General features: G+C 51.0%; 3 protein-coding genes across 6 annotated transcripts; 1 reads left to right on the plus strand and 2 right to left on the minus strand.

Annotated features, from left to right (window-relative positions):
- The first annotated feature begins 14,975 nt into the window (after nucleotides 1-14,975).
- On the plus strand, nucleotides 14,976-51,888 carry TMCC2 (transmembrane and coiled-coil domain family 2). 4 transcript variants are annotated; one of them, XM_079938201.1, is made up of 6 exons: nucleotides 15,574-15,666; nucleotides 26,584-26,693; nucleotides 27,383-27,913; nucleotides 47,895-48,835; nucleotides 50,047-50,182; nucleotides 50,443-51,888. In XM_079938201.1, the coding sequence occupies exons 3-6, from the start codon at nucleotides 27,410-27,412 to the stop codon at nucleotides 50,752-50,754; spliced, it is 1,893 nt and encodes a 630-aa protein (XP_079794327.1). In that variant the 5' UTR covers nucleotides 15,574-15,666; nucleotides 26,584-26,693; nucleotides 27,383-27,409; the 3' UTR covers nucleotides 50,755-51,888. The 4 variants fall into 4 exon arrangements, with proteins under 4 accessions (XP_079794326.1, XP_079794327.1, XP_079794328.1 ...); XM_079938200.1 differs by lacking the exon at nucleotides 26,584-26,693 and having other exon boundaries at nucleotides 14,976-15,666; XM_079938202.1 differs by lacking the exons at nucleotides 15,574-15,666; nucleotides 26,584-26,693; nucleotides 27,383-27,913 and adding an exon at nucleotides 39,349-39,787.
- A 16,858-nt stretch (nucleotides 51,889-68,746) lies between these two features.
- LOC307192170 (large ribosomal subunit protein bL32m-like) lies at nucleotides 68,747-69,302 on the minus strand (the record flags this gene model as incomplete). Its single annotated transcript, XM_079932808.1, is given in 2 exon segments — nucleotides 68,747-69,274; nucleotides 69,276-69,302. Coding segments are annotated over 2 exon segments (555 nt in total).
- A 3,171-nt stretch (nucleotides 69,303-72,473) lies between these two features.
- NUAK2 (NUAK family kinase 2) lies at nucleotides 72,474-90,242 on the minus strand. Its single transcript, XM_079932821.1, has 7 exons — nucleotides 89,976-90,242; nucleotides 81,106-81,226; nucleotides 78,381-78,532; nucleotides 77,961-78,026; nucleotides 75,928-76,047; nucleotides 75,249-75,381; nucleotides 72,474-74,565 (listed from the first exon to the last, which is right to left on the minus strand). The coding sequence occupies exons 1-7, from the start codon at nucleotides 90,219-90,221 to the stop codon at nucleotides 73,502-73,504; spliced, it is 1,902 nt and encodes a 633-aa protein (XP_079788947.1). The 5' UTR covers nucleotides 90,222-90,242; the 3' UTR covers nucleotides 72,474-73,501.
- Between the last annotated feature and the right edge of the window lie 12,137 nt (nucleotides 90,243-102,379).

Here is a 102,379-nt window from a genome sequence, read left to right on the forward strand (position 1 = left end):
TTGTATAAAAAGGGGTCACTGGCTCACATGAATCTCTACTTGGTAAATGCGTGTGAAGTCTGCCCCTAAGGAGGAACTTCAAATTCCTTCTCATGTTCTCCTTCCCTTTTACTTGCTCACGTATTCTCCATTTGTCATTCTTTATCTTTGAAGACCCCTTCAAAGTCCATTGCAACCCCTAAAAGGCTCAGTGAAACAAATGAAAATACAAAATGAAAAGTTTAATGCAAGATGGTTTATACTACTTTTTAGAAGTGGTGTAACAAAGCAATGTGTGATGATTTGCCACACACAGTAATTTCTAGCAAAGGAGATCAGAAGAGAGAGTAGTTGAGCTGGAGTTGTCCAAAAAAGGAATTGGGAATTAACATCTTGAAGAAGGGGTGAAACATGGCTAGGTGGAAGTAATCAGGGAGAGCATTCTGTAAGGTAAAGTTCATGGAGCTCATCCTTTTAAAAACTATTCATTAGTTCTTTATTTCTAAAGTAAGTACAGTAAGTCCCCTACATACCAACAAGTTCCATTCTGAGAGCACGTTCATAAGTCCAATTTGTTTGCAAGTCCAACAAAGTTAGCCTAGGTACCCAACTAACACAATCGGCTATATAGTACTGTACTGTAATAGGTTTATAGTACTTTTCACACAAATAATACATAAAAAACAAACAAAGAAAAAATAAAACATTTTTAATCTTACAGTACAGTACCTTGAAAAGTACAGTAGTACAGTTCAATAGCTGGCATACAGGGGCTGGCATCGAGTGAACAGGCAAGAATTATTGACTGGAGGAGGGAGAGGAGGTGGGAGGTGGGAGATGGTAGAGCTGAAAGATCATCAGCCATAGGAGACGGAGGGCAAGCTGCAATTTCACTCACGCCTGACATTGATGGAATGTCACATTCGCATCTTTGAAAGTTCGCAACTTGAAGGTTCGTATGTAGGGGACTTACTGTAATATAGGACTGTGATATAAAATTCAAATGGTGCAAAAGGTATGCAGGGGAAAACTAAGTCTTCCTATTACTCCCTGTCTCCCAGCCACTTAGTTCCCCTCCCAGGAGGTAACTACTGTTGCAGATGTAGATACTATATAAATATATTTTTTAAAACACAAATATAGCATACTATACTTACTCTATTCTGCCCTTACAGACTCTTCCACAGCAAAACATAAAGATCTGCCTCATCCTTTTTGACTGTATATTATACTACCATATGGATTGGGATGTTTTAATTAACAGGTCCTCTGTTGATGGACCGTTAGGTTTTGTGCGGTCTTCTGGTATTATGAACAATGCTGCAGTAACTAACCTTTTACACACATGATTTTTAATATGTGTATGTCTCATCTCCATTTTTGATCTGCTGGGGAAAGTGATCAATTTTTTCCTGCTACTTAAAACTTTAAAGGGTGTGAATGACGGTGAACTCTTCCTAAATTACAATCAGCTACAAGTAAAAATACATGTTTCATTCCGATATCTAATTCTAAGGACAAATGTGGGAGAATAAGGGTTTGAATGATAACGAGAGAGGATTTAAGTTAGTGTAGGAAAGTGTTTCCTGCAAATGATGATGTTAAACACACAGAACTACTTTTGTTCCCTCCTAGGACACCACTAAAATGACAGTAATGGAATTTTTTTAAAAGCATAAGCACCCAATAATGAGAGGAGCCAGTAGCAAAAACAAAAAAACAAAGTAGAAGCTGGGAAGCAAATGGACAAGTGTTAACTAAGTTACTAGCCTGGAAAAACCTGAATCCGAAACCCCAAGTGGGAAAAGCTGAGACCCAACCTGATGTAAACTGCAGAATCCCTCAAGTCTCAGGAATTGGTAACAGTAGTTCCCCTCCTAGCTACTGTGTATAGGACAACAGGGCTGCCATGTACATCTTGAACCATGGGCAGGGATTAAAACAAGGATTTTGAAATCTGTTTAAGAGCAGTTAGATCTCCAAATCACCTTCCCCTTCTTCAACTGTCCCCCTGACCCCACTCCTCCAAAAGAAGACTGAAGTATTTATTCTCCAGAGAGGGCTGAATCAGAGGTCTCTGTATAAAATGGGAGATTAAATGAACTAATGGATGCTGGATGTGAAGATTCCCAACCCTCCTCCTCCATTCAATTCCTAGATCTCTAGCTACAAGACGTTTACTCTCCAGAGAGGAAACTTGCAGTGTCTTCTTCAAGGAATCTGACCAGCCCAAGAGGAAAGGCCCAAAAATACTGACATCAGAACCAAGATTTTGGGTTTTATTAAGGTATAATTAACATACATTACATTAGTTTCAGGTATACAACATAATGATGTGATATTTGTACATATTGCAAAATGATCACAACAGTGAGCCTAGTTAACATATGTCACCATCCACAGTTAAAAAAATTTTTTTCTTATGATGAGAACTTTTAAGATTTACTCTCTTGGCAACTTTCAAATGTGCAGTACAGTATTATTAACTCTAGTAGCCATGCTGTACATTACATCCCAGGACTTATTTATTTTATAACTGTAAGTTGGTACATTTTGACTCCCTTCATCCGTTTTGCCCCTGACCCTCATCCTCACCCTCACCTCAGCCTCTGGCAACCACCAATCCAGAAGAGAAATTTTTGTCTGGCTTGTTCATTGCTGTGTCTCCAGCACCTAAAAGAGTGTCTGTCATTTAGTAAGTGTTCATTAGATATTTGTTGGATGTTCACTCTAGATATTTTTGAATATTGAGAAAAACACAAAGGAGAACATGGCTTAAAAACCACTCATACTTCTATTCAGAAAGAACCAGTAGGTTATATTTGTATCTATTAATGTTGATCCTCAATGCCAATTATAAATCTCAAAGTATTTAGAAGGAAGAGGAATAGGTGAGACATACGTTATCCTTTCTAACTTTACTTTCCTATGGCAAGTTCCTCTAGGTTAGATGATTTCTAGAGAGATTCTGAAGACTTGATAGTCATGTTCATATAGGTGGGAATCAGGTGCTTTTTGTGGAACACCAAAAGACATTAACATTGAATTCTGTAATGTGAGTTAGGAACAAGTTTATTATGAGAAAATATGACTATTCTCTGTTATGCACCATAAAATCACAATCACAAGTCCAAGAATTAAAAAACCCACAAATTAAAGAAAAAAATACAACAAACAATTAAACAACATTTCTGAGCTTTCCATAGGTATTTCTTTACTACTGTTCAATTGTCATCATCTAAACTTACTAACAGGCAAGTGATATTCAACTCCAAAGAAGAGAGGAAAAATTATGGAAGATGAGAAAATATAATTCATTAACTTAATTTTATTTATGAATTGGAAAAGATCACCATTACCAAGTTAAGCAGCAGAACATACCTCTTTCCAGCTCAAATTGATTTCCAAGGGAACTTGTTTGAGAAGCCCTGTTCTAGACAACCTTGCTCCCTTCTAGGCTTATTCTGTATATTGCTGGTGTGTTGCAGAGCAGTGCCTCTCAAACTTTAATGTGCACAAGACTCACGTGGGCATCTTGTTAAAATACACATGTGACTCAGTAGGTCTGGGGTAGGGCTTGGGATTCCACATTTATGACAAGCTCTCAGGTGATGCCAATGCTGCTGGTCTGTGGACCACACTTTGGGTAGAAAAAGTGTACAGAGACGGAACAGGAATCAGCAAAGTCTGAGGATTAAGGAAATAGGATTGGAGTCAAAGAGACCTGTGTTCAAATCCTAGTTCTACCCCTTCCCTTTTGTATGCCCTTGGAGACACTACTCATTATCTATAAGTCTTAGTTCCTCATCTGTAGGAGGGGAATAATAGTACCTTCTTCATAGGGTTATTATGAGCATTTAAAACAACAATGCCGGGACTTCCCGGGTGGGCCAGTGGGTAAGAGTCCACACTCCCAATGCAGGGGGCCTGGGTTCGATCCCTGGTCAGGGAACTAGATCCTGCATGCCTGCCGCAACTAAGAGTCCAGACCCGGTGCAGCCTAAATAAATAAATATTTTAAAAAATCAATGCCAATTATAAATCTCAAAGTATTTAGAAATAAAAAATCTTTTTAAGAAGCAGTATCTGAAAAAAAAAAAAAAAAAAAAGAAGCAGTATCTGACACATGATGTGTTTAATAAATGACAACTGCTTTTATCAATTGTGGTATCATTTTTACAAACCCGATTTCTAGTCCTGACTTGCTACTGTATAGTCTTGGGCAAGTCATTCGCCCCTCGGAGTCTTGGTTTTCTCATCCATCAAATGGGATAATAATTATGACCACCTCATAAGGTTATTATGAGAATTGAAACAGGGAAAAAAGTATTAAAAATGCTTAGTACAGAGGCTTGCACATAGAAAGCATTCAATAAAAGATAACTGAGATGCTGATGATTGCTACAAGCTTACGTTCTTATCCTGGCTCTGTGACTTGCTAAAAGGGAGAATTCTATAATTGTGTTTAATCTCACTGTGTTTTGGGGAGGATGGAATGAGCCATAGGAAGAGAAAGTGCTTTGGAAATGAAATCCTGTAAAAATTTAGGAAAAAGCACGGGAGTCAGAATCTGACCTGAGTTCTGGTCTGAGCTGTGATGCTACTTACTTTGTGATCCTGGGCAAATCACTTAACTTTTTGGAGCCTCAGTTACTTCATCTGTATAGTGAAGCTAATGCCTACCTCACAGGGTTGGGAAGACTAAATGACATAATGTGTAAGGCAGTTAGTAACTCTCCTGGCACATAAGAGTGTTTAATAAATGTTTTCTTTCCTCCCTGTACTAAATACATTCAGGATTATGTATTTTTCCAAGGAAATTATGTATTTCCAAGAACGTTTTGGTTTTGTTTATGAGATTCTCTACATGTAGGTTTATTAACTTGAAGATTAAAGGTCTATAAAACAGAATTGCTAAATGTATTCTATTTAATTATACATCAAGTATCATTCCAATGCTGAATATTTCATCAGTGGCATCCCTGGCTGTTAGGATACAGAGCATGGGAAGGAAAAACAATCAAAAGAAATTTAGTATAACCCCAAACAGAGGTAATCTTTGTTTTACTGCCAAGAAAAAGAACAACTAGAAGAACAAAGTAGAAGAAGAAAGTAGAAGAACAAAGTTTCCAGAAATTTTTTAGAGTAACTGACCCAAAGCTTTCCAGAAGAAGCGCTGAACATTGCTTTGCTACAATTCATTTCTCATCAGTAAGATTGGAAGACTAGTAATGCTTTTCCAAGTCTAAATGTTTTTGATCCTTTTTCCACTATGTTGCCTGGCATTTTGGTGGAACTCATTTTTGGTTAATTTCTTTACCTGCCACAAGACCTTGTAACACACGTTTTTATCTTTCTGGGCTGATCCTGGAAGGAGAAAGATGGATAGCTGAAAACCTATCAACACCCTTTTCTTTGTCTATATTATCTTTTTATTTTTTTAATTTGTTTTTTAATTTTTGTTTATTTATTTTTTGCAGTACGCGGGCCTCTCACTGCTGTGGCCTCTCCCGTTGCGGAGCACAGGCTCCGGACGCGCAGGCTCAGCGGCCATGGCTCACGGGCCCAGCCGCTCCGCAGCACGTGGGATCTTCTCGGACCGGGGCACGAACCCGTGTCCCCTGCATCGGCAGGCGAACTCTCAACCACTGCGCCACCAGGGAAGCCCTATTTATTTTTTAAAGCATTTTTTAAAAATTATTTATTTATTTTTGGCTGCTTTGGGTCTTTGTCACTGTGCGCGGGCTTTCTCTAGTTGCAGCGAGCGGGGCTACTCTTCACTGTGGTGCACGGGCTTCTCAATGCAGTGGCTTCTCTTGTTGCAGAGCATAGGTTCTAAGTGCGTGGCCTTCAGTAGTTGTGGTACACGGGCTCAGTAGTTGTGGCTTGCGGGCTCTAGAGTGCAGGCTCAGTAGTTGTGGCGCACGGACTTAGTTGCTCCGCTGCATGTGGGATCTTCCCGGACCAGGGATGGAGCCCGTGGCCCCTGAATTGGCAGGCAGATTCTTAAACCACTGTGCCATCAGGGAAGTCCCTGTCTATTTTATTTTGGTAGAGGTTTTCTGGAAAATTCTGAAACCTGAGTTCCAAAACATTTTCCAGCTGGCTTAGTATGTATCTATCCACATGTGCCAAACACAATGCCTGACACAGAGTAAGCTCAATATATTTTAGCCAAAAGAAAATATTTCATATCATCCTCCTGCCTATCCCCTTTCTCAGGAATCAAGCTCTGCAAGATGGAGGTTTAATGCAGGTGAGGGTTAGGATTCTGAAGCAAAGGTGGATGGAAGGCATTCTGGTCGTGAGAACATTCCCCGTCCCCAAACTGTAGAGGAGAGAGGGAGCACTACCCAACAAGCTTCACGTGCGAAAAGGGAACCCTCTTACACTGTTGGTGGGAATGTAAATTGATGGAGTATGGAGGTTCCTTAAAAAACTAAAAATAGAATTACCATATGACCCAGCAATCCCACTACTGGGCATATACCCTGAGAAAACCATAATTCAAAAAGAGTCATGTACCACAATGTTCATTGCAGCTCTGTTTACAATAGCCAGGACATGGAAGCAACCTAAGTGTCCATCAACAGATGAATGGATAAAGAAGATGTGGCTCATATATACAATGAAATATTACTCAGCCATAAAAAGGAATGAAACTGAGTTATTTGTAGTGAGGTGGATGGACCTAGAGACTGTCATTCAGAGTGAAGTAAGTCAGAAAGAGAAAAACAAATACCGTATGCTAAAACATATATATGGAATCTAAAAAAAAAAAAAAGGTTCTGAAGAACCTAGGGGCAAGATGGGAATAAAGATGCAGACCTACTAGAGAATGGACACTTCAGGATACAGGGAGGGGGAAGGGTAAGCTGGGACGAGGTGAGAGAGTGGCATGGACATATATACACTACCAAATGTAAAATAGGTAACTAGTGGGAAGCAACCGTATAGCACAGGGAGATCAGCTCTGTGCTTTGTGACCACCTAGAGGGATGGGATAGGGAGGGTGGGAGGGAGGGAGATGCAAGAGGGAAGAGATATGGGGACATATGTATATGTATAACTGATTCACTTTGTTATACAGCAGAAACTAACACACCATTGTAAAGCAATTATACTCCAAGAGAGATGTTAAAAAAAAAAAAAATCTCTAAGTGCCTGGAAAGCAGGCCTTGAACCTAGCTGAGTGACCTTCCTGTGTGTCAGTGTTTAGGGTTCCTGTCATTTTCCTGGAGCTGATTTCAGAAGCACTGATCTAGAACTTTCTCAAAATAGAGCTTAGTGATCCATTAGCAGGTTTCCAGATGACACGAACACACATATCCTGTGCAGGGAGTATGACCGTTTTTTAAGGGTGAGGAGGAATAAAGGAAAAAAAATTGTATTAAATTTAAAATATCATAAAAATAATTCATTTCAAATAAAATTTTCAATAGTCCCATATCTTGGCTTAAAATTTATGATTATTTCTTAGCACTCCCCTCCCATCTTTATCCAGGCTTTATCCAAAATTTTATCATTTCGTTTATATCATCTTTAATTCTTACAGCAACACTGGAAAGATATATATTTCTATCCCTATTTTATAGATGAGGAAATTGAGACTCAGGTTAAGTGACTTGTCTAAGTTCATCCAGCTAGTAACGCAGGTTCATCCAACCCCAAAGCCCTTATTCTAGCTCAACACAACTTTGCCTTCTAATGCTTTCCTTTTATATTAGTTAAAGAAGGCTTTTCGTGTCTCTAAATACTCTTCATATTTCTCTCTGTTAACAGCAGCTTGATATTCCATTACACTGCTGTGCCACTGTTAGTCATTCACTCCCTATCCTTGGGCATTTAGGTTGCTTCAGGTTTTTCACTGTTATAAACATTTTTTGGTGTGTTGTTGCCTGTTTTCTTCTTTTGAATTATTTCCCAGGATAATTCCCAGGAGGGTTTTACTGGGTGAAAGGGTACAGACATTTATATGGCTCTAGCTATATATTACTGAATTGTGCTATGTCATTGTATCTTGAAAGAGAGTACTGTCTTCTTTCACCAGCACCCTGTGAGAGGTTTAAGGCACGCCTGGAAGATCCACCAATGAAAACAGCCCTTTGTCCCTCTATCTGCTTGGATATGCCCCAAGGCCATATGAGACTCCCTGAAAATGATTTATAACACAAGCATGCATGCTCCAGAATAAGATCTCATATGGGATAGTGTGATTCCCGCTTCCCAGGAAAGATTTCCTGGATTAAGTTGTCTTTTTCTCTTTGCAGTCACAAGATCAGCAGACGGTTTTTCAAGCAACTGACATTTCCCTCTTGATTCAGAGAGACTGAAGCTCTCCATTCCTGTGTCGGGAAGAGGTGTGGTAGCTATTAAAAATGAAGCATATGGGCTTCCCTGGTGGTGCAGTGGTTGAGAGTCCGCCTGCCGATGCAGGGGACACGGGTTCGTGCCCCGGTCCGGGAAGATCCCACATGCCGCGGAGCGGCCGACCAGTGAGCCGTGGCCGCTGAGCCTGCGCGTCCGGAGCCTGTGCTCCGCAACGGGAGAGGCCACAGCAGTGAGAGGCCCGTGTACCGCAAAAGAAAAAAATGAAGCATAGACTTCAACTTATGGTTTGCTATTCCGAACTAGGTGCGAAGGGTCAGGATAAATAACAACAAGGAAAGGAAGCCCCAATAGTCAAAGCTGAAAAGGGTTTTAGGAACTGTCAGGAGGAAGTAAAATTGAGGAAAAGTCATACTAGAATAAGAAGCTCTGTTCCAACTGGTGGAAGGTAATTTTGAGCTATATATTAATATCTCTGAATCTTAGTTATCTTACAATGCAAGAGTACCGTTGGATGGTATTGAAAGGTTTAGACTGAAATTATATGACATATAATAGGCACTCAATCCCAAAGTAACAGTGCAGTAGGCATTGTGGGAAAAGTACAGACATTGAAGTCAAAAAAAACTGGTTTGGCTAGCTCTTTCTAGCCAGGTGACATGGGGCAAATTTTTAATCCTCTTTGAGCCTCAGTTTCCTTTACTGTAAAATGGAGATTGATACTTAACTACAAAGTTTGTTTTACAGACTAAGTAGGAGTGTGTTCCAAACATATAGTAAGTGCTTGATAAAAAAGGAGCTATTACTAATTGACAAATCTATCAATAAATGTGATCAACCAAGTCTTCCCCTACATCTGTGGTTCTCAAACTTAGTGAGCATAAGAACCACCTAGGATACTTGTTTCAAGGGCAGATTTTCAAGCTCCACCCCTGGAAATTCTGTTTCCATTAGTTTGGGGTGAGCCCAGGAATCAGCATTTGTAACTAAATTCCACGGTGATTTATGTCGCTGATAGTCCATGAACCATACTTTGAGAAACACTGCTCTATGGTCTCAGGGAATAAAAAGAAAAAAGGGGCTTCCCTGGTGGCGCAGTGGTTGGGAGTCCGCCTGCTGATGCAGGAGACACAGGTTCGTGCCCCGGTCCGCGAAGATCCCACATGCCGCGGAGCGGCTGGGCCCGTGAGCCGTGGCCGCTGAGCCTGCGCGTCCGGAGCCTGTGCTCCGCAACGGGAGAGGCCACAACAGCGAGAGGCCCGCGTACCGCAAAAAAAAAAAAAAGAAAAAAGAAGTTTTTCCCACCACTAACGTGCCATAAAAGTTCTGTAACATGCAGATGTAAAATTAAAGAGATTCAGATATTGAGTGATTCTATATTCAAGATGATTTATATAGTTCTTACCTACTTAAAGGCTTCAGAATCATTCTAAAGTGACATTTGATCCTTTTAACACTCGTGATGTGGATGAATGTGCATAACACTCTTCCTTGGAGTCGTCTTAATCCCTCACAGAGATCGCTCTCTCTCTGGACTGTGGTACTTATCTCCCCCTTGGAGTATTGACAGACATTACCACTTCAATCTTATGTTGTTGTTTTACATTTCCTTTGTGTCTCATTTCCCCAGCTGGACTTTAAGTCCAAAGGCAGGGACCAATGTCTTTTTTTGTTCTCTATCTTCCACAAGCATGTTGTAAAGCCTTTGTAAATGATATTTATTTCATGAATATATTTGAATGAATGGAGATACATCTAACTATAGCCTAATACTCACTGATAAATTCTTTACCACAAGAGTGGCTCAAAATTACAGTTGTGAAAGGACTATTAGGCTATTAGGCTTTTAGCTTTAGAGTCAGACAGAGCAGTGTGTAGCTCTCAGGCCTATGAAAGTGCTATAATCTCTCTGAGCCTGTTTGCTCAGTTGTAGAGTGAATAACCCTTACCTTGCAGATTTGACATGGGGATTAAGAGAGAGTTCACAGGGTTCCTAGCAAAATGCCTAACACGTATGGTTCTCTTTAAACACCTATAGTTCTCTGTGCTTGCTCTTATTATTATATTTAAAAGTACCGCATAGAATAATAGATGGAACTGCCATAGATATTTATCTTCAGATGTAAAATAATAAAAACTGATTCTCTCCGAGCAAAGCAGATACCTTCTCTTCTCTTTTTCTGACTTTTTAAGGTCTAGCATTTTCAGCTTTAAGTAACAGACTGTCCAGAGGTTTGTATGGGTTCCCTATGGAGATGGAGAAGGACACAAAGCAGCCATTTTACCAGTCCCAGGCTCTCACAGAGAGCAGTACAATCAGTATTTAAGTTCATGCTTCACAAACCTCCTCTGTTCATGGCCGTGATGCTTGTGACTTTTCTCCCATTACTGAGAAGCGACCAGCACCCAGAATGAAGAATATGCATCCTACCTGAAATGAGAAGCAGGAACTTCCCCTTTTTTGTATTACAGATAGGAGATTCACCGCTCCAAGGAAAGAGTCAAACTTTGGATCTCCCATGCAAGTCTTAGGAAAGCTGCTAGAAAGATGTGGACAAAAGTGGCGATCTGGGTTCATTTACTCCTTTATAGCGTTGCTAGTTAGGTGTCAGAGAGTCTATGCTATGGAGGAAATAATATATATTATTTCTCGATAAAAATAGTAACTACAGTTTTATACCTGAAGGCAAAAAATTGAAACAAATAGCTAAGAATAAAGTGGATAGTGGTCAAATAAACCATGATACATTCACTTGATAGGATGGTAAACAATCATTTACAATGTTTACCAAGACATATGGAAATATGTCTAAGTAACAGCATATGGAATAACATGGAAAAATATAATAACATATTGGAAAATGCTTCTGAATACACTTTAAGTAAAAAACAGGGTAAAATTTAGTTTAGACTCAAGAGCTTTCTCCAACTCACGAGTGATGCAGAGCCTTCCCAGTCCTGCCTGCCTCTTACAATAGCCAATAAAAAGCCTGTACTTAGGTGGTGGGATTGTGACATCAGCAACAATCCAGCCAATCTCCCTGACGATTATTTGCGTAGTTTACACCTCCTAATCCAACGGAACCCAGTTTCTTTTAGGGAGAGCATTGAGTGGAAGTGGAAATCTCCAAAAGAAAGGGAAGAAAATTACATTAACAAAGGAATACTTGTAATGATGTTGGTATCAAAACACAGTGATCAAAATTATGATAACTGGTTTCTCAAGAGAGTACTTTTACCTTCTAAGCAAAGCACTCTAGTTAGTATGTTAAATCCTAAAATAGCTCTCTGACAACCCATTTGATGTTTAAATTTTTTTAAAGAATTTTTGCAGAATAGGATAATTAATTATCCTTGGATAATCTACAAGACTCTTGCTATTGGAAAAAGAGAAGCCTTTTATTTCTTAGAGTTAATTGATCTTACAAAAGAAAAAAAAATCTACTTTATGCTTACCTGTTGATCTTGGCACCTTATCTTCCACAATTAAAGCTGCATCAGTTTTTCAAGGTAAATGAAGTGGCTGTCGACAAGGATAACAGGATTCCATAACCCTAATCTTTATCCTCCTTGTTTACACACTTATTGGTTTAGCAAATTTGATATTAGCAGGATTGCCCCCTTCCATTAGCCTAACTGGGATTTCCTTTCACAAAAAGCATTAAATTTAGTGGGATAATTCCGCCTTTCTCATGTGGCAGACAGTGGGCTTGGACAAGTTTGTTAATTATTTTTGTTTCATTCAGGTTTACTGAGCACATACCATGTGTCAAGTGTTTTCACAAGCATTGTCTAATTTAATCCTTAAAATAACCATGTGAAGATAGATATTATTAGCCCCTGTTTACAGATGAGAAACCCAAGGATGAGAGAGGTTAAGTGATTTGGTTGCCCAAGAACACACAGGGAGTAACAGAACCAGAATTCTTACATGTATTTTCTAACACCAAGACCAGTGTCCTTCCCACTACACCATGTTATTTAATTATAATTAACCAGTGGTGCCAAAGCAAAATGGAAAATGCTACTCCTACATATTGAATATAATCTCTTGTATTGTAAACCTGTAAATGTTTGTCTTATCTTGAACGTCAAAAGATCGTATGTGCCTATATTTTCCCGAGAAACGTAGAATGATAGAATGATTTAATCCTTTAAACAAAATTTCAGTCAAAGTATTTTCAAGTTCTCTTTATTTTAGGTGCTCAAGAATCGACTATGACTAATGAAAATTTGTCATCAGCTTCAAACTGGTGGTTGCAGGTCACACAGCTCTCTACACAACTTCTCACCCAAACTTCTTTGGCAGTAGCATATTTTTTCTATAATATGACACTCAGTGAAAGTCAGAAATGGGTGAGACACATTTGAACTCCCAAGGATAGAACCACTGGAGTGGAATGTTCAATGTTTTGAAGCTGGATGACATCTCTGTTTAAAACCAGGGAGCTCACTCTGTGCCAGGCAATGTCTAAGTGCTTTACATATATTACCCAACACCCTATAAGGTTGGTATCCCCACTTCTCAAAGAGGAAACTGGGGCTTCAAGAGGTTAGACAACTTGCCTCCAATCACATGGTCAGTGGAGAGCAGAGCCAGGATTTGTCCCCAAGCAGTCTGGCCACAGAGTCTGAGCTCTTAAGCTCTGCACAATGCTGCCTCTCCAAAATGGAATGTAAAGCATTGGCTGATTTCATGAAACCCACCACTTTTTTGTTGACCTGCTAAATATGGCCACAAACAGGAAATCTGTCCATCAGGCTATGGGTACAGGAAAATATTATAAACATCAAATTCAAGGTCAACTTCAACCTAGTATGGAAATGAGACATAATTCAAAATGATTATGGTCTCTGCTCCCTTAAAGCTTCACACCAACTGCCTCCACTTTTTCTTCAGTCAGGTCATGAACATGTGTCCACATGTGCTCACCATTTGCCACCCAGGGTCTGTAGGGCCCCTGCACTTCACTGGGGCGAGTCAGGCAGGGGGCAGTAGACTCTGACATCTTGCACTGAGGTCATCTGCCCCCACTGGTTCTATCTACTCCTGCCACCGACTTCAAAGGCACATTCTGCCTTTCCCTCACCATTGAAAATGCTAAAGGCTTGTGGCCTTGTGTTTCCACATTGTGCCTGATACTGTGTAGTGGAGGTGGGGGTGGTTCTACATTTCCAGCCCATCCTAAATTCCTGTTTTCTAGAAATGGAGCTGCCTTGTTTAGAAAGTAGCTGCTAGACTGAAGTAAATTCTTAACAACTTAGGCTCTTCTAGGACACACATTAAAATGAGTGGGAAAAAGACAGAACAGAGTCAGGAGACTTGCAGACTAGTAGGACTGAAGTGAGGCCAGAATGGTATGATGGGTGTGAAAGAGACTGGGAAACTGTGAAACACTTTAGAGATCACTGTGACTCACTGCCTGAGTGGCCCCTTCACTACAGTCTAGGCCAGTGCTTCTCAAATGTTAGCTTACATCAGAATTACCTGGAGGACTTGTTAAAACAGATTTTGGGGCCCACTATTTTTGATTCAGTAGGTCTGGATGGTGTCCAATAATCTGCATTTCTATCAAGTTTCCAGGTGATGCGATGCTGATGCTGCTGGTCCCAGGACCTTACTTTGAGAACTGTTCGTCTAGGCTGCTGGGTGGACAAAAACCATGGTATCCACAGTTAGCACAGGGTAGGCACTCATATGGGGTTGTTACTATTACTAGGCTGAATATTTTGGTAACCCCAGTATTTGCTCTCTTGTGCCTCCAGATTAGTCGGCGCAGTTTGGCTGAGGTTTATGGGAAAAAGAGATTGCATTCCTTTCCTCTCTTCCATGTCTCAACCTCCTGCCATAAATACCCCTTCTTATTTAAAAGCTGCTTCACAGTTTGCAAAAAACTCTCACATACATTATTGTGTTCAAAAATGAAATACATTCTCATTTCTGAGCATAAAGCTGAGACTCATAAGATAGTTTACCTAAAGTGGGGGGAAGGGAAGGGGCGATGGGGCAGAACACCCGCTTTCTTCTGCTTGCATTCGCAGCTCTGAATGTAGGCATTGGTAGGTGTTTCAGGTCAAGCGTCAGAGGGGATCCGCGTCTTCCTCATTGAAGAGATGTCATAATGTGCAAAGTTAGAGCAAAAAAGCAGCGATGATAAGCATCCCAATTCGTCTCCTCCCCGCCAAATAAAATGAGTGGGTGGGGGGAACCCCGACAGAGTCCTTCCTGGAAGACTCACGCATCTGAGTGAGTTTTAGCAGATCCTCACGCATCTGCTAAAACCGCGTTCCATTGGCCAGCCGCCCCTAGTCTCTACTCCGCAGCCCGCTCTCTGCAATGCTAAAACACAGCAGCCTTGCCCTCCAGACCTCTCCTGGGGGATTGCACGATGCAACCAACCCTAAAAACGTGGCCGCGCGACGCCCCCCTCAGCCCTCCGGGCTTCCCATTGGCCCGTTGCCGTTGTCACTCCCTCCTTGCCTCGCCTTCCCCCTCCCGGGCCGAGGCACTGGGCGGGGTAGGTTGCGCGCTTGCCGCTGGCTCTGGCGGCGGTCGAGGCTTTGCAGCAGGCGGCGCGGAGGGCGGGGAGTGGGTCTAGAGCGCGCGCGCGGGGGAGGGGCGGGGCGCGGCGAGCTGCGGGCTGCGCTGCCGGCCAGTGTGGGGCGGGGGCTCGCGGCAGGGCTGGGGGCCGCAGTCGGCGCCGAGGGCTGCCGACGAGGACCTGCCCGGCCGGCCGCGCCATGCCTGCCGCGCCCAGCAGCCCGGCCCGCCGGGAGGGATGCGCTGTGCCGCCCAGCTCCCCTCCGCCCGGCCCTTGCCCTGAAGCAGAAAGTTTGGGGGCTGGGGGCTATCTCCTCCCGCTCCAATGACTGCCCAAGGACTCCTGCTGCCCAGCCTCGATTGTGATCTGTCTCCGCTCCCCAGGTCGTAATGAACTATTCCAAGCTGTAACCAAGGCTCCCCTCCTCTCCCCTCTCTCACCCTCCTTTAAAAAGGTTTATTTTTTTAATTCAAGAAATTGTGATCCGCCGACTCCCCTCCTCGTTAATCATTTAGACCCCGAGCCTCGTTTCTGAGTGTAAGAGGGGGTGCGGTCTCCCCCAAGAAGGCGCGCTGGAAGGACAGATTCCCCTTGCCGACCCACATACACCATGAAGAGGTGCAAATCGGACGAGCTGCAGCAACAACAGGGTGAGGAGGATGGAGCTGGGCTGGAAGATGCAGCTTGCCACCTGCCGGGCGCGGACCTCCGGCCTGGGGAGGCCACGGGTGCTAACTCCGCTGGCGGGCCAACTTTGGATGCGGGCGCTGCCACGGCGCCCAACCCGGGTCCCCGAAGCAAGCCTCCCGATTTAAAGGTGAGCGCAGACCCTCCCCTTACGAGTCCAGCCGGCGACTTAGCTTTCCCCGCCCCACGCAGAAGTGCTTTAACAGGATAAAAGTGATGGGGAAGCCAGACAAAGGTCAGAGAGAATGAGCAGATGTTGGGCCAGACCCTGTGCTGGACGTCAGGTACCATTTGTGCCTCTTTCTTTCAGCTTATTTCGGGCCTCTGTGTTTGTTCCTCATTATTCAGCAGACGTTCTAGTGACTTACGCATCCGAGATTGTTTGAATAATGTGTGTGAAGTGCTATTCGCAGACAAAGGGCTGGAGAAATCCAAGATGCTAACTAAAAAGTTGACATCACTTTCCCTCCTGTAAAATGGCAGGGGAAGACAATGACAGCGTGGGAGCCCAAGCAAAAGACCGTTAGTTTCCTTTGCTGAATTGGTTTCCTCCTTTGGGGACCTTCCTGGAGTGAAGCTCAGTTTGTCCATCTGTGAAAGGGGAGTGTGGGTTTCTTGCCGTTAGGTGGAGCCAGAGGTTAAGCTAGTGCTTGGAGATCCCTGCCCGCTTGCTAAACCAACCCCAGCGTGGAGAACTGACAGGTGGCCGCTTAGTGCTTAGGCTGGCTTGGGGCCTCGGTTCAAGTTGCACACACGCAGAGCCGGCATTTAGAACCAGGATCCGAAAGAGGAGATTGCATGCAGCTGGGAGTCCTTTATTTTCCAGCCTGAGGTTGCCGAGACAATTATTGAGCTGTATTGGATGTCTCTATATTAATTAAAACAGCAGCTGTGATAAATAATGCACCTTTGCTGGAGCTGCCACAGGGACTGCAGGCTCAGGCTTCTCAAGCCAGCTCACCACAGTGGTGAGAGAGATGTCAGCCCAAGGAAGGAACTTAGATGCATCGGAGATTGATGCCTGGGGTCATTTTCTCCAGAGAGGGTGCAAGGTCTTAGCTAGGGGAGCAAAAGGACTCCGTCCGTTATGTTAAATAAAGCCTGTATCCTATGGCAGCAGCCACTAAGGAGCTCACCAGAATAAACCAATGACATTCCTCGTTTGGCCTGAGCGGCACAGAGTCAGGAAGTTTAGAGCGCAGGTGAGTGTGCTCTTACCTGTGTGTTACCTGTCTGTGTTTCTTGGGGAGGGGTGAGAACGTAACTGCTACCTCCATGTATGTACTTTAAAAATTTGTGGTAGTTATTGGAATGTGACCTCTGGTTTTGCTGCTGTCCTTTTCAGAGTTTTGGGGCTAGCCTTATGTCTAAGATGAGCTCCACTGGGTAGGCTGTGCGCAGGAAGTCCTTGGTACCTGGCACACCTCTCACTTCTGAGCCCACCCTGTGTGGTCAGGAGGTGTGGTTCCTGTTTTAACTGAGATGGTGAAGGAAAAGAGCTGCTCTTAATGCTGATGTGGGGAGGGGGCCAGCCTTCTGCTGCAGACTTCATCTTCATTCTGTGCCGATGCAGATGGGTCTGGCCAGCAAACCCTGATTCCTTGACCAGGTGGGATTCTCATGCTGAGTCCACGAGCAGCAGCCTTGGAAACTCCCCGACTCTTCAGCTCAGGCAGCACTGGAAACGGCCAGCTCCATTCATTCCCCCAGCTGCCTTCGTGAGGGAAGGTGGACTGGTTGTGGTATGGGGCTGCAGTGTCTTTGTCTCTGTAGATAAAGCTGCTTAAAGAAGCTCGTTCATCTCCACCCTCTTATACTCCCTCTCTTTTTCTCTCTTTTTTTTTTTTTTGTGACACTCTCATTCTGGTTGGGGCAGACATAGCAACAACTCTACATTTGATGTTAAATGCTGACTTTCCCCGAACCAAAATTGTGATCAGGTGTGAGAAAAGATGTTGTCCTTCCAAGTTATCCTCCACCCCCACCAGAAAGCGTATCACCGAGGTGACCACTGCCATGTGGACCCAGGCTGGCAGCCCAGAGAAAACCTAGCTGCTGCCTGCTCAGTGGGAGCACAGGGAGACAATCAGGGCCTTTTCCTGTTTATCTCTGTCTGCTTTATCACGTGTTTACAGCGTAGGGACTTCAGAACCAGGCATGAACTTGGGGGCTGTCGCAATTTGATTTGCTCTGTGATCTCAGGCACATCACTCAACTTTTCTGAGCCTTTTTTCTGGGGGAAAGGGACCAGGAATATTGAAGTGTGTCCAAACTCGTTTACCAGTGCTGGCACAGTTTTCCAATGATGGAAAAATTCCATCTTCGGCTCTAGCACTGGGTAGAAGCTAACTTGTTTTAGATTTGATGGTGGTACCAAAACGGGGTAAGTTTGATTTTTAACACCCCCCCTGTCTCATACCTGTGTTTGGCCTGGAGCAACCAGCAGTTCTGGCTTGCTTTTGTTTTCATTTTAAACTTTGGAGATAGGAACTTTTGGTCCCTTAAGTCCCACTTCTGTTTTCTTGTGACAGCTCCAGGCATTGTGATGGATTAGGTGCAATGGAGGAAATCATCTTGAGAAAGGGGGAAAAAAAAAAAAAGGCTTTGTGTGAAGCACCTCCGAGGAAGTTGTGCAGAGGGAGAGGAGAGAATTTTGGTCTGAATGTGCGCTAGCTAGTGGCAGCCAGAGCTTTCAGGGACTCCCGTGGTCTCCCTCCATGGTCCTTCAGTGTTGTGGAGAACCGCACTGTAGATTTCTCCTATGGTGGCCCGGGATCTGTGATTATGGGGTGGGGAGGACCAGTGAAAAGAAGGAAAAATAATTAAGCAGCAATCTTAAAGGAGCACTCATAAAACTGTAACTGTATGCAGGTACTTTGGGGGCCTTCTCAGCTACTCCACACATTTGATGTGACCTTCAGGGGTGATCTCAGCAGACGCTCCTGCAACAGGAGCCCAACAATTCGGAGTCACATCCCCTGCCCGCTGTGGCTTGGATTCCTGTTGAACCACTTGAGTTCATGTCTTGATTCATTTGTGATCATTATCCAGTCCTTTGCTGCTGCCAGGTTCCTTGCTAGTTGGGAGGAGATGCTAGATTGCTGGTCACAGAGAGTGTCGGCTGACCAAAAGTACACCAAGATTTTCCGGCAAGTAAATGCAGTACCAGTGAGAGTGGGAGTGGGAGGGGCTCAGGGAAAAACTGCAGAAAGGGACACGAAGCACACGTTCCTGTTAAAAATACAGCATGTGGTAGATGTTGCTGAGGCCTGGGATGAGTGGCTCAGCACGAGAGTCAGCTGGCTCTGTCCTGATGCCTCTTAGAATCCCGAGGGCAGGGGAGGAAATCGCAGACCTCTCCATCTCTCCCCAGCCTTTCCTGAAAGGAAGGCTCTGGGTTTGCTGGCTGGAGGCCTTCCCCTAGACTTCCCCTGAGGTTCTCTTTCCCCTCACAAAAGCCCCTGCAAACAATTTCTCCAGGGATTTCTGAACCATACTAATATTTTTTCCTGGAAGAAGGGGGTGCTCTGAGTTGCACCATTCCAATCCTGGTTCGAAGTGCTTTTTATTTTTAATTTTTATGTATTTATTTTTGGCTGTGTTGGGTCTTTTTGCTGCACGCGGGCTTTCTCCAGTTGTGGTGAGCGGGGGCTACTCTTCGTTGCGGTGCGCGGGCTTCTCATTGAGGTGGCTCCTCTTGTTGCAGAGCACGGGCTCTAGTCACGTGGGCTTCAGTAGTTGTGGCACACAGGCTCAGTAGTTGTGGCTCTGGGGCTCTAGAGCGCAGGCTCAGTAGTTGTGGCGCACGGGCTTAGTTGCTCCGCGGCACGTGGGATCTTCCCGGACCAGGGCTCGAACCTGTGTTACCTGCATTGGCAGGCGGATTCTTAACTACTGCACCACCCAGGGAAGCCCCTTGAAGTGCTTTTGACTCAGGACTCATTTGGGTTCTTTCATCCACACCATTCACTGGTCTTCCTGTCTGCTCAGAGTGAAGAGCGATTAGAAACCAAAGAGCTGAGGGAAAGTCGCAACTGAATCCTATATGATTCTCCTTGCTGGCTCGCAGCCTGTGCTGCTCACAGATGCGTCACCTGCGCCTGATGCCCCTTGTTTGTTCAGCGGTCCAATAGAGAGCCTGCCGGCAAGGGGTTCATGGGTTAACAGATACTGATGCCTTCAGCGGGGAAGGCATGTTTTAAATTGTAAAACACGACATCCATATAAAAGTGTCTGAAAACATATGTACCCCTTAAATAACAACAGCAAAACAGACACCCCGTCTACCTACCACCCAAATTAAGAGAGAGAACATTGACATTCCCAAGAAGCCTCTGCTTATTTTTATCTTCTTTTATTTATTTATTTTTAAGGCCCAGGGTTTTAGTAAAATTAATGGGCCTCAGCTTCTCCACTTTTTCAATGGAGAAGACAGGCGACTTCATGGGAATGCGGGCGGGATGGAGGGTTGTGTGTGCTCTGGGACCCTGAGGAAGGGTTCTGCTGGTAGGGCAGGGCTCTATGTGGTCTTGCTGCATCATGAGGCCCCCAGCTCTCCTTCAGAAGTGATATGTTCAGGTGTGAAGATTCCCACAGCCTCAGGTGGGAGCAGGACCCCTGGGAGAGGTTTCATCAGGGGAGGTAGGATTGCGGTAGACCTAAGCACAAGGAAATGGGAAATCAGTCCTTTGGCAGCAGGCACTGCCTCTGCCTCCAGGCAAACAGGGTAAAGCACTTGCAAGAAAGTCATCCGTTGAAGCACATGTAAGTTTGAGGGTGCTTCGAGCATCACTGATGGAATCAGAAACATATGGGGTTCTTCAGAAGAGGTGCACTTAGAGCAAGTTGTAAAGGGTGGAGACGTTAATTACCAAAGAAGAGGAGAGCACTTTCTAAGTGGGGGAAGTGAAAGGGCACGTGCCAGGTCCCTTGTGAAGTCAGTGCCCTTTTTTGACTGGACAGCAGTTCCCCAGCCCTGTAAATAGTCAGGGACAGTGGAGGGTGGTGAAGAATGCAGAGGGTGCCTGTTTTTGTCCCACCTGGACCTAATGTGAGGCGGGCAGAGGGTCCTAAGGCCTGGGGTTGTCCCTCTCCTACCCCCTCTGCCATCAGGAATTTTCAGAGCAGCGCTGGATATGGGCTTGGGAGGAGGAATTGGTGGCCGACGGGAAAGCATGTGGTGAACGAAGCTGTCTGTTCTCCTGCCACATGTTGGGTTCTAGATGAATTCCCAGCTGCCCTTGTTCCAGTGGGAACTGTCGTGCAGCCTTGGCATTTACAGAATGTGCTGCTTTTCGTGTATTTAATTGTCTTAACTGCCAATCCCATTAACAAGAATCTCTCCGTCAACAGGAATTGAAACATTTGATAGGACCTGAATTTGGGGTTGAAGTTTTAAAAAAGTGTGGGTGTCAGGAGCTGGGGGAAAAATATCTCAGGTGGCTTCTCAGTGGTGGTCTTGGAGGCCAACTCAAAATTCATGCCTATTTTCATCTCTCCTCTAAGAAAGACATCTCGCTTTGAAATGCTCATGGATGAGGAGGGTGCATTCTTAGAATGAGGCCATACTAGACAGGGTCCACCTTTATCAGCCAAACACTTAAGCCTCTCTGCATGTTGAAAAGTTAAAACAAAACTGTTGAGGGATTGCAGTTATGTTTTGTGATTGTGTGAGAAAGACAATATTTGACTTTTCAAACCAAATGGCTAAAAGCTTCCTTATTCCAGCCAAGCTGGCTGAATGATGTCCACCTGGAAAACAAAGCTGGCTGTGAGAACATTAAGCCTTGACCTAAGCCATTTGTGAGGACAGTAAACACATTCAGGCTCCTGGGTCTGTGTTCATCTTTTTTTTTTTTTTTTTTTTTTTTGCGGTACGCGGGCCTCTCACTGTTGTGGCCTCTCCCGTTGCGGAGCACAGGCTCCGGACGCGCAGGCTCAGCGGCCATGGCTCACTGGCCCAGCCGCTCCGCGGCATGTGGGATCTTCCCGGACCGGGGCACGGACCCGTGTGCCCTGCATCAGCAGGCGGACTCTCAACCACTGCGCCACCAGGGAAGCCCTGTGTTCATCTTTTTCCAGGCAATTACTAAGATGATAGACTGAGACGAGGTTTTAACTGCAGCAGGAGGGATCTGGGTTACACACAAAAAACTGTGTGAATGAGCATTTTAAATCTTTGGAAAAGATAGTTGTCTAAGGATTAAATCGCCTTTTTAAGATGGTCTTGTAGATGCACACAGTTTCCACTCAGAAAATAATTAAGTAGCAATGGCCATGTTTGTGTTAAGGTCTCTCCCCCTACTATTGGGGGCACAAAGATAATAGATGTTATAGCTCCTGCCCTCCATTTGCTCATGGAGGATTCCATCCAGAAGCAGGTGAAAAGTTGGATAACAGTTTGACAGAGCCGTGTCACAAGGCAGAACATGATTAATTGCGAGATGTGTGGTGCAGATGACGAGTTCAGAGCAGGAGTTCAGAGCAGGGTGGTGAGGTCACTTTAGACCAGCATGGTCAGACAGGGCTGTATGGGACGGGAGGCAGTGAACGGGGTGTAGGATAAGAGGCAGAGAGAGGGCACACCGCGAAGATACCTTTAATCAGAATCTTTTAGGACTTCCCTGGCGGTCCAGTGGTTAAGACTTCACCTTCCAGTGAGGTGGGTGTGGGTTCAATTCCTGGTTGGGGAGCTAAGATTCCCACATGCCTCGCGGCCAAAAAACCAAAACATAAAACGAAGCAAGGGCTTCCCTGGTGGTGCAGTGGTTGAGAGTCCGCCTGCCGATGCAGGGGACACGGGTCCGTGCCCTGGTCCGGGAAGATCCCACATGCCGCGGAGCGGCTGGGCCCGTGAGCCATGGCCGCTGAGCCTGCGCGTCCGGAGCCTGTGCTCTGCAACGGGAGAGCCCACAGCAGTGAGAGGCCCGCGTACCGCAAAAAAAAACAAAAAAAAACGGAAGCAATACTGTAACAAATTCAATAAAGATTTAAAAAATGGTCCACATCAAAAAAAAATCTTTTATGCTGATAAAAGTTGAGCCGATTCTGCCTTAAGATCTGCTGCATGAGGTCACCTTGCCTGACTTGCACTGGCTCAGGCAGAATTCTCTGAGCCTAAAGGAATGAGGAATTAAAATAAAATTGAGAATGGGGAAATCACTTGCCCCTGAGTTGAGATCTGTTTGTTTCATGTCAGCTGGGATGCTGGGGAAGAAAAAAATGCTTCCAAAAATCTTTCATCACTGTGTTTCTAAGAGAAACAGTTGCAGCCGCTCACTCTTCATCATTGTGGCCATCAGCGCCAAACCTGGGGTGGCAGTTCCTCTCCTGCTCCAACCCCAGGCTCCCCACCCAAGGCCTCCTAAGGGCAATTGAAGACTTCTGCAATCCACTTTGTATCTCCAGAGTAGGACTCTGTGGGTTTTTTTTACAGCGATTAGCTCTCTAATGCTGGCCCTGTTTCCATAGAGACCCTATAAATAGAGGAACGTTGGCGACCTAGGCTTGCTAAGGCTCACGGTAACCCAATCACCCCCTGAACCCTCCCAGCCGGACCTGTGGTGGGGCAGAGGGAGTTTCAAACCCAGGCAGGAGGAGGGGATGTGCAGTCAGCGCTGCGGTCAGCTGCCAGGTGGGATAATTAACTCTAGGTTAGTGTCACTTTTAAAGATCCTTTCAGCTCTAATGGGAGTTGTTAAGAATACAGGGACTTGGAGGAATTAGAAGCTGCTTCTGGCTATTTTAAACCAGATGGTGCCAAAGTCACTGCACCCCGAAGCATTTTACTTTTGACCTCATGCAGCTGTGTTTGCAGCTTTTGGAGCAGACTTCCCCTTTGGGGGACCCACACCCAGGGAGGAAAGGGGATGAAGCCTAACTGTTCAGAGACCACAGCCTTCTCAGGAAGGATCTTTCGGAAACCATCTAGCCTACGCTTTCTTCCTGAGACGATGCTAGCACTCCAAGGAGATGGCGTCCTTTCTGCCCTTTAAGATAGTTCAGGGAAAGACAGCAAGCTTCTGTCATTTACCTGCCCAGGTACAGGCACCTGGCCTCAGGATGCTCTCCATTCTGCCTTGCTTCTGGCCTCTGGGCAGTTCTGGGACAGCCCTTGCTTGTTCTCATGGATCAGGAGAGCTGTTTGTGTCTCATCTCTAGCTCTGAAACGTCTCAGTTCTCTTTTCCTAATAAATACATGGCTTCATTTGGCCACCAAAATGGTTTCTGGCAGCTGGGGAAAAGCAATAGTCAATGTGGAGAAGCAAGTGACATTTAGTAGCTGGAACCTGTTAGTCAGAGCAGGTGGTGCTTTCTGCCGCGTTGGTGGCTGAGTTCCCTCAAGCTAGTCACCATGGTTTTCCTCATTTCCAAAACTTGTGGCTGGTTATGTGTATGTGCTGGTTTCTTTTTCTTTCTTTCTTTCTTTTTTTTTTTTTTGAACACTTACTCACCGCGTTATGTCAAAACTCCTTAACTCTCTCCTCCCTGACACCCACATGCAGAAACAGCCCAGCCCATGTCTTATAAGTGAGGAAAAACCCCTGCATTTGGTGCCATCTCTCTCCCCCCATTATTCTTTGTCTTCTTTTTTGTTCTTTTCCCTCATCTCTACCATAGACTTTAGCAGACTCCTCAGCGCTGCTGGGGCAAAGGTCCTGGGGTCACCCTGGCTTTCCTTTACCTGCAGAACAGATGGGAAGGTGGGAAAGGAAAACCCACACTGGTTACAGGTCTTGCCCCAGTCCTACAATGTGGCACGGGAAGATTCACCGCTGCAGTTCAGGGGGCGGAACCCCCCATGGCCCAAGCATGTTTGTTTTGTTTTGATCCTGCCTGTGATGCTGTTCTGGGACACATGTAAATACTGTATCTGCTTTAGTCTCGGAATCAGTGTGTGAGCCAGTGAAGGTAGCTTAGACTAGAAGTTGGAGATTCTTCCGTGTGACTGGGATGAGCCCCTTAACTGTGCTGTGCTGCAGTTTCTTCATCTGCAAAATGAAGACACTGATGCTCTGTGACATCCTGCCTCCTGGGCTTAGGCTAGCGTCAGGTTAGAGTGACAGCACACATTGGAAAGCACTTTGAAAAATGCTGTTGTATGATAGTAAAAGTCATTTGACCAAGGATTTTAGGATTCAAAGCAGTATAGCAGACAGTGGTGGCTGCTGTCCCCAGCGCCTGCCCCCTTCTCCTGGGGCTCAGAGAGAGGAAATGCCTTGGGACTCCGGTGCCGTCTTTTGAAGGGAACCCTGTATCTGAGTGGATGTGGAAGAGGGGCCTCAGTGTTGGAGAAGCTAGGCTAGGAGTGGTGGGGAGAGGAGAAAGAGGCTTGGAATAGAATATGCTAGAAAGACAATTTGGAATATGTAATGTGACCATTTAGCAGAAGTTGCTGGGCAAATGCCAGAGCCAGCTGGCCCCATCTACAGTGCCTGCAGGATGGTCTGCTATCAGCTTGGGCCCAACGAGGAGGAGGGTGTCCTGGCCTGTCCCTGGTCCAGAGGCGGCAGGATCCGGCCATTTCCGAGTCCGGCGGAGTGCACGGCTCAGTCCGGCCTGCCTTGGACGGGGTGGTTTTACCCTGAGCAGACTCTGCCTCAGGCTGGCCCCGAGGAGATGGTAGCTCCCGTCGGGAGACCTGGCACTGTGAAACCTAGCATCTGCGGGGCTGCCCCGGGATTAACTTCTTGAGAAGGAGTAATGGTCACCTTAATTTCCTCACCTAAAAATGGAAATGTTGCTGCTGTTGCCTTTATTAGTTTCTGGGAAAATCAAGTGAGAGAATGCAGGAGAAAGAGCATATTGAAAACTGTAAACCGTTAGTTCACGGTGAGCTGTGATGATATAACTTATCTGGCCTGTAAAATGGGTTGTACAAGGGCCCCACCTACTTTGAGGATTGTGGGGCTACTCAAACGAGGTGAAAACGGAAAATCCTGCACTTTGACGTAATCCGCAATAGTGTGCATTGTTACTGACATCAGATGTAAGTGCAGCTTACATCGTAACAGTAGTGTCTGCACAAACCACGCTGAGGTGTAAAGTTAACAGTGAGAGTGGGGTCAGCTAATTCAGAAGAGCTGAGGATGGTTTTCTCCTTGGCGTCTGCATGGTTCAAGTTTTCTGCTCTGTAAGTTTGTTTCTAGAAAAAAAAGAAAAGCCAGTACTTGTAATTCTTTGCAAGGTTTCGTAGATGACCGAGGCTGCCTCCTGAGGTGATGAGTTGTTCCTTACAGATGAAGACATTGAACCCCATGTGGCTGGGTTCTGAGCTTCCCTCTCAGGAGTTACAGAGTGGGCGTTCTCACCTGGTCCTCAGAGTCCCACCCCTCCTCCTGTTGGCTCTGAGGCTTTCTGCCGAGGGTTCGGCTCCACCACATGAGCCGACCCCCTGACAGAAGCAGCTGTCTGGAGTTATCCCACACGCTGCCTCACCCTGGCCGGGTGGTTGGGCCGCCTCTCACTGAGCAGTGCTGCCTGGGGAGCAGGTGGAACATCTCAGCGGCAGAGCTAAGAGGGAAGGCTGGGGCCAGTGCAGCACTGGGCTCCAGAGCCCCTTTGGTTTGTTCCAGTCTGAGTGGAAAGACACTAAGACTATATTCTGATTGTCTTCTAAAGAAGTGGTCACGTTACCGACCGCACTACAAGGTATGCCCATTGAGGTAGTTTATTTACTTTTTTAACATTTACCAGTTTATTATACAGGATACAGATGAACAGCCAGAGGAAGAGGCACATACGGTGAGGTTTGGAAGGTCTTGAGTACAGGAGTTTCTCGGGCCCTTGGACTGCGATGTGTCACCCTCCTGGCATGTGGAAGTATTCACCAACTCAGAAGCTTCAGTAAAATTTATTTTACGGCTATGTCAGGAATGAGATTGGCTATAAATAAGAGGAAATTATTCTAGAGTTGTACAGATAAAGATAGACTTGTTTATTTCATGAACCAAGAATCCCAGCGTAGTCATTCACAGCTGGGTTGGTGATTCCATAAGACCTTCAAGTTCCCAGGCCTGTTGTTGGGGACTTTACCATCTGTGTGTAGGTCTTCATCGTCGTGCCAGTTACTTGCAGTTGCAAGACGGCTGCTGCATCTCCAGGCATTGCCTCCACGTTCCAGATGGGAAAAGTAAAAAGGGCTAGTACCTTTATTAGGTAAGCAAAAGTTTCCCCAGAAACGCTCACCTTGCTTTTCATTGGCCCAAACTATGTCACGTGTCTACTCGTAGCTGCAAGGGGGTCTGATGAAGCAAGAATTTTTAGCATGGCACAATAAGGCCATGCAATTTGGTAAGAAAGAAAGGAGAATAGTTATTGGTAGGTCATTAGCAATATCTGCTACAATTGTATAACCTGATTGTATGACCCTGATTTTCCCAGTGAGTGTTGCAATGAGGCGTCTTTGGAAATGGATGCTTGGTGGGCCAAAAGAGCATCTGGAGGAAGGACCTAATTGGAAGGAGAAAGGGACTAGGGGATGGAGGGAGAATCAGTCCAGAGGGATAAGCCTCATGAGCCAAGTGCTGCCCGCATGTGCCACTGAGCCCCAGACTATAGGCACAGGATATCATGACCAGTAATCCTGAACCGTGTGTGGATTTGGAATGTCCTGTGGGAAGCCATACAGGTACATTTCTTTGTGAATGAGAGGAATTGGTCTGGGTTGCCACCTTTCTGCAAGGTGACCTTTAAGGCATGACAGGACATTCATGGGGATCTTCCAGATTCACATGGCTGTAGGAGCTACACTCATATCCCAGGAAGGGACCCCTCACCTCTGCCCGCAACCGACTAGGCGTTCGAGAGCTTTCCACTCACCAGATTCTTCATCTTTCCTCCTTAAGAAAATCCAGCAGCTCTCAGAGGGCTCCATGTTTGGCCACGGCTTCAAGCACCTGTTCCACGGCCGCCGCCGGTCACGGGAGAGGGAACACCCGACGTCTCAGGATTCCCAGCAGCAGCATCAGCAGGGCATGTCCGACCATGACTCCCCGGACGAGAAGGAGCGCTCCCCGGAGATGCACCGCGTCTCCTATGCCATGTCCCTGCACGACCTGCCCGCCAGGCCCACTGCCTTCAACCGCGTGCTGCAGCAGATCCGCTCCCGGCCCTCCATCAAGCGGGGTGCTAGCCTGCACAGCAGCAGTGGGGGTGGCGGCAGCGGGGGCAGTAGCCGGCGCACCAAGAGCAGCTCCCTGGAGCCTCAGCGTGGCAGCCCCCACCTGCTGCGCAAGGCCCCCCAGGACAGCAGCCTGGCCGCCATCCTGCACCAGCACCAGTGCCGCCCCCGGTCTTCTTCCACCACTGACACGTCCCTGCTGCTGGCTGATGGTGGCAACCTCTTGGCCGAGGAGGCCGAGGGTCTCAGCGACAAGGTGAGGCGGGGCAAGAGGAGGGCCTTCCGGGTCGGGGCTACTCAGAGGCAGGAGCCACCTGCGCAGGGGCCTCTGGTCTTGAGGACCTGAGCTGGGGCCTGGCCTGGTGGGTGTGGACACACTGCCATCTGCAGAGCTGTGTGTCTCATTGAAGGAGCCAGAGATAGGACAAGCCAAAAGCAAGAGATGATCCCCAAAAGGCTGATTTTTGTTTGTTTGGGGATTTGTTTTTGAAAATTATCTTTTGCTCAGGCTGATAGTAATTTTGGTTTGTTTTCCTTAAACATGCTCTCAAGAGGTAATACATGCAGTGGTTGAGAGCACAGTCTAGCATCAACCCTGGCTCTGCCACTTACTGCCTGAGTCACTTAATTTTTTTGTACTTCAGTTTTCCCAGTTGGAGATGGGGATAATAATAGTAGAATTGCTCTAGGATTAAATGGGTTCATATATGTCAAATACTTGGAATGGAGCCTGGCGCAGTATGGTTTTTAATATTGTTACCAACCAAAGAAGTTAGAGGAGGAATCCATGAAGGGCTGTTTGGTAAGAAGAAAGTCTAGTTTGGTACTTTCTGAATCTCTATATTCATTCTTTTATTCATATAATAAGTATTGATATTTCTTGCCTACTTGTTATGTGCTATAAGAACGAATAAGCCGGAGGTACTGTTCTCACTGAATAGAGGGGAGACAGACTGGTGAATGGACAAGATAGGGTGATGAGGCTGTGTTGAGGATACGGGAGCTTGTTGGAAAAGACCTTCTAGAGGAAGCTATCGAGCTGAATCTTGAAGAAGGAGTATAATTTAGCCAGAGAATTGGGAGGAAGGGTGGGGGGAGGAACGGTGTAGTGTGTACAAAGGCAAGCGAGCTGATGCCAGGGACTACCCGGGGTTCATTGTCGTTGGAGCGTTCAGCACTTTTGGGGGCTGGCAGGTAGGTAGAGGTTAGGTCACAAAAGGCCTTGCCATGTTGAGTCTGGGGTAGTGTGAAGTTATCAAAGGGTGTTAGGCAGGAAAATGGCAGGAGGAGGTCCCTTTGGGTCTTAGTGTACACAGTAGGTTAGGAAGGGGGACAGGAATGGAGTCAAATAAACCGTTATTGGAGCTATTGCCGGAGTCTAGGCTTCAGCAGTGAGGATGGAAAGTCAGAGATAAATTCAGAAGACCTTTGGCAGTTCTCATCGATAGTATAGGCGAGAAAGTGGACATGGAAGACGAAGGAAGAGTAGAGGAGGACTCTAGTTTCCTGGCTTAGCAGCTTTAGGAATGGGGCATTCTTTAGTTGAGGAAACACAGAAGGAGCATGTTTTGGGAGCCAAGTGATGCATTCACTTTTGGACACGTTGAGTTGTAGGTGCCTTTGGGAGCTGTCCATCTAAAGAGCACCACCTGGCAGTGCCTTGGGGGAGAGGTCTGGGCTGGGGCGAGCACCCTGGGAGCCAGTACTGAGCTTGAAATCCTGGGTGCGATGAGACGGTCGAAGGACATGTGTCGAGGGGGCTGAGACCAAGGACAGAGACGACGTATAAGGGACAGAGTAGCCAGGTCTGCAGGAGTGAACCTGGAGAGAAATGATGCCGAAGTATAAGGAGAAAGGAGTTTAAAGAGGGAGGAAGTAAGTATTCAACAGAGTGAAATGTAGCAGGAGTGACAGGTCAGATCTGGATTGGGAAATGTACGTAGATAGTATCAAGCAGTGGGGGTCATTGATAACTGTGGCAAGTAACTAGTTTTAGTAGATTGAGGAGATGGCGGAAGTGGAGGGTCAGCTCTTCCGGGGAGGAGAAAGGAGGCCAATATTCGTTGAGGCAGTCTGGTTTTTGTTAGTTTTTAAAAGATGCGCAGGGAGGGCTACAGATCACTAGTAGGCCAGGAAAAGGGCTTTTGACTTTTTTCTCTAGTGAGATGAGAAGTCATTAGGTTTTGTACAGATGAGTGACACCCTTGAAGAAGACCGCTCGGGCTGCTGTTTGGAGACAAGGCTATGAGCCACAGCGTGAGCAGGGAGTCTGGCTAGAAGCTGCTGGAAGCCTCCAGGGGTGAGGTGGCAGTGGTTTGCTGCAGGGTGAGAGTGGGGGAAGTGGCTGGATTCTGGATTTGCTTCAGAGATCAAGCTACAAAGGTTCCTGATGGATGTGGGGCACAACAGAAGGGGAGCGGGCAGCGATGGCTCACAGGTTTTTGGCCTGTCAGCTGGAAAGAAGGAATTGCCGTTAACTGAGTTGGGGAAGACAGCACATGGACCAGATATCTGGAGGGGCTGTGGGGCAGCAATAAGAGCTAGTCTTTGGACACGTTACGTTTGAGTTGGTTGTTGAACATCCACACGGGGAGGCCAAATAAGCAGTCAGATGTTGGAGTCTGGAGTCTTGGGAAGAAACCCAGGCTGGAGGCAGACACTTGGGGGTTGTCAGCATGTAGAGAGTATTTAAAACGATGGCACTGGACCATCTGCAAGCTTAGTTTTAACTACAGAGAAGTCTGTGCCAAGAGTGAGATCTGGATGTGTCGGCTAAAAGGGAAACGTGGCCTTGTGGAGGGAAGGGAGACCCAGAGGGACCCACAGGGTGAGCCAGTTGTTCAGCCCTTAATGAGCAAGTTTTTTTTTTTTTTGGCCGCATAGCCTGGCTTGTGGGGTGTTAGTTCCTCGACCAGGGATTGAATCCGGGCCACGGCAGTGAAAGGTGCCGAGCCCTAACCACTGGACTGCAGGGGATTCTCAGTGAGCAAGTATTTTGTTTGCAGCAGCTGCCACGCCCACCTCTCACTGCTGAGTCAGCGGATACATTTTTAAAGTCAAATTTGTACAGTCCTGTCAAGCCAGGGTCTCTGGTCCTAGAGCTGTTTAGCGAGGAGGGAGAACGGGAACCTTGTAGTCCTGAGGCTGTGCGAGCGGGTGCGGGGTGGGCACTTTCGGAGGCTGGTGAGGGGTTGTTGATGTTTGCTGACTGGGAATGCAGGGGGGAGGGGGTGGGGAGCCCATCAGCTGGGGAGCTTCTCTGCAGGCTCCCGTTTGGTCTTTACGCCGCCCCCACGGTATCCAGGAGGTGACAGTGGCAGGGTTCTGTTCTTGTTGCTGGTGGAAGACAGGCCAGGAGACTTGGGTGAGCACACTGGGGGAAGGGTCCCTGGGTTCAGGCTGGGAATGGGGAAAATGGTTATTCCTATGACTGTTTTATATCCTTATTGAGAAATTTCATCTTTCCGAAGCTTTGTCATACATATACTCCCTGGTTACTCCTCATAACATCCCTGTGAAGTTGTCAGAGCAGGTACTGTTATCTCCATGTTACACATGAGCAGACTGAGGCCTATAGGAATCAGGAAGCTGCTTGCCTAAGGGCACCCAGCCAGTTCATGGCAGAGAGGAGACGAGACCCCATGTTTCTAGCATGTCCACAAGACCAGACTGAGATCTGAAGTCACTAAAACCGCCAGGGACCATTTTGTGCAATTTCCATCATGAGCGGGTTGCCTCAGCCCAAGGACGGTGGCTTTATCTCTTGGTTGCAATTTCCCCTTCAGTTATACATCCTTTCTGATCTGGCGCTGTCCCCCCAGGGATGGCCGTGGCCCTGGGGGATGCTGAGAAGAGGGGGTGCCTCCATGTCCTGAGGAAGGGGGTCTTCCAGCCATCAGTAAACCTGCATGGTCAGCTGACTCCCCCAAACCCAGAGGCCGTTGGCTGGTGTGATAAGCTGGTGGTGGTTCCACCCTGGTCTCTGGGCATGAATAGAAGGGATTCTTCTCTCTCTAGTAAACATAGCCCCACATGCTCTCTGCAAGCTCCCTGGTGATTACTAACATCTATTTTTAATTCATAAGCCTCCCCCACTACCCACACCCCTTGCCATTGTTTAGAGCTTAGCAGCTGACTTTCAGACCAGAGCCGGCCCTATCAGGGGTTGAATTACTGAAACACCCGGGAGGCAGCTAAAGTTCCTTAGCTGTCCTGTGAGGCTCACCCCGGCCCCTCCCTAAGAAAGTAGGGGGCCTGGAGCCCCACGGAGAGCAGGGGTGCGGCAGAGGCACAGAGAAGCGTTCACAGTCCCAGGAAGCAGCTCAGTCTTAGTGATGTTGTTCGCCTGTCATTCGTTCCCTCCAGATCTACTTGGTTGTCTTCAAGGTTGTGTCTTAAATGATTCCCCTTTCAGAACAAAAACATTGTCATCTCAACCTCGCCATTCTGCTTTCTATTATTTGTGTGACACTGAGCAAGGTAACCACTCTCTGTCTTATGTCTATAAAGTGGAAAAATTAAGTCATCATTATTGGTGCCCTGGGGCATCGGCAGGTAAATAGAGAATGCAGGTGACATCTGGGTTCCCCATCTGTGTGTGGCCTTAAGCTCTGGAAATCTGGGCCCTGGAGTTTTCAGCAGGGACCACTGGTTATATGTACAGTGGCAGAGGAATTGGACCTCCTGGTTCCTCAGCAGATGAGTCTCACCCCCCTTCCCGGTCTCTCTTTTACTGAGCAGCAGTTCCTAGAAGACGTAGTGTACACTCAGGAAAATCTAGCAACTCTTCTGTCCTGCCTTGATAACCTGCTCCCAGACTTTCAGAGAGTGGATTAGCCCTTGCAGGGGTCAGAGGCTTGTTTTCCCTTTCTCCCACATTTGGCTTGGTCATTGATGCGCTCTCGGCCTTGTTCAAAAGCTCTCTCCAGCTGTCGCCGCGTTCAGAAGGCTTGTGCAAGGTGTTCCAGCTGGAGGGTCTTGGGAGAGGAAGAGTGCAGGAGTGCTGAGTTCACAGCCAGCTCTACCTGCCCGGCCCCTGACCTCGCCCTGGTCATCCTTCCCCGTCTGTGCAGTGTGGCTGGTCCCCAGGGGATGAGGAGCAGCGTGGGTTGGGGTGTTGGGACCCTGAAGCTCACAGAGGATGTCCAGAGCCTTAGGAGACCAGCACGGAATGCTCAGTGGCAGGAGGACTTTACCGACAGGCCAGCCTGCTGCCCCCTGGCTTCGAGGGTAGGCAGGGCCGGAGAGAGGACCAGGTGCTGAGGGGTGAGGGGGAGAGTGTGGAGATGATGCCACGATGGTCGCTTCCCCGTGGCCTCATGGAGGTGTTATCTCCAGGCCCCAGACGGGGAGACCAGGGACGTTCCGCTCATCACGTAAACCAGAGCAGACTCTGGACAGCCTGTCCTGTACACTCCCCCACCGGATTTCTCCAACAACAAGATTTCTCCTCTGCCCTAATAAATAAGGGGCATAAATAAGCACCCCTGTTTACTCTGAGGAATGGCAGGTGAGGGGCTGCCCTTAGCCCTAGGCTCTTGCCAAGAAGACAGGTCTTGGCAGGTGTCGAGGAGCCTGGTTTTTTTAATGTCTGGAAGCCTGCCGGTTCAGAGGTGGGTGGGGCCAGCTCTGCTGAGAGAGGTTTCCAAACAGGTTCCCTCGGCGGCTGGGGGAGGCTGGACCGTCCATCTGTGAGGCCTCCTGATGTGTCTGAGCTTGTTGCCCAGGTTCCGTGGGAGGCCGACGGGGCCCTGTCCGGCTGGCCCATTGGCCTGTCCACACAAACGCATCCACCTTTAGAGCTGCGTTACACTCTTTCCGTTCAGTCGCTCGTGTACATGCGCCGGTCCGTGCCAGCCTGGACTCACACCCAGTGGCTGGGGAGGACAGCTGCCTTCTCTGTACCCCTCTTCCACCCTCTCTCATCCCCTCTTCCCTTCTCTCTTCCTCTGTGTGGAAAGCCTCCTTAGGCAGAGGGGCAGCCAGCCCAGCGGCCTCAGGAGGGCCTCCTAAGGCAGTGCCCACGCTGCCAGCCGCCCACCAGGCCAAGGCAGGGCAGCTCTGTGCTTCGCCATGAGCTGCTGCTCCCTGTCTCAGTGATTAAAAGCCCCTGTTGCCCAGTATATCTGAGGTACCTGGTGAGTTAAGTTCTTCCTTTAGTCCGATTTGAGTTCCTCATGTTCAGGTGAAGCCCCGTTGCTTTTTAGGGGTCCTGTCCAATCAGGAGAGGGGCCGAAGAAATGACTCTGCCCCTTACCTAAAGCTCTGACACCAGAGATCATGAACAGCAGAAGCCTCTTGACTTTAGAGCAGGGTTTTGGACTCAGTTGCCCCAGCAGGCAGCTGGCCTCTGGAACTAGCCTTTATTCGTCTTTTCCCTACTGACATCCATGACTTTCTTTCTAGATAGAAAGTACCCAGTGCTCTCCGGATTAGCTCTGGCTTCTGGGAGTACAAAATTCCCCTAGGTACAGGGGGTGAAGTTAGATACCGTCCAAGTTACCTATCAAGACCTGATGTCATGCCTTCTCTACCCACCTGACTCTAAGCACAACCCCGGGGGTGGGGGGTGTGTGTGAGATGCTACCAGCCCAGACACGGGTGGGAGACGCCAGTCAGGCCCCCAGCCTTCCCGCCAGGAGCCTCAGCCCCCTCAGACACGCCCCGGTGGAAGGTGTGCTCAAGGTTTGGGTGAAAACAGAGCTGATAAAAGCAGCAAGACGAGCTGTCTGTCATCCGTTCCAGATGACAAGGAGCCAGCGCTGGTGATGTGGGCATGGGTCCTGGCAGCTAGCACAGGTCTCCCCAGCCACCGGGCACATTCCTCCCTGGATTCACCACATCCCTGAGATGTGAAACGTGACCCTGGTCTCTTCTGGTGCCAGATGAGGCAATGGAAATACAGTATCACTTACCTGATCCCTGCTCTGCTTCTTCTTTCTTTTCACAGGCACAGTTTGGGCTTTCTCTATGCACCACAGGGCAGAGGACTCTGAAACAGGAGCAGTGATGAGTGCACACACCCCATTGCATTCCTTCTAGGCTCCCAGGGAACCGAGGGCTCCCCTGAACTGCAGTGAGGGCTGGAGGCAGTGAGCAAAGTTCCTGGGAACAGAAGCCTTCTCTGACCTCCCTTCTCTCTCCAGTGGCAGGCGCTGGGGTGTTGCAGGCAGCTTGTCTGACTGTTCTTTGCCTCCAGCCATCCCGCCGCCCCAGCTCCTGCGCCCACATCCTCCGCATCCTGAGTCTGGTGCCCCTGATTCTTTTGTCCCTTTGACCTTCCTCCAAGTCTGGATTTGGGGAGTGTGCTCACTTCAGGTACCCCACCACCGGGACCCCAGAGCTGGGCCAGTATCCATAGCTAGTGAATAATTCAGCATGATCCGCAGAAGCTAAATCAGATCCTAAGTGATACTGTGACCGGGAGGCCTCCTTTGGGTGGCCGGAAAGGCGAACCCTGCCCTGGAAAGAAAAGTGCTCTGTAATATTAACTTCATTATATAAGGTTTCTTTGCTGCCTGAGAAGGCTGCTTCAGACCCAAATATTATCTGGGTGCCATGCCTGTCTACTGGCTCCTCAAGGGTTCAGGGCATTGTGGACACCCCCAGGCCATGCCAACCATGGCCTTTGACGTGTCCCTTTGAGCCCACTGGCCAGCATGCTGCAGTTTGCAGACCGCTTTGCTTTCACATATATTTCTCATTGAATCACGTCAGCTCATGATGACCTCTGAGCCCTGAGTCAGCAGGACGCCCCAAGAGTTCTATGTTTCAGTCCTCTGCTTTTAGAAGGGAGTCATTCTAAATTATTCTTGCCAAATAGGGTGGGGCGGAGGGCGCTTTGCTTCCTAAAAACTGCCCAAAAAGGAGACACTCCTTCCTCTCTGGGTCACTTTCTCCCAGGCCTGTTCCCAGTGTCGCCTCCCCCAGGGAAATAGAGTGGCTATAGAAGGCATGGAAATTGTCCCTCTTTCCTACCCAGCTGGCACCAGATTTGATTTTCCTAAAAGGGACCTGGGTGTGGTCCTCTCCACTGCCCGGCGTCTGGCTCATGACCATGAACTCTGTAACAGGAGTGTCCATGGCATTAGACAGGGCGAGGACCCATGGGCGAAAGAGATGGCCTCCTCCCTCCCTGGAAGCAGCTGCAAGGTGGTGTGGTGTGTGCACGCCCCGCAGCGCTCTCTACTCTGGCCTTTCCTGTCTGCTTTTCCAGCTCATGTGGCCGAGCCTCTCCACATGCTCCTAGGAAATGCGCCCACCTTAGTTGCTCTAGTTCACCCTGAAGAAGGTGGCCCTTCCTCCTGTGTGTCCCCAGAGGGAAGCCGGGCTCTTTGGTGACATGAGTTTCTAAGAAAATGCACCAACTGGCTGGCTCTAAGAGTGAGTGTTAGGGGAGGGACCTCTGAGTACTGACCAGTTCCCAAACCCCCATTTCCAAGAGGTGAGCGTTGGGGCAGCTGCCAGCCTTTCATGGAGGAATCCTAACCGGGAGATTTTCACAGCACATTTGGAGCCTGAAATGTTTTGAAGACATCACCTTGTATTTGAAGCTACTAAATTTAGCTGCTCTTCAGCATTAGTCTTTGCTCCTGAAGCCTATGACTTCTCAGGTTTCCCACCCTTCTGTGTGTGTGTGTGTGTGTGTGTGTGTGTGTGTGTGTGTGTGCTTCCCCCCACCCCGCCCCGCAGGAGAAAGAAAAATAAGAAGATTTTTTTAAAGAATGTGTGTTGTGGGGGGTGGGTGTGGGGACCTGAAGAGTAATAACAATGGCAAAGGAAGAGACAAGAAAAAACTTAATATTTAAGAGTATTAAAGAAAGAAGGGGCACTGCATGAAAACGAGGGGAAGAGGAAGAAAAAACTAAATTAAGGGGAACCCGGGGAAACAGAGGGCTGAAACCTGCTGGGCATGCAGAGGAGAGCCTGGCATACAGGACCTGGGCTTCCTTCAGGGTCCAGGCTTCCTTCCAGGGTCCCCTTCCAGGATGACGGGAGCCCGTCTGTCGCCCTGGACTCAGGGTAACTTGTGAGAGCGGAAAGAGTGTGGCTGGAGACGCCTGCCTTGGCTCAGCTGCCTGAGCCTGCGAAGGGCCAGCAACTGCCCTGTCCCCCTGCTCAGATGGAGCCTGTCTCTGCCAGGCCAAAGAGGAGGTGGCAGGGCAGCCAGGACTTGCCAGGAAGCACACTTGGTGGCGGTTACCCAGCAGCACTTCTCTTTGCACAAGGCCAGTTGCTCGGTGGCTAATGTCTTTCCATAGCCTGTCGCTTTAGTGCAGCTGCAGCTCTTCCTGTGTCCACTGCCACTCTCAACTTTGCTCCGTATGTAGCTACTTTTTGGCTTTTTCTGTCCCAGGCGGAGTCTTCCAGGCACCTCCTAGAATAACTGTGGGTGTGTGTGTGTGTGTGTGTGTGTGTGTGTGTGTGTGTGTGTACATACGCATGTGAAGGAGCCTCAGGACTAGTCATTTCTTTCTCTTTTTAACATCTTTATTGGAGTATAAATGCTCTACAATGGTGTGTTAGTTTCTGCTTTATAACCAAGTGAATCAGCCATACATATACATATGTCCCCATATCTCCTCCCTCTTGCATCTCCCTCCCACCCTCCCTATCCCATCCCTCTAGGTTGTCAGAAAGCACCGAGCTGATCTCCCTGTGCTATGCGGCTGCTTCCCACTAGCTATCTATTTTACATTTGGTAGTGTATATATGGACATGCCACTCTCTCACCTCGTCCCAGCTTACCCTTCCCCCTCCCCGTGTCCTCAAGTCCATTCTCTATGTCTGCGTCTTTATTCCTGTCCTGCCCCTAGGTTCTTCAGAACCTTTTTTTTTTTTTTTAGATTCCATATATATGTGTTAGCATACGGTATTTGTTTTTCTCTTTCTGTCTTACTTCACTCTTTATGACAGACTCTAGGTCCATCCACCTCACTACAAATAACTCAATTTCGTTTCTTTTTGTGGCTGAGTAATATTCCACTGTATATATGTACCACATCTTCTTTATCCATTCATCTGTCGATGGACACTTAGGTTGCTTCCATGTCCTGGCTATTGTAAATAGAACTGCAATGAACATAGGGATGCGTGTGTCTTTTTGAATTATGGTTTTCTCAGGGTATATGCCCAGGAGTGGGATTGCTAGGTCTTTAGTCATTTATTTCAATAAAACCTGTGATGTGTCAGGCATTTTTACTCATGTTCCCGTTTGATCCTCCCCTCCCTGCAGCCCTGGGAGATAAGGATCATATGTATGATTTTGCAGCTGAGCTGCAGAGAATCTCCAGGGCTCAGCTCACCCACCCTCTCCTCCAGCTCCGGATGCCACCGGTCTCATCCCTGAGGCCTTTTTCTCCAGACTGCTGCTTTGTGGGTGCTGCCGCCTCCTCTTGCAGTTGTGAAGAGGCGTGTACAGGGCCTGTGGAGGCTGCATTGCTAGCGAGTGGCGGGATGGGGAGTCACAGCAGGCCTTCTGACCCGAGCCCTCTGCCGTGTGCCGAAAGGTGTAACCTGCCCCCAGGGAGCGAGGTGTCTTCCTGCAACACACTCCTCTCCTGCCGGGGCTTTCCAAGCCCCCCCCCCCCCTTCACGCACTCCTCCCAGTGCAGTGGTAGACACTGAGTCACAGAGCCTGTGCTCGCTCGACCAAGCTCCCATAGCAGGTATGGAGCTGAGACCCACACCCTGGTCATCATCTTTTCCACCACGTCATGGCACCTCGGGCTCCTGCTTCCCACCCCCAGGGCAGGAAACTCTGCATCCCTGGCAGATTTGGGAACGTTTCAGACATGTTAAGATGAGAACATACTCTGGAGGCAAAGGGACCTCTCTGCTGCTGGTTTGCCTGGCAGACATCACCCCGGTTCCTGTTCGTCCCTTTTCTCTCAGCAGACTAATGGTTCACCCTGAGCGCCACCCCACTTTTTCCTGCTCTTCGGTTATTGTGCTGATGGGTGAGTTGTCCCTGGAGGTGAGCTGAACCCTCCCATTAGGGAGACGCCAGATGCCACCTCAGGGTCATCTTGGTGGTGCAGTGAGGCCTCGAAGGAACCTCTTCGTGGTGCTTCTGAGCCTTCATGATCCTGGGCAGCTGGGGAGTGAGACCTTGTGAGGTGTCATGAGAGCCCCAGGGCTCGGCTTACTCAGCCGCCTCCTTGCCTCTGGGCTTCTGCTGCTACTGCCTTCTCCTTTTTCTCCTCCCCGCCCCCCGTTTTGCTTGTAAGAAAAGGTTACATATGTTAGCTTGGCGGAGCCTAGAAGGCGGTGGGGGGCAGAGGAAGGATGTCTTGAGTGTGAGAAGACCAGGCTGCCTCCGTGGCTACCCAGGACAGACTGCAGTAGCTGGACTGCCTTCCATCTCAGCTCCGTGGGATAGATCAGGCAGTCATCTACAGACGTCAATACCAGGAAGGGTCAGTCTTACGCTAGACACAGCGAAGGGCCAGGATATAGTTAAGATCTGATCCCTGCCTTCCTGGGATCATTAAGACTTAAGACTTGTTTATGCAAGAGGAACAGTGCACATGCCCAAAGCATGAAGAAAAAACTCAAGTGCCGTAGGCGGGAGGTCATCTACAGGTGTGGGAAGCTGCTGGAAGCGTCCCTGACCCCGCATGGCCCTGACTGCTTATGCTCGAGCCGGCCCCACAACTTGGGACCTCAGTGTTGTGCCCTTGCTAGGCCCCTGTCCTCACAGACCCCAAGTCATTGCCACCACAAATGTTTGTAAGGTTTCCATGAGCCTAGGGTGTGGGGACTTCTGCTCTTGGTGTTCTGGCTGAGGGCCCTGGCATTGGGCCCTAGAGATAGCACTGGGCCCTTATCTCCGTGCACCTTCTTGAATTTGGGCCGCCCCGTCAGCGTGATCCATGCCGATCCTTAATATTTAAGCCCCGAGTCTCTCACCAGGCTCAAGTGGGTGCAGAATCTGCGTCGTCTTTGGTGATTCTGCTGTGGGAAGCTGCCCTTAGAGAGGCCCAGCAGATCCCTGAACTCTGCTGGCCACCCCGGCACCCTCCTTACAGCTTGCTCTCCGCAACTGTGGGTCTCTCGCCCCCTCTGCTGGCCGCTCACGGGATTTCTTGCTGGGACTGTCAAGATGAAGTCCAAGGAGGAAGAGACGGCTGTGAGTTTGCCATCCATGTTTTATCTTGGGTGTTTTTGCTGGGGTGGGGTGGAGGGGGGGGGGTGTGACGAATGGGAAGTAGAAGCTAGCGGGGAAGTAGCTGGCAGCGGTGTCCAGAGCAGAAAGTCGATTTCTAGGATCTCAGAGAAGAGGAAATCCCCTGGTGAGGCTGGCTACTGCCTGCTTCCTCCAGGCAGTTATTGGAGTAGGGAGGAAGCCTTGGGAGTGATGGTGCCTTCAGCCTGTGGGCAGGGCAGCGGGGAAAGAGGCAGAAGACTGCAGGCTGAGCTGGCTGTGTTAGCATCTGCCAGAGAGTTCCCTCCAGGCTCCAGCCTTTTTGGCTTTGAAGAGCTTGCCTCCATCCTGGAAGCCTGGCTAGGAGGTCCACTTCTGTTCTGAGGCTGAAGAAGGGAGTTGATGGGACTGTGCCTGTTTGTGAGAGGGGCTTCTGACGGTGAGAGGCATTTGTGCGTGCATGAGGGGAGGGGAGAGGAGGAGAGGGGAGAGGAGGGGAGGGGCGGAGCATCCATCCGGTTGGGTGAAAGATGCAGGTGCACGTGTTACCATGTGCTTCCCCAACCTGCCCCCAGGCAGGAGTTGCTATCTGTCACACCTGGATGTCCTCATGAACACTGGACTCATAGTGGCAACAGCTGGACTTGGGGATGGGCAGGGTGGAGGAGGGCACCCGCTTGGTGATCCTCCCTGTCTCCTCCCAGATGGGAAGGAGCAGCCGTGAGCCCCAGGGAGGGAGAAATCTCCCAGCGCAATCCGCCCCTAATCCCCAGGCTGGGCCTCAGACTGGAGATGGCGGCTGCAGAGCCTGGGAGCTCCGGCACACCTGCTCGCAGACCCCGGCTTTCCTTGGCAAGCCCAGCGCTGCCCAGGGACTGTGATCCCGGGGGCCTGGCACAGCCTGCAGAAAGCTGGGGCCTCAGGGCCCCTGGTACCCCAACACCAGCACGGCTTTGGGAAACGGTACCTACACAGGTGAGGCCCTGGTAGGGATGGGGGTGGGGTTGGGGGATGGAAGAAAGCCATTTCTGGAGTTTGGCAGGTGGGCTGTGCTCCCCTCCAGTCTCTTGGGTTGTGGCCCCCTTTCCTCTTCTCTCTCCATTATAGAGATGGGAGAAGGGAGGAGGGGTGAACACCAGGCCTCCAGGCTTAGGCTGACGGGTGCTGGCAGGGCCCTTGGGGTTGGGTGAGGGAGCCCTGGCACAGAAACCTACAGACGTCACAACGCGTGGGGCCAGAGGAGCTGACATGAAATTAAGCGGAAGGGGTGTTCCCCCTTGTGGCTGCCTCTGTCTACAGAGAAACAGTGACCGGGAGGGAGGAATGTGAAGGGCCAGTGAGCACCATCCCAGTAGGAGGGTCCAGAAGGAGCAAAGTGCTGGGTGCTTGGAGCTTTGGGAGAATTTGGAGGATTGAGAATACAGGAGGCGCCAAGGTGGGAGGGCAGCTCCGGGGTTCCAGCCAGGGTGTGGGTATGAGGAGGCAGAGGGAACAGCACAGCAGGGCATTTGTGTGGACAAAAGGGCATTGTTCTCAGCAGGGCAGGGAATGAGGCAGCTGAGCTGAGGATGTAGTTTTGACCAGAACCAAGGGGTGGACCTATCAGAAAGGACTGGAATCCGAGGGCTAGATGAGAGGAGTGTCGCTCTGCCAGGAAGAGTCACCCTTAGGCTCAGGGCGGGAGGAAGCACTTGCTGGCTGCAGGAGGAGGCTGATTGAAGCCTCCACCCAGTGCCCGGCTGCCTGGAGATCGTAGGTGCTGCATGAAAGGATGCAAGAGTGAGTTTCCTCATCTGTATGGACTCTGCACCCTGCAGTCCCTCGTAGCAGCGTAAAATTCCTTGTAAAGCCGCTGAGGGCACTCATGCAACGAGGAAGGGGCACTGCAGGAAGAGCCAGGTCCCTCACGCACCTGCCCTTGAATCCCTCGTGTGGCAGCTGGGGTCTCACTGCAGGAGTTTTTCACCTTACTCTTACCCAGTGAACAGCCCCAGGTGTATATATGTAATATATCCTCCTCCACGTGTACCCCTTTATCTAAGCATTTGCCTCCCTGCCCTCTGGAGAAAAGCCACGTGGGCTCCCAGGCACCAATGGAACCACTGGATGGGCTGGTGCCTTCCCCTCCCCCACCCCCTGCCCCTCCCCGCCCCTCCCCGCCCCTCCCGCACCTGGCTTGGGTTAGCTGTGATGATGCCTCAGAGCCAGGGTTGAGCGGCTTCATAGCACCTGCATTATCTGGGAGAATGGGAGCAGCCCCTGGCTGAGGACCAAGGGTTGGCGTAACCTTCCCAGTCTGCCCTGGCTGGAGCATCAGGTTGGTGTGGGAGATGTCAGGTTGCCTCCCTCCCAGCTTCATTGTAGGGTCACACTGCCTCTTTGAGCAGGGGGTGGGGTGTTTGCTGGCCATGGCTGTCCCTCTCCATCCTGGCCTGGGTTACCTCCCTTTCCCTCGAGGAAGGAGGGGAATCTGTGTGTTCTCCATCCTGAGAAGGGTGCTCAAATCAGAGTCACAGGGCGAGAAGTCAGCAGATGGAAGCATCTCTGCTGAGTCACCCGGGCTGACAGGCCTGTCACACTCACCTGCGGGGCTCTTAGTCACTGCAGCCCAGGAGCAGCACCCTGCGTGGACCTCAGCCCATCTGGTCAGACCCACAGACAAAGCAGGGTTGACACCCGACTCCATTGCTCTCCACCCTGGGAGGGGGCACACAGGCCACCTGACCCGGGATGACAGGGCCACCCTGCTCTCCTAAAGGGGGGCATAGGAGCCCCAAAGCTCTTTTCTTTGCTCTTTTTTTTTTTTTCCAAGAGTGACCTTAGTGTTGGCTTTCCAACCCCTGAGCAGGTAGCTAGGACAGGAATCATCTTCTATGCGGCTTGCTCTGGGGACCCTAACAGGAGAGCACTTTGTAAATGTAGGAGGAGGCTGCCTGTCCCTGGGGGAGGGGAGTCACAGGCTGGGGGCCATCTCCGGTCTCCTGGGAACCTGGGAGCGCAGGTGTGGAGCATGCATTCCTTGCAAGTGTAATTGTTGATATGGTCCATCTTGAAGCATGTTTATAATGTGTTTGTACTGTTGCTAGAGAAATAGACCCATGATTCACATCTCACAGTTTACATGGCTAGCGTCCTTCCCCTTTGCACTGAGGAGCTTCATGTAAGCTTGGATGCTTCTGTCCCAACAGTGTCTGCCTCAGGGACCCAGGCTGCCGGGCCAGTGTGTGAGAGGAAGACCCATGGCCCGTGTCTGGCCGGGTTAACATGGAGATGTGAGCTCAGGCCCCGGAGGAGGTGGGAGCCCTGTAACCTGGCAGAGCGCCTAATCCGGCTTCGCTCAGCTCTGCTGGAAGCGGGCAGGGAGAAGAGTCTGAGGGGCTGTGAAGCCTCGTGGAGGGGGTGCTCCCAGGGGTGTGTCTCTCCAGAGCAGGGAGACGAATAGGGAAGGTTGTGCCCCGGACACTTCTGACAGCGTCCCAGCTCTGGCTCTTCCAGAACATTCATCAGCACTTCTCGAACATCACTGTCTGTGTAGAACAGTGTCAGTGACCTCAGCCCTGGCTGGTGGGCACCCTGAGCAGGGAGCGTGACCTGGCCTCTGGGTTGCCTTGTGTGGATAGGGGTCATGGAAGAAGCATGGGCCACTCTCCACGGTTCTCCTCTTCTTAGAACTTGCCCCCCTGTGCACAGGGATTCTTCCTGGGGTCAGGTGCCTGCGGAGTGTCTGGCCCCTCTTAGGCAGGAGAGTGGGGTGAGGAGGCCATGGTGTTGGTGGCTAGGCATGGACAGAGGGCTGGGTGGCCTGGGCCATGTGAGGCTCTGTGACAGTTTCGAGAGAGGAACAGCAGTGCCTGTGTAGGCCACCCACTGCCGTGCTCCAGGCTGGGGCACCCTGGGAGTTCTCACCTGCTAGTGACCGGGAGTTCAGTGATCTGTATTGCTCCTCTTTTTAGTGAGTGAGTTAGAGCTGCTTCTTCCTTTTTTTTTGGGGGGGGGGGCGCTGTGCTGAGCAGCGTGTGGGATCTTAGTTCCCCGATCAGGGATTGAACCTGTGCCCCATGCCTGCAGTGGAAGCACAGAGTCTTAACCACTGGACCGCCAGGGAAGTCTCAGCTAGAGCTTCTGCTGTATTAAAAATGTGCCCATAAGATGAAGGACTCAGATACCCTCCCGCAGACCCACTCTGTAATAGGACATGGGCTGGCCCTGCAACCTAGGCCAGCAGATTGAGGGCCCTGGCCTTCCACACCCAGGTTGTGCAACCATCACCTCTTTCTAGTTCCAGAACATCTTCATTATCCCTAAAGGAAACCTGTACCCATTAAGCAGTCACTCCCCATTGCTCCCTTCCCCAGCCCCTGGCAACCGCTAGTCTGCCTTCTGTCTCTATGAATTTAAGTATCCTGGACATTTCATATAAATGGAATTGTACAGTATGTGGCCTTTAGTATCTGTTTTCTTTTACTTAGTGTAGTGCTCTTGAGATTCATCCACATTGTAGCCTCTATCAGTACTTTATTCATTTTATAATCAAGTAAGATTCCATTGTGTGACTCTACCAATTTTGCTTACCCATTACCCAACGATCAGTGGACATTTGAGTTGTGTCCACCCTTTGGCTATTGTAAATAGTGTTGCTGTGAACATATGTGTACAAGTACTTGTTTAATACCCGCTTTCAATTCCTTGGGGCTGCACCTAGGGGTGAAATTGCTGGGTCATAAAGTAAATCCATGTTTAATTTTTTAAGGACCCTCCAAACTGTTTTCCACAGCAGCTGTGCCATCTTGCATTCCTGCCAGCAAAGGTGTGAAGCTTCTGATTTCCCCACATCCTCGTCAACACTTGTTATTTTCCTTTTTAAATTTTAGCCGTCCTAGTGGACGTGAAGTGTCGGTTGATTGTGATTTGTTTTTGAGCACCTGCCGTGTGCCCTGAGATTGTACTGTGACCGTTGCCTTCATGGTCTCATTTTATCCTCCTGACAATCCGTTGAGGTGGGTAGAAATACCCCCTTTTTCTAGATGAGAAAGCTGAGTCCCAGAAACGTTAATGACATATCTAAGGGCACACAGCTGGTAAGTGACAGAGCCAGGATTCTAAACCGGTGTTTGCTTCCACACTTAGTGCCCTTTCCATTGTCCTGCATGGGCCGTGTATCCTGTCTCATTGCGATTCTTCTTCTTCTCTTATTTTTTGTGAGCAAATCTCATTCTCCTCGTGCTCTGCTAGATTCATCCCTCTTAACAGCTTTCTCATCTTTTTTCTTCTAATGCTCTAATTTTCCTTCCTTTGTTAAAGCATAATCCCTCTTTGTACTTCTGCCTGTCTGTCTGCAGCCTCCTTGGCTCTTTTTTCCTGGTCACCCTGTCTCCCTTTCGTCCTGAAAGGGCGCTGCAGCCTTGGGGGGGGGGGGTGAGCTTGGGGAGAGGAGGGAGCGGAGAACTCCCTGGGGGCAGGGACAAAGAGGCATGTTCTGTGACTGGAGCCAGCCAGAGGCTCCAGGCATTGTAGACCCAGTGGAGGGGCAGGAAGGAGCTGAGGTCCTGCCGCAGGAACCCCAGGCTTGAGTCTGGGCCCCAGGGCAGAGAAGAGGGGCGGGCGGTGGGGAAACGGGTGGGACCGCAGCCCACTTCAGCTCACCACCAGGCCCTGCTGATTTTCCTGGAGTGCCTGTTCTCTCATTCATGGGGATTTCACAGCCAGCTTCAGCTCTGCTTTTCTATTTGTAAGCCAGACAGCCACCAAATTGAGGGGTAAAAGGCTCTGAGCTGCCAGACTGGAGCCCGGACGGGCAGGGAATTTGCTCTTTCACACTCCCTTGTAGTCCAAAGCACTTTTGCTTTTCACAGCGAGTCCATGTCTCATTAGGTCCTCCGACACTCCTCCAAGTAGGTGGGACCGATGCTCTCCTCTTTATAAAGATGAGCCCGCGACCTAGCTGAGCATCAGGCAGTGAGGCCGCCAGATCCCAACTCATTTTCTGAATATTCTTTCTCCCACGCAGCGAGTGGAAGAGAGGGAAAGTGTTGAGTCTCTTTGGAAAGCACAGCGGCCTTATAAAGGGGTCAAGTTCTTTCATCTTAAAAGCTGTGTGTTGCATATAGAATTAAATTTTGCCTCATAGTATCAATGTTGAGCAAATTTTTTGGTATAACCTTTTAAATAAACTTCATTTCCTCCGCCACACACACAAAATGTTGTGCTGGCAGATGCAGACGGCACCGATGAGTGCCTCTGCCTGTGCTGTGCCGACGGCTCGCTGCACATCATCTTGTGTTACCCTCACCAAAGGCCTGAGAGGAGGTATGATGATCCCCATTTTACAGGGGGGAATACTGAGGGTCAGGAAAATCGAGAGATGGGGTGTTTGCCGTCACTGCAGGAACAGCACAGGAAGAAGGGGTTTCACTGCACGATGCAGTTTGAAGTCAGATTGCTGCAACGAGTAGACCTTGGGACGGGTCATTAAGGGAGACTGTGGAATTGGCTCCTCTGATATACAAGGTCCTGAAGGTATCGGCACCCGGCAGAGGGCAAAGGGACATGCGGGGAGACCCAAAGCACATGTCAGAGGAAAGTCCTGACTTCAGGAGGTATGGGAAGGGATGGGTTTTGTACCCAGCGTCCCCAGTGGAACGGGGACCTGAAAAGGCTGAAGAGGAAGCCCACAGAGGAGACACCCTCCTCTGGCTCCTGAGTTTGGCAGGGCTGTTGTTTTTAACAGCGTTTGCCAATCATTTTGCACCTCTGCAGAGATGGAGCCCAGTGGCTTCTGCCTGCAGTTGGCACGGGCTGCTTCCGGTGCGTGAGCTGCGAGCTGGGGTCACTTTCTTTGTGTTTAACCCCTTCCCCCATGTGCACCTCACCCTGCCCCCACCCCCACATACACAAAAATAGCGAATATCTGACCGGCCCAGGGTGTGCTGTGTGTAAAAATACAGGGGGTTGAGCCATTTCCTGCTGCTTCCGTTGTTGCGTGGAGATAAGACACTGGGACTCGGCTGTGGACAGCGGTCCTCCAACAGGCTGAGGCAGGTCTGGCCCTGGGAGAGTGGGGCTCCAGGCCCGCCTGCTTTCATCCGACCTTGCTTCCCATCTTTCCTATCTTCTGTGACCTTTCCTTCCCCTCTCTCCCTGCCCCCATCCTCTCTCAGTCTCTCTGCTCCATTCTTTGTGCCACCCTGATGCACTCAGGAAGCCTGCCTGCCTGCGAGGAAAAGGCGCTGTCCTCTCCCTCCTGCACATTCACCTCCTTCCATGCTGGATGGCTGGTACCCCCAGGCCCCCAGCCTGGGCCCTGCTTCCCTGTGGGTTACTTCTGGGACTCGAGCCCTTGGGGACCCAGCCAGCAGGCAGGTGGGGGTGTGCTCCTCTCCCTGGCCTGGGAGACCGGGCAGGGCTGGGCGCTCCCGCCATCATGAAGCGGAAGAGGTTGCTGACGACCCCAGGGAGCTGGAAGGTAAGGGCAGGGCTGTGAGAGGTGTCCGCTGAGGCAGGTGGCCCGCTGAGCTGCACTGGGGAAGCCCAGGTGGGGAGGGTGCAGGGAAGTGCTTCCTGTGCCTGCATGGGGCCCAAGTGTAGGCTCTGGTCAGCTCTGAGGGAGAGGCCTGCTCCAGGCAGGAGCCTTATGGAGGGCTGAGTCCAGAGGGACAGCGTGTCTCATCCCCGAGAAATAACCCCGTGACTGCAGTGAAGCCTCAGACCTGCTTGATCCATGTGATGGGGCAAAAAGAGTTCTGGGCTGCCAGTTCTGTCTTCCTGAAGCTGTTTGTCCCTGAGCAACTTGCTTGAACTCTCTGGGCCAAAGGAGGAGCAGGTCTGCCTAGACTGCATTTTAGGGTTGTTGTGGGGATTGGGTAAATAGCAGATGTGCAAGCCCTTCCTAAATGGCAGCTGTGAGGGAATACTGTTGTCATTGCCATTATCCTTTCGGACTCTTTCCTTAAAGTTTCCTGTTCATCCCGCATCTGTTTTCCAGGCAGTGAAAACCAAGTCCAGAGTTGTCCAGGGACACACGAGAGACCCCTGTGGGCCCCCTCCCTTGGTTTCCTGATTGACTTACGCTTCTTCTGCTTGCCTTCTTCCCCAGGTCGACAAGGGGGACCTCGCGGCCCTGAGCCTCCCTGGCGGCCCTGGCCACGGTGACGCCGATGGCCCCATCAGCCTGGACGTGCCGGACGGGGCCCCGGACCCCCAGCGGACCAAGGCCGCCATCGACCACCTGCACCAGAAGATCCTGAAGATCACAGAGCAGATCAAGATCGAGCAGGAGGCGCGGGACGACAACGTGGCAGAGTACCTGAAGCTGGCCAACAACGCTGACAAGCAGCAGGTGTCCCGCATCAAGCAGGTGTTCGAGAAGAAGAACCAGAAGTCGGCCCAGACCATCGCCCAGCTGCACAAGAAGCTGGAGCACTACCGCCGGCGCCTGAAGGAGATCGAGCAGAACGGGCCGTCGCGGCAGCCCAAGGATGTGCTGCGGGACATGCAGCAGGGCCTGAAGGACGTGGGCGCCAACATGCGCGCCGGCATCAGCGGCTTTGGGGGTGGCGTGGTGGAGGGCGTGAAGGGCAGCCTCTCCGGCCTCTCACAGGCCACCCACACCGCCGTGGTGTCCAAGCCCCGGGAGTTCGCCAGCCTCATCCGGAACAAGTTTGGCAGCGCTGACAACATCGCCCACCTGAAGGACCCTCTGGACGACGGGCCCCCCGAGGAGGCGGCCCGGGCGCTGAGCGGCAGTGCCACGCTCGTGTCCAGCCCCAAGTACGGCAGCGACGATGAGTGCTCCAGCGCTAGCGCCAGCTCGGCTGGGGCGGGCAGCAACTCGGGGGCCGGGCCCGCTGCGGCGCTGGGGAGCCCCAAGTCGAACATGCTGTACGGCGCCCCCGGAAACATGGATGCCGTGCTGGAAGAGCTGCGGGAGATCAAGGAGGGCCAGTCCCACCTGGAGGACTCGATGGAGGACCTGAAGGCTCAGCTGCAGAGGGACTACACCTACATGACCCAGTGCCTGCAGGAGGAGCGCTACAGGTGTGTGCCGCCCGGCCCGGCCCTGGGGAGAGGGGCCGAGCACCGGCTTGCAGACTTGGTGGTAGCAGCAGACGGGGGAGCATCTAGAAGGCTCCTGGGCTGCTGGAAGGGGCCAGGAAGAGGCTCCGAGGCCCCTTCCACCAGCTTCCAGGGCAGCTGGAAGTTAGGATTACGGGGCCTGTGGAAGGAAGGCTCTGCCCGTCTCAGGAGCTTTGAGCGTCCCTCCTTGATGATTACATGGTTGTTGTACAAAAGGAGAAACCGAGGCAGGAGCCAGCTACATGGCCTTTTATCTGGAGAGAGTCTGGCTAAGAGCGCTGACTCTGGAGCCAGGTTACCTGGGTTCAGATCCCAGCTCTACTCTTTACCCTTTACCTTGAACAAAGTTCTTAATACTCTTCGTACCCGGTGTCCTCATCTGTGAAGCGGGAATAACGTGAAGCCCTGTTCACAGGGTTTGTGAGGGTTGAGTCCAAACCTGTAAAGTCACCGTATGTAGGTGTCTGGCGTGGTCCATGTGATCGTTCAGCTGGGGCTCCCGAGTCAGCCTGTCCCCTCCTTCCCTTCTGTCGGCTCTGCTTTTGCTCTGCGCCTCTCGTGTGCCATTTGGCACCTGCTCCTTGGGAGTCTTCGGGATCTTTTCTTTAGTTAGCACCTTTTCTTCTTTATATATGGGAAGAAGGTTTGGAAAATTGAGGGGGAAACCTGCCTGAAAGCTAACTCCCCCCCCCGCCGCCCGCCATAGTAGTCATCTTCTATATTTTGTGCCTTCAGAGCAGGGATTGTGTCTCTATATCCCTGGGTCCCTGGTACCCAGGAGAGCCTGTTAGCCCAGGGCTTAAGGGTTGAGGTTGTTGAAGTTAGTCAATCCCTGACTCCTCCATTCATGAGCTCTGTGATCTCAGGCAAGTTCCTCAACCTCTCTATGCCTCAGTCTTCTCGTCTGTAAAATGGGGATGACACTAGGACTTATCTTGAAGGTTTGTGGAGGAGGATCCTATGGGATAATGTGGCGAAAGTGCCTAGCCCAGGGCCTGCATATAAGAAGTGCTGTGTACGTAGTAGCTTTCATTGTGGTTGCTGTTAAAATTGGACAGGGCTGGACACCTGGGGTGGGTTGAGTCATTGTTGAGAATGAGTGAAATTGATCCTGGGGAGAGACAAGGGGCTTGGGGAGCTGGGACTGGTGTCATACCTTCTCCCTTCACCAGGTATGAGCGGCTGGAGGAGCAGCTCAACGACCTGACCGAGCTTCACCAGAATGAGATGACCAACCTGAAGCAGGAGCTGGCCAGCATGGAGGAGAAGGTGGCCTACCAGTCCTACGAAAGGGCCCGGGACATCCAGGTACAGCAGCCTCAAGAGGAATCCGGAGTGGGCTGGTTCCGCCACTTCCCCTTAATCAAGACTTCCACTTCCCACTGTCCTCCCCAGATAGTCATCATTAAAGGACTCGGGCCCCTAGCTGCAGCTGATCACTCTCTACCCTGCCTGGCCTTCGGAGGGGGCACCCTGTGCATTGTCACCTCCTCGGAGGGGCAGGTAGGGTTTAGGCTGGGGGTCTGCCCGCCCCGAGCTCCAATGCACCCACCCCTGTGTCCCTGCAGGAGGCTGTGGAGTCTTGCCTGACCCGGGTCACCAAGCTGGAGCTGCAGCAGCAACAGCAGCAGGTGGTGCAGCTGGAGGGCGTGGAGAACGCCAACGCACGGGCGCTGCTGGGCAAGTTCATCAACGTGATCCTGGCGCTCATGGCCGTGCTGCTGGTGTTCGTGTCCACTCTCGCCAACTTCATCACACCACTCATGAAGACCCGCCTGCGCATCACCAGCACTGCCCTCCTGGTCCTCGTCCTCTTCCTCCTCTGGAAGCACTGGGACTCCCTCACCTACCTCCTGCAGCACGTGCTACTGCCCAGCTGAGCGGCCGGCCTGTCCCGACCCCGTGCTCTCCCCAGCCCCCAGCTGGCCATGCTTCTCCGGGGGAACCCTGGGACTCCCGAGTCCTTGGACTTCATCATGTGTCCAGTTTGGCCTCCTGCCCAAACTGTCCATTCCGGCAACTTCTGCCCCCTTCTCTGTCCTTGCTTCTTCTGTCCAGTGCCTCCTCCCTGTTGGCCTGAAGGGAGCCGTCAGTGTAGCCCTGGCTGGAGGCGGTGGGGGCGTCGGTGGCCAAATGGAGCAGAGGACACCCGGATGGACTGTTCTGATTATTTACAGTCACACAAGTGCTCCTCCCAGCTGACGCAGATGCCATGGGTCAGGAAGGCCAATGAGAAGAGGGGCGGGAGAGGGCCATGCCTCGGCTTTCCTGGGGAAGAGCCCATGCTTCAGGCAGCTCCGGCTCCCTCTTTGTGGAGATGGTCAGAATGAAGGCAAGAGTTTCAGGAAGGAAGCTCCCCAGCTCACCCCTCCCTCCTCCAGAGCTGGGTTGAGGCTGGGTTCTGGGTTGGGCCCTTCTGGGATCTGAAGGATGCAGGCTCTGGAGGCCAGTTAGGTGTGGCTTTGGATTTGTGTGTTCCCTGTTATCCTTTCTGCCTGTCCCTGGATCTGCTCTTTTCAGGGAAAGAGGCCCCAGGGGTCCCAAGCTCTTAGGGTTCTGTTTATTTATTTATTTATTGGTTCCTTTGTCCCTTATTCCCCTGAGCTCCAGGGAGAGGTCCCACCCCCGCCCCCCTCTCCGGTCCTCTCTCTGAAGCCAGGGCTGCTGCTTGGCTGTCGGGCACTTCCATGCCATTTAGATCTGGAGCCTCCTGGCTGGGGGAAGTGGGGCAGAGCCGCCCAGCCCCACTCTCCCAAGCGGCGCCTCAGCCTCTTTTATATGTCTGTTTATTCCGTATGTGTGTATCTGTGTGGGGGAGGTTGTCTGTTGCTTTCTTTTTTTTAAGGCTCTGGAGTGTTGTGTATGGTTTCTCTTCACATCCCAGCCTCCCCAAGGGCACTTCCAAGAAGAGAGGGGATTTCTCAGAAAAGGAGAGAGAAATCCCCTGGAACAGGGGAGGGCAGTGCCTGCCAGCTGTTGTGGACCTTCCCGAGAAATAAATATCCTCTAAATTTTCAAACCATCCCGTCTAGCGTTGGTTGATTAGGCTGTTTCCATGGAAACCACCGAGTCTCTCCCAACACTCAAGCATTCTGGGTAACACAGACTGGGCCTCACCTATTGGCCTGTGGCCTTCATCCTCCAGGATCTGACATTGAACAAAGTGTCATCCACCCTTCCCATTTGCTTTCCACAGCCAAAGCTCTGGCCTGGGTGATAGGGAGGTGAGATGATGTCCACCCCATCCAGCCTCCCTGGAGTGCTTTCTAGGAGGAGGGAAATTGGGAGAGATTTCCTTAGTTTGGAGAACATAAGCAGCTGGAGGCCTCGATGACAGCAGTCATGCCCAGGTATGGCCACAGGAGGGCAGCAGAGTCCTTATTCAGCACTTTCTTAGGGTTCAGCTCCAAAGACTAGCATCTGTTGGCGTTAGCTTGGCCTTTCAATTCTGTCCAGCCAGAGCAGAGATCACCTGCCTTGAGCATAGAGGCCCTCAGTGTCTGCTCTGTGACTGTATTTCCCACCTCTGACAGTTAAGGGCACCCACAGAAGGCACTGGATTCCCAGCAGGAACCCCGTGGGAGCTCAGTTGGCCCACCTGAGTCTCCCTACTGCGAGGAGATGCCCCCAGTTCGTGAAAGCAGGAGGGCTGTAGGGAAAGCACCTACCCCAGAGCCCTGGCCCATAATTAGCGCACCTGTGGCCAATTCCCATCTTTCTGGGCCTCAGTTTCTACATCTGTAATATGGATGGATGCAGTAGCTGCTAATTTCAAAGGGCTCTGACATTCTGTGGTTCTGTAGGTCTGAGAAGTCAATACACAGATACACAGATGTATCCGTGACCTTGGGCTTTAGGGGACTTAGGCGTCGGGGACTGTGCCCTTAACTGGATCAGAGAGGGTGCTGCGCTGGCGCTGGCAGGAGGGCAGCACTGATGGTTCATCTTCACCCTCTATAACCGGGTAGGAGTTTCACCAGGTGACCTTACAGGGCCTTCCAACAATGTCACTCCTGGGCCCTGCATCCCCCATTTCTTCCAACCACATGCACACCTCCCTTGGGGGCCATGGGCTCTGGGCCAGGAGCCCACATTCCTGGGCCCCAGGTGGGGGTGGCTGCTCCAGGCTGCAGACATTTCCCACATTCCTCCCCAAGGTCAGGTGCCTTCCCTGCATTGGTTCTTAAATGTCACTGCCAGCCACAGTCCACACTGAAAGGGAGGAGGGAAGAGGGAGGCTGGGGCGTGACATTCTCAGCTGATCCTGAGGCTGCAAAGTAAACAGCCCTAGGAGAGGGGAACATCAGCCCCACCTCCACCCCCACCCCCGGCTACAGAGCCATCTTCTGCAAAAAAGGACGGAACAGGCAGACCCTATATTTGCCTCTTTGTGACAAGGGGCTTCTCGCTAAGCCCAGGCCCCGACTAGGAGTTGGGTTTCATTCCTCTGACAGTCACTGCCCTTCCTTGTTCATGTCTGAGCCTCTCTCCACTCTGTAAAAATGGGACAAATTGCTCCAATCTGGACCTGCCTGCCTCTCCCGCCAGGGGTCACAGGGTGAGACATTGAGTCAGGGTGGCCTCTGCAGGGGACCACTCTCCTTTAGACTGCAGGACCAACGGGCAGGCTTTCTCCCCGGGGGTCCGTCCTGCAGGTCCCAGCCCCACACCTGGGGTTCACAGGGCCCGGCCAGGCCAGCACCCTCCCGCAGCCTCAGTGGCCCAGGCTGGGGGCAGCTGAGAACTCATCTCTGCTTGGACTTGGTGCGGTAGTGCTCCAGCAGCACTTCGCGGGCAGCTGGCTGGCCTGGAGACGGCATATTTGCTGTGCCGTGTTTGCTGTGCCCGTGCAGAGCTGGTGCTCCCTGCCAGCCTCGTGGAAACGGTGGCGCTGCAGCAGGTGCAGCCTGGGCCCACACCAAAGCCTTCTGACGGCACGGGGCAGAGGGCAGTGACCTGACCCCCGCCACTCCAGGTGACTCAAGGTGATTCTGGGGGGAAGGGGAGGGAAAGGAGGAAAGACCTGGGGCCACAGGGTGGGAGAGGAGGGGAGCTTTAGCCGGGACGCCTGGATGGATCCATGTGGCAGGCCCCCCGTCAGTGACGGCGCCCTTAAGTGAGGTCAAGTTTCCAATGTAAGAGCCTGGGCTTTGGAGCCTGCAGCTCTGGGCTCCAGTCCCAGCACTGTCACCCACTTCAGACAAGGTTCCAGTCTCAGATTAGCCTCCTCCTCTGCCCATAGGAAAGCAAATGGCATCTGGCTCACAGGTTTGGGGTGCAGGAGAGAGGACATTCTGCGTGTCACACCTTAGCCTGGCGCCTAGAACCTAATAAGGGACTAACCAAGGCAAGTTATGACTCCTCCCCCTTCCTGAAGCCAAGGGGATGTTCAAGTGCAGAACTGCTCAGAGACGTCTAAGGCAGACCCTACAGAAACAAGCAAGGCTGAGGGCGACTGAGGAGGTCTTGGCCTCCAACTCCTGACGGCTCAGTAGAGGCCCTCACAGCTCCCCTTCCCTGTGAGCTGAGAGCCTGCTTATTCCAGACACCTTTCCTCTAGGACTTGCAGACAAAGCCGGCCCAGTCCCAGGGAGTCAGGCCCCAGCTTGAGACAGGACTGGATGAGGCCTGCCTGGCCCAGGCTGGCTGCCTCCACCTGGGTCCTGTGAGTATATCAGTGCTTGGGGCCCAGCCTCCTCCAGACCACGGGCCCAGGTGTGTGCTCAGGAATCGGCATCAGGAGGCCCAGGTTTGGGTGGAGGCTCAGCCACTCAGCGCTGGCTGTGGGGTTGCAGGCTCGCGTCTCCTCGTCGAGATAAGGATGCCTGGGCTGCCCAAGTGGCAGGGCATTCGTGAGGCTCAGAGGAGATGTCAGATATGGGTGCCTGCACCCCAGGTTCCCAGATCTCTCTCCCTAAGGGAGACAACTGTCAGGCTGCTGCTGGGCCATCTGGGGTCCCCACAGAGGGCTCTGAGCTGCTCGGGGCCAAGCCTGGGGCAGGGCTTGAGAGAGTGGCTGGCAGTGGCCCCTCAGGCTGAACGGTTGTAGCCAACCCCCCAGTGGAGCTGGAAGGAGGAGGCTCGGCCTCCACCAGACGTGCTGGGACAGAGGTGGAGAGGGAGGGAAGGCTGGGACTTGCCCCAGCACATCCAGACCTGTCAGCAGGACCTGAGTCACCCAGCTAGAAGGACAGTCTAGGTTGGTGACGGCGGTACTGCTTCCCACACTCGGGTCCTCCCAGAAGAGCCCTCCCTCCCCGGTAGCCGATCCAAAGTCTAGCTCAAGATGAGGGGCCCAGGGGTGCTCGATAGACCACCTTGGCCATGCCCCTGCCCCCAGGCAGCCACCCACCAAGTTGGCTCTGCTTCCAAAAGCACCCGGAGGAGATTCCACAAGCTCTGGGTGCCTGGACCCTGCTGCCCGCCCACCTCCCAGCCTAAAGGTCCTTTGGTTGCCTTACTCTGGTTGTTCTTGTAGGGATTTCAGCTCACTGAAGAGAAGACTAAAGTAAACCCTTTAGAAGGATCTGGGTCTCCAGCTGGTTTGGGCGCTCTGATCTCTGGGCTCCTGCAGGAAGGCTGAGTTCTCTCCGTACCACTCTCTTGGGTCCCTTTGTTCTTTTTCTACTTGAGCCCAGCCCCAAGCACCCAGAGTTGAGGTGGAGGTGAGGAGGAGAAGATTTCCCACGAAACTGGGCATTAAATAAACTCATGCAAGAGACAAGTCACCAGCACGGACCTGTTATATGTCTCTGGCTGGTCCCTTCTCCATCTTCTCAGTCAGGCAGGGCCACGCCAGGCCAAGGATGGGAAGACCTGAGCGACAGCAGCGTGGATGCCGAGGAAGAAGGGGCTGACCAGGGGTCCCGTTCCTTCCTCTCCATTTCCTTCTCTGCTGGTCTTGGAGCTCTCATCAAAGGTGGGCAGCCTGTGGTCCAGGTAGCCTGTAGCCCAAACCACTAGGCTTAGGTTCAATGAAATTCAAGAAATGCAGTTTTGAACACCTGCTCTGTGCCAGGCACGTAGACACAAAGAAAAGTAAGACATGGTCCGTGCCCTCATGGAGCTCACAGCCTAGCGGGGACACACACACACACACACACAGACCTCTAACAGAGGCAGGAAGAGATAAGTGCTGCAGCAGGGGACGGGGTGGGAAGTCCAGGGAGGAGAGCTCCACTCTGATAGGGACCTTTGGGGAGGCTTCTCAGAGCACTGAAGGACGGGCAACAGGCAAGAACGGAGAGTGTCCCAAGCAGATGGTTTTGGTCAGGTTCTGGGCGTGCAGGTGAGACAGAGGCATCGTTACATGGTTTGAAGGGATATGCGGTGTTTCAGGCATCAGTACTGCCCAGCCTACACCCCAGAGGGCAGGATACCTGGGGAAGGGGCTTCTAAGGCCACTCCAGTGAGAAGGAGAGGGAAGAGGGGAAGGGAACCCCCACTCCAGAACTTATGGGACTTGGGGGTTTCAGAGGGGTTGTTTGTGCTTGAAAGAGAAAGGGAAGGTGAGGGGAGTTTGGGGAGAGAAGGGAAAGGGTGAGCATTCTCCTCAGGAAGACCTGGGACCATCCGGAAGTCTAGGGACTTGGGGGCTAACACTCAACTACGCTGTGTGATACTGAGAAGGTCATGCAACCTCTCTGGGCCTTAGGGTCCCCACCTTCACACAAATGCAGAATTTAAGATGGAGAGATTGACGAGGCTAGTGAGTTTCTGGGAAATCCAGAAAGTATCTCTGTGAAGCGGACTCAAGTGCAGGCTCCCAGTGTGGTGGAGAGGCGGCTTGGTTTGGTGAGGTCTGTGAGCAGGAACGCACGCAGACAGAGGAGTCGGGACCGGTGTTCTAACCGTGGGGAGTCCTCCCTGCTGGATGCCCAGGTTGCAAGGAGGGCATCTGGAGGTGAGTCGGAGAGCAAGGTTGGCTCCAAAGGCTCTCCTGGCCTCCCTCTCACCTTCCCCCAGAAGCAGGGCAAAAGATGAGGGAATGCCAGGGTTCTCTTCTCCACTTGGCAGCGGTGAGATTAAAAGGGTGGTGGCTTCCAGGCACAGCTGTCATCTGCTCAGGTATGATTTTGAGGGTGTGGGGAGGCCCCTCCTCCCTGGCCCAAAGTCATGGCAATATCAATCCCTTTTCCTATCCAAGACCTCACAGCTAACAATGCTTTTTGTGTACATGGATTCATTTTATCTCCACCATAACCCTAGTGGGTGGCTAGAGAGGTGACATAAGACTCCGCTTACAGATAGCAAACCGAGTCTCAGAAAGATGAGGGGAACTTACTCATGGACACAGCCGGTGAATGGCTGCCCCAGGACAAACCCAGGCTTGCTGACAACGCCGGCGCAGCTGTAGCTGAAGCCTGACACCCACAGGTAGGCTAAGTGTTGCTTGTTACATGTACAAATGCAGGTGACCCTACGAGGGGTAAACCTTGAGCCATTCACACCTTAGTATGAATTCGTTTTTCCCATTGAACACTTTCTTTACTCTGCCAGAGAAAGAGAAGGTTACGGTTTGAGAGGTTGAAGAAGAAACATTTTCAAGGAGGCAGAAAGGGAAAAACAATTTTCTACAAATTCCATTGACTTTCTATTTTTTCCCAAGGCTGAGTCCTTTGAGCCACAGAGCTTAATACCAACCCCAGAGGGAAAAGCCTAGGGAGGATCCAAAGGAGCAATTTATTCATCTGTTCATCAAACCTACATGAACATCTGTTTTATGTAAGAGATGGAGGATACTGAGGTGAACTAGACAAACTCTCTCTCTTCGAACATCTCAAAATCTATCCAGGAAGACAGACATAAAAAAATGACAATGGAGCTTGGTAACTGCTAAAACGAAGTTATGATCTAAGAAAGAGAAGCTAGCTGCTGGAGGGGAGCTGGATTAGCAAAGTTCTCTTCCCTCCATGACACATCTTTCATCACACATTTTTCGCCCGTCCCAGCACCTCATAAGCCTGACAGCCAGACAGTCCTTTCTGTCACCTCACTTAAGTACCTCTTGCTCAGCAGTGCCCAGTACCCCTGGCCATGCCCAGTGATCCCAGCCTGTGACCCCAGCAGCTAGGTAAAGGGCCGTGAGGTCTTTATGGAATCTCTGGCCAAGACTCCCATTATACATATGAGGAAACTGAGGCCCAGATAGAGGCGGTGACTTTCTCGAGATTGCTACAGGGAGGCGGTGCTGAGCCTGGGCTCTCACCTGCAGATGTGCACATCACAACAAGCACACCTGGAGGGGTTTGACCGAGGAACCCCTGTGCTCTGTACAGGGTTGGAGAAGGAAGGTAAGGTGGCTGAGGGGGAGGCAGTAGAGGAAGGTAGAGGAAGCTCTGAAGCCGGGGAGGAAAGAGAGGGCAGGGAAGAGGGCACTCATCAGGAAGGGTTCAGATGGTGACAGGGCAGCACACTTTCTTCTAGAGGCCAGCATCAGGAGTTCCCTGGTGGCCTAGTGGTTAGGATTCCAGGCTTTCACTGCCGCAGCCCGGGTTCAGTCAATCCCTAGTCGGGGAACTGAGATCCTGAAAGCCACGTGACGCGGCCAAAATAAATAAATAAAGCCCGCACCATCATGCACGGTCTGTCTTATTGAACCCTCAAAGGCCAGGCCTACTTAAAATTAAATGTAAGTTAATTAAAATTCAATAAAATTAAAAATTCATTTCCTCGGCTGCACTAGCTACATTTCAGGAGCTACGTGTGGCTGGTGTCTGCTGTACTGGACGGCACAGACGGAACGCGTTTCCATCATGGCAGAAGTGCTGTTCTAGACACTTTACATGTATAATTTCATTTAAATAATATTTTCTGAGAGTGATTAATACATGTTTGTCGTAGAAAATTTGAGGGAACTTCAGTCACAGATGATACCCTCCACCCACTAGTAGCATTTGACGTACATCTTTCTAGCCTTTATTTTTCCTTTACAAGAAAATTCAAATAATGCACAGTCGGTGTAAAAAATGCAAACAATATGGGGGCTGGAGAGTAAAAATGTTGTCCCTCCACAGGGGAAAGCGCTGTCAGCAGCTTGGCACGTGTTCCTCCTGAGTCTGAGTTTCCCTCAGCCCCACGGTCTCAGGAACACTGAGGGGCTGCTTTAACCACAGAATCTCTATTTCGCTGGCTCTGCCCTCATCCACCTTCGAGAAGACTTCCGGTCCCTCCCCTTCCACTAACCCAAAGTGCCACAGGCCCGGGACCCTCGCAGTGGCCTCTACTTTGGACCCAGAAGCCCCTCTCTCCTCTTCCCTCACCCAGCCCTGCTCCCTCATCAGGGCCTGGGGAAGGGGCGCTATATCCTGTTACTTCACCCCCGTCATTTCTCCCAGCCATCCTCCAAGGCCACGGCAGAATGGCAGAGTGGTCCAGAGCACGGGCCCTGGGATCAGACAGTCACAGGTTATGTCCCAGCTCTACCACTCATCAGGATTCCCGAGATCCTGCACGATGTATCTGAGCCTCAGTTTTCTCATCTGAACGTTGGAGATAATATCTGCCTCAAACTGTTTGCTGTGAGAGTTAAATGAGATAATAGATGTAACACATTCTGCATTTCTAGATAATAATTATTGTCATTTTGCAGATGAGAAAACTGAGGCTCAGCGAGACCTAGGTACTTCTCAAGGTCCTGCTGGCAGGAGGTGGCAGGAACCAGGGTTCTAACCTATGCCTGTCTGGCTCCAAAGCCCACGTTGCTGACCCCACAGGGCCATCCCGTTCCTAACCTCGCTCCTACGCTCCAGAACACCTTCATATGGGTCGAAAAAAGCAAAGAAGCAAGGGAGGCAGCAGGAGAACTGTCAGGTGGCTCTAAACCTCAGACTTTTCCCAAGTCAGAGGCCTGCCGGGGCCAGGAGGGCAGCAGTCGCCTGCCACGCAGTCCCCCAGCTTCCCACTGCAGACTGGGCGTCCTGCTGCTTGTGTCTGCTCTCTGCAGGCCTCAGTTTCCCCATGTATATAACAACCCTGACAGTCTGTCATTTTGCACTTCTGTGACCTCCAACCCCGGAAGTCATCAGGGACCCAGAATTGACTGGAGGCAGGAGGCCAGCCCCGCCCCTCAGACCAGACCAGGCCCTGGTGAGGGGCTGACCCACAGTTACCTCACTCTCCCCAGGCTCCCCTGGGGCCCTGAGATGGGGCGCGGTGCTCGACAGGCCTGCTGGGTGAGGGCAGGTTTGGAAGGAGGTTTAGGAAGGGTGTGGCAGGGAGGGTGCGCCTGGCAGGCTCAGGTGAGGTCACTAGAGAGGGGGCACGCCTGCCAGCCTCCTCAGCTGTGCCAGACAGGGCCGGGCAGCTTCCGCCTCAGACCACGTCTCTGGGCTCCTCTGTGGGACCCCCATCCATCGTGAAGTGTGAGTGGAGGTGGACAAACTCCCCTCAACATCCATCCAAGGCCAGCTCACGGGACCTGCCCTGCTGGGTGGTGGGCCAGGAGGGCCCTGAGAGCTGTGAGGACAGGAGTGGGAAACCTGTGTGCAAGCTGTGTGCAAGACAGCAGGGGCCATGGAGGAAGGGGTTTGACCACAGTTGATCCAGGCAGTCAGAGAAGACTCCTTTGTGAAAGCAGGCAGAGGCCACAGGGGCCCAGATCTGGCTTGCTGTTCCCTGCCCTGCCCCTTTTCCCCTCTACAAGACGACACCCATTCTCCCTGAGTCCCAGGGGAGGAATGGTCATTGTCTCTTCTTCCTCTTCTTCTGGGATAGAGCTTAGAAGCTGCAATTTATTCCCTTCCAAAAGACCAAATATGTGGGGTAGTGGGGAGTTCCAGTCCATCCACTCCATGAAGCTCACTGTTAGAAAGTATTTCCTTTTACTAAGTTACTATCTGCCTCCCTATAAAATCCACTAGAGAGCATGTCAAGAATTTAATGTCCACTCCCAGTCTCCATCTACTCTGTAATTCTTTGCTCTGAGCCAAATACCCTCAGTTCTTTTAGTCATTCCTCCTAAGACTGGTTTCAAGACATTTTGACATCTTGGCCTGTGTCCCCTGGAAATATTTCCATTTATCTGCATTCTTATAGTAACATGGTATCTAGAATGGGACTTGGCCTTCCAGTCCAAATCAGGCCAACATAGAGAATAGTACAGAGCAATCGCCTCCTAGACTTTGGCATGATATAGATCCCACGAGCTCTATTGTCTTGCTGGCCTGCATAGAACTTGGGCTCAGCAAACACCTCCTTGGCGATTTTGGACTCATGTGGCTGTTTAGACATGTCCTTGTTGGGTGGGTACACATAGGTCACTCAGCCTGCATGACTGTTGCCTCCAACGATTCGGAGCCCCCTCGGCCTTCCTGGGTCGGGGTTCCCTGGCAGATGACCCCCAGGGACGAAGCCCAAGGCTCAGGCAGTGGCTCTCAACAGGTCTTCACTTGTCCACTCTCTTGAGGGTCTGATGAAAAGCTCTGCATCATCTTCCCAGAAAATGTACCTTCTCAAAAAACCTACAAATGCCACCAGGACTCCCTGCAGAACATTGGGACCCCAGGTTAGGAATCCCCATGTGGAAGATGATGCCTGAAAAGTAAACTCTGAGACAGCCTCCCTGTTCTAACCATGGGGGGCTCTGGACTCCCACAAAGTAACAGCCTTTCACACCAGTGCTGTGCTTTACAGCTCACAATGTGTGTTCACACATATTGCCTCGGACAGACCCTAGAGTACAGATTATACTTGAACAACTAGGAGGTCAACGTCCACTGACTTGCCCAAGGTCACACAGCCAATCTGGGCAGAGCCAGCACTCTCCTTCTCACATGGGGCCTCAGAGGAACCAACACAGTCTGTCTGACGGTGGGGAAGGCACAACAGAGAAACGGCTGCACTTGGCTGCAGGGGAAATTGGTCCTGACCGCTCCTGACCGTGCCCAGCGGGCTCCTGCTGCAGCTCCAGAGAGACACACCCAGCCTGCCCCCGTGCTGAGCTGTGCTTCTAACAGCCTCCCTCCTGGCACAGCAGTGAGGGGCCAAGCTACCAGGCTGCAGCTTGTGAGAGAGGAGAGACAAGGGCAGAAACCAGGCCTGGATCCTGAACCCCAGGAACCCGGGGGACAGAGAAAGAGCCCCTGGACCTGCCTGTCCCTACAGAGCAGACACCTTACTTGGCAGGAGCATATCCGAGGATAAGATGGGGCTGGAGAGGGGTGGCGGTTGGGAAATGGAGCACAGCTGAGCGAAGGAGGTTTACATACAAGCACCAGACTTGACTGTCTGAAGTCAGTGTTTAAGTTTTCAAGGAATTCTTGCTCCTTAAAAACCCCTCTACTTGACCCAGAAAACTCAGCCTGCAACACGCAGCTCACTCCCTCCATGAAGCTTTCCCCAGTGTCTTGTGTAATGACGGTGCCCCTAGCAGGCTGGAGCTCTGGACTCGACATCCCACCCTGGTCCCTGGCAATAGGGGCTCAATCCATGTTTGTTCAGTAAGCGCTAGACACCAGAAATGAGACTGTCTTTTGTCTCTACCTGTTCTGTTACTTCGAACCGGGTCCCAAACCTCCATGGTCAACGAAGGCCAGCCTGCCTCGTACACACACTCGCCCACTTTAACTGGAAGCCAATAATGGCCTTTAGGAACCCTCTCAAGAAGCATCTAACAGGTTTTCCCAGGCTGGGATGGGCTGAGGGAGAAGGTTCAAGACAGAAAACTGTCATTTTTACGTCTTTCCCCAAACTGGGTTATTTTCCTTTGCTCCAAACAGCTGGCGGAGATGTGTGGGCAGAGAAAGGGTCTGGAACTTGGAGTGTCGCTCTGCAGGCATCTGGGTGGTTCTCCACCCTCAGCTGGTTTGCAGCCTGGGCTGGGGCTGGGGGTTGCTAAAGGGAGGGGCCTGGCTTGCAGTGGGTGGGTTGCTGCTCGGGCCTTTGATCATTAACCCTTATCAAAAAGAATTCATGAATTTGTGTTGGTTTTATGCCTCTGTCTCCTCCACCGGACTCTGGAGGGTGGGAACCACATTTATTCAATTCAGAGTCCTCAGGGATGGGTACAATGCCAAGTATAGAGTAATGCTAAATACATGTTGAAGGCAAAAAAATAAAATAATTTTTTAAAAAAGCACCAAAACCTCCCTGCTAGTCTTATTTCTGGGGCACCCCTGCCTCTCTTAAAGGAAAGAGCTTCTTAGAGCTTCCCTGTGCTGATGGGAGGAGGGGCCTGTCACTGGCCTCCATTCTAGCTGGAGGTGTGGGCCCTTCTCCCCTGGGCTGCTCCTAAGACTAATTCTTTGTCTCTGTTATTTCTAGCCCCAAACGTGTGTCTTAGGTTTCCTGCCACCTGGCCTGACGGCCCAACCGCCCCAGCTATATCTCTGCACAGCCCCAACCAGACATGGAGATTCACCCTGGCTTTCTGATAGCTCTCACCCCTATGGCAACCACAACTATTTTTAGCAGAGCTCAGGGGCAGCCGGATGACCTCACTGCCTCATGTTTTTGACATCCTTCAGAGACCTCAGCCCTCCCAACGTTGGGTTTCACTCTCCACTGCTTTTGCTAATCCTCCAGCTGCCTGGGTTTCTTGGAGTGAGTCTTGGGCCCAGCTCAGGGAAGACCCTTTGTCCCCTCCCCACCTCCTGGCTGTAACCCCTAGCCCTAAGCATTTAGGGCCCTCAGAACCATTCGTTTTTCTCAAAGCTGTCAGAAATTCTCCATCCTTTCCTGGGTCAGAATCCCAACATCTGACTCAAGTTCTCAGTCTAACCTAAATCTTTCCCGCTGTCAGGGTTGCCAGATTCAGCAAATAAAAATACAGAATACCCAGTTAAATTTGAATTTCACATAAACAACAAATAATTTTTTAGTTCAGCATGTTTTAGGTAATATTACACTAAAAAATTATTCGTTGTATATGTGAAATTCAAATTTAACTGGGAATCCTGCATTTTATCTGGCAACCCTACCTGCTATATTCCTTCTCAGTAGAGCAGCAGTTATTAAACGTTTTGGTCTCAGGAGCCCTTTATACTCTAAAAACTTATTGAGGACACTCAAAGAGCATTTATGTGGGTGAACTGGCGTTTATCATATTAGAAATTAAAGCATAAATTAAAAAATATTTATTAATTTATTTTAAAATAAGTTTTAAAAAGTGACAGTAATAACTCATTACACATTTACATATATAAAACATTTTTACAAAAACTTGCTATATTTTCCAAAACAAACAAACAAAAAATAGTGAGAAGAGTGGCATTGTTCTACATGTTTTGCAAATGTTTTTAATATTTGGCTTAATGAAAAAGAGACAGATTCTTTTCTTTAAAATTAAAAAATTTAATGGTGGTAACAAAATACATAACATAAAATTTACCATCCGAACTGTTTTAAGTGTGCAGTTTGATTGTATTAAGTATGTTCACATTGCCGTGCAGAGTTGGATTCTTATGTCTCCTTCAGCATCCGGTCTGTTATAATATCACACACCATGAAGCTTCTGGAAAATTCCACTGTGCACTCATGAGAGAATGAAAGTAAAAAGGCAAATGATGTTTTCATATTATGATGAAAACAGTGTTGACCTTGTTTTGGTCTGAAAGGACTTGGGGAACCCCCAGGGGTCCCTGACCACGCTTTGAGAGCTGGTGCTCTAGAGCAACACCAGAGACTTCAGTGCTGACCGGTAGCAGCAGCCTTGCCCCTGACATTGATTTGGGGTGGGTGTATGACACACTGCACACATAATCTAATGTGACTCCAAGCTGGTTCTTATTTCCGAGATAGGTAGTGGGGGTGGGAGGAGGCTGAGGCCGGATCTCGTCTAGTGCCTTAGCAGGGATGGAAAAAATGGGTCTAGAAAGACTCGGACCCAAGGGCCCTAGGGGTGGCACACAAGTTATGAAGTGGACCAAGCTGACTCAGAGAGAGAGTTACAATTCTGCCTCATCTTGAGGCTCTGAGAGTCTCTAAAGAAGGTAAACTCCTCCAGGCAGCGAGAAAAGAATGGATGGGCTGCTGGGGACAGGGTCAAAGAACCGGTGTGCTCGCTGCCCCAACCGGCCCCAGCCATAGCTGGCAAGGAGGGAGCTAACCACCTTACTCCCCCGTCCCTCCCTGGTGTTCATCTGCTCGTTCTGACCCTCTCTCTCATTTCCTGCCACGGCTAGTGGTTGTGAGGAAGGACAGCTGGGCCCTCGCATTTCAACTGAGTGGACGCAAGTGAGACCCTGCCTTGGGGCCTAGACACCTGGAGACTTTAGTTAGTGGGGGGCTTATTCATTTACTGACCAATCTAGTGACAAAAGAGTGGGGACCCAAAACAGCCAGTGGTCCATCTCTCATCCACACAAGTGGTCCCATTACTACCAAGTCCAATAGAACATGAGCAGACTACACATGTTTTGTACCAGACATACGCCCTGAGCACACTCACCTCTGGGCTGTTCACGATCATCCTGTAGATGTTATTTTATAGCTTCAACTTTATTATATACAAATTCCTTGAGGGAGGGAACCATGCCTTTATTGCTTCCGTATTTTCCACAGCACCTAGAACAAAGTAAGGTCTCCATACACATTGATGGGTTTACTAGGGGATGGCTTTTCACTGATTCAACTATCAGATTCCCATTTCTAAGGCGCTGGGGCCAGGAGAGCAGGTGGAGGCCCTTTATTAAACACTTATTGAGTACCTTCTCCCACTCCTTAGTTTCTTCGGGGAGGTGTTGCTTACAAAGCACATTGATGAGTCATCCAGTTTAATCCTTGGGGAAACAGGACTGGTGTGAGTGTACTGTGAAAGGGGCTCTCTAAGTGACTGCCCTGTGTTCTGCCTAAAGGAGGAATGTGCTAAGCCAGGAGCTTGTCTCTGGGGCAACAAATACATGTGTGGGATGTCCTCCAGAGCTGTACGGGGGAAGCGCGTCCTGAGCACGGCCACCTGGTGCGTCCTGGCTGAGAGGCTGGTACTCCACGAAGACCCTTCATGGCCACAGCGTTCCCTGCCCAGCTCCTGTGCTGCCCGAGTAACCGTCCCACTGAGTCTCGGCTTCCCCTCGTGTGAAATGGCCAACAGACGGCGAACGTGCTCATCAGCAAACCCGAGTGTCTGGTGGGTTTCACAGCAGTTCTATTTTTCATTATAAATCAGCAAATTGGCATTCTGGCTGTGTCTGTTCGTCTCCTGGAGGTTTGTGAGTCTGCCCCCTAGTCTCCTGGGCCTGTTGCAAGCAAGGTTTCTGAGGAGCCACGGGAGGCCCAGACCCTGAATTGTGAAAGGATCTCAAGGGAGACCTGGCCACTGTGTGAGGTTCTGAGGAGGAGACAGCCAGCTCTCCCCAGGTGCCACCTGGTCGATGGCTTTTCCATTCACAGAGAACTGAGCACTGGGCTGGGAGGCAGAGCAAGCCAGGGGTCCCTTAATAGAGGGGGGGCTCCATGCCAGCGGCTGGTCTGCTACCAACCAGGGGCCCACCTGCTTGATGGGCACAGCCAAGGATCAGGAAGACACTGCAGGCCAGGCTGGAGGGTGATTCAGAATGCAGCCAGGGAACTTTAAAAGGTCACAGCACCCTTTCCCCGGGGTCTGGGTGAGGCATGTGGTCAGCCCTGCTGGGATAGCTGAGAGCCTGTGCTGTCCAGAGCCCGGGTCAGCACCGCCTGGAACTGCATTCTCCTAGGAGGGGAAAGCAGTGAGGAGTAGGGAGGGGGTGGTGTTGGCTGGGCCCTCGTTTCCGCCCGGAAATGGGATTTTGGCCTCTTGGGCTGGGAAAATCCTGGCCGGCCGGCACTGTCTGTTTATCAGGGAAGCTGAGTCAGTCTCCTATCTCCTAAAAAACTGCTGTTTCTAGAATTTCATTGGTCAGTACCTCTCCCAACGCCTTCCTTTTCTCTGGGGAATTCCTTTGGGGGCGGGGGACAGTGGGGAGAAATTGGCTCTTTCCTAGAGACTGAGACCTGAAATCAGAGTTTTTGCCCATTTATGGACTTAAAGCCCCCCTCCCCAACCCTAGGATGACTCATTCTCCCAACATGACCTAAATGCCCCCAGAGGGGAAAAGGTGAAATTGAGAAGGTGGGATTAGCTGGGGGAGAGGACTGGTGCCTGGAGTGAGGAGGGAAGGGCCTGAAAAGCATGGGGAATTCTTCCGAGAAACAATCAGTGATGGGAGCATTTTAGAGCCAAAAGGAGGCAGAATAAGAGTAAGAGAGGGAGAAAGAGAAAGAGGTTTGTATCCCAGAGAGAAGCTGTGTGCCCAGTGGCATAAAATTCCTCTAAAGGCAGCAGCTCTGTAGAGGCAAGTTAAGGCTCTCACCTGGAGTCAGTTCTCAAACTTCGGTGTCATCAGAACCAATCACCAGGCCTGTTAAAAATGCAGATCCCCAGGCCCCCTGTGGGCTGCGCTCAAGCTCCCCAGCGATCTGAAGCAGGAAGCTCTGAAACACAGGAAGAGAACTGGGAATCCAGGAGCCGGCTTCTTCTCTGGGGCCTGGGATGTACAAGGCAACTCCCATCCCCTCTGCCAGTGTCAGAGGCAGAGCCCTGGCCCAAGAGTGACATTTCCCATGTTCTTATAAAACCTGTAAAAGCCTTAGAAGATGCACAGCCGTAAAGTTTCAGAGCGGGAGGGTCTTGAGAAGTCTTTTAGTACAGCCCTCTCGTACAGGAAGACTCAGTTCTACAACGGACCGTTCCTCCCCAACCCGCCCCCCAGCCTTCTCCCAAGGATGGGAGAAGCCCCGTTGTCTTCCTCAGGAGGAGAAAGCCAGTGGCAAACAGGCAGAACTCCCTCCCCAGCTCAGCAACACCCACCTCCCCCGCTGTCAAGGCTGTCAAGCTTTCACCAACAACTGATCAGCTATACAAATAACTGCTTTCCTATTCAATAAAATCCTAGAACCTTTAGAACTCAGGGACTTCAGAGATCAACTAAGGTGATTTTCCACCCAAAGCAGAAATTCTTTCCTAGCAACAACTCCTAAATCTCTATCTCCAACTCACATCTCTTTCCCAAATTCCAGACTCCTTATACCTCTTATCGCCGCTGGAGGTCGAAGTGCTCCCTAGCTTCCCCCACCCCCCTCCACCTGCCACCTTTCCCACTCGAATAGTGGACGCAACATCCCTCCAGTCCTGCAGGCCACCCCCACCCCCTGGCTATTCTCAACAAGCAGCCAGAGGAATTAACAAAAAACATCCTTCGTCCGATTACACCATTCCTTTTGCTCAAAACCTCCCACTGGCTCCCCATTTCACTCAGAAAAAAACCATAACCTGTGTAATGGTTCACAAGGCCCTAGGTGCTCTACTGCTCGACCCCTGCTTCCTATCTTGACCCTCTCTCTGTTACTTTCTCCTTCACTCACTCTGTTCCAGCCTCAATGGCTCTTTTGTTTTAAAGTGCTATACAAAGGCAATTTTAATTTGCTGAAACAAACAAACAAAAAACCAAACAGAACGAACTTTTTCTTACTGCTACATCTACCATCTTAAAAGAGCGATACCCAGAATTTAAATAACCTATTTTCAGGTGTTACTTAAACAAAAGCATTTGTGTAAGTATTCTTGTAAGCAAAACCAGTGGCAAACAAAACCAGAGCCCAGACGCATAATTCTGGCTATGAATTTTAAATTAGGTTTTATTTTTCTGTCCTGAAAATTCTGTGTACTAAAACTTCATAGTATAATAGAAACAGACACATAAATCCATTGAGCCTCTGCATAAACGAACATTTTCAGACTTTACTCCTGATGCATTCTTCAAATTACCCGCAAAAAAACTAACTGCTTATAGAGAATGCTTTAGGCTATGCTGATGATTTAAAAACAAGCACACAACCAACATAAAAACAAAGCATCTTCCTCTTTTTCAGGAGAAACGTCTTATGTGAAGTTATCCTCTCGAAACATGTTTGGTGTCAATTCTGGGTGAACCAGGATGGCCACTTCCGTTCTCTCTCAATGATCCTCTTACCCTGATCTTGCTCGGAGGGTGTCTCCCCCAAGTACAGCACCATGATCTCCATGGTAGGAGCCTTGAAAGGGGCTCCCTCTTGCTTCCCTATCTGTCCTCTGATTTCCGCTGTCTCTTTACACACCTTCTCATAGCAATAGCCACAGAGGACGTGTTTCTGTTTCAGGTGACCGCATTCAGGACAAGCGTCTATATTGTTCTTAACTTTAATAAGCTTATGAGGGTTTCTTCTCCTACACCTGTTAACTTCAATGCTGCGTCTGTCTTTGGGAGCTGCCATCCAAAAGATGCTCTCCAAAAAACTGGAAATCTCCTTCCTTCCATTGGTATCATTTGCTGGTTCTGTAAATATAGCTGGACCTTGGACCGCTAATGCTGGTCCCCATTGAGGACTGGGAAAGCCTGGCCGGCTCTGCCGCAGTTTCCGCTGCAGTTGCTCCCAACAGTTCCGGAGGAGTCCCTGGGCTGCGGGGCCACGGCGGAACCATTAGCATAGGCATGGCAGGTGCCGTGTTGCTCGCCCTAAAGCCTCAATGGCTGTTTTAGAACTAGCCTGACCTGCTCCCACTTAAGGCATTTCTATTGTCTGTTCCCTCCACCTGGAGCACTGTTGCCTCAAATATCTATGTGGTTAGCACCTCCCTCCTTCAGGTCTTTGCACAAATGCCACCTTCTCGATGAGCCCTTCTCTGATCACCCCAATTTAAAACGTTATTCCCTGTCCCCTTCCCATTCTCCTCATATGCTTATGACCTGTTAATATACTATATAATTCACCATTTATTATATCTATTGCGTTGTCTATCTTCCTCCACTAGAATGGAAACCCCGTAAGGGTAGAGATTTTTGTCCGTTTTGTATACAAATGTATCCCCCCAACCCCAGTCTCCTCTTAAAAACGCCCAGGCTCCTCAGCTCGCCCTTTGTCCTGGCTTCATCACAGTCCAGACATGCTCTGGCTGTCAGTGAGTCTCTGGATTCTGGCTTGCAGAGCTGAGCAGAAGCTCTAGTGGGATGTGGGCGCTGTGCCATGCAGGGGACTGTTGCATCGCCATTTCCCCTTCCCACCAGCCCATCAGAAGGTCCAAGGCAGCCTGACTGGGATGGGGTCTGGGGAGAAGGGAAGGGCTCCTCCTGACATGCCTGCTGTGGGGGTCTCCCCGCTCTGCGCAGAGGAGCCTCGGTACTACCCAGTGAGGGGGTTTCCACTCAGGGACAGCCTGGATGGACTTGCCCCAGGAAAGGGCTGAGGCTAAGGTGAGAATTCTGACCAAGACTTTCTTGCCTTGGTCTCTGAAGGCCCTTTCCTGTCTCCCCAAGTTGCCCCCGGTGGTTGTCTGGGTTATTCACATTCCAGAAGCACTGATGTGGCACTAAATATTCCTAGGGCTGCAGCCTTCCCCCCTGGGGCCCAGAGTCATCTCTTTGAGCCTGCTTTCTGGAATGCTTTTGGTATGAAACATCCTGGCAAGTGAGGGGAAGCATCCTGGCAAGTGAGGGGAAGGAAACTCCGTGCAAATGGAATCCCCGAGCCTGGGTCTCTAGGGGCTGGAGTAATAGACATTCTCTTCCCACCCAGAGTCTCTTTCCCCAGCGGGCTTCTGCCACATCCATCCCCTCTCCTGCCCACCCCTCCCAGCCCCTGGCTTGGAAGAGGTTAAGCAAACAGACCTCAAAGAGGACAAAGATCTCAGGACCAAGTACCTTTGTGTCCCCTCCTCTTCCTAGAAATCCGCCCCGCCAGCAGTGTTAGTAGGATGGGCTGCAGGGGCTTGGCGTCCCTTCTCTCCTCCTGTCCTGTCTCCCCACTCTAGCTTCTCCGTGTTCTCACTCACCCTCTATTTCCCAGCTCCCTTTTGGGGCTTTGGAGGTAAGGGGAAGGCATCTGGGGCAGAAGGAATTGCCATACTCCTTGTGCCTGGACACGAGTGTGGCATGTAATAGTGTCTCAATAAGTATTTGTAGTTCCATTCACTGATATTCTCCCAACTCTCCAACCCAATCTAGTTTAAATGAGCCCCCCCCCACGTCGCCCACTCCGCTAAGATTTGGCATCCCTCAGACCTGGATTTGAGTTGAGTTTTCCCACCTGCTAACTAGGCAAGTTACTTTATGTTTTTGAGTCTCAATTTCTTCCTCTGTGACCCGAGAATGATAAAAATTGTGCCGAACTAACAAGGCTTTCCTGGGCATTACATAACATATCAAGTGTTTGATACATAAGCACTTAAAAAATGGTAGCCCTGTTACCTCCTAAGTTGCAATTCTTCTCTCTCATCATCCCAACTCCCCTTCTACATTCTCTGAACTAAAAATTTTTCTGTTGAATTTTACTTATTTTTATGCATGCTGGCTTGCTGTTCAGTGTGCAACCTCTCTGAGGTTAGGATCTTATGCGTTGCACCAGAAACAGAGCAACTACCTGTATCTTCCACGGAGCTAGCTTAGCACACAATAGGGCTTGATTCCTGAGTCAATGAATAAATGAACACAGTTAACTCCACATCTGAACTCTATGCTTCTTGGGTAAAGACCCTCCCTTATATTTCTCCTGTGTCTACCCACAGTCTAGCCCAGAGCTCCAGCACTCAGTTGGACCTGCCTTGTTTTCAAGTGGTGGAGCCTCGGGGCTGGAAGAGCTTTGAAAAGTCTCCATGAAAAGGCTGGAGGTGGGAACCCCATCACCAGGAGACGTGGAGCCTTTTCAAAATTATCAGACTGAAATACCCCATCTGTAGCCTAAACGGTTTCTTGTTTACTCTCCCATCCTGATCCCATAGTTGCCTGGCCTCCCCACTTCTTCCCCAGACTCAGCAACTTTGCCAGCTCCCCAGATGCAGGGAGGGGGAGGGCAGTGCAGATGCTCCAAAGCGGCAGGCACCGAAGGCCGGCAGGAGGGCAGGTGTACGGGGAGCAGACTGTTTGGGGGCCTGCGAACACCAGAGCCGGGGGAGGTATGGGGGAGGGAGCCTGCTTGAAGCTGGAGCCAGCCGGCTGCCTGCCTGCACTTTGTCCTTATCCTCCCTTTCATCCTAGCCCTCAGAGCCTGGGAGTTTCTCAATGGAGCGGGAGTCCGGGGAATGCTCTGCAGGGGGTGGAGAGGGACGGCCAACGAGGGGGGCATTCCAAGCATTCTTTACTTCCTCTAAGAGTCAGGCGGTTGGGGGGTGGAGTGGGGAGCAGCTGCCTGCACTGGAGGGAAAGGGATTTCTTTGGAGGGAGAGAATAAAGGCGGTGGAGGTGCCTACAAGCAGCAGGGGACGGAGCTAGATGGGAGAGGGATGGGAGAGGAGGGGGAAGGGTGGGGGCAGGGCTGTATAATCTGCCAAACCCAGTTCTTTAGTGCTAAATGCAGGAGGAGCGAATTGGGACCCTTAGCCCAGGGCACCCTCCCCGCTGGGTGTTTACAAGGGCAGAACCGCTGATGGAGGTGTGACAGGGAGTCCTTTGGAGCTAAGAGCTCGGTTTTTGGTGTTTTGTTTTTATGAAGCAGGTTCTCTTTTTTCCATCTCTGAGAGTCCAAGGGAGTGTGTGTTAAGAGAAAACTCGAAGACCTGTGCCCCCACTTCCCCAAAGAGAACCACAGAAGCTATTTTCCAATCATCGTTCTGGTTTTTAATGGGGTGGCTCTTTCTAGCCACCACAGAAGGGAGGAGGGACCATCAGGTAGATAGAATCAGGGCGTGGAGTGAGGGAGCCAGAGACCCCTTCCAGACAGAGCGATGGGACATGTAGATTTATAAAAGGCCCCCGGCTTCCCCTTGATCAGTAGGGAATCATTGCAAAAATATCTCCCTGTACACAAAACTTAGATATCATAGTGCATTTCCCCAGAACATAGTATTCACATTATTGAAAACAGTAAGATTCACTATTTTAAAAATGCAGAGCTGAAAACATAAAAATAAATAAGAACATTCTAGGCCCTGAAAGCCCAGAGAAACAGACACATCCATTCTCAGTAGCAGGAGCAGCTTGGAGGCTAGAGAAGTTCAGAGTCTTTGAGGTCCAAGGTGGGGTCCAGGGGAATCCGGGCCCCTTGAGATGATGTCCAGTAGCAGCCCGAGCCTTTTCAAGTCTTTTAGATTCATAGCAGCGACTCCAGGAGGCTTGGGCCAGGTTTGGAGGATGCGAAAGGGGAGAGAACCTTTGAGGAAACAGAGGCTGTGTTCTCTTACTGCTCAGATAAATAAGGAAGGGCACACTCTAGAAGACCACTCCCAGGACACCCCAGGCACATTAGGGGGGTGCCACACTCCAGTTTGAGTGGTTGGTGGAGATGGGAATGTGTATGTGAACTTCAAGAGTTTCCATCCCCACCTTGGCAGGAGGGCACCATGCACAAAACTTACTCTTTATAGGAGCTGGGCGCTGGGAGCACTCTTTCCAGCTCTCTGCGGCCCTACTATGTGTACAAGAAACAGGCAACCTGGACTCAGCCTTGGGCCTTCCTCTCTACTTCTCTACTCATTTCCCTTCTACTACCTTCTTGGTTCCATGCGGCTGAAGACATTGAACCCTCAGTACACTTCACTTGCCCACTTCCCACATCCAGCCCTCCCCAGGGCTCAATTGCAAACCATCCCAGCCTTCTGGGCTGGGATGCTGGTCCTGGGAGGCAGGGAAGAAGGCAGTTTCCCCTCAGGGTGCAGCCAGCTGCGTCTTAGAGCCAGCCGGGATGGGGCAACGCCCCCCACCTTCAGCTGAGCTTTGAGCAGACCCCCAGTGACTGTTGGTAGGCCTCTGTCACCTCCTGGCAGTCCATCAGGGAAAAGCAGCTGTCCCCCAGGGGGTCCTGCCGCCAGCACCTCAGGGACCTGCTTCCAGGGCCCTCTGAGGGGGGCTCCTCAAGCCCCACGAGGTTGTCCACAGACACACAGCCCCGCAGTGGGGGCTCAGGGAGCCGTTCGGGCAAGTCCAGCTGGTCAAAGGACTCAGAGGACAGGATGCTGTCCTCACTCACTGCCCCCGTGGGGCGGCTGGCCCGGGCTGGAGGGTGAGGTGGGGCCAGTTCATCCAAAGAACCAAAAGCGGTGTGGGCTGTGAGCTCCAGGGCTGCGTGGGAGAACTTGCTGTTGTGTTTGAGGATGCCCTTGCGATGGAGCAGCAGCCCTGAGGTTTGGGGGGGCGTGTGCCCCATGGCATCCCCACTTACAAACACGTCCCCTGCATCCAAGAGCTCCCCAGACTCACTGGGTTCAGGAGAGGAGTAGTAGCCGGATTCCCGCTGGCGAGACTTCTTGAGGATGCCCTTCTTGGGGAGCGGGGGGGCAGCCTGTCCTGGGCTCACAGGGACGGGGCCAAGCTCAGGGCCCTCCCTTGCCCCTTCCGAGGAGGTCGATGCCTTCTTCTTGAGAATGCTTTTCGGCAGCTTGAGGTTGCCCTTGCCAGGGCGAGGGGAGGCGTCAGCAGCTGGGTCCCCCTGGAGAGTCTGGGCCATGTCATTCTCTCTGCGGGACTTCTTGAGCGAATGCTGGCGCTCCAGGCCAGGGGCGAGACTCCCGCCTCCAGGCGCGTGCTGCTTGAAGAAGCTGCAGACCTTGGCCCCGTTCTCCAGGAGGGGGCGGGAGGACCGCCGGAGCCAGTCAGCCACGGAGGCCCGGCCAGAGTCGCCGCCGGTGCGCCTTCCCTCGTGCACAGCTTCCTGCTCCCCGACACGGGTGGCATAACCCCAGTTTACCCACCAATGACTGGCCACATCCTCCAGGGTGGCCCGGCGGGTAGGGTTCACCATTAATAGCCACCGGATCAGACCACAGGCATCTAAAAGAAGAAGGAGAAGGGTTTCAGATCCATAGGCATGAGCATGGGCACCCACAGTCCCCCTCACTGGCTTACCCCCATTTGTGCTAAGACACTGCTCACTCCTGTGTCAGATATGCCACTCCCATCTAGGGCTCCATACACGCTGCAGCCCGGGCCGGCCCCCCAGTCTCCAGCTTCCCTGGATTGACTGTCGGGTTTCCTCCTGCATCCCACCACCCCTCAGGACCACAGCCATGTTTATGTGTTAGTGTGTATCCTCCTTTGCTCCACTGACATGCAACCCTCTGAGGGTAGGGACTGTTCAAGAGTAAACCAAGGTCCTCACACCTTTCTTCTTGCCTTACACATCGTACGTGAAAGGACAAAAAGATTTCTAAGGACAAGGACAAAAGCAGTAGGAAATGAGACAATTGTAGCAAAGAGGATCTAAGCTAGACCTTAGGAAGCACTTTCCAAATATGATAAAGCTTGCCCATAAAGGAAGGAAGGAGCTATCCCTTCCTTCCTCAGAGGTCACAGACACAGGAGGCAAAGAGATGACAGCAGGAGTTGAGGTGGAAGGTACACTCCATCTACAGTGGGCTGCCCTCTTCACTTTACTGTCACTGTTTAATTGCTGCCTCAGGAATGAGCAAAGGACACCCAACACCTAGATGAGAACACCTACACCTCTCACTCACCAGAGGGTTTAGGCGGCTGCCGGTAGGCCCCATTGCTGATCTGTTTCACCAGCGTCTTATGGTCCTGCCCATCAAAGGGCATGGAGCCATGCACCAGGATGTACAGAAGAACACCAAGGGACCAGCTGTCCACCTGAGGGAGAGAGAGGATCAAGGACCTCCTCATGCCACAGGCTAGAGGGCTTCCAGCCTCACCTTCATTCAGTACCATGGGGAAAAGGGAGCCCATGTTGGAGAACCCAGAGCCCAGTGTATCTGAGGACCACCTCCTTCTAGTACCCAGGGGCAGAGAGGGTGACGCTGCAGAAGGGACTGAGGTTCATGGAGAGCTGCTGTCATCTGCCTCCCCTTGGGAGGAGCAGCCACAAACATAAGATCAGTGATGAGGTCATCCCTTCTGGGCCAGGAGTGCTGGCTGTGACAGACACCATCCCTCCAGGGAGGCTGGCTGGGGGCTGGGAAAGGAAATGGGAATGTGGAAGGTGAGGGGCACAGAACCAGACTGGGGGGCAGAAGACTCTTGTTCCAGTTTTGCCACTCCCGCTAGAGACCCGGCCATACACTACTTTGGTGGGGAAGTGAGTTTTGTGAGCTGAGAAAGGGAATAACTAGAAAAGTAGCACATCCCTCTCTCAGGATCTAAGCTGAGGCAGGCTGGCGGAGGAGTCCAGACACTTACCTCTGGGCCCGTGTAGGGCTTCCCGTTGACGATTTCGGGCGAGGCATAGAGGGGGCTCCCACAGAATGTCTGCAGGAACTTGCCTTGGTGGTAGAGGTTGGAGAGGCCAAAGTCAGCGATCTGCAGAATTGGGTCAAACACAGGCAGGGGTCACACCAAGGCCTGTGTTGTTCTATAGCTCCTGGTCTGCCCCCCGCCAGACCCCGGGGAAACCCAGGCCCTAGCGGCAGGAAAGGGTGCCCATGACCCCTACCCCATACCGGGCACCACCAACACAGCTCAGGCCCTGGAAGAAAGAGCCCTTTGGAGGTTGTGTCAATGAGGAAAGCGTAGGCAGAGGTGTCGGGGAGCTCCAGGGTCCTCACTGTTCCCCAGGCCCCTTTGCTCACGCTGTACTCTACTCCAGGGATGCTCTCTCTGCCTACACACATCCTCCTGACCCAGCAAGCACACCTCCTCCTGGAAGCCTTCCATTGCCCTGAGATCTCCTCCTCCCATGAAGCCCTACAATTTGCAGTGGCTCACGGTAGCCCCTGCTTGTCAGTTCCGTCTCCTCATACTGCCACATCAATATGCTTCCCATGCTGACCTCCTGCCCCCACCCCTCCTGCAACTCCTAGCACAGCTGTGACCCATGGGTGGGACTAATGGCCACTTACTGACTAAAGGAAGGGTCTACCAGTTGGAGGGGGACAGACAATGTCTTATGCCAATGCCATGAACCTCAGAAGCAAGCTACCCCATGACCTGGGCTTGGGCTGCCCTTCCCAGCAAAGAATGCATCTCTCTGCCCACACCCGGGCAGGAACGTGGTGGCGGGACTGGGGTCAGCCCAGTATAGCTGAGAATCAGTACTGAAGGAAGAACAAAGATTACGGTCATGGCTATAGCCCAGTAGAAGGGATCTTCTTACAGGACTTCCTGAGCCCTCTGATATTGAGGGTTTGAGGGGCCCCAAGCCCATCTTCTCATTCCTCAGAAAGACCCTTCCGCCAGCTATCCTCAGACAAAGGCTGAGGCCAATGCCCTTTTGCTCCCAACCTCTTCATCCCCAGCAGATGGTCACGTGTGCCCAGGGTGGGGAGAAGTTGTTTATGAACTCTGGCTCCTTCATTTATGGGTTTTATCGGCCTCCTATCAGGCAGTTACCAGTTGAAGCCTATAATGAGGCAGATGATTGGTGCAGATGGGAAAGTTCGTGCCTGCCTGGGTTGTGTGGATTTATTGGCTCTGGCTTCCCCCTTCCTGGTCAGCATCAAAGAGAGCCCCACCTACTCCGGGAACTGGTAAGGAAAATGAACTCAGTGCCAGGGCGCCTCAGGGCACAGGTCAGGGGCCACTGGGGAAAGGACTATGATCTGGGTTCGGGAAGATTCTGAGGAGGGTCCGACTGCAGAGTCAGAGCCCTTCCAGGTATCTGCAGGGGCCAGCCCTTGCCGTCTCCCCTTCCAGCCCCAAGACCCGAGTTTATCACATCGACCTGAACTTCTCAGGCCTAAATTTAACTACTTAGACACGGGAATTCAGCAGCTGCAGAAAGCAGGAAGCTGGCTCTGGAGTGCTTGCTGTGGTGAAAGGTGCTAAAGGGCTACCTAACTGCGGCAGATTAAAGTGCGCATGCGTGCGTGCATGTGCATGCGTGCAGGTGGGGAGAACTCAGGCCATGGCCTCTCCGTGCCAGTCCCAAGGCTGTGAGCAGAAGCCAACCTTAGATCTAGACTCCTTCAGCCTTGTGACGTCAAGAGCACTGGTCAGGGAGTCAGAAGACTCTGGTTCTAGCTGAGGCTCAGCCACTTGCTAGCCATGGGACCTCATGCAAATCACTGCTTATCATAAGGCCTCAGCTTTCAATCCATAGAATGAGGTACTGAAACGGATGATGGCTAAGGTCCTTATCAGCACCCACATAAGAGTCTGAGCTTTGCTCAGCTCCTTCTGGAACCCCCTAAGGGCTTAGAGGTGCTTGGCAAGGGACAGTGCAGACAGGCTGGGGAGGGGTAGGGAAGCAGCTTTAGACAAGAAGTGAGGCTCACCTTGATATTTTCATTGGCATCTAAGAGGATGTTCTCCAGCTTGAGATCCCGGTGGACAACCCTGTTCTGAAAGAGGGAGGGAGGAGGGTCAGGGGAAGGCCACCAGGGAGGGAAGGACATGAGGACCTGGTCTGGACAGTGAGGGAAACACAAAGGGGGCCGCGTGGGGGTGAGCACAGGTAGGCTGGGAGGCCCATCTTTACTGGTACGTACTACAACAAATCATGGTCCTTCCAATCCCAGCCAAGAGACTTGAAGCCAGAGACACCAACATTCCCCAGGCTGAGTCCAGAATTGAGTCTTGCCTCTTTCGATCTCCCTGTGTGATCCTGGACCAGTCATGGAATCTCTCTGGTGAAACCAGCCCCCGAGCACCAGGGACCACCCCCTCAGCACAGGGCTGAGGCAGGTGCCGCTCACCTGGTGGCAGTAGTGCACGGCGGAGACAATCTGCCGGAAGAAATGCCGGGCTTCGCGCTCGCTGAGCCGCTGCCGTTCACTGACGTAGTCATATAGGTCGCCCCGGCTGGCGTACTCCATGACGATCACGATCTTGCTGCTGTTCTCAAACACTGGGGCAGAGCAAGGCAGGAATGTCAGGCCCCTCCAGAGTGCACTGCTCCCCACTAGGGAACACGGATCACTCCCAGGCCCCCAAACCAGACAGGACCTCCCACCAGAGACATCTGCTAATGAGGCAGGACAGTGCCCTTTGATGCTCCCAACACCTTCCAGTAGCAACGAATTAAGGCCAAGGGAACTGGCTCACCCTCCCTTTCCTTGGAAGTTCAGGCTTCGGAGGATTCTTAACACTACCCTGCAAATTCTGAGACATCACTGGATGAGAATGAAAAACCAGGCTCTCTGGTTCAGTACTTTTTTGCCTCGTGACCCTGGGCAAATCTCTTCTAGATACATCAGTAAGAATGTAGGTTTGGGATTTGAATCCTGCCCCCATCATTTACTAGCTGGGTGACCACGGCAAGTTATTCAATCAGTGTGCCTCAGTTTCCTCATTTGAAGAGGGATAATGATAGCAACGTCACAGAGCTGGGGCGAGGAATAGATAAAAGTTAGTCACAGCTCTCAGGCTGGCGGAGCAAGCTGGTGTGGGCTCTGACATACAAGCAAGCACTCAACAGACTGTACCTACTGTTATATTTATTATCAGCATCCTCACGCATAAACTTGAAAAATAATGCCCATAATAATGCCTGACTTGAGGATCAGAAGAGGAATAAAGTATGAAAGTGCTTTGTAGACTGTAAAGTACCATGGAGAGCTGAGATATTGATCACCCTTAACATCTTTGACTTCCCGTCCAGAATATCCAGGCTGGGGCTTTGTACATAGAAATGATCAATAAATATTTGGTAATTAATTGACTGGCTGGGCTCCTGGCAGCCAGCCTACTCCAGCTGGCTCATCTCCATGTGAGGAAGGGGCCCTATTGCCACCTCAGGCCTTGTCTTGCCTCCTGGAAAAGTAGGGAATGGCTGGTTCACCAAACTGGCCCTTCAGCAGGGTGTGTGTCAAAACATGTGTCTGTGATATTGCATCTTTGTGTCAAACGAGTCCTATGAGTTTGGCTTGCTCAGCCAGCCCCAGAGAGATTACTGTCTAGCCTGTGAGAAGGAGCTAAGAGAGGAGGCATCTCCCAAGAAGAGTCCCAGCTCCCAGGCAGTTGGATATATGGTCAGGAGGACTGTGCTTTTTCCTAGGGGAGCACAGTGGTCCAGAATGCTGGGGGGTGCCTAGCTGAGGCTCCACCCCTGTGGTTCTCCACATCTCTGCAGGATGTGTGCAAACTTTGTGCCGTAAAATTGGGGGTCAGGAGCCAGCCAGGGCACATTCTGGAGAGCAGCTATGTTAGAAGTCAGTTCCCAGGACTGCAGCCTTCCCCCCAGTCCATATCTCTTGAAGTCTGTGGATGGGGATGGATCTGGGGGAGGTCTACCAGATACACAGTAACTATGACATCCCAACATTTGCTGAATCTGAAGGTGCAGTATGTAGCAGCTACATCCTAAGCTTCAGAGCTCAGTTCCCAGACCTAGCTGTAGATAATGGGTGTGGGGAAGAATTCTCACACACACACACACACAGCCCAATCACCAAGCTTAGCCTGGCTTAACCCACTCCTCCCTGGGGGAAATAAACAGAGAAACAATTAGCCTTCCAGCCACCTGCTAGGGCTCATGGGAAAGGCTCAGGCCACAGGGCCATGTCAGTGGCTCTGCCCTAAGTTTTCCTCTAAACAGAACTTAAGAGAGGAGACCTCTCTTTCTTCCTATCAGGAATATTCAGACTGAGGGCAAAGCCACAGGCTCCCTTTCCTCCTTCCTGCTGTTCCTGCCATTCCTCGCTTCCTGTCTAACTGATATTAGGTAAAGGCTGGAAGCAGACAGGTGTGTGTGGGATGCTGCTCCCCCTCTTTCCCTCATCACCCTCTCTTGCTCACTTTGTTGTCTGGGTCACAGGGAACAGGGCAGCTGGAGTGGAAAGCCAGCACCGATGTCAGAGCAAGAGGAGGCTTCAAGAGACGAGGAGAAGTAGAAGCCAGCCCCATGGCAGGAATGATTCAGAGGACAGGAGGTCTGGCTCCTGTATATGAAGAAAAACAGCACCCACACACCTGAGACGCGTGCAGGTCCCCGTATGTTTCAGCCTCCCCCAGATTGCTAAGGATCTCATTGGTCTGGGGAGACAGTGTTCCAGTACGGAAAACCTAAGAACAAAAATGCCTACAATCTGTGGAGTTCCTCCCATGAGAGGAGCACTTGGTGACATTTAATTTGAATTTTTTTTTTCGGCAGTGCCACAGGGCATGCGGGATCTTAGTTCCCTGACCAGGGATCAAACCCGTGCCCTCTGAGGTGGAAGCACAGAGTCCTAACCACTGGACCACCAGGGAATTCCCTGGTGACATTTAATTTGATCTTTGCAACAACCCTGTGATGTAGGTGGGATTATCCCATTTTACAAATGAGGAACTGAGGCCCAGAGACAAAATTAAATTAGTTGCCCAAAGTCATATAGCGGGGTTTCAAATCCAGCCTGTGTCTTTTTTACCTCTGTGTCATCTGTTCCAACTGGACACACACACACACACACACACACAGCTTCAAATGCTCCACCTCTGTACCTTCGTGGATGGCAATGACGTGGGGGTGGTTGAGTGATGACATGATCTCAATCTCTCGCCGAATGTGCATCAGATCTTGCTCGTCTTTGATTTTGTCTTTCTGGATCAACTTGATGGCCACCTGGGAGCAGAGAATGCAGGAGAGTGAGGAGAAAGGTCTGGCAGGTAAAGGCATCCCTGAGGACACTCTGGGAGCCCTGACCCTGGTGATCTGCCTACAGCCGCTGCAAAGGCCACAGCGCGCACCCAGAGAAGCCTCTCCACCCTTCACTGGGGCGGGCGGCAGAGAGGCTGGAGGGAACCTTTTATGTTACGTATGCTTTACCACACACACAAAAATCACCCAAAAAAGTTATGAAAAAAATGCTAGTCTCTTCGGTCTAGGTAAGTAATGTCTCTCCCCCAGCAACAAACAAACAACTAGACAGTTAAACAGAGTCCTCTGGGCTTTGCTATCTTGTCCGTAAAGGTGAAAATGCCATTTAAGGATTAAACTCTCTGGCTGGTACATGTGGTGGGTTCAGGAAGGGTGGAAGGAGGCAAGAGGAAGTGGAGAATGAACCGCCAAGAAGCAGCTTAAGCAAAGCTCTTAGAGACTGAGGCATCTCGCCCCCTTCTCTGTTCCACCGCACTGAGCAGCGATGGTGACAGAGTACCAACAGCGCATGCAGTGTGTGGGGAAGACACCGCGTGGTGAGTCAGGGGACCTGGGCCCTCCAGGCTCTGTTGCTGTGCTCATGGGCAAGGCCCATGCCCTCTCCCAGCCTCGTTTTCTGTGAAATAAACAGGCTGGACTAAGATGTCTGGGGTGCTTTCCTGCTTTGACTCTGTGAAGTGACCATATAAATGCCCCGGGGCCCTCGGAGGCTACAACTCTGGCATCAGGCGCTGGGCGGGTATGGGGTGGGGTGTCACAGGGCTGGTCAGTTCCTGACAAGTCCTGTCCAAGGACACAAATGGTAAATATAAGACTTCCCCTTCACAGGAGCGGGGCAAGTTATGAGAAATCCCGAGGCACAGGCTGAGGAAAACAGCTCCTCGTTCATTTCCCAGGAGGGTTCGCCTCCCCTCAAGGTTCAAAAGGAGTTGGAAAAAAGGGAACCCAGAGCCCAAGGGGCGGGGCCTCTAATCCCCCTTTCACAGGGCTCTGGAGGCAGACAAAGGCTTCCGGCTCCGCTGCGGACCGCGGGCTCGGGCCTATGTCCCCCTCAGACAAGAATGCGGAACAGCCGTAATCCTGTAAGAGGAGCAGCTCACAATGCCCTGGGCCTGGTCACCCCGGCAACAGGCCAGGGATGGCGTGCCCTCCGCCCCGCTCCTCCCCTGGAGCTGCATCCATGAAAGAGGGGAGGCCCGGCTCTCTCGCCCTCCCAGAGCAGGGCAGGGAGGACAATGGCAGCAGGAGGGACGGTCACCATGGAGTCTCCTGCCCAAGCCCCTGGAGGGGCCCAGGCTGCAGCTGCAGGGGCCGGGCTGCACCTCAGGCGCTCTCTTCACGCCCCCCACCCCTTCTGCTCCAAACCACCCCAATGAGCTAAGCAGAAAAATCCCCGGCTTAGAATTGCCCAGGGGGTGGGGATGGGGGGAAGGGGCTTAAATCCTCCTCCAACCGGCCTGGAGCTTGGTTCCTGAACACCTCTCCAGACCCTTTTTCTCTCCCTGAAGGGGAGATTTTATGGACTAGTTCTTTTCTCTCTGAATTCTTTGTTTTAAAAATCAGACAATACAGTGAAGCTTCAAGACAACTCTTGTTGCTCCTAATTCCAACCCACTAGAGCCATTAAAGTCTCTCCTACATAGAAACTCCAGAGCTGCAACCGTCTTGATATATCAGATAATGTTCTAATAATTTTTCAGTTATGAATTATCACTGCAGAAAAGAATTATGGTCTTATAACTGCAAAAAATGAACTCTAGGTACAAATGAAAGAGTTGTCACTTGTACATGAGGACACACCAATCCAGTGGCAACTAAACATGTTTGCCGAGACTTTAAAGGTTATGGTGATTATAAATATGAACACAAATGCCTGCACTGAAACGTAATTGCATTACTTGGTGGTGGGGCTCAGGGCAGCCTACCCCAGACTGTCACTTTGGCATGTGGATGATTTTGAGCTGAAGACAATGAAGGCTCAGCTGACTCAAGAAGAGCTTTCTATCCCTCCCTTAACTGCATTAAAGAATTTAGATAGGAGGTTTGTACCAGAGAGAGCGCTATTAGCAGAGATAACTTTTTTCATCAGGAAGACTTATCTGCATGGCCCAGCAAACATTTATCTACCAAGCATTCGCTCTTCCCATCTTTCTGTGAATTGCCTTCCTCCCCTTTCCAATGGCAGACCCCTGCCCCCTTCTCCTTAGCTCGGGATGGCAGGTAAGCCTCAATTGCCTGACTGTTGGGGAGCCACATAATTGGGGGGGTTCCTGTACATGTGAAATTAAATTTGTTTTTCTCCTGTTAAAAAGAAAAAAATCAGACAATAGATAAAATGCCATGAGCTCTTCAGATAAAGGCCCATAAAACTGAATTAATAGAGAGCAAAAAAAAAAAAATCACATATAAATCACATACCTAGATAATGAAACAAATATCTGAGAGCTTAAGGTACACACATATGCAAAAACTAGGCATATCTTGGATGTACAATTGTACACACACAAACATGTACAATGAGATAAATCATCGTGGGCTAGGAGGCAGAGCTCTAAAGAAGACAAGGCCTAAAAGAAATGAGGTTTCAAAAAAATAAAGGGCTCTGAGGGGTGCTAGAAGGAGTCCCTGCGTGGGTAGAGGGTGTACAAGTTGAATCCTGAGATCTATTTCTTTCAAATCTGGAAGTCTACTGTTTAAAATCAGAATTGTTGATCCTTAGTGGACAGTTCCGTCCTCCTGCAAGCTCATGCTCTGGCCTCGGGGGGTGAGGTCAAGACACGCCCCCCCCCGCCCCCGCATTGTCTATGTTAGGTCTTAGGAGACCACAGCTTGGCTGGTACTTCCCAGGAAAGAAACAACTTAGGTCCTCATGCCTCCACCAGTCCCCAAGCAGGTGACAGACAAGAAGAGCCATGTATCACTGCCCTGGTGGGGCTGGGCCACTGTTCCCCCATCTATCCTAGTCCCACTGGACAGACCTCAACTGTTTCCTGGTGAACACAAATCACAAATAAATATTTATTGGTTAAGTCATTGGGCTGATCCCTGACTGATGGCACCAGTGCCCAGATAAGACTTTCTGCCCTTTTTCCAAGGCATGGGTGGAGAGTCAGCCATGTTTGTGAGAACTCATTTTGAGGGACCTTTGTTCTCATCTGCAATATAGTTGAGCAACCATTCAAATATAGTGACTAGAGGAAAGGAAGAGAAAAACAGTCGCTGAATGGATCACCCAGAGGTAGGAAGGCCACCTCCCTGGGGACAATCCTGGGTCATCCCGTATAATTATTAACAGTGCCCCTTTTACTCCGCAAAGTATTCGGGTTGAGATGTTATATTATACGGCCACCCTACTCAGAGGGGGCAGGAAACAGAGGCACAACAATGACAATATAAATGTGAACACCAGATCGGTGGAGGGGTGTCAAGAGCCCAGGTATCTAGTCTTTATTTGCCCCTTTGGAGCTACATAACTAGAGAGAAGTCACTTAAATGATCCTGTTAACTGGCCTGGCTAGTTTTAATGTCCTCATCTGAAAAATAAAAGGACATTTATCCTCCAAACATTTGCTGAATGCCTACTACGTGCCTGGCGCTATGGTAGGTGCCTGGAGCTATGGTAGGTGTTGGATAGCCCCTGCGCCAAGGCCCTTGGTCCAGTCTAGTGTGATGAACATGACGGTTGAGATCCCTGGCTGCCCAGGGGCTCCAGGAGCACTGGAGAGCTTCCTTCGCCTGGAGGAGCAGGGCAAATCACCCCTGGGGGAAAACTCTGTTTTAGATCTTGAAGGAAGAGTGGGGTTTGCCAAGCCGAGGTGGGCAGGCCTTTGAGGGGGGCAGTGCAACAAGGGTATTCCAGGCAGAGAGAAAGGTTTGAGCACAGGCCAGAAAGAAAGGAAAGGAACTATACACGAATTTGCACATTAGGATCTCTAAGCTCCCTTCCAAACTCTAGCATTCTCCGCTGAGCTTCTTCAAAAATGGGTCACGTGCTACTACGCCAGGAAGGTGCTAACCAAGGATTGTTATAATAGGTTTATTCAGAGGCCCCACGCTATATCTATGTTTACCTGCCTGAGCAAAATTCCTACTGATACCAGCCCAGTGATTTTCTTGCCGCTGTGGCCCTGCATGCTGGAAAGGCAGCAGAGCTAACTCCTTATCCCATTTTGTAAATGGCAAACACAAAAGTCCAGAAAGGTGACTCTTCCGAGGTTCCTCAACATATCAAGGCTGTCAGGACCCAAGATGGAGGGGTGTTGCCTGGAGAAACCACCACTTCAGAAGACAAAAGTTCCTTGCAGATGCTCTGCCCTGCCTCCAGCTTCCTGCCTCCTACCCCTGTAGAAGGGAATGCCCCACACCCTACCATGGGCCAGGCTGTGCAGTACCACCAGCCACCCTCATCCCACTTACAGATATACAAAGACGTTGGAGAGATGGGCGCTGGGGCTCAATTGGTTAAACACTGCCTTCTCTCCTCCCTGTCCCCACAGGAACTCAGATCAAGAATAATCTGGAGCTTCCCTGGTGGCGCAGTGGTTGAGAGTCCACCTGCCAATGCAGGGGACACGGGTTCATGCCCCGGTCCAGGAAGATCCCACATGCCGCGGAGCGGCTGGGCCCGTGAGCCATGGCCACTGAGCCTGCGCATCCAGAGCCTGTGCTCCGCAACGGGAGAGGCCACAACAGTGAGAGGCCCGCATACGGCAAAAAAAAAAAAAAAAAGAATAATCTGGATTCAGGAGAGGATGGCAGAAAGGTCTTAGAAAAAGAAGATCTAGAGGTGCTGGTTTCAGGTGCCGGGAGAGAGGGTACAAGCTGGGCATCTCTGGTCATAGCTATCACCCAGAGTTGGAGCCAAGATCCTTGACTCCTTTTTGGCCTTTCACGGAGCAGCTGCCTCTGGGAGGTGGGGCAAGGAGCTGGAGGATGACCCATTTAGATAATGCAGGAGAGGTTGGGCTGGGCTGGCCAGGGCTGGCAGAGTGGGGATGGCTCACCATCCCACCCAGCCTGCCAGAGAACCAGGCTGGGAGCAGGCATGGGCTCTGAGGGGAGGCTGAGCTGCTTCCCCTAAACCCCATGCTGTGCCCACCCTTTCTTTGCCCACTCTGCCAGGCTGCCAGGCAAGGTGCTTCCCTGCCCAGCCCTCTTGTGTGGTTTGGCCAGAGTCCAAGGACAAGAGTCACCTGCAGCTGGAGTCTCCCTCCCTGCTGCTGAGCAGGCAGATGCAGGAGGAGCTGGGAGGGCAGCACCGCACAGAAGAGGCCTCTGGCAGCTGGCCAGGCGGGAGCCCTTCTCTGGATCAGGGGCTAAAGGAGAGGCTGGGACTTTGAACGACGTAGAGACCAAAGGGCTTAGGGAAGCTGAGCACGAGCCATTCTCTTGCTCAGGGCAGGACAGACCCAGGGTGGGGTGGACTCTCCCTCCCCCAAGAGAGGGAGGGTAGGACCTCAACAAAGCCAGCCTTGCTGGGATAGTAACACTGTGTGTGTCAGCTACTGTGCTGAGCACTTCACATATATTATCTTATTTAATCCTATGAGGACCCCACGAGGTAGGAATTATTATAATCCCCACTTTACAGATGAGGAAACTGAGATACACAGAGGTCACACAGCCGGTAAGCAGTAGAGCCAGGATTCTGAATGCTTGCACTCTGATGCTGAGCTGAGCAGTCTTCCTGACTAAGTAAAATGTAGTGGAGCTCACCTACTCGGGATCTCTCGACACTGTCAGTATGTATGGGGGTGGGGGTTGTTCCCAGTGACTCCTCCCACCCTCAGCGCGCCTGGAGCTCTGGGAAAGGCAGTCGGAGCTAGCTGTTGGAATGACAAAGCACACTGAGGCAAGCCTGGGCTCAGCCCAAAGCCAACTCCCAGTGCAAGACTCAGTATTGGTCATCTAGCACCTGGGGTGGTCAAGTCAGGAGCCTATGTTGCAGGCATGCCACTAACCAGCCACAGGACATGTCCCCTTCCCTCTCTGGGCCTCAGTGTCCCCATCTGTCAGTGAAGGAATCAGACCATCTCAGTCATTTTCAAACATTTTGAAATCCCATGCAACAATCCAATATATGAGACAGAAGCACCCCTGCCCCAGATCACTGTCCCCTTGGACTCCCCTGTGCTCCTCATGGAGTAAAAATTCCATGCAGATCAACCTAAAGGCTTTGGGGGACGCCACCGTTCCAGGGACCCTAGCAGGTGTTTTTGTTTTTAGGGGAGGGGTGGTCAGGAGAGCTGTGAGAGTCAAAGGAGGAAATGCCAAGTGGCTACCAGGAGTGTAGTCAGAGCTAGGAGATCCAGAGCAAATATTGGTTTTTCCTTTAATGCCCTCCTGGAGGAGCCATTAGTCCTGCTCACCTGCCCCTCCCTCTGGACAATCCCATCTGGCCCCTGAGAATCCTATCCAGGCAGGGTGGGAATGCGAAATGTGGAGAGAAATTGAGATGGAAGTCACCCAGCGGGCTTTCCTCTGAACCCTCAGTTCACTTTGAGGGGAGGTTGTGGGCTGCTCCCACACCCCTCTCCCCCACTGAAGATCCTGAGGCACCAGGTTGGTCTCTCTTCAGGGAGAAGAGTGAAGAGACAGGAATGGGGGTGCGGTGGGGGGAGGATTCCTCTCCAGAATTTTGAGAAACAATTAGCAGCGCGTAGAGCTGCTCTCCAAGGAGGAGGGAGACCCTGAGCAAGAAGTACAGGGTGGTCTATGGATCAGGGAGCTTTAGGGCAGGTCCCACTCCTCCTGATGTGGGCTCCCTGTATACAAGAGACGTGAAGCCAGGGAGCACCTTCTGAATTCTCTCTGTTCTGATGTAATAAGAGCTGGAATCCCTGCCTACAGCCACTGAGGTTTGAAAACTGAAAGTTGGTTTATCTCATTCCAGAATCAATGATCTCTCCTTTTCTCTCTTTCACACACACACAGAGACACACATGCGGTGACCCAGGTCAAGAGCTTAATGGGATTTCTGAACTTCAATCTCAGTTTCCAGGCCACCCCAGTGCCCCCAATCCAGTCTGCCCCCCAAAAGAGGCACGAGCCACAAGCAGCTATTTTCCAGCTGAGCCCCTGACAAAGCCTGGGCCCAGCTGTCTCCAGCCTGGAGCCTCACCCGGCCCTCACACTTTATAGAAAGAGAAAGAAAAGGAAAGCCAGGAAGTACATGATTGCCCAATAGCTGTAACCTGGCAGCAGGCAACTGGGGACTGTGCCAGGTGTTAGCAGGAAAAACATACTCGGTCCTATTGATGAGGCCATAATCCATTCCCTTTCCCCAGCATCCACTCTCCTTCACCAATGAAATGACTTCTTGAATTTGAAACCATCTACTGGCTGCAAAAGCAAACAGTCTGGGGAGGTAACTCCTGCCACAGCTGATAGGGCAGACCATGGCCACCCATGCAGGCACACACACATACATGCACATCTCATAACCAGCACCCAACTGGATTTGGCAAAACAATCCCTAAACCACCTGCCCTAAAAGGCCTGTCAAAATACAGAGTACTTAGGGCCTTCCCTGGCGGTCCAGTGATTAAGGTTCTGCGATTCCACTGCAGGGGGCACAGGTTTGATCTGCGTCCTGATCCCACATGCCAAGCCTGCAGGGCGCAGCCGTCCCCCCAAATACAGGTTATTTGGCCCCATCCTACACCTTCAGAATAAAATCCTCTGGGTGATGAACTAGAGAAGGAATGAAGAAGTATTTTAAACAAGCACCCAGGTGATTCCTATGCACATTAAACTCAAGTTTGGGGACCATTGTTAACTTTTGGCAAAACTGCTATCCCTTCGGGGCCAGCCTTTTCAAATATAAATACCAGTTCTCATGGCGGGTTCTATTGTCAGTAACAATTTAAATTCATATTTGTATCTCATTCAATCCTCATAGCAGCTGTGAGGGAGGCTCTGTTTTCTTCATTTTTGCAGAAGGGGAAACAGAGTACAGAGATAAAGTAAATTACACAAGGTCCCACAGATTACTACTACTATACACACACACACATCCCAAATTAACAGGACACATACCTGAAAAGGCCCCAAACCCAAAGGTATCTTGGGGCACAGTGGATCTTTCACGAGAGCCTAGTTTCACATTTACCAGAATTAAAAACCCATCACAATGAAACTCTGACTCAATCTTAGACCTGGAAAGGACCTAAATGTCAAACCCACCCGCGCCCCCCGGGAGGGGGTGATATCTCCACAGTATGCTGGGCTGCCAGACTATTAGAACTGAATTGAGGAACTGGACACTTCATTCACTTTTTCATTCAACTACACACATTTACTAACCCCTTGCTAAGATCAGGTGCCTTCTACTTCCTCTCCCCATCCCACTCTATTGGATAGTCTGTTACAAGCAAAATTCCACTTAAGTCTCATCGTCTTTAGGAAGCCTTCTCATCTCTGGACACCTTTCGTCCTCTATGCACCCCGCCTCACTTATTTGGCAATCATCACTTGCTGACCGGAGTTGGTGGGGTTCTCAGGTCCACTACCATTGTCCCTACAGCCATGGCCAATTTCTACAGTGAACACTACCAGCACCCAATACACATACGCAACCTCAGCGCGGTAAAGACTGAATGCGGGCAAGTCCACCAAGCAAGGCACTAGCTCCCGGCCCACCCTCCATCACCCGCCGCCTGCGGCTAACTCCCGAGCCTGGCCGGCTGGCGCCGCGAGAGGGAGCCGCACTCACCAGGCGCCCAGAGCTCTCCCGCGCCTTCTTCACCTTCCCGTAGGTCCCCTTGCCCAGGGTCTCCAGGAACTCGTAGCGGTGTCGCAGGTTGTGCTTGTGGTGGTGCCGCTTCACTGCCTGCTTCTTCATTAGGGGCTTGGGCGACTTGAGGAGCCCGTCGGCCAAAGGCCGAACGAGCTCCGCGGCCAGGGCAGCGGTGGCCGAGGGAGCCGGGCCGAGGCGCCGGGGGAAAGCCAAGGACTCCATGGCGAGCAGGTGAGCGAGGGCAGAGGAGGAATCGGCTGGGCAGAGAGACCTAGAGCCCAGGTCGCCTGCCCACTCGCGGCGCGAGAATCCACAGCCGTACCAAGGCGCGCGACCAGGCGCCGAATTCCAAGTTGTTATAAACGCCCTGAACTAGAGGCTCTGGCCACACCCCCCGGCACCCATTGGCCTGATCGCCGGCTGCGCGTGACCAGGACCGCCAGCATTGGCTTGCCGGGTCCCTGGCTCCGCCTCCTCCCAGAGAGGCTGGGAAAGGTGTCAATGGAGCCCCGCCCACCTGGGCCCCCGAGGGTCAGGCAAGGGGAATACCTTACGCCGGGGTCGGCTACGCGGGGCGGGGCGGAGATGTTGTGGGGGTGTTGAGGGGTGTTGGGTGAGTGGCGGCGGGGGTTGATACCACTGGGGTCCAGAAATTTTCAGGGGCTCTGGAACAGCGCTTACCCCTGAGAGGCTCTTGGTCCTGGTTAGAGGCACCTGTTGTCTTTCCATTGTGCTGTTCTCATTTAGCAAGGGGCAACCTGACAGTACTAGAGGTCCCCAAAGTATTTCCCCATCCTGAGTAATTTGCTTCTCTCAAATCAAAATCTGTAAAGGCACTTGACCACTTCTTTAAGACCGTAAGGAGGAAGGAGGGATGGAATGGGATGGAGGCAGACTCTCAAGTTGGAGGGCTAGGGGAGAGCTGTTTCAGGGTTCTGAATTCAACTGTCTTCAGTTGGATCAACCTTAATTGTATCCCAGAAATGCAGTTCTGGAAAGTTCTTACTTCTTCAGCAAATAAGGCTTCTAAATTTGAGTGGGTCCCTCAAGATGTGGTGGAATTTACAAAGCATTGGGAGGAGGTGGAGAGAAACAAAGGGAAACATTCATTCATTAAAAAATGTATTACACTCCTGCTATATAACTTGTGTCCCTAAACCTGTAAATAGCTGCCCACTCAAGTTTTCCTTTCTGTGATTTTGGAGCCAGGTAGGTCATGACATATGGCTTCACTTTTAAGGCCTGGAGCAGAATCCCCAGGTCCAGAATCCCCATACTGAGTGTCATTTAGAGTGAAATGAGAATATCCACAGGCTCTCCTGCTTCATCTAGATGTGGAGTGTAATGGGGAGAAAGGAACATTTCCCCTTGAGTCTTCATGGTAGCTCAATCCTGTGCCCAAGGCCACACAACTGGTGAGAAACTGGCAGAGCTGGGATTCAGAGGCCTCAGGAGGATGGTGCCGCCAGCTGTGTATTCAGGACATGCTGAAGATCAAGAAGGACGTGATCCCCAGTGACTGAAATTTATATTTAGTGTCTGCCCACTTTCCCACTTCCACTGATCCTTTCTATTGTGAGTTAGGGGTGGAGAATGGGGCCGCTGGCTTCCTTTGTAGCTGGAGAGGATCCACTTATGCAGGAAACCAACACTGCTTCCCCAAATCTGCAGGATCACAGGAGGTGGTAGCCAGTTTGGCATTCTTCTCTCTGCCGGCCTCCCCTGGGTTATCTGTGAAAATAGAATGAGGCCCAGGTGAAAGTTCCCCCCCCCACTTCCTTTCCCCAATGAGATCTGCATCCATTCCTGGGGCCAGGTAGCTGGGGCCATCTAGATAGATTAGGGCTCTCAAGAGGAAGCATGGGTAATATAAGATCAAGCACAGGGCTGAGTGTTAGGAGCCCTGAGTTCTAGTTCTGACTGACACCAACCATGTCTGTGGCCTTTTACCCCATCACTTAGTCATTCTACAAATACTGGTGCCCACTAGGTGCTGACCTATGGATATGATGGTGCCAGGGTGGACATGGTCTCTGAGAGTTCTCAGTCTAGTGAGAAATAAGCAAATCCTAGACAGAGGAAGATGTGTACACAATGGGGGAAGAACAGAATGCCCTTGGGGTATATAACAGGAGGGAGCCCCTAGCGCAGAGAGGAGGAGGTTGGTCTGGGGCAGTTTCCTAAAGACAGAGCCTTTTAAGCTGAGACCTGAAGGATCTGAGACAGTTAGCCAGATGAATCAATATTTTATCATAAGTAAGATGAAAGAATCATACAGATGAGCCTAAAATTCCCTTTCAAGCTTAATCAAGACTTCTATGAAATCTAGATTAGTCTAGACCTAATCTAGATTCCAGGTATCCCTAACACTTAGCCCACTGCTAGGCACAAAAAAGGCACTCAATAGATGCTTATGAACTAAAGGAATGCGTGTGCAGTGGAATTCAAAGGCTAAAGTGATTTCCCTCTGTTCCCAGCTAAACTGACTATTGCAGGGGTGGGGGGGTGGGGAGTTGGGGTAGATCTCCCGTACCTCTTGGACCTTCCCCGCCCTCACTTCAGATTCCTTTGATCAGAATGTGAATCCCCATTTAGGGGGCAAGTCATGATAGCCAAAGTCTGCAGAGAAAAGAGATCTCGGTTCCAGTCAAGACGCAGCCTGCTGGCCTCTAAGGAACTACAAGAGAGGGCTTTAGTGATGAATGGACCTGGCCGCTGTCTGCCTACAGCAGACAGGCCAGGGAGGCAGACAAACAGACACAGAGCCGGAACAGCATACAACTCGGAAATGATCTTAACTGCTAAAACTCAATGCTCAGATTCCTTCAAGGGAGACCTGGTCTGTCTCAGAGTGAGAATGCCTGACAGGGAATCTGATTACGTCAGGGGACTTGGCTGCCGGCAGGTATTGGGGAATTCCTGGGTCATGTGCTCGGATGTGCCCAGGAATCTGGGCTGAGCTGAGCCATCTCAATCCTGCCTGCCCCACCAGCCAGTTGCGGGGTGTTGGGGGGAAGCCTACTGTTGGTGATCACTGTGTGAGGGGCTCTGGGATTAACCATTTATTGAGCCTACTAGGTGCCTCGCTGGGGAGACAGTTAGGAACAAATATCTGTGCCAGTCCTTGCACACTTCACAATCTGTGTGTGTCTGTGTGTGTCCAGACCAGCAGAAGAGGATGTTAATGTGGCTCAGAGTAAGGACTGCTGTGATGTGTGAAGTGCAGGGTGCTCGTGGGAGGGCAGGTGAGGGATACCAAGGCCACGCTTTGGGGTATTTCTACTGAAAAAGAAATACATCTAAGATGACTCTTGAGGGGCAACTAAGAATTAGCTCCCTGCTCTCAGGAAGTTTACAGTTTAGTAAGGGAAATAAGATAAATAAAGTACCATGTAATCCAAAGCAGGAAGTGGGAAGGCTGGGGCTTCCCTGGTGGCTCAGTGGTTGGGGGTCCGCCTGCCGACGCAGGGGACACGGGTTCGTACCCCGGTCTGGGGGAATCCCACGTGCCACGGAGCGGCTGGGCCCGTGAGCCATGGCCGCTGGGCCTGCGCGTCTGGAGCCTGTGCTCCGCAACGGGGGAGGCCGCGACGGGGAGAGGCCCGCGTACACAACACTGTAAGTCAACTATACTCCAATAAAAATTTTAAAAAAGTAAAATAAAAGCTAAGAAGAAGGTTACATAGGTGGTTTGGTCAGTAGCACAAATTTAAGGCACAAGAGACGCACTTAAATTCTTGAAGGAACTTCCCTGGTGGCGCAGTGGTTAAGAATCCTCCTGCCAGTGTAAAGGACACAGGTTTGAGCCCTGGTCCGGGAAGATCCCACATGCCGCGGAGCAACTAAGCCCGTGAGCCACAACTACTGAGCCTGCACTCTAGAGCCCGTGAGCCACAACTACTGAATCCCGCACAATGAGAAGCCCGCACACCGCAACGAAGAGTAGCTCCCCCCAACCCCCAGCTCGCCCCAACTAGAGAAAGTCTGTGCACAGCAACGAAGACCCAATACAGCCAAAATTAAATAAATAAATAAATTTATTTTTTAAAATGCTTGAAGAAAATATGAAGGAAAAAATTTTATGAGTGTTAACCAAAAAATAAGCAGCTTCTTGCAACTACCCTATGTCTGGTCTCATACCATAAATTTCACATCCCCATATCTACACTGTTAATCCAGTCATTCCCTTGGAGAGGTGAAAACAAACTATAATAAATTTAAACTATGTATGTATTAAAAAAAAAAAGACAGGTACAAAATGCCACGTGGGGCTGAAAGGATGGGTCTTATTCTGGCTCAGGGGTTTGAGGGAGGGCCTCACAGGAGGCCAGTTGGACCTTGAAGGGAGGGCGTAAACTGTGACGAAAGACCTTCTGGGATGGGGTGGGGGTGGGGTAGGAGTGAGGGGAGATGCTGAAAGAGTAGTGGGGGCAGGAAAGTAGAGGGCCAGCTAAGCACTTTCTGGATCTGATGATCTGCAGGGGAGCTCCCAGGCCCTAGAGCATCTCCTGCCTTGGGATTTATCTCAGTATAGATGCCTGGGCCCCTCTTTCCTTTTCTCTGGAAAAAGGGCTGCTGCAGGCTAAAGGGCTCAGCTTACCACCTCTTTGCCTGAGACCTCAACCATTATATTTCCCTTTCTCAGAGCTCTGAGCTACAGCCCTCAGTAACTGACACTCTCGGGTGGTGGACAATATGGCCTTGAAGGTGCTGACCTTTCTTTCTCAGGGGCTGGTGGAACTGCTTGGTTAGGAACCTACACGTTAGAAGTGGCCCTCCAAGGTTGGGAGCTGGGCATCCGAAAACAGGATTGTGAATTCTGCAAGTCTCTGGCAAATTGAGATGCTCGACTCAATGCTGCCCTCTGATGACCGAACTAAGCCTAGCAAGTTTTATGGGATGCCCGATGCTGTGACCACAAGTGGAGGTCTGCTTAGGCAATTTGTTCATTTAATGAGCAATTTGTTCATTTCATTCATTCATTAATTCATTCATTCAACAAATATATGCTGAGAAACTACAATAATGGGTATAATGTTATCCGACATTTATTGAGCCAGTCCTGGTTCTAAGCATCTTAGATATAGTGTCATGTCCAAGACCACTCAGTCCTAGCTACAAGTAACACAGCTGGGAGGCAAACCCTGTCAGTCTTACATCACAACTCAAGTCCTTAAGAATCACATTGTCTTGTGGTGCCCACATGGGCTTCGGAAACACAAGATGGAACTGGTGAGCCGCTTACAATATAAATTTAGTAAGCCTTACCAGGAGTTTGGGGAATTTTGTGCTGCAGACGCTGAAAACAGTCCCCAAGCTCTCAGTTACAATGGGAAATTGAATGTTATTCACAGGCCAGGCCTGAGAGGGATGTGACCAAGGAGAAGCTAGCTCTTCTCCCCAAGCCAGAGAGTTTGCACTGTCTCCCACCTGGAGCAGCAGGGAAATTACACACAGACGGACAGGAGTCACGAGTCCTGGGTTCCAGGGAATTCCCTGGTGGTCCAATGGTTAAGAGTCCTTGCTTTCACTGCCGAGGGCCCGGGTTCAGTCCCTGGTCGGGGAACCCCGCAAGTTGTATGGTACAGCCAAAAAAAAAAAAAGGAGTCCTGGGTTCCACCTCCTCTTTCACCACTACCCACATTGTTGGTCATGGCCAAGGACTTTCTCTTTGGGGTGCAGTTTCCTCGTCTATAGAAAGGGATTTGGATAAATCAACTCTGAGTTGCATTTCAACTCTGCTGTGACTTCTCTGCAATGTTTAAGTAGGGACAAATTAGAAATCTCAGTCATGCCTGTTCTTTTGCCCACCTGACAACCGATTCCCTCACTACAGGACACTCAGGAGCCCCATTCCTGCTCCCACCCCTGGCATGATGTTTTGGCTCAGGAGTTTGACACCCTGGGCTCCAGGCTCTGCTCCGCCACTAACTGACTATGACTATCCCTGATCTCTCGGCAACTCTCTGGATAAGAATTATTCTCTTTTGCACAGCTAACACACTGTGTGCTAGTCACTGTATGAATGAATTCAGTCCTCACCACAATTCTATGAAATAGGTTCTAACATATGATTATCCCCATTGCACAGATGAGGAAACTGGGACACAGAGAAATTAAATACCTGCCCATGTGGGGTTACAGAGCTGGCAAGTGGTGGAGCCAGATTGGAGCCTAGGCAATCTGGCTCCAGAAATAGCATTCTCAACCATCATACTGTGGCTTGGAGACGATCCTTGATTTACCCAAGTCTCAAGTAGACTAAGCTCTCTAAGTCATAGTTCACTCAACCTGAAGCGTGCCTCAGGACCCCTCCTGGGCTTGCTGTGGGACGAAACAAGATGTGAAGCCGTCAGACTGATGGTTTCTTCTCAGTCTGCTTGGGGTTTTGCTGGGCTCTGGTCCTCCCAAGCCTGCTCCCCCCAACCCCCATTCTGGCTGAGACTGAAGTGTGTGTTTGTGTGGATGGGAGCTATGACAGCAAGGGGCTGTCCCCCTGAGCTACAGCTGATCTGATCTGGGACAAAGGACTGTTAAGATAAGTTCAGTGCTAGGAAGTGGTCATTGAAACCGCCCAAGGCTGGAGCTCTGTGCTGGGGGAGGGAGGGAGCAGCCTCACTTGGGGGAGAAAAGGAAGGGCCTTTGAATTACTCTCACTGCTTGTTTTTTAATGCCAGACGAGGGTTCTTGCTGAGAGTTGGGAGGTGGGGTGGGTGGATATTTGTGTAGCTTTAAAGTCTAGGGCTTCTAGTCAGTACTTTGGAAAGGGGTCTCCTTACCCCACCGTTAACGGCAAAACAAAAAGAGCTCCTTTCTGCCCCTCACTTGTATGTTCATTCTCAATCTCTGAGGTTGTGTAACTCCCATTGCTGTGGGGTGGGGATGTAGAGGGGGGGCCCCTATGCTTATGACTGGGACAAAAGCTTTCATGGGATTCCTCCACTGGGTACCCAGTCACCGAGTACTGTCCACCAGCTAACCCTGGTGTGTTGTTGCCATTGGTCATCTGAGATCCTTGATGGACTGAGATGCAGAAGACGTAAATAAAAATAAACCCCTATCATTACAGTGGTCAATACCTTCATACCCACTGATCCTTCACTGACCCTGTGAGGTCAGGGCCTTGGGTTAGATTCTGGGGTACAAAGGCTGTTGCTATAGATGAAGAAGGGGGTACATGAGCCTCAGAATGGCAGTCAGATAATGGGTTTCCATACCGAGCTCTGCCCCTTGCTGGCCACATGACCTGGGGTGGGTGACTCAGTCCCTTCAGGCCTCAGTTCCTATTGGCCAAAGGAGATCCTGAATGTGGAGCCTCTTTGTAAACTGGAAAAGGCTCTCCAGCAGCTGGGGACTTATGGCTGTGGGTACTGTGGCTTAGAACTCAGTACTTTATACTCCATTTAAATGCTGCTCCCTTGAGGGGGCTGAGGTCTTCCTCCTCCTGGTCCACAGCCGCCACCCTGCACTCAGGGAGGTCCAAAGAGGTCCAGGCAGGACCAGAAAGGGCAGGGCATGGGAGGTATGCCCAGGAGGGACGAGGGAGGAAGGTCTGCCCAGTGCCGCCTCCCTGCCCATGCTTGGCTCCCACTGGCAACCTAAGCCCTTTGCCTCCCAAACTGATCCTGGAATGTAAACCCCTAGCCAAGCACATTCTTTAGCCAGGTCACCAGCTCCTGGCCTTTGGGAAGGGAAGCCAGCATTTCTCTTGACCCTGAATGACGCTAGCGCAGTCTTGTGCTGGGGCTGCTACCACCAGCCTGGATTAATAGGCTGGCTGTCACCCAAAGTTTATGAAAAGCCCAATTCTGACCTTATATCACTCCTGTCAGAGCCCGGGGAGAAGGGGAGAGAGAACCCACCCCATAAGCAGGGGGATTTGAAATACTGCCGATTTCCTGGCTCTGGTTCCTCATACCAGCCAGATGCGCTCAGAGGAAGGGGGGCTTTGTAAAGGTTCCTCTCGAAGCTGGTGCCCTCTGGGCCCTTGGTTGCCTGACTTTCCTTCCGTTTGGTTGTTGGCTACGTATTTGTTCCATTCAGCCACTTATTCCACATTTAGGCTCTGGTGCCCAGCGCAGTGATGCTCTGGGCATGAAGGTTGACGATCTCACCGTGTCCTGAGGAGCCCTGTGTGTAGGGGGGTGAGGTGGGGGTACACAAGGAGGGGGTATTCTGAGTTCTGCAAGGAGGGATGGGCTGGGGCGTGGGGGGGGGAGCAGCAGGGACAGGTTAGGGAACTGCCTGCTCCAGTGGCCTCCCACAAGCCACACTTGGCAGAGGTAAGGAGGGGAGGCTGGAAGGGCAGGACTTTCGTGAAGGGTCTTAGAAGTCAAGACGGAGGCTGGGAATCACCTGGAGGAACGGGGGAGCTGAGGGAGGGTGTTTCAGCTCTGTGAGGGTGTAGGCAGGTTTGCAGATGAGAACGGTTTCTGAAAGGGCAGAGGAATCCAGCCGCCATGTGGAGGGGGCCGGAGGTGTGGGACGAGGCGGTCGTTTTCCACCCACGGTTGAGCTGCCTTCCCCGAGGTGCTGGGACTTGAGTCTGAGGCAGAGTAAGACCAGTTTGGAAGGGCAGCTCCAATCCAGTCCCTTCTCCTACAGATGGGGTTGCTGTATCTGGAGTGGGGAGCCTGGGAAAGGGATTTGTAAATTATTATTGCCTTATAAATGTTTGTTTTTAAGAATGTGAATTGCTAAACTGAGATTAGGACCAAGGCCCATTGTCTGTTGAATGGGAGGCCAGTCGCCCCAAAGTCCTCCTTCTGGTCCTCCAGATAAGGCAGGCAAGGTGGGCCACCTTCTAGAGACAGTGAATGGGGCCTCAGGGGTCCCTCACCTCCTGGCACATCCACACCCCCCCTTCCGAGGCTGACCGAGGCTGGAGCCTGGACAGCCCGGTTAGTGCCCAAGAGGGTCAGAAGGCCACCAACCGCAAGCCCGGAGTTCCTCGCCCGCCCGGTCTCCACACTGCAGCAACGTGGAGGGTGCGGGGAGGGGGAGGCGGACCCCACGAGCCTGGGGGAGACAGAGTTCTCCCTGAACCACCTACAAAAGCCACCACTTCTAAAGTGTCACCTCAGGCATCAAGTCTTCAGACACTTCCGGGCCTCCAGCCCCTCCCCCCATTGACCTTCTGAGTCATCTGCCAGATATTTCCTCTTCAGAGGAGGCAGGCGGCTGGGAGGTTTTGCATGAAAAAAAGAAAAGAAAAGTCTCAAGAGCCAGGAGAATTCAGTCTGGCTAAATTAGGAATGGGACTGGGGCACCAGGATCTTTTCCCCTGTCCTTTCCCTTCACCCATTCACTGTCTCAGTCCAGGTTTACCAAGTGCTGGCTGCGGGCAGGGCATGGACGAGGTGCTGAGCGCGTGAAGGTAAGCAGGGAAGCCGCAAACGGTTCCCCCTGCCCGCCCCGCCCCGTTTACGGAACTCGTGACAGCTTGGGGAAGCCACAGGACTCCTTTGGGTCTCAGTGTCCTCCCCTGTAAAATAGATGGATCCCAGTCTTTCCTAGGGTCCTAGGGAAGTGAGGGTGCAAAGGTCCCCCTGGCTGTTACAGCAAACTGTGCACGAGGTTCTGGAGGGGCCGGCAGTGTGGGTGTCAAAGCAGTGGAGGCTCCTGAGCTGGCAACTCACCGTCCACACTGAAGGGGTTCTGAGCCCGGGCACCTGCTCCCAGTGTGTGTACCAGAGTGTAAGTGTGAGGGGTATATGTGTGAGTGCGAGGCGTGCGCAAGAGTGTAAACATGTGCGTGAACGGGTGTGCACATGCGTGTGAAGTGCGTGCCAATGTGTAAAAGTGTGGGGTGTATTTGAAGTGTGTGGGTATAAGAGTTTAAGGCACGTGTGAGTGTGAGCTATATTGTAAGGGTGTGAGGCAAGTGTGAAGCATAAGAGTGAGGTGTGTGAGTTGTGTATGTGAACACGAGTGATTATGTGAGTGTAAATCTGCGCGTGTACATGTAAGGTCTGTGTAAGAGTGAGGGGTATGTGGGTGCGTGAGGTGAGGTGTGTGTGTGAGCATGAAAGAGAGAGGAGAGGGGAAAGGGAGAGAGGTGAGTGTGTGTGTGTGAGCGTGTGTATGTTTGTGAGTGTGCTCATGTGCAGGGGTCAGGCTGGCCCAGAGCATGCTGGGTGGAGTCGCAGGAAGTTTGTCTGCTATGAAATACCAACTGCACATAACCTGTAAAGGGGTCCATCACTCTTGGAAAGAAGGACACTTTGGCCTCTGGGCTGCGGACGGTGGTTTCTTGGTGCTCTGCTTCACACCGTCAGGAACACGTGGGCTCTGGGGGTTCTTTGAACCAGGCACACACCTGCCTGGGGAGCTCAAATGAACTGGATATTTGGGAAAACACCCCAAAGTTTAAATTATTAAAGGGTCACATCCTGAGGGAGAATGCAGACTCTACAAGAACGTAACACAGGGTACTCTAGAGACATTGCACTTGCAGCCAGCTGGCTCACCACCCTTTCCCAGAGATGGGTTCCTCCCCCCTACTCTCCACCCCCTCCCCCATCACTCCTGGCACCGCCAATGGAGAGGGGTGTGCTTGGAGAGGTGGCCACAACCATCATATCACACTGATGCTGACCTTCCTCAAACCCTTCTTCTCGAGGCATCAACCCACTATTCACGGTCGGCACAGGCTCCAACTTGCCTTCTAATCATTTTTCACATCACTCCCCACTCCTGTGTGCATTTTGGCACCCAAATCTCCCTTCCCTTGAGGCCCAGTTATAACAGCAGTCTCCTCCAGGAAGCCTTCCCAGATCAGCTCAGTCCTCAGAGCCAGGAAGAGGCAAGGAAGGTTCCCCCTCCCTCTTGATTTCAGACTTCTAGAATTGTGAGGCAATACATTTCTGTTGTTTTTGAAGCCACCAGTCTGCAGTATTTTGTTATGGCAGCCCTAGGAAACTAATAAAATGGAAGCTTATCTGCCCAACCTGTCTGGGTCGTTTTATGTGCCCGTCTCTTCAGCTCTTGCCTGTGCTCTGCCTCATGCCTTCACTTCTGCAGTTGTCTAATGACAACAAGAAGCGCCTGCCCACGCAACTCTTTGATCTCACCAAGCCTGGCCTGAGGCTTTGGTCCTGTTCTGCCGCCACCTAGGGGCGGGCATGCCATCTCTTACTGCAGAGCTCAGAATGGTGGGCGGTGGGGGTGTGCACTACTCTCCACCCCAGCAGCTGGATTAGAGTCTCCGTTCCATCACTTGTTAGCTGTGCCGCTTGGGTTAGTCATAGGGTTCCCCGTTCTGTTTCTTCTTCTACAAGATGGGGGTTGGAAAAGGCTGATGGTACCCCACCTCCTGTTCAGTGTATCTGTGGGCCAGAAAGCTCAACGCAAATGCAAGAGATCATTAGAAATTCTGGAGGAAAAGAAGCCATGGAAGGGAGGGACTTGTCCACTTTCTGTGGTTCTAAACCCTCCTGGCACTTTAATCGCCCAGCAGATGGACCTTCCTCCAGAGGAGGCCTGACAAGCTTGGCCCACGTGTTTTTCTGAGGATTCCAAACCCAACTGGGGTTTTTCTTTAAAAAAAAAAAACGTTTACTTATTTATTTATTGGCTGTGTTGGGTCTTCATCGTTGCACGTGGGCTTTCTCTAGTTGCCATGAGCGGGGGCTACCCTTTGCTGCGGCGCGTGGGCTTCTCACTGCGGTGGCTTCCCTTGTTGCGGAGCGCAGGCTCTAGGCGCACGGGCTTCAGTAGTTGTGGCGCACGGGTTTAATTGCTCCGCTGCATGTGGGATCTTCTTGGACCCGGGTCCCCTGCATTGGCAGGCGGGTTCTTAACCACTATGCCACCAGGGAAGTCCCTGGGGTTCTTTCTCATCTTAGATGGTGCCTTGGTGATTTTACTTCGTTTTCCTCAGAAGAGGAACTTGGCTGATCCTATGTTCCAATGGCACAAATCTGGTCACGATGCTTCTCCACTTAAAATCCTTAACTTGCTCCCAGTTTCCCATACGGATAAAGTCCAGACTCCTCAGCAAGGCACGTGAGGCCTCTTGATCTGCCCTGCCTGTACTTCCAGCCCATCTCCCTAGATTCTCTGCAATGCGCATGTTGTCCCTCAGTGGACTTGAGAACACCTCTGTCTCTCCCTCAACAACAAAAAATAATAGTGCAGCTACTCACCCTATATATGCAAATCATTTTGTGTATAGTAGGTAGCTCTTAACCTCAGTCAGGTCTTATTTTGTTCATTTTACAATTAAGGAAACTGAGATTCAGGGGTTAACAACGTACCCAGGTTCAATCCGCACATGACAATTATGATTTGAACTCACATTTCTTGCTTCAAAGCCTGGGGTCATCCTCCTCTGCCTGGCTGTTCTCCCTCTTCTTTCAAAGTGCAGTTTGAGATTTGTT

This window comes from Stenella coeruleoalba, assembly GCF_951394435.1.
Source record: "Stenella coeruleoalba genome assembly, chromosome: 1".
Classification (NCBI taxonomy): Eukaryota; Metazoa; Chordata; class Mammalia; order Artiodactyla; family Delphinidae; genus Stenella; species Stenella coeruleoalba.

Excerpts from the sequence above, each read along its gene's own strand:
- NUAK2 (XM_079932821.1), bottom strand. The coding sequence starts at position 90,221 with ATGGAGTCCTTGGCTTTCCCCCGGCGCCTCGGCCCGGCTCCCTCGGCC. Across the intron at positions 78,027-78,380 it reads CCGTGCACTACTGCCACCAG|AACAGGGTTGTCCACCGGGA; the intron begins GTGAGCGGCACC and ends TCCCTCTTTCAG. Across the intron at positions 74,566-75,248 it reads GCAGCCGCCTAAACCCTCTG|ATGCCTGTGGTCTGATCCGG; the intron begins GTGAGTGAGAGG and ends TTCTTCTTTTAG.
- TMCC2 (XM_079938200.1), top strand. The coding sequence starts at position 15,460 with ATGAAGAGGTGCAAATCGGACGAGCTGCAGCAACAACAGGGTGAGGAG. Across the intron at positions 15,667-27,382 it reads GCAAGCCTCCCGATTTAAAG|AAAATCCAGCAGCTCTCAGA; the intron begins GTGAGCGCAGAC and ends TTCCTCCTTAAG. Across the intron at positions 50,183-50,442 it reads AAAGGGCCCGGGACATCCAG|GAGGCTGTGGAGTCTTGCCT; the intron begins GTACAGCAGCCT and ends GTGTCCCTGCAG.